At 36.2% G+C, this 125,929-nt stretch overlaps 3 protein-coding genes and 1 long non-coding RNA gene across 6 annotated transcripts in view; all 4 read right to left on the bottom strand.

Moving 5' to 3' along the window:
* Window positions 1-4,304: 4,304 nt before the first annotated feature.
* On the bottom strand, window positions 4,305-74,353 carry LOC120090370 (DNA-directed RNA polymerase III subunit 2). Of its 3 annotated transcripts, XM_039047984.1 has the most exons (38): window positions 73,931-74,351; window positions 73,730-73,847; window positions 73,467-73,588; window positions 67,896-67,988; window positions 67,538-67,610; window positions 67,371-67,461; window positions 67,219-67,271; window positions 66,822-66,886; window positions 66,305-66,413; window positions 66,083-66,193; window positions 61,095-61,154; window positions 49,594-49,632; window positions 46,370-46,420; window positions 46,180-46,278; window positions 45,398-45,457; window positions 45,152-45,244; window positions 44,735-44,836; window positions 43,538-43,648; window positions 42,899-43,015; window positions 38,665-38,781; window positions 38,452-38,532; window positions 37,832-37,936; window positions 37,624-37,704; window positions 37,405-37,536; window positions 37,278-37,322; window positions 34,759-34,836; window positions 34,553-34,692; window positions 34,315-34,405; window positions 32,550-32,668; window positions 32,334-32,469; window positions 32,108-32,238; window positions 17,595-17,720; window positions 17,458-17,513; window positions 16,348-16,418; window positions 16,157-16,241; window positions 15,973-16,076; window positions 7,608-7,736; window positions 4,305-4,746 (listed from the first exon to the last, which is right to left on the bottom strand). In XM_039047984.1, exons 1-38 carry the CDS (start codon window positions 73,960-73,962, stop codon window positions 4,696-4,698), a joined length of 3,477 nt encoding a protein of 1,158 aa, XP_038903912.1. In that variant the 5' UTR covers window positions 73,963-74,351; the 3' UTR covers window positions 4,305-4,695. The 3 variants fall into 3 exon arrangements, with proteins under 3 accessions (XP_038903912.1, XP_038903913.1, XP_038903915.1); XM_039047985.1 differs by lacking the exon at window positions 73,467-73,588 and having other exon boundaries at window positions 73,931-73,948; XM_039047987.1 differs by lacking the exons at window positions 4,305-4,746; window positions 7,608-7,736; window positions 15,973-16,076; ... (2 more) ...; window positions 17,458-17,513; window positions 17,595-17,720 and adding an exon at window positions 25,433-25,670 and having other exon boundaries at window positions 73,931-74,353.
* Window positions 35,362-35,856, bottom strand: LOC120090371. Its single transcript, XR_005485527.1, has 3 exons — window positions 35,799-35,856; window positions 35,675-35,721; window positions 35,362-35,439 (listed from the first exon to the last, which is right to left on the bottom strand). It is a non-coding gene; the product is annotated as an uncharacterized LOC120090371 (long non-coding RNA).
* Window positions 74,354-83,530: 9,177 nt separating the features above from the next.
* LOC120090537 (uncharacterized protein DDB_G0279979-like) lies at window positions 83,531-84,028 on the bottom strand. Its single transcript, XM_039048263.1, has one exon. The coding sequence runs from the start codon at window positions 84,026-84,028 to the stop codon at window positions 83,531-83,533; it is 498 nt and encodes a 165-aa protein (XP_038904191.1).
* Window positions 84,029-125,278: 41,250 nt separating this feature from the next.
* LOC120090455 overlaps window positions 125,279-125,929 on the bottom strand; it is a 15,944-nt gene continuing 15,293 nt past the window's right edge. The window contains exon 14 of the mRNA XM_039048131.1: window positions 125,279-125,929. This exon is cut by the window's right edge and continues 749 nt beyond it. Within this exon, the coding sequence (XP_038904059.1) occupies window positions 125,875-125,929 (55 nt within the window). The 3' untranslated portion in view covers window positions 125,279-125,874.

Here is a 125,929-nt window from a genome sequence, read left to right as displayed (position 1 = left end):
GAATTAATTAATTGTTTAATAAATAATTAGTTATTAATTTTATTAGAAAATTAATTTATGAAATTAATTTGTAAAATTAATAAATTTTGATTTTAGAAATGAAATATGATTTTAAAATCATTTTTGGATTTTAGAAATAGAAAATTACACAAAAATGAAAAATTGGATTTTCATCTTCATCTTCAAGTTGCTCACAAAGAACCCAATTCTTCAACCTTCATTTACTCCAAGCATAAGCTGCATTCGATGTAGCAAATCTCTTTGCATGCTAGTCTGCAATATATTGAAGAGATTGGAGTGATTTTGGGTTGTTAAAATTGATTGAATTTTTTTGAAAAATTCAGGTAGAAAAAGATGTTCTTCATTTGGGTTGTTGTAGTGAGCTTTCTCCAAATTCCCTTTGATTCCAACTTATTTCGAGCCCCACAACTCAATCTAGAGTACCAAGAGAATAGCAGGGAAGATCTTGTGGTAGTTCGCACAAATATTTGGAGGATTTAGCAGCTAGAAATCGAGATTTCATTGATTCTTCAAAGGTGTGTCTTGAAACCCATTAAACTATGTTTTAGCATGTTTTCTTTTCTGTTAAAATTAATGAATTAAAGTGCTTATGGATCCTGTTTGCTTCCGCTGTATGCTGCTACCAGTCAATAATTGGTATCAGAGCATTAAATAAGCATTCAATTCGATTTAATTTTGGTTTGGTGGGTGTTTTATATAAAAAATATGAAACTGTTGTACTGATATGGTTTTCTGAGTTTTGGCCTTTAATTTCTCTTTAATTTCCCATTTAAATTTGTAATTGGTTCTTGTTTGATGAGCTTATATGTCTTCCCAAGAGTCTGTAATTCGAAGAAACAAGCGAAGAGGTCGAGTTGCAGATTCTAGAAAATCAGCCTCTGTTCATATCGTCATTGAGCTTCAGTAGCTAAATGATCGTTTAACTTCATGCGATAGACGATGTGAAGAAAAGCTAAACGATCGTGTAACTTCGGGCGTTGATCGTTTAGGTGTTGTACGCTAGACGATCGTATACCTGTGGGAGCTAAGCAATGTGTTGTATTGCTATGCGATGGCACTACACGATCGTATAGCTTCGGATGGAAGCTAAGCGATAGCACTACACAATCATTTACCTTTAATCAGGAGCTAAGCGATGTGTTGAGTTGCTATGCAATAGCACTAAGTGATCGTTTACCAATGCGTGGTAGCTGGTCGATGCATCGAGAGCTATATGATAGCACTAAGCGATCACTTACCTTGTGTGTGCGCTAAACGATCAAGATGTCTGTACTAAACGATGGAGCTGTGCGATAGTGTTAGACACTAAGCGATCGTGTAGCGTCCTTCGGCACTAAACGATGACACTATACAATAGAAGAAAAGAAAACGATCGTGTAGCTTCGAGCGTTGATCGTTTAGGTGTTGTGCACTAGACGATCGTGTACCTGCGGGAGCTCAGCGATGTGTTATATTGCTATGCGATGGCACCACACGATCGTATAGCTTCGGGTGGGAGCTAAGCGATATCATTACACGATCGTGTAGCTTTGGGTGGGAGCTAAGTGATAGCACTATATGATCGTTTACCTTTGATCGGGAGCTAAGTGATGCGTTGAATTGCTATGCGATAGCACTAAGCGATCGCTTACCTTGTGCGCATGCTAAATGATCAAGATGTCTGTGCTAGCACGATAGTGTTAGACACTAAGCGATCGTGTAGCATCCTTCGGCACTAGACGATGACACTACACGATTGTGTACCTTTGTTAAGCGATATACATTGGTTGCTAAACATCATGCAAACACTAAACGATCAGGCAAAATGCATGACGATGGTTGTCAATGCTAAACGATCAGCCTTAGCGAGATTTTGAGCGAGAGCAAGAGTCACCGGTTCGACCGGTTCTCCTGAAGTCCGGTCTGGTTCAGCTTCAAATGGTTTTTGGTTGGTCTGGTTCAGACTCTATTGGTCCGATTCAGACGGTTCGAATCCGGTTAAAGTGGTTTGGAGCGGTGTTGAAGCTATTTTTGTAATAGTTAGGCTTTTACTTATTTTTGCCAAAACTAAAACCATATCAGTCCATGTTTAATTATTAATGCATTGGATGTATGTTATAATTACATAAATCTTCTATGTGCATACAGTATGTCATTTAGATTTAAAATCCCACCATAGGAAGCATGCAACATGCATTGAAAGTATGCTATAATTTATTATAATATATAGTATGCATGTTAGGGTTTCTTGTATTTAATATAAGTGTGATATTAGATATTGAATGCCTGTATGTTGTGGATGTTTAGTATGTCTAAAGTTTTATAAGTTGTTATAAAATTGGATTAGACATTTAAAATCCATAACAAAAAACAATTACATGCTCACGTAGGTTAACCACTTGTTTTAATTAGTTAAAATAGGTCGTTAAATTTGTAAAACTAGAATTACAAACTCAACCAGTATATAATCCTATCGAAGGCTAGGGGTATTTAAATTGATGGTCTACGGAACACCTCCTCTCTAGGGATTATGGTCGAATTATTGAGTGTTGCTAACCAATTTTATGAGTATTCGTGAGCGAAGTGAGGTAATAAAAGGGATTATCACCTAGACATCGTAGGTTTAAGTCCATTTATAAGAGTTATATTTGGATAAACCACATAGACTTAGGGTTGTTTTTATTAGTTGGAAAAGAACCTAAGTCTAAATTTACCCAAAATAATTAGAACACTTCAGTGGTAGCGAATAATTTCTATATGATAAAGTTATTAGAAAACTTCAGCGGAAGATTAATAACATATACGATATGTTATTTTTAACTTTCGCTTTCCTAAGAGTTCCCAATTTGGATTTAAGCGGTACTTTGTGTCACCTTGGAAGTGACCTCCCTACAAAAAGTATTTTTTTTAGCTTAAATTTAAACTCTAGTGAATCAGGGGAAGTTGTTTGAACAGAAATCAAGTGTATGATTTCAACTGCCACGTCTCCACATAATTCACACCGTGAGATTCATATGACGTTTCATGTCACACTGAAAGTGACCTCCCTACAAAATGAAGATGTATGTGTCAATATTAAGGTGAATGGGGGAAGTAAGTTCATAGTAAGTGGGTGAAGGAAATGTGTCAACATATCCTGCGATCTCTTCTGTTAGTTTGGACCGTGAGATTCCTATGTTGCGATTGCTGGTTAGCTTTAAGCGACCTTTTGCTAGTCGTTTAACGACGACTATCCCTACAGAGGGTTGTAACATAGGATTCTAAACAACTCAAGCTCCAGAAATGGATAGGATTTCTTAGGTCTTAGTGATCTTTGACGTCTGAAAACAACAGGCGAGCCTACACTTACAAAATTATTAAGTGTTAATAATTTCTGACCGAAAGCAATACCTAAATGATTTTTTTGTGGTAAATGGGATAAAAGAAATGTTTTTCCTAATTCTCCTTAACAAGTCTCCACGAGATTTACAGTCTACGATAGACAATTTTATGCTACACGATTGAGCCTCCTATACGATAGTGCCTCCTCAATCTTCTTCCTCCAAACTCAAAATCCCTCCCTAAAATAGTCAGAGCTCATAACTCCTAGACTCATCCCAAACATACCAAAGGTGCCAAATGGTTGTCTCATTTTGGTTCGTGATTTTCTTGAAGAGGGTCTCAAAGTTTGCTACTGTGTTTGAGTTTGTGATAGTTCTAGAGATTAGCACGAAGAAACGTTCTTCAAAGATATCTCTTGAACCCTATTTTTTGTTCAAAAAAAGCATGCTATAGTTTATTTAAAATATATAATCGGTATGTTTACTATAAATTCGTGTTTTCAATCTAAAAAATGGCATTTAATTTCCATCAAAATTTTGAAATAACTCAAATTTGTGTCAAAATTGGGGAAAAAAACAAAATTTCTACCCTACTAAAATTTTGAGGGCATCAAAATCACGAAATTTAAAAATTTCAATGAAAATTTACCACCATTGACACAAAGTACTGAACTCATCATTTGACTTTTCATCTTTTATATATTTTCTCAATGAAAATAAAGTCAAAATTATGAAAGTATGTTTAATTCTGTTTCGTAAAAAAGAAAAAAGAAAAAGAAAGAAAAAAAAAACTTGCTACGGTAGTTAGAATATAAGTTTTGCTAATTTCATTGCAGATTGATCAAATGAAATCCTGAGCTCGTAGATGAATAATGAAAAATTAAATCGACCAAAGGTTTGATACTCGAGCTTGCTTTTTGAAAGCAGAACTAAGATGCTTCAAGTACTTTTTTTCAGAAAAAAAAAAAAAATTGCAAAGAAACAAACTAACAAATAATGATCTTTTCCTTTTAATAAGAAAATTAAAAAAAAAAAAAAACTTGAAGTTACTAAATTTTCGAACCTAAGAATCTTTCATTTTCAACTGCATAACTTAGCAATCCTGTTAAATTAACAAACTTTTCATAGAACTTTAACTAGCTTATTTGCAAAAGAATGGCAGAAAATGGATTTGCCTCTTGGTAACACGATGTTGTGCATGTGTGAACCCCCGAGTTGGATGATGAATCATAGCAACAAAAGACCTGTTGTAAAGAGACGAGTTAGGTAGGGAATGTAAGGCCTCATTTTATCCAGCAATTTGGATGATTGGCTTGCAAAAATGCTTTCCAAAATTTTTGGCTATGTACAGTTTGAATCATGGCTTCGATTCTGATCATGCTTCTGCTAGTTTTAGGCGAGGAACGATGTTCATAGATTGGAGTTCCTGCATAGAAAAACACTTGAGTAGTGAATTTGCAAACATTCGTAAGAGAACAGATGGCTTTTTATTAAAAGAAAATAGAATCACTCACACGACATTCTCTATCTTTAATCAATTTTCAATAACCATATGAGAGACATTGATAACACATTTTATCTTCCTCGTTAGCTTGAGTTTAAGGTAGATGTTAGAAATATAAAATAAGGATGTAGACGGACACAATTTTATTTTTGTTTGTTTCACAGGATTGCACTAAACTCGAAATATTATCATTCACAAAATTTTAAAATTCATACAACTAAAAGGCGCAAAAGGCGAGTGCCTTATTGAAGGTGCTAGCCAAGGCACTCGCTTAGGGTACTTGCAAGGCATTGATGTTTTCTCTCGCCTCGCCTTTCATCATGGGCGAGTATGTGGCTGCACCTCAACAACACTAGTACATTCAAAACTAAACCCACCGACAAAAATGTCATGTTCTTGCATTAAATAATCAAGGCCCCATTTGGTAATAAATTTGTTTTTAGTTTTCCGTTTTTGAAATTTATGCTTATTTTCTCTTAAATTTTATATTGTGGTTTTCACATTTTTTTCAAAAAACATTTGAATTTTTAATCATTTTAAAAACAAAAACAAGTTTTAAAAAACTACCGTTCATTTTAAAAACATTGGTGGAAAGTGGATAACAAATCAAAGATACTCTTGGATGGTAGTGCTTATAAGCTTAGTTTTCAAAAGTCAAGAAACAAAAACAAAAACAAAAACAATAATAATAATAACAATAGTTACCAAATGGGGCAATTGTTTTTTAAATTTGTGCTTGTGTTCTCACAATTTCTTACTCATGATTTTATTATTTCCTATATGAACATTTAAATTCTTAGCCAATTTTCAAAAAGAAAAATAAGTTTTTTAAAATTACCTTTTTAAGTTTCAAAAAATGTGGTGCTGATTTTGAACTTTCTCATAAAATGTAGATAACAAAATATAGACTCCAATAGATGGAAGTAATATTTACAAGTTTAATTTTTAAAAATAAAAAACCAAAAACCAAATGGTTAATGGGGTCTAAGACATACAAGGGAAATATTGGAAGCTTTATGTGAACATTCTGCATATAACCACAGGAATTGGTCCAATAAAAAGGTGGAACAAAGTGAGATTTCATCTAACTCATTCCAATTAAGAGCCCTCTAATGAACTACCGTTCAATAAAGAATAAATGGAGAAGGGACACTCCATTTGAGATCTCATCTGACTCATTCCAATTAAGAGTTCTTTTGTAATTACTCCACCTTCCTTACTAATTTAGATTGGAAGGTTTTTTTTAGGTTGTAGAGGAGGAGACCCCTTGTCCCTTGGCCCGTTACGTTAGGCTATTCTAATCAAGATATGTTATTCAGTTTCTTAAAAAAAAAAAAAAAAAAAGAAAGAAAGAAAGAAAAAAAGGAGAAGTTAAAAACCCATGCCTGGAACATTTGTTAAGCCAGCTAATCAAGGTATGGTTTATTCTTTGGCCTCGGGTAAAACTATACAACCTTCCTGATTCATACTTCCATATCGGTTAGGGAGATACAATCGGTTGAGAATCACACATTGAAAAAATCAAGGAACCTCACACTTCTCATAAGATAGATGGACTACTCCTTTCATTGCCGATTAGTTTTGAGATGGAGCCTCAAGTTATCTAATATGATATTAGAGCCCATAAAACTCAAACGGATATTCAGTCCAATAAAAAGAAATTGAGATCCAATCAAGAATGGTGAACCCAAAAGCAGTATCATCTTGAGGAGGCATGTTGAGAATCCCACGTTGGTAAAAGCAAGGACCTCATGCTTCTTATAAGATAGATGAGCTACTCCTCTCATTTCAATTGGTTTTGAGATGGAATTCCATATTATCTAATAATACAATCAAATGAATAAATATGCCCAAATAACAAAGAAGTTTCTATTGCAGATAGAACATAGGTACCACCAGTAGCGGGAAAAGGAACAATTGAGATCAGTCATGATCTTAGTGATAAGGTTTCAGATGGAAGATGCATCTTCCTAATATTTGCATCTCTTCCATAATATTTGCACGTTCCTTTACATGTGGCAATGAGTATTCCTACTCCGTGTCACAATTGAATTCTGTCAACGTGGCAAATTCTTAAAGGACGCATTTGGTTGGAGGACTGTATACATTCTTGCAAAATCTTGAAAAAACAATTTGGTATTTTCTTTCTTTTCTAAAATTTAAAGGGCTCCCCCAGATAGATGTTGACCGTTCAACAATGAGCACAACTCAAGAAGCTCCCTCTTGCGATCGGTGTTACCAAGAGTTTTGTTGCCCCGGCAGCAATCAATATTGGTCTAGACAGCTGCTCTGATACCAAATTGATATAGCCAAAAGAATAAAAGGAGAACTTTCTCCAAGAATCAAATTGAAGTCTTTATTATTAATCAAAAGTTATCAATACAAGAAGACAATTCTTCTATTTATAGAGAATTGTAAAGCAAACCAATCCCAATCCTAATTAATCAAAAAAACTAATCCTAATCCTAATAAACCAAGGAAACTAATCATAATTCTAATCAATCAAGCAAACCAATCCTAATCCTATTCAATTAAGGATTTTAACCAAGATATCCTAATTTACTAATCCTACCACATCACACAATTATTTTTTATTCTCAGACATCTTATTATCAGACATCCTTTATTTCCAGGCATCTAAAGAATCTTAAACCAAACGACAGAAAATTAAAACCTGCCAGAAACCTAAATAATTGACAAGAAAATACATGTGCAAGCATGATTTTGAGATACAGAGAAACAAGAAATAAAAAGATATATATAAGTATATAAAGAAAAACTACCTGGATTAAGAGCTTGCACGCATATGGAAGCTTCATAGTGGAGATATTATCTCCATTTTTACACGAGGAACAAATTCCCGTTTTTAGCTTGTGGTTGTAGTATCCCAGCAAGCCACAAACTCTGCAGACCTGTGCCAACAAGCAAGGAGCATTGTCAACAATATGGAAGTATACACAATTATCATTTTTTTGGCTAAATTAAAAAAATAATACCCTTGAACTTTGCACCTTGAACTTTCACAAGTTTTAAAAATATAATTAAGCTTTTAGAAATAATTCAGAAATACCCTTATTATTAGTTTTGGATGAAAACCATTAATATTTTGTTTAAAAAATATCCTTGAACGTTCAAAAGTATAAAAAAGACCCTTAAACTTAAAAGAAAAGATCAAAAGTACCCTTCTTCTTAATATGGGAACAAAAACTGTTAATACCTCTAAACTTTTAAAAAGTTACAATAGTAATGGTATCTTCACCAAAAAAAAAAAAAAAAAAAGGAAGTACGAAGTGCTTTTACGGTTTATCTACACCTTGTTACCTCTCCCTCTTCCATTTCCTATATCTTTCCTACTAAAGGAAATTTGAAATTTTTAAAAGTTCAGAGGTATTTTTTAAATAAATCATTAATGGTTTCCATCCAAAACTAAGTAAAGATAATTTTTTTAACTTTTTTATTTAGTTTAAGGGTATTTTTAACACAAAGTACAAGGTTTAGGGATATTTGGTATAATTTAGCCCTTTTTTCCATAAAGAAAGTATTCACAAAATTAACATGTAATAATCATAATAATTGCTTTGCTCTTATCATTATCGGTTTATTATTAAAAAAAATAAATAACTTGCACGAGATGGGGATAAAGCCTCGGCACTCAAAACTAGACCTTTTTTCAATATATAAAAAAAGCATATATAAGAAACGAGAAAGTCGATTGATATAAAAAAGAATAAGAACAGCATAAGGGCCCAAGTGAAGGAACCCCACCCAAACACTGGACAAAGAGAGTGGTGTAAACCAATTGTAGAAACTTAATTGATCTTGTATTATTCCCAAAACGGAGGACTTAGCCCTTATTTATAGGCCAGAGTTAGTTACAAACTGATTTAGGTACTGGTTAGTAACAAAAGTGTAAAAACAAACTGAAACTAATGTACTATAAACTGATACATCAATTCTTCCCTTCCAAAAATGAACTCGTCCTCAAGTTCAAACGATAAAGGCTCGAAATAATAAGATAATACAGAAGGAAAAAATATTAAAAGATAAGTAGATGCATCCAAGTATCTCAACTAGGTTGCAGTCAAGTAGCTAACTGAAAGTCATCCGGAGCGTGATAGAGATGTAAATCTGCTACATTAAAAACAGGATTGATGTGTAGATCTGGCGGTAAATCCAAACGATAGGCATTGGAGCCAAAAGCCTTCAGAACTTTGAAAGGGCCTAGCTTTCAATTCTTAAGCTTCTGTATGTACCCGCTAGGAATCTGCTCTTCCTTAAATGTACCATTATCAAATCTCCCTCACGAAACATTTGAAGCTGGTCTGCTGGGAAGAATTAGCTTGTTCAATGTTGGCTTGAACTTCTTGGTGTAAACGAACAATTTTCTCTGCCATTTCTTCGGCTTCACCGCTAAGATCAATGGAGGATGGAAATTTAGCAAGGTCAACCGTTAAAGAAGGAAGTTTGGTAAACACGATTTCAAAGGGACACCATTGATCGAATTTTCATGAAGTTAAAGGCGAACTCTGCTTGAGCAAGAACAAGATCCCACCATTTGGGATGATCCCCACATAAACATCGAATTAAGTTGCCCAACGTTCTGTTGGTAACCTCGGTTTGTCCATCAGTTTAGGGGTGACTTGTGCTATATTTGAGTGAGGTGTTGAATTTCCGCCTAAGTGTCTTCCAATAATGGCTATGAAACTTAACGTCTCTATCCGATACAATGGTTTTTGGAATGCCATGTAAACGAACTACTTCCCTAAAAAAAAGATTAGCAATATAGACAGCATCATGTGATTTTTTACAAGGTAGGAAATGTACCATTTTACTAAACCTGTCAAGCACTACCATCACTGAATCATGTGCTCGTTGTGTTTTTGGTAGGCCAAGAACGAAGTCCATGGAAAGGTCTTCCATACTGAAGTTGGGGTGGGAAGAGGGGTATAGAGTCCAGCATTCGTTGAAGTTCCCTTTGCTGTTTGGTAGATGTAGCAACGCTACAAAATTACGGACATCTCTTCGAATCTGAGGCTAGGAAAAACGTACAGAAACTAGGTCTAGTGTTTTGGAGATATCAAAGTGTCCAGCTAGACCTCCCGAATGTAGGTCCTTGATTAATATTTCACGAAGAGATGTGTGAGGAATACATAGGCAGCCTCTTTTAAATAAAAAGTTATCAAATACGTAGTAATCACCCGAATAAATGTGATTGGAACAGTTAGACCAAATTGTTACTAAGTCGATGTCTGTGGGATATAACTCAGGTAGGTGATGAAAAGGTGTGATTTCCCCTACTAAAACAGTTAGTAATTCCCTATTTCTGCTTAAAGCATCTGCAACTTTATTATCTTTTCCCGCCTGATGTCGGATGACAAAGTCAAATCTTTGTAAGAAAGATAGCCATCTGCGTGCATTCTGCTAACCTGTTTTTAAGATTGCAAATACTTCCAAGGAAAAATGATCAGTTAGGAGAATAAACTCTTTATGCAGCAAGTAGTGTTCCCACTGTTACAAGGCTCTGACGAATGCATAGAATTCTTGCTTGTAAGTACTCTAATTTTGACATACTGCTCAATTTTTCACTAAAGTATTCAATAGGATGCTTATTTTGGTATAGGACTGCTCCCCTACCCCACTAGCATCCACAGCCACTTGGAAAGGGATAGTAAAATCTGGAAGTTTGAGAACAGGGCTGTTACAGAGGTACTATTTAAGTTTTGAAAAACTGTCTTCCTGTTCCTTACCCCATTGGAAGCTATTTTTTCAAAGACAATCAATTAGAGAAGCAGCTATGGTGCTGAAATTTCGAATGAATTGCCTATAAAATGATGCTAAGCCTAGAAAAGATTGAATTTGTTTTATAGTAGATGGTTTTGGCCAATCTGAAATGGCTTCAATCTTTCTAGGATCAACTTTAAGTTCATTATGTCCATTAATAAAACCTAAAAATGAAATTTCTGTAGTAAAAAACACACATTTTTTGGTGTTTAATGTGCAACTGATGTGAAGATAAAGTTGAGAAGATAGTGTGTAGATGCTGTAAATGTTCTTGTAAAATATTGCTAAATACAAGTAAATCATCAAAGTATATTACTACTAACTTGTTAAGGAATGGAAGAAAAACCTTATTCATTAACCTCATGATTGTGCTTGAAGCACTGGAAAGGCCAAATGGATAAGTAGCCATTCAAACAACCCTTCGTTGGTCTTAAAAGCTGTCTTCCATTCGTACCTGGCCGTATTCTGATTTGATGATATCCACTTCGGAGGTCGAGCTTGGAAAAAATGTAAGCACCACCTAGTTGGTCCAACAGATCACCAATTCGTGGTATAGGAAATCTATATTTTATAGTAATTTTGTTTATAGCTCGACTCTCCACGCACATACGCTAGCTACCATCTTTCTTTGAGGCAAGGAGAGCTAGTACGGCACATGGACTGATGCTCGGCTGAATACATCTCTTTCAAACCGCTCCTGAACTTTCTCATGTAAAATATTATACTCGCCCGGGCTCATCTTGTAATGCGGAAGATTAGGGAGTGAAGCCCCCGAAACGAAATCTATTTGATGTTGTATATCACACAATGGTGGGCCCAAAGGTGGGTTCACAATGCTGGGAAATTTTTTGAGCAACTCCAGAACTTGTTATGGAAATTTTTCGTTATTCCTTGATCTACATCTCCTTTAACAATTACTCCTCACATCTCATCTTCATGTTCTCTGATGAATTGCTTCCCCGTGATGACATTGAATAGTTGTCCCTTGGGATCTTTGGTGGTTGTAGTGCCCGTCTTATGTAATGATAGAAGAACAATTTTTCAGTCATGCCACATAAATTCATATGTATTCTCCCTTCCTTTATGAGTAGCATGTCAGTCATATTGCCATGGACAACCTAGGAGAATATGGCAAACGTCCATATCTAAGACATCGCATACAATCTCGTCCTTGTAGTTACTTCCGATGGAGAATTGCACCGAGCACACATTGTTTACCTGAGCTTTGCCACCTTTCTTGATCCACCCTACTTTGTATGGATGTGGATGAGGTTCCATTTTCAAATTAAGAGCGTTGACTAACTTTTTAGAAACTATATTCTCGAAACTCCCACTGTCGATGATCACGGTACAAACCTTCCCCTTCACCTTACACCTAGTTTTGAACAATGAGTGACGTTGCAAGTGAATTTCGATTTTTGGAGTTAAAAGTACCCATTGGAGCACACATGATACATTGTCACCCTCGTCTGGTGCTAGAAGATCTATTCTCTCTTCTAATGCTTCTTCAAGTTCTTGATCTTGAGCAATTTCATCTTCGGCTATAGCCACTGTTCTTCGGTCAGGACAATTGTTGGGAAAATGTCCATTCTAGCCACAGCGAAGGCATTTTCCTAGTGTTGTCCTTGCGTAGGGATTGGTACTCTTCTTGGTAGTTTCAGAGGTTGTATCTTTTTGGGTTGTAGCAATTTCTTCTCTGTTTTTGGGTAGTCTCCCATCATTGGATCTTGATGGTCCTTTCTGCGGGGTTGTATTTTTCTTTAGTCCACTAGAAGAGGCTTCCCACTAGTTTCTCCGTGAATATCTTCCAGGGTTTCATTCATTTCTTCAACAGTTTCTCCCAAGGAAATGGCATCAGAGAGAAAACCTAAAGATTGTAACTCTACTTTCTCCTTGATGTTTGTTCGCAAGCCCCCCACAAGTCTTGCTATCGGTTTTCATTCTCAGGTAAATTCGCTTGAGCTACCAAGCGATGAAAGGTTTGGTGCAAATTCAGATATTGGTTGTATAATATTTGCTTGTAGTTTGTTGGCAAAACCTATCTTTCATCATCCGCTTTAATCTCTCCCAACTTGTGATAGGATTTTTCCCACTTTGAAACCTATTAACTTCCACTTGTTCCCACTAGGTCGATTCCCCCCCCTCCCAATGGAATTTTAAGGCTACCAATTGCACCTTCTTATGGTCCGGAGTATTGGCATATTGGAAGGACCCTTTTACATTTTTAACCCATTCCAAGAACCCTTCGATGTCCCTCTTGCCACTGAAGGTAGGTATGTCCAGCTTTAACTTATATTCCCTTTGTTTGCCTGGCTGGTACTGATTGAATGCTCTAGCTCTCTACTGTCCAAGACGTCCTATAGACTGCACGCATCTCGTCAAGGCCCTTGGTGATAGGGCAGCAGATGAAGCTCCTTTGTCAATAGCATCGTGGTTGTTGCCGTTGGTTGGCTTCTTGCCCGCCATGATCCAGGTTCTTCCGTCTCTGATACCAAATTTGGTGTAAACCAATTGTAGAAACTTAATTGATCTTGTATTATTCCCAAAATGAAGGACTTAGCCCTTATTTATAGGCTAGAGTTAGTTACAAACTGATTTAGGTACTGGTTAGTAACAAAAGTGTAAAAACAAACTGAAAACGAACTAATGTACCATAAACTGATACATCAATTGATCATAATATTAGATTTTGTCTCGAATTTATACCTTTGATCATAATACTTTTATTCAAAATGTAGGAGGTTGGTTTGGTCATACTCCGTTGAGCAAGTTTATTTCATTCCTTGTTTGCTTCATAATTTTTTTTCTTTTTAAAACTTGAGGGTGAGTTTTCTTTTTGGAGGGGTAGAATGATGTAAGAAAAATAGCGTTAATTGGGTAATTAGGTAATATTCTAGGTTAATACCCTTTTTACCCCACTTGTAGTAAAACCCAATAAATAGGAAATTTCCCCTCTGGTATGAAATACGTTTTTCATTCTAATAAAAGATCAACAATCTTGACTCTTAGAGAGAATTCTCTTTTTATCTCCTTTAGGCTACATCGGAGAGTCTCCTAATCGTTAATAATCATTAAGAGGTTGAATTACAAAAAAAAATTTGTATATAAGGATATCCACCAATACTTTATAATCAGAAGGAAACCTTAAGAACTCTTACAGAAGAGAGATATAATGTATGCTAGATAACAACCACTAATTTGTTTAAAAGCGGGAACCACACAAAAAGTGCAGCAATCTTTTTATGGCAATGAAGGCTTAGATGAGAGTAAAGTGGATGATATATAAAATACAGAGAATATTAAAAAAAACAGCATGAAATAGGAATGAGAAAAATGCAGAAATAATATTCAAGCACAGAGTCCGCAGAGTCTAATAAATAAACTACAAAATCACATCATAGACCTAAAAGGCCATTTTGGGCCCAACTACAAGTTGGTGGAGTGGGTTATTATAGTCCACTCCATGTTTGAGGCACCAATTATAATAGCGGTGTGTACATCTATTTAAACCTACAATTAAGCATAGTAAATACTATTTAAAACCCTCTTTGCTACACTATTTACTATTTTAGAGGATGATAATTTTTTAGATGTATCTGCTCTCCTAAATATTATTTGTCCTAATCTTGCTAGTTCTTCAATGCCAAGTATGGAACCTTTTAATTCAAGGGGGAGAATTACTATAAAAAGATCCTAATAATCTGAATCCTAAGTTTAAGTTATATGTTAGAAGAAAGTTCAATTAATTAAACAGGGACCAAATAGCTAACTCATCACAATTCCAATCTCATATTCTAAGGGATGATTTTGAAACTCCGGGTAACCAACCTTCCACTCTTGTTTCTCCCAAATCTGATGTCTCTCCAACCATGGAAAATATTTTACATGTTGCCTATAATCTTGAAATCCCTATTACTTTGAGAAAAGGTACTACAACTTGCACTAAATATCCCATTGCAAAATATATCTCATACAAAAATTTGTCAAGCTTTCACATCTAGGATAGACAATAACCATCATGGGTTAGCCTAGGGGTAAATAAGAGAACATCCCATTGATAAAGGGCTAAGAGGTCATGGGTTCAATCTATGGTGACCTACCTACCTAGGAGTTTCCTTGATACCCAAATGAGGTCATGCGGCTTGTCCTTTAAAGAAAAAAAAAAAAAAAACTTATTTGTCCCAAGGAATATACAAGAAGTCTTAGATGATCCAAATTGGAAACTAGCTATTATCGAAGAGATGAAGGCTCTAAGACATAATGATACATAGGAAATAGTAGATTATCCAAGAGATAAGAAAAAAATGAGGTGTAAATGAGTTTTTGCAATTAAATGTAATGCTGATGGTAAGGATGAAAGATATAAAGCAATGCTAGTTGCAAAAAGATTCAGTCAAACGTATGAGATTGATTATCTGGAAACTTTTGCTCCTGTTGCTAAAACTAATTCCATAAGAGTTTTGTGATATTGAAGAAGTGTTTATGACCTTACCACCAAGGTTTGAAATTGACCTTGGGAAGAATAAAGTACGTCAACTAAAGAAGTCTTTATATGTCTTTATATGGACTCAAACAATCTCCTAGAGTATGGTTTGAATGTTTAGGAAAGTTGTTACGAGTTTTGGGTACCTTCAAAATCAAGCTGATCAAACCATTTTTTATAAGCATTCTACAAATGGAAAAACTGCAATTTTGACTGTATGTAGATGACACTATCCTTACATATGATGACGAAGCAGAATCGGCAACTTTAAACAAAAAACTTGCAAGTGCATTTTAGATTAAAGATTAAAGAACATTAACGTACTTCTTAGAAATGGAATTTACAAGATCTAAAAAAGGTGTCTTCGTGAATCTAAGAAAATATATTATTGATTTCCTTGAAGAAACGGGCTTACTTGGGTAGCTCAGACACCTGTTGAACCAAATTTGAAAATGGAAGTTGCAAAAGATGAAAAAGTACTGATGTGTTTGACCAAGGGGCAATTTGTATTCCATATCTTCCTAGTACAAAACAAACTACTGATGTGTTGACTAAGGGGCTACCAAAAGTACAGTTTGATAGAATGGTTTCTACGCTGGCAAAGGAAGATGTATTTAAACTAGCTTGAGGGGGAGTGTTGGTTATAAATAAGATAATTAGATGTGAAATCACCAAAGATTTTGTTGTATTCTCAATGTAATTCTTTCCTTTTATGTGAGTCTTTCTCCTATATAAGAAGACTATCTACCTTACAATTATTCAGTGGAATACAAAATATTTGATTCAATTCAAATCTACAGATTCTGTTTCATTCGTTGTAACAACAACTTAGATGTATGCAACACTATAGAGAGGATGGCATGAATACAAACAAGACAAAGTACCTGAACTTCAAAAGGATCGCTTGAGATCATTAAGCGTTCGTAAATCAGCATGCTAGCACCATAAGCAATCAAACAATCACGTTCCATTTCTCCTACTCGCAGTCCTGGGAAATAGAGAGCTACCTAAACATGGCAGTTCTTACAATGAGGAGACGCTGAAAATAGTAATGAAAAGATAACAAACCTCCATTCCTAGCTCTCCCTTCTGTTGGTTGTCTAGTTAACATGACTCGCGGACCACTACCTCGAGCATGCATTTTGTCCAAGACCTATTTATCACGAAACATTAGACAAGCACGAGCAAAACAAATATCTCATATGTAATTCACAACATGGTTGAAAACTGGAATCAATAGGATCAGGACATAAACTTACCATGTGTTTTAACTTTTGGTAGTAAATTGGTCCCATAAATATATATGCTTGTAATGGGCAACCTGTGATACCTGGAGAATGAAAGAATAAATCAGCTTCTAAAAGGCAATGCACCAAATTTTGGCTCTCCAGAGATAATAGTCTGGGAAATTTCCTTTCCGCATCTCAATTATTTAGCATGCAGAGTGTGTATTGCCAAGAGTTGGTTTGCTTCACCTAAATCTTTGGTTTTACAGGTCATGTATTCGTCTGAAAATTAAGCACACATTCCAAAAGTGTCTAAATTTGTTTGAAATATAGCTATAACTTTGTTCAAAATTTCGCTGTGTATAAAAATTGTGTTAAAAATTTACAAATAGGGACCAAATGACCATTTTTGTAAAGTTCATAGAACAAACAGATATATTTATTTCCATTTGAAAAAAATACATTTATAAGATATAGATGTTTTAATGTTTAAGACACTATTACTTTTAAGACCATGAATTATGATATTATAATATTTAAATTTTAACTTTTAAAAATTATGAGATTAAATATTTTAATTATATCTTTATAAATAAAATATTATTGCTTTTATTAGAAAATTTTATAATGTTCACTTTGAATAAAAAATGTGTTGGAGATGGTCCATTTAATACATAAAATTTTATTAAGGTTGAGAATAAATTTAGAAGTGGTTAAAGTATGAAAAAATTAAAAATAATAAATAAAAAAGGGAGAATTTTTCGCGCAAAGATGGTGATTGAAATGGGGGCCCATAGAGAATCTGTCCCAATATATCCATCTTCTTTATCTTGTAGTCATCTATTTTAGTCCATCCTAAAAAGTTTAGATAAAGATTATATTTTTATCTACTCTTTCAAGTCATTGAGTTTGCAACGGTCCGTGTGAGAAAGGTTAAAGTCAATCTATATCATTCAGCTGACCTGAATGAATAAAGGCACATAAGCAGAGACGTCAAAACAGTACTCTCTATGTTTCAACATACACATTTCAACTTTTGACATCTCAAATGTCATAAGAACGGAAACAGCAGAATGCTTTACAGCGCACAGGACAAAATCAAATAAGAAATAGGACATTAAACTCTTCGGGGAAGATAAAAACCTGAGTAAAGAAAGTCCTTCCCGTTGTAACTGAAGCCTCTCTTGATAAGAGTCTCGCTGAAAATAAGAGGAAAATAATCAAGTGACTCTTAGAAAACCATAGAAGACTGTTACTGAATGTAAAAAACACCTTAATACCTTATAGCATCAACTTTATCTGCATGACCACTTGGCTCTCCAAATGCACTACCATAGTGAAACCTACCACATGAAACCCCAGCTTTTCCGCCTAAAAGTTCAATCATCTTCCCCACTGTCATTCGACTGCAACAACCAGTCAATAACAATTAGCGCAAGTAGCACAAATCAAAGCACAACTCAAAATGATAAAAGAAAAGTGCATAAATAATGATAACAAGTACTACGTCTACAACCATCACCCTCTTCTTATCGTTAATTCAATTTTCGTCGGGAAAAAAAGGGAGTATAATGCAAATCACGTGTACTAAGAAAAAAAAAAAAAAAAGCAAGATCATGCTAAAACAACAAACATACAGGTGGGAGAAACTAAATTGACAGATTACAAGCTGGAGAAAGAGAAGGAGAAGAACGTGTGGGTCGCCCATGCAGGGTCTGGGTATTTTAGAAGAGGAAGAAGATTGAGGCTACGTGTGGCATTGTATTAGCTACACGTCAAAAAGCCATTTGAAAATATCTTAACCGTTTTTTGCATTTGGTAAAATAAATTTAAATTAAATCCGTTAAAATTACTTTTAAAAACACGTTAATTTCATGTGCACTTTAAATGCAGTATACTTTTAGCTTTTAGATTCTCCTAAAATCAGGTAGAATTTTTAATTAATATTTAGTTTTCAATTTTATACTTTAAAAAGAAGATTTATTTTATATATTTATCTATTTCTCACCTAATCAAATCTATTTTCTATTTTTCATGAGTTAAATGTAACATTTTTTAAAAAAGGTATACCATATTCATTTTTTTTTAAATAAAGCTATTTTCCTTAATATTTAAAAATTAATCTACAACAAACAAAATTTATCATACTAGACAATTATTTAAAATTTTAAATTACAAACAAATTTTAAAAAAATGGTTATAAGTCTATTTTAGTTATTATATCTAAAATATGATGTTTTTGTATTTATTTACTAAATAATCTAACCTACTTTTTCAAGTTTAAGCTGCAATTTACAAAACACTCTTCTTTTCACAACTGATTTTTCTAACAGCACAATTGCCAACAATTATTTTAAAAGCTACAACAATCCTAAACGGAGCCTGAATCGAATGAGTGTGCAGGCCGCTTGATGTGGGGCGTGGGTCTGGGTATTTTAGACTTTTCATTTAGGCTGGAGGAGTTTTTAGTTTTACCCTTTTTATAATTCTTCTTGGGCTTCTTTTTGGGCTTTGTTATATACGTAAATAAGTTTACCCATTTTACCACTTTTAAAATCAAGCCCTATTATATATTGAAATCTTTTCCATTTTCTGATAAAAAAATGCTTTCCCCTCTCTCCTCTCCCTCCCTAGCCTTCTCCCTCACCGATGCTAAACATCTCCGATCAGTCACATTGCTTCTTTCTTCCCTACTCTACATATTTTCCGGTGCCTTCCCAACTGATACTTACCTCAGACTCAGATCTCATGGAAGTGAAAAGCTGCAACATAGGAGAACACTTCTTTTGTATGTGGAAAGTGTTCAATGGAATATACATAGAAGATATGGAAAAAAGACAAAAGATTCTATTCTCTTCTCCAATGATACAATGGCTAGATGAAAGCCTAAAACAATTATTGAACGGACCAACGTTTGAATTCTTCCTTCTAAAGGAAAGAGTCGATCAAAGTGTCATCCATCTTTCCAAATTTCGTGACAACAGAGGATGGTTTGTGAAATGCGCGGTCTGGTCGTGGACGGGAGGAAGAAAAAACATTCACATCCCTTATGGTGATGGAACATCCGGATGGCAAAACTTCAATACTATGGTAAGTGGCTTCATAAAAGACTCTCTTTTCCCCTAGCCCTCATCAGAACCTTCCCAGATTACATCCCCTGTTTCGGACGACGGAAAATAGAGCCTTCAACATCGATGAGATAAAAGAAGCTCCACGAAAAAAGGAAATAGTTATAGTAGAACAAGTTTCGCAGATGTAGTGAAAAAAAGAGAATATATCTCACAGCCTACCTCAGACTCGATGATGATACATCACAAGCAAGCCTTTTGGGTTCGGAAAAGCCAAGAGGTATTCGAAGAAGATTTTAATGAGTTATGGACCATTTCCAAGCTCTTTGCATTTAATGAGTGGAAGGAGATAGAAAAAAGTTTGATTCAAGCCTTTTATACACCTATTATCATTAATCCCCTGTTTGAAGACAAAGCTTTAGTCAAATTAAACTAAGAAAATTTGGAAGATCTGATAGAAGCCCCTAGAAAGTGGCAATCAATAGGGCCTTATCATCTTTTATTTGAAAGATGGAACAAAGAAAAGCACCGCAGACCTACAGTTGTGAAAGGATTTGGGGGTTGGATCTCAATAAACAACCTACCTTTGGACTATTGGTGTAGAGCCACGTTTGAAGCAATTGAAGCATATTTCGAAGGTCGTCCATTGGTGTAGAGCCACATTTGAAGCAATTGGAGCATACTTCGGAGGTCTTGAAAGCGTAGGAGGTGACACTCTTAATCTTATCAATTGTGCGGAAGCAAGAATAAAAGAAGAAATATTTGTGGGTTCATGCCAGCAACCATAGAAATTAAAGATGAAAAGTGTGGAAATATCTTTTTGAATTTTGGTGATATAAAGTGTGGTGAGTCTTTCAAAAATCTCAAGGGCGATCTTCTTCTTAACCAATTCTCCAATCCAATTGATTTATGTCGAATCCATCAAGCCATGAAAGATGAAGGGGCAGTAATTGAAGAGCTTGGATCAGATTGGTCTTTTCTTCTTTCCTCAGACTCCAAGCCGAAGTATGCAAGAAATATATATGCAGCCTTAATGAGATATCTCGATCAAAATCAAAAAAGTTTGAAGCGCCATCCTCATTCAGCCTGCAAGAAAATACCAGAAGAATACGAAGAGTCACACCAAGATCCTCAGGCTGTTTTGTTTAACTCAGAAATTTGCGAAGAAGAATGCCAAGAGTCACCTCTGCAAAGGAAAAAGATTACAAACCATCTCCCTTCACAGAAGAACACGAGTGTGTCAGCAGAAATCAAAGAGTCTCCTCTCTTTTTACAGCAAAAGAAACCTTTGAATCAGCCGGTTGGTGAGCATTTAGTCGAAGAATTTGAACGGCCACAATTATTGAGGAAAGAGAAAGAACCAGTGGATTTAATGCTCAACGTTTCCCCCCCTCTTACAGCGGAAAAGTTTAAAAAAAATAGCTCTCCCTCAGTTATTATGAGCCATCACACTCTCTCTCTTCCAATTGAAAAGTCGAGCTCCATCATCTCAGTTACAGCAGGGGAAAAACCAATAAAGTTTATTCCTTCTACAGCCAACCCTTCTCAACTCACGACCCTTTAGCAACCGAAAGAATTTAATAACATTGAGGCTACTTCGATCAATGAAAAATGCTCACACCTCTTCAAACCTTTCCCCAATCATTTTGTGCGAAGACATAAATCACATATCAAATCGTGGTCCTCCATCTCAAATTCTGATTTAATTGAGGATTATTGCATAAGGCTTCAACTCCCAGAAATCAACTCAAAAAGGTCGGTTTTTCGTTCTACTAATTGGTCTCCCCTTAATCATCCATCTTTCAAGGATTCAGATCCAAATATCTCTCTTTTGCAAGGATCTCCACTTCATGAAATCTCTCATGACTTCGAAGATGTATCAATAACAAGTGTAAGCAGTGAAGAACTTGAAAAAGACATCTAGGAAATTGACCAAACATCAGCAGACGACTTAATTGACAGTGGGGATGCTTTAAAATTTCATCATCATTTATCAAAACTTGCATACCTCAGGAGTTCAATTCATTGATTGAAGAGTGTGAACTTACTCTGGGTTAACCAATTGTCCGGAATTCACAGAAAGCAATAATGAAGATTATTTCATGGAACATCAGAGGGCTTGGTGACAGAAATAAAAGGTTGGCAATCAAAAGACTCTTGAAAAAAATAAATCCTGACATAGTACTTCTCCAAGAAACAAAAAGAAACAACTTCGATCTACCTTTTATAAAAAGCTTATGGAGCTCTAAAGAAGTTGGCTGGGCTTTTGTGGAAGCTTCGGGTAGGGCAGGAGGTATTTTATCAATGTGGGATGAAGGCAAAATTTCAGTTTCAGAGATTTCCAAAACATCATACTCTTTGACCTTAAAATGTCAAACAATTTGTAGAAAAAGCTGTTGGATAACAAACGTGTACGGACCGAATTGCTATAGAGAAAGGGATAGCCTATGGTCTGAATTATCTTCCATTTTAGATTCTTGTGATCTTCCATGGTGCCTTGGAGGAGACTTTAATTGCATCAGAAGAAGACAAGAAAGATTCCCAGTAGGAAGATCATCAAGAGAAATAAGAAACTTCAATAATTTCATTAGAGAGTCAAATCTACTTGAAATTCGTATGTCCAATGGAAAATTCTCTTGGTCAAGAGAAGGAGTAGTGATATCAAGATCCCTCATCGACAGATTATTTGTTTCTCAAAATTGGGATAATTCTTTGAAGACTCAAGAGTGTCAAGACAAGCTCAAACTATTTCAGATCCCTTCCCTCTTCTTTTTGAAGTTGGTGTTTTTGAGTGGGGTCCCTCCCCATTTAGATTCTGTAACAACTGGCTAAAAAATAAGGAATGTTGTCGAATAATTGAAAACTCTTTGTTGATAAAAGTGCAGCAGGATTGGGCTGGTTTTGCGTTATGTTTCAGACTAAGGAGGGTAAAACAAAGTGTTAAAAGGTGGCTGGCAGAGCACGAAAAAGACCAGAAAATCAGAGAAGAATCTCTGCTGAAAGGAATCAAGGAAAAAGACCGGGAAAATTGTACGGATGACCCAATTTTAGGGTCCAAAATGTCAAATGACCCATTTTTAAAAAATAATGTCAATTGACCCTCTGCTTACGCCATCACGGGATTAGATTACAAAAAAGCCCCTCTAGTCTATAGCGCTCAAACTCAACGGTCGTCCCACTCCGCTCAAAATTAGGGAAAACAAATTGTTGTACGTGCAAGTGTCGTTCATCTCGCTCTGCAAAACCATCACTGTCGTAATCGAAGTTCTCTACTACCGTAATCGAAGTTCTCTACTGGGTCTGTCTCTTATACACATCTAGATGTGTATAAGAGACAGGATATAGTTAGATGACAAGTTAATGGACGAGTTTTGCGAAAGCGAGATGTAATAGAGCGATTCGAGCTAAAGCGAGATGTGCTAGAACGATTCGAGCAAAAGCGAGAAGTGCTAGAGAGATTCGAGCAAAAGTGAGATGTTCTAGAGCGAGATGTGCTAGAGTGAGATGAGCTAGAGTGAGATGAGCGAGAGCGAGATGAGCGAGATGAACGAGATGAGCGAGATGAACGAGATGAGCGAGATGAACGAGATGAGCGAGAGATAGCGAGATGAGCGAGACTTTTACAGTATATTTTGTTAGCGATTTTTTAGTACGGACCTGTTAACTGATAAATTGAATGTTCATTGAACAATGCAGGAGTAATTTAAGATGTCGAAATCTTTGAAAATTCATAAAGTTGATAGGTTTCTCGGGCAAGTAACTTGTCTGGCCCATGTTGCCAATGCAAACAAGATTGTAAAGCCACAGCTCACTGAAAGGCAGTTAGAGATGTTCAAGAGAACAGTTTTTGGTCGATTCCTGGACATTGAACTTGTATTCAACAACCCTCTAATCCACCATATGTTATTGAAGGAAGTGAAGAACTCAGGAATGGACTCAATCAGTTTCTTTGTTAGAGGAAAGGTCGTTATATTTCCGAAGGACAACTTTTTGTTGATCATTGGTTTGTGGCGGTCTCCTACGCGAGTTGGACGGAGTGAGGAGTCCTCACACGAACTTTTTATCAAGTATTTTGGTAGTCGGTTGGCCTCAGACGCATTCCACTTGCATTTGCTTGAAGAAGAATACAAAGAATTAGTATTTGAAAATGATGATGATGCAGTGAAAATTACCCTAGCTACACAGAGGTTGCAATGATGGGTATGCTGGATCATACCCTATTTGACGATGTTGAGGACATAGACTACTACAACTCTCTTGATTGGGGTACAATCATTTGGCAAAGGACACTCGACTCCCTGAAGACTGCACTTAAAGACAAGGTTGGTCTATACAAGGAGAAGGTGAGGGGAAATAAAAATTATGTTGTGAAGTACTCGCTCCGTGGATTTTCTCAAACATTCCAGGTAGATGTTCCTTAACCTAACTTTATCTTTGGTTTAACATTAACATAGTTATAAATTTGAGTTGTTTGGATTTAGGTGTGGACGTACGAGATTCTTTCGTCAATAGCAGGAAACGTTGCCACTCGAAAGAGTAAGGTAGCGATTCCTCGTATATTACGGTGGTCATGCTCCCACTCGGTGTCATCCAAACACTCGAGAGAGACATTTTTTAGTCTGAAAATGTAAGTGTAATCTATGTAGCCACAGTATGTTTATTCGGTAGTTAAATGTACACTAACCATCTTCTGTCTCTTATACACATCTAGATGTGTATAAGAGACAGGCTAGAGGGAGATGAGCGAGAGCGAGATGAGCGAGATGAACGAGATGAGCGAGATGAGCGAGATGAACGAGATGCTGTCTCTTATACACATCTAGATGTGTATAAGAGACAGGATTCGAGCAAAAGTGAGATGTTCTAGAGCGAGATGTGCTAGAGTGAGATGAGCGACAGCGAGATGAGCGTAAGTGAGATGAGCATAAGTGAGATGTGCGTAAGCGAGATGAGTGATAGCGAGATGCGCGAGAGCGAGAAGTTTCCAGAATGGTTCAAGAATAGCCCCTGTCTCTTATACACATCTAGATGTGTATAAGAGACAGCTACCCCACCTGTACGTAGGTCACCTACCCCACCTCCACCTCCACCTAGGTCACCTACACCACCTCCACCTAAGTCACCTACCCCACCTCCACCTAAGTCACCTATCGCACCTCCACTGATCCCACCTCCACCTTCATCAGTACAGCTCGATATCACGACCTCTTCTAACATCCTACATCTCGATTCACAAGTATGATCATTATGTGATTCGAAAATTTCTTTCTTCATATTTTTTATTCAACACGTTCAGCATTTTGTTATATTTCTATAGGTTATGGTCGAGAGTAGAAAAACAACATGTGAGAGGAAGGCCTTGATAAGTACACACCTCCCATTGAACCAAAGAAGAAAATAACACAAGAGAAGGAAGTTAGGGTTCAACTTCCTTTGAATCATCCAAATATTAAGTACCTTCTCCCTGGGGTACCTACGATGCAGTTTAAAGCGACGATCCAATACTCCTTGGAGCATGAGGTTCCAGCGGCTACATTGAAGGAAATGGTGAACTGGATTGCCGATGAGAACACAGACAACGAGGTTCGAGAAAATGCAGTTCAGCCATTATTCAAAACCTTTTTCTAGGAGTTGATTGAACCAAGTTCATAGGTTGAGTGTGACGTAAGTTTACGATCCTTGTCCTTTTTACCAAGTACATACAGTTATAAACCCTCTCCTAATGTATATCTTGTTCTGGATGCAGACCCTAAATATCATTTTGAGTTCATGAAAGAAAAATTCTATAGGCGACCAGACACATGTATGGCTCGCTTCACCATCCTGCTAATTGGAATAACGGTAACCATTTACTGCACTTTTGAATAGGAATACATTGGTTGACTATTATGTGTTTTAATGTTCTTTGCGTTGTGTAAAGTCATCTAAATTCTCGAGATGGGGTCTACAAACATATCAAGAATAAGTCGACCTTGGAAGCTGCCATAGCATGGGCGGATGAGACGTTACCGGATTATGTCATGGGTAAATTTGATGTCAAGTGGTCAGATGTGGACTTCGTATACATGGCAACAAACATTGATCAGCATTGGATGTTGGTAGCATTCGATCTGAATAGAGGCCGGTTGTTCGTATTTGATTCACTGCCTTCCATGACATCGAAGAAGAAGCTAGAGTTTTTCCTTGAACCGTTGACTTATACTCTACCTTCGCTTCTTCACTACTATGACCTGAAATGTTCGAAGTCGAACATCGAAACATCTCAATGGAAGATAGCCCGACCTACCTCTACGAATACACAACACAGGTCGTTAGATTGTGGAATTTTTGTTGTAAAATTATTAGAACATTTAGTGATGACCGACTATAGGATGCAATTGGCATGTCAATAGTGGACGAACACTCCATATTATTGACGTACATGTATATTATGTATATTATTGATGTAATTTAGCTTTTACTAACATGTTATTTAAATTGTTAGTGTAGAACTACCATGAATACAGAAGATTCATTCATGAATAGCGAACAAGTTAAATTAAACTTAGATAAGCGAGACATCTGAAGGGATTCATTAAGCCAACAAGTTAAATTAAATTATAAGTAATCAAAATTTAATTTAAGTTTAATTTAAGTAATCAAACTTTAAAAGGGATTAAATTAATGTAAATTAAACTTATAAAACGGATTAAATTGTTAGTATAGAACTACCATGAATATAGAAGAAGATTCATTCATGAATAGCCAACAAGTTAAATTAAACTTAGATAAGCAAGACATCTGAAGGGATTCATTGCCAACAAGTTAAATTAAAAGCGAGATGAGCGACAGCGAGATGAGCGACAGCGAGATGCGTGAGGGCGAGATGAGCAAGAGCGAGATATCTGAAGAGATTCATGAATAGACAAACTCTAGTAATCAAACTCATAAACGAGACATTAGAAGTTTCCAGAATGACAAGTGGTACATAAAAAATTACAGTTTTGAGGATTAAAGTGGCACATAGAATGTTATAGTTACATAGATAAGTGGCATTTAGACAATTACAAAGACAAGTGGCATATAGACAACTACAATCGACCGATATTTGAATCATTTGTATTAAAGTCAATGGGTCGTCCGGTCGTCAACGGTTCACTGCAGTTTTGCTGATTATGCCCGTAGTTCCCACACCTACCACATTTTATTTGTCTGCGTTATTCTCCTCTTGATGGTATTCTTTGTACTCTTCGCCGCCCAACCTGTACCACTCTTCTAAGAGGTGCAATATGCTTTTCCACTTATCCCGGAGGTCTCTTCCATTCAGATATGTGACCGAGTGGATTTACAAGCTCGCATAAGCAGCCATGAGGGAGTCAACGCTATAGAATGGACTACACAAACCATGGATTGTGCACCTACCACCTAGAAAATAATATATGTCGAACTTGAAGAGGTGCCAGGCATAATCAATTCCCCTCTACGACATGAAGAACATGGAATTCAATCCTCCTGATCTCTCAATAACAGCCACTGCAGGTCTATGCACCTTTGAAGGACCACAGTCCATAGAATTTAATCCTTCTGATCTCTCATTATCAACCATGAAAAGACCACGCTCTTCTGAAGGACCACAATCCATAAAATTCAAGCCTATTGATCTCTCATTACCAGGCACAGGTCTATTACATTGAGTTTCTCTTTCCAAGTCCACTGCACGAATGTTGTCATTGTCTATTGATAATGTTGATGGTTGAGTGTTCATAGACAATGGGATATCACCCTCTTCTCGATTAAGTTCATATGATGCCTCGTATTTTCTATCTACACCTATACGATCATCACTTATATTCACATTTTCGTCATGGTATGATTTTAGTGTTACATATATCTGAATTGTAGAAAGATCGTCCCGGCAAAGAACAAAATCACCATCACCATCATTTCGTATGTAGTGTGGAGGGGCTTCAAAGTCAAACTTATATTTAACTCTCATAACAACATCAAACTCTGAGCAACTTACATTTGCAATCCTGTAAACGTGAGCTTTAAGTTCTTCATACTTCAAGGTTATAGGCACAACAATTCCTATTAGCTCGCCTCCAACATACAAATTTTGGTTCTCATCCCAATGACCTCCATATCGAATTAGTACACACTTTCGTGTCATCCTACAAAGCAAGAGAACATTTTTTATTAAGTAGATAGTAATACACATGGATCTCTCTCGTTGTCACTCCCACGCCTCTCGCTCTCGCACTTCTCGCTGTCGCTCAAGCCCACTCTCTCGCTGTCGCTCAACGTCGCTCTCTCCACCTTTCTCTTTGTCCCTCTTTCTCACACCCTTTTCGTTATGTTATTTTACAATGTCTATACATACCTGTTTTGAGACCACGTTTCTACAAATACCAATGAGACCAAGTTCAAGAAAAGTTGGTTCCATTCTGAAACCCCGTTCTGAAAACTCCGTTTGGTTCAGAAAAAATCCGCTCTGGAAAACCTTGTTCAATAAATCTCCGTTCAACAAAATGAAAGTTCAAATGAAGTTTAGATTTTAAAAAATACACCATTTTTGTGCTAAAGATTTTAAGTTGTAGACAGATTTCGTGAAAATTGTCAAATCAATCGTACAGTGACAAATACTCACATCACGATGGAAGATGAACAGACAGCGAGAGCGAGATTAGGGAAGCGAGAGCGAAAGGGTTATCAAAGGCACTTTTTGTAATCTCATCTCATGATGACGTAAGCAAAGGGTCATATGACAATATTTTTTATAAATGGGTCATTTGACATTTTGGACTCTAAAATTGGGTCATCTGTACAATTTTCCCAAAAAGACCTCCAAGCCGATAGCCTTGAGAACTTTTTAGCAGAAGAAGATGTGAGAGTATCTTTAAAGGCTGACTTATCATCTCCTTACCAAGCAGAGGAAAAAGACCTAATTCAAAAAAGTAAGCTGAATTGGCTACTTTTGGGGGATGAGAATACTATTTTCTTTCATCGTATCCTTGCAGCTAAAAGAAGGAAAAATCTTATTGCTGAATTATTCAACGAACAAGGATTGCCAACCAAATTTTTCAAAGAAATAAAAACAATCATATTGGATTTCTTTTCCAATTTATACACATTGCACGGGTACTCGTTCAATACCTTTGAATATGGCTTGGTCAAGAGTTTCAGCGGAAGGTAATACTCATTTGATTGCAAAATTCAACATAGCAGAGATTAAAGCTGCTATTCAAGCCTTAGGAAAAAAATAAGACTCCTTGATCAAATGGTTTCACAGTGGAATTTATTCTTCATTTCTGGAACTTGTTGAAGGATGGATTTAAAGATGTCTTCGAGGAATTCTATCACAGCGGTAAGCTCAACTCATGTATTAAGGAGAATTTTATTTGCTTAATTAAAAAGGAGGAAGCAGTCTTGATTAAAGATTTTCGACCTATAAGCCTATCTACTATTTTTTATAAGATAATAGCTAAGGTGCTTGTGGAAAGGCTCAAAAAGTGATCATGCCAAGCCTAATAAATTCAACACAAAGTGCCTTCATAGAAGGAAGGCAAATTCTTGACCCAATTCTTATAGCAAATGAGGTTGTAGAGGAGTATAGAGTCAAAAAGAAACAAGGATGGATATTAAAACTTGATTTGGAAAAAGCCTTTGATAGAGCTGATTGGGAGTTTCTTGAAAAAATTCTCCATGAAAAAGGCTTCCATCCAAAATGGATCTCATGGATTATGGGTTGTATATCCAATCCTAAATTCTCCATATTCACAATGGAAGGCCTAGAGGAAGAATTATGGCAACAAGAGGAATTAGACAAGGAGACCCCCTCTCTCCTTTTCTTTTTCTTTTAGTTAGTGAAGTTCTTTCAGCCTTGGTTAACAGAATTCATGAAAAAGGATTGTTGGAAGGATTTGTGGTAGGAAAGGATAATATCCATATATCAATTCTTTAATTTGCAGATGACACCCTCTTATTTTGTAGAAACGATGATGGAATGTTAGAGATTCTCCGAAAAACTCTTGCCTTATTCGAATGGTGCTCCGGTCAGAAAATAAATTGAGAAAAATCAGCCATATGTGGAATCAATATTGAAGATTCCAAGCAAGAAGCTATGGCCTCAAGGTTAGGTTGTAAATCTTTGCAGCTGCCTTTTTTATATCTAGGTCTTCCATTGGGCGGATATCCAAAAAAATTAGACTTTTGGTAGGCGGTGATTGAAAATTTCGGAGTAAACTTGACAAATGGAGAAGGTATAACCTCTCAAGAGGCGGTAGGGCAACTTTATGCAATTCAGTTCTTTCAAATTTACCAACCTATTATATGTCTTCCTTTTTAATGCCAGAAAAGGTTATTTCCTCTATAGAAAGAATTATGAGAAATTTCTTTTGGGAAGGACATAAAGAAGGGAAGCTAAATCATTTGGTAAAATGGGAAGTTGTCTAAAAAAAAATAGAGGATGGTGGTCTGGCTCTAGGAGGCTTAAAAAGAAGAAATTTGGCACTTCTTGCCAAATGGGGGTGGCGATTTATCCAAGAGAACTCCTCTCTATGGACACAAGTTATTAAGAGTATTCATGGCAGAAATTTTGGTGAATGGCACATTTCTGGAAAGACATTTTGCAGTCTTCGTAGCCCTTGGAACAGCATCTCAAAAATTTGGTGGAAAGTAGAAGCCTTGGCAGTCTTCAAACTGGGAAATGGAAGCAGAATAGCCTTCTGGCATGACTCTTGGACTGGTAACATACCCCTTAAACTCAGTTTTCCCTCTTATGCTTCCAACCAAAATGGATCTATTTCGGATCATTGGAATTCTCAAACCCTCTCGTGATCTCTACCCTTTAGAAGGCTATTAAAAGAAGAAGAAATACCAGATTTTCAGAATTTGCTCTTCTTGATTTCCAACATAAAGGCTTCAATCAGACCTAACTCTTGATCTTGGTCTTTAGAAGCAAGTGGCTCATTCACGGTAAAATCTTTGTCTAACCATCTTGCTTTGGCCTCACCTCTTAACACTCACCTTTTAAAAGCCCTATGGAAGACCAATAGCCCTCGAAGAGTGAATATTACGGTTTGGATCATGCTTTTTGGAACCCTAAACAGCGCCTCAGTTCTGTGCAACACAAGCTGCCCTCCCATTTTCTTTCTCCTAATCAGTGTGTTTTATGTAAATCAGCAGGAGAAGATTTACAACACTTGTTCTTTGACTGTTTCTTCGCCAGAAATTGTTGGCTAGTCCTCTTTAAAACCTTCAACATCAGCTGGGCTTTCAACATTACTTTTAGAAATAATGTTCAGCAGCTGCTCACTGGTCCTATCCTCAAAAAAGCCTCAAATCTGATTTGTTGCAATGCAGTAAAAGCACTATTAGTTGAAATTTGGTTCGAAAGAAATCAAAGAATCTTTCAAGATAGAGAACACACTTGGTTCTCCCGTTACGAGGCTTCTAAACTTAATGCTTCTCAATGGTGTTCTCTTTCTAAGCATTTTGCAGCATACTCCCTTCAGGACTTATGTTTAAATTGCAAGCCTTCATCCTCCCGGGTTGATTATGTTTTAAAGAGAAGGGGCACTACTGTCCAACCTTGAAGACTTAAGTAGTTAGGCTTATTTTCTTTGTATTCAATCCTCTTGTAAGTTCCATCTTTTCCATTTTGTTTGAGTTATATGGATGTGATGAGGACGCTAAGGGGGTGTCAACCTAGTTGAGATGCCCAAGTGCGTCTCCTGATCCTGTGTCTTGTATCGCTCCTTTTTAAGTACACAACTCTTGTACATTTTTTTATGCATTAATAAAAAGTATGGGTTCCTTTTCAAAAAAAAAATCTTTTCCATTTTCTTTTCTATTTTCTTCTCTATTTTATTTTTCTTGATTGTAAAACATTTTTCTTTCTTATTTTTATTTTTCTTTTATTAATATATATTGAAATCTTCTCCGTTTTATTATTTTTAAATTTCCAACTTAATACGCTCAAACATATTTCATATTTCTAATTTTCAATATATATAAATTAAACTTTTCACCATATATATTTGTATATTATTTTAATTTAATTTTTTATTTCTAAGATTCATTCTTTGCTTATATATTTAGGTGCATAATTATATAAATCTTTCTAGTACTTCTGTAATTAATATTACTTTAGATATCATGTATCAATGCATTTAAATTGCATTTATATGAAGGTTAAATTATAAGTTTAAACCCTGAGTTTTGAAAGTAGTGACTGATGCGTGTATATATATATATATATATAAATCAATTTAGACTCTTACAAGTCTCTTTAAAATGTCTAATAGATCTATAAACTTTCAATTTTATATTTAATAGATCTCATAAGTATAAAAATTGTTTAAAAATTAATCATTTTATTAGACAAAAAAATATTAGTCTAATTGAACTTTAAATATTCAATTTTGTAGTTAGTAGATATATTAACTTATTAGACACAAAGTTAAATTTAATGTTTAATAATTCTCAAAAAAAAAATATAACATTTAGTTTTACATTTTTTAATATTTTGTGAATATATTAGACACAAAAATCGAAAAGTTAAGGACCTACTAGGCATTTTTAAAAACTTAAGGACTATATATAGGCATGAATCTAGAAGTTTATGTGCCATATTTTTATCCTTGTATAAAATTGTTCCCCCATGACAGCAAGTTTTGGATCTGCCAAGAGGTTTAGGTCTATTGCATTAGGGAGAAAAGAAATTAACAGTAAGCAATATGCATTACCTCGGGAATCCATGAGGATTCATAATTAGATCCGGACAAATTCCACGTTCTGAAAATGGGAAATCTTCTTGCTGGACAATTGTGCCGCATACACCTTTTTGTCCATGTCTGCTACTGAACTTATCACCAAGCTGAGAGAAAAAACATTCAAATTAATTTATAAAAAGAAATTTCCATGAATGAGATATTGTTACTCAAGGTGATCCTCTACATAAATAATGCCCACCTCTGGTCTACGGGTCTGGCGAATCAAGAATTTGATACATAAACAGTCATTCTTATCTGTAGAAAGAGCCACTCTATCAACCACCGTCGGCTCTCCTTCAGAACCTTTAAATATTTGTCTGCAAGGCCTATATGCACTGATAACAAAAAAAAGGGAGGAGTAAGAACAAATAACCTCAGTGGGACCTATCAAAAACATCTTTGAACTGCAACTGACCTATCTGGTATTCCTGGTAAGGGCGACCCTTTCGTGATGATGGGGGATTGTTTGTTGACATAAACGTCATTTGGTCTAATTATCTCTCCCGGTGCAGCAAGTCCATCATCATCTAATATCTACAGAAATCAAAGAACGGATAAACGTTCAAGTCTTACAGTGCAATTGACTATGTCAACTTCAGGCCTAAAAGAGAATATGTTGAGAATTCCATAAAAAAATTTAAAGTGTAAAATTCTCTCAAGATTTCAGTTCCATTGCCCAAAAAATGTTGTACTCGATCAATTTGGTATAGGACTAGATAAAGAAACAATCGATTACATGATAAATATTTATCAATATTCATGCCTTCTACTGCTACAAATAGCAGTACTTATTCTTCAACATGTATTTCTTTTTTCTTTTTTTTTTTTTTAACAAGAAACAAACTCCCATTGGGAGTGGGGAAAAAACCTTGCCTTCTAAAAATACATGAAGATTACAAAAAATACCTCCAATTAAGAAAGAATTTATTTGCAAAATAACTATTTAACACCAGAAAGATGCTTTGTATTTAGCTACATATCCATTCTCTCACATCAAGGCTTAGATTCCATAAAATAGATTTAGGAAACTCAGGTTAAAAAAGAATTCAATTTCATTCGGTTGTCAAAAGACTTACAATGCAAGGATATATCTAGTAAATCACTATGGAAACAAATTTTCTGAGAACAAAATGGAACCAGTCCATTGGAAAGTAAAAGACATGTAAAAATTAGAATATTGCATCAATTTTCCAAATAGATCAGCAAGCTTAACAAATTTTGACCAACTTAGTCACCTCAATTTTGACCAACTTAGTCACTCCAATTTTGACCAACTTAGAACAACGATTGAAAACACAACCAAATAAAGATTATTCATGAAAATAAATAAACATTACAGAAAAATTCTGTAAAGTGCAATAAACTCTTGACCCATTATCCTTCCACTGATATGTTATTTATCCACTAGAACTTAAAGATTACCAGCCCTGAAAATGTACCCATCATACTTGGACGGATAAAGTGAGTCGAAAGATCCAGAAAGTTAGTTCAATGCCTTCAAATCCTTAACATTTTACTTGTCATCATTTGTTCACCAAAAAACACCACGAAGACTATAATTTCCTTAACATCCAGGTTCACAAGGACAAATCAATGGTGGAGCACAAATTACACTCCAATATTGATCTACTTGCAGTTGTCCTCGGATCAACTATAATCAAGTTGTTCTTATTAAAAAAAAATTGAAAAAAAAAAAAGGAAAAGAAAAGGCTTTGTAGTCAAGTTATGGATAATTGTGAAACTTCCAATCTATTTCAAATCAAGATTGCATGAACTGATGAGCAATATCCAAATTGCAGCAAAGGAACATTCACCGTTGATGAATGCAGGGGAAAAAAAGAAAAAGAGTAACGTACAAGAAACTTTTTCAGTCTGAATAACAGCATGTACGCTGAACTCAGGAGTAGAGGCCAAATATTGAAAGATGCGTTGCATTCTATCGGTGGTCATTCCACTGACGTAACCCGTAAAGTAAAGTTCAGTGACTGGGAGATATGGTTACACACTTAAGTGAGAAGGCTTGGTTAGAAAGAGATAATGGGGAGGTTACTATTACTTATCATATGGTCGAACAATGAATTACCAGAAATAGTTGAATGGAAACAATAACCATTCACAGAAGCATACACAATAAGCCATATAATTCCAGTAAAAGAAGCTATGAATATGTGATCTGTTACCTGCATATTTCCTGTAAAATCTTCATTTCTATTCGGCCTTACTATCCTGTCAGCAGTGTTGTTTTCATACTTCTGGTTGACAGAAGAATATCTGCACATTACAGAACATAAGTGGTTATAAAGAACATTCTTCTTGTTGCAATCTAACCCATTGATGACATAGTCCAAACAAAATAGGTAGCAAGTAGCTTTAACATGCAGCAAATATAACTTTAAGCTCCGAAGTAAATTTTCATACTTCTTAAAAACAATACAACGACCAAAACCACGATCAAGTGACGATTTATTCATGACGATCGCATCCTCTATATCATAGCCACTGTAACTCATGACGGCAACAGTTGCATTCTGGCCTGCTCCAAGCTTGTCATATCCAACCTGAGAGCAAAGTAATTAATTGTGCACCCATAACGTTTGAAGCTCAAAAATATACATCATACCAACCAGCTCAATTGTCCTGGTTGTTAACAAGGGTCTCTGGGGATACACCAGCAAGTAAAGTAATGTGTCCATCCGTCTTAACTGCAAGATACAACAATATTCTCAAAACTACTTAAGAAAACACCTTGTTCAACGTGGGAGCCTTTCAAGTAACATAAACCTATAAATTCTAGAACATGAAAAGAACTGAGATGATGTATTCTAGTTTAATTGAAAATGAAAAGAAGGGTGATGATGTATTCTAGTTCAAGTGTTTTATTATTTTGGCTTGCTGTGATTTTAAGTTACTGTTTTGTAACTTTTGATTTGTTTTCCAAACCAACCATGTGTGGCTTTTGGTTCTTTAGTCTTAGAATGTTTCCAGGATAGGTCAGTATATAAAGTCTTTCCTTTAGTTAATGATCAGATTTAGAGGTATTTTCATTCAGAGCTTCTTTCCAAATCTTGGACACATTAATTTTAGTATCAGAGCAAAATCTTCGGACCTTGACGGTTGGGAATCTTGCAGCAAATACCAGCCAGGTTAAAGGCGATGACACCCAACTTGTTCCACCAGAAGGATTTTCTCCCAAAACCGTGACTGAGGCTTGCTGATGTTGGAGGGTGCCATGGGAGAAATCAGAAACAGCATTGCCACTATCCAGACGTTGATGGAGACTTTGGCTAGGCAAATTGAGTTGATGACTGTGAAACAACCACCACAACAACTAGATAATAGAAGAAATGAGAGCAAGAAATCAAATCCAAGGAGAGCAAAGACATGCAAGAAATCAAGATTTTTTATCAGAGAAGTTCATCTCCATGGAATTCCTAAGTCCACTGTTTCTGACCAAGATGTAAAGTTCCTTGGTTATTTTTGGAACTCTTTGGCAGAAGAAAACCATTAAAAAAAAAATCCTCTTTGGCGGAAGTTTAATACCAGCTTAAATTTTAGCAGAACTAATCACCTCCAAACTGCCGGTCAACCTGAAGTGACAAATAGAGTTTTGGGAAATTTAATTCACTGTCTGGAGATAAACCGAAGCAATGGGACCTCACCTTACCTCACTGAGTTCACGTACAACCAAATGTGCAATTGGCGTAGGGAAGTCCCCATTTGAGGTTGTTTACACCAAACCCCCTCACCTGAATGTTGTGATGTAGGATATTTTAGTCAAATTATGTAATTTTTCCAATTGTATTAATTTACAATTTTGTTTTAGTTTAGATGTGAAAACAACTTCCCCTCTGGGTCTATTAAAAGGGGGCTTAGGTTTAGATTTAGTTAGGTAGTTAGGCGTGTAACAACCCTTTCTCTTTGGGTCTATTTAAAGGGATCTTTAATCTTCATTTAACACATTAATAATACTTCTACTCTACATGATTTCTCCAGGATTTTGGTCTACTTCATGTTGACTTATCTAATATCCCATCTTCTTTTGATTTTAGCTTGAAAGCTGAATCAATGGCTGATAGAACCGCAGCTTTACACAAGGAGGTCACAGATCATTTAACTCAAATGACAGCTTCTTACAAAGGGAAGGTTGATGCCCATCATCGGTTCAAGGAATTCAAAGAAGGAGATCTTGTCATGATTCATCTTTCCAAATCATGGTCCGTGTCAGCACAGATAACAAGCTAAAGCCTCGGAAGCTCAGTCCTTTTTGGGTTCTCATGTATTATGGAGATAATGCCTATAAGGTGGAGCTACCGGATGATTTCCGAATCTGCCCAGTTTTCAATATTGCTGATTTATCTGAGTATTTCCCTCAGATGCCTTTTCACTTAGTTCCTAACTCAAGGATGAGTTTCATTCTTGTTGGTCGGAGGGAATCTGATTTATTCATGTTTAAGTGTTTTATTATTTTGGCTTGCTGTAATTTTTAGTTACTGTATTGTAACTTTTGATCTGATTTTCAAACCAGCCGTATGTAGCATTGGTTCTTTAGTCTTCCAGGATAGGTCAGTATATAAACTGCCTTTCCTTTAGTTAATAATCAGATTTAGAGGTATTTTCATTCGGAGCTTCTTTCCAAATCTTGAACACATCATGCAAAGTCTTGAAAGAGAATTCATGCAAATTGTTCTCGAGTTTCCAGTTAGAAATGGCTAGGTTCTCAAAATACTGACAAAAGACTTCTTCAAGAAAATTTTTGCTTGTTTTATTTTGTTAATTCTATAAAATTAGAAACAAACTTACCCCATAACGGGATCCAGCAACTGCGAACCACACAACTTAATTTATTTGTTCCAGCAAGAATTTAAAATCAATTATAATCATGCTAGATATATTAACGATTTTTACCTAGTTTAAAACCACAACCAATTCATAGGATCGGTGGTTATTCTTACTATTCTCTGTAAATATCAAGTAATTTCAGGAGAATTAGGTTTGAATGAGGCCAAAAAATTCTTCACTTTCACAAAGGAATTTAGTAGCACCAAGAAGCTACTACCCTACCACTTAAGCAGGGGAAAAAAAAAAAAAAAAAAGAAGAAGAAGAGCTGAAGCTTGCAATCAATGATCCAAAAAAGATACTTGCCTGATTGTATGCAATATTTCCCATGGCTTGCTTTCCCATAGCGCACTATGAATAAGAATATAGTTAATTAAAGACACTTAAATAATTAATAGGTAGGGAGAAAAACATGGAGGTTTAAAAAACAAACCTGATACGTGTTTCTAGGTGACTGGTTATGATGAGGATATGGAATTAGCCCAGCTACAACACCTAAAATGGTAAAGGGCTCTATCTCGATATGGGTTGTTTCAGGTGTAGCTTCTCCTTCATATAAAGCAATCTGAAAAAGTATGCACTCAGTATACTTTTATTGATCAAATAACACATCGCAACCAAAGAACATCAGACAATTCAGTTATGAGTATACCAAAGCATTATTCTCCTCATTCACATCAAGATACTCGATTAAACCATCCCGTAAAAAATCATCAAATGTACGAACTCCATCCTGTGGAAAAAATAAATAAAAAGAAGTGGACAAAAAATATTTTCATTTCCAATCTGAAGGTAAAAATTGATACAAAAAGAAGGAACACTTTAAGCACTGGTAACTAAATGTAACTAAGTGCACATACCGATAACTCTTTCATATGGTATTCTTTAATCCTAGATACACCTTTGTCAGCAATGACAAGTGGACGGCAAACTCGTCCTCCATCAGAAGCAATGTATACACAGTGCTGATGCAAGTTAGTCAAACAGGCTTAATCGTCCACAGATGTAATAAATAACAGGCAACAAAGATTGATATTTAAAATGAAGGAAACCATAAGCCTAGCCAAGTAGGAACATGGTCTCGTGAAACTAGTGTCTCAATTGTGTGTAAACATGAATACGTGGGAAGTCACATTTCCACTGAAGAAAATGCAACTTTTTCAGCTTCTTCACCAGAATTCTAACCAAACTTTTTTATAAACAAAGCAAATTTCAAAACAATATGATTGATACATAGAGCATAATACCCATGCTCAGGGCTTAAGGCATTTAAAATGAAAGATGTTGCTTGAATTCCTTCAGCAGAATGGGTTAAAGTGACTGCAACAATACATGTATAAATTAAAACTTTATGCTAAAAACGACTGCATACTGTTATTCTAAAGTGCTGAATACTATGCTAAGGTATTGTAACATAAGAACAAACCTAGAGTAGCTGGCACATTGAGCATAGGGGAACACGAGCAGAAAAGAAACTCACCTGCTTCTCATTCACAAAGACACTGACAAACTCGCCAATTTTTCCAGCTCTCCTCAGCATTCTCATACCAGTAGCAAAATACTAAATAGAAGCAGATAAGGTGTGAACAAGATGAAAATATGATCAACAAACATGTTACAAATAAATTTACAATCACACATGGTACGTAAGCTATAAAAAATAATAATAATAAAGAACAAAAAATATCTCCACCTGTGGCCTCCGATGCTTCCCAAGAATCCGTCCATTAAAAATAACAAGAAAGGAATTTGGTGTGTGTAGCTCTTCTGCAGAAAGAAGCTCCAAGTCTTCGACACCCAAACAATAGCACTATTGATACAGAAATTTACAATTCAAAATTATATCAAATATTGGGACGTTGATGCAAACTTGACCGTACAAAAAGGTATTGATCACTCAACGTTTTAATATCTTATAATATTATTTTTAAAAAAATTAAAAAAGACCAAGAAAAAAACCCAAAAAGAACCAAAATTGATTGCAAAATTCTCCAATCAGTACTAATTACAAAAGGTCCATAATAATTCAAAGGAAAATAGAAACGACTTCCCACAGAAGCCTTGAAGTGAGTAAACCTATAAGACTCGGTTAAGAAGAATTGTTAAGAAGTCTGTGTTCCTGCCCCCATCCAAGCTTTCCACCAAATATCTTTACAACTTTTCCACAAGATTCTAATATTATGGTAGAAGTGATGCCCTATGATATTTTCCAAATACCAAGCAAGGATGAAAATATTGATATCATGTCAATATCAATAACTCAAATTTACGAATATCTTGACATATATTCAAGAGAAAGTCATAGATATCACCTCAATAAAACTCTAACTATAGCTTGCTCAAGTCAAACGTGTGCTCTAATAAAAAAATAAAGTATTGATAAATGTCGGTAAATGAACAAAAATTAGATAGATAGATCATAGATCCATTGACAGATAAACATGTTAGAACAAACAAATTCATTATTCAGTAATAATAAACAAAACATTAATCACTTAAATAATTTGATATTATCGTATAGAAAGAGAGAAATACGTGTGTGATTACATCAATGAGATAACAAAAGATAAAAAAAACTAATGCTGTAACATAATCAAAAGTCTAAATGATGATAAATTATACAAAATTATTATATGACTGTATTATAATATTATTATATAAATTTAGTTTAAATACAAAACGTTTGAACTACTGTCTTCTCGATTCTACTGGCCCAACTCAGAAAAGATGTTCAAAATTTTGTTAAAAGATGCTTTATTTGTCATACGGCCAAAGTGTCTTCCACTAATGCAAGCCTATATACCCCTTTACCAACTCCAACTTCTATTTGGGAGGACCATGCCATGGACTTTGTCCTTGGACTGCCAAAAACCCAAAGAGGACACGCTTCGTAATGGTTATTGTTGAGAAGTTTAGTAAAATGGTACATTTTCTTGCTTGTAAGAAATAACATGATGCTGTCCATATTGCTAATCTTTTTTTCAGAGAAGTTGTACGCCTCCATGGAGGTCCAAAAACGATAGTATCTGATAGAGACGTCAAATTTCTCAGCCACTTTTGGAAACTTTGCAGAGAAAATTCCATAATTCTCTGAAATATAGCACCATAAGTCACCCACAAACTAATGGACAAACAGAAGTCACAAACCGATCTTTGGGAAACTTAATACAATGCCTTAGTGGAGAACATCCAAGACAATGGGACCTGGTACTTGCACAAGCTCAATTCGCTTTTAATTTCATGAAGAATAGATCGACAGGGAAGTGTCCCTTTGAAATTGTTTATATTAAACTTCCTTCTTTAACTATAGATCTTGCTCAACTCCCTTCTTCTTTTGATGCAAACAGTGATGCTGAAGAAATGGTAGAAAAAATCATTAAACTACATCAAGACGTCCAAGCCAACATCGAATGTGCCAACACATCATACAAAAAAGCGGCAGATCAACATAGACAGTTCCAACAATTCCATGAAGGCAACCTAGTGATGGTTCACCTTCGAAAGAGCAGATTCCCAGCCGGCACCTACAACAAACTAAAGAATGGGAAACTTGGCCCTTTCAAAGTCCTTCAAGCATATGGTCCAAATGCCTATCGTTCAGACTTACTACCGGACTTACACATCAACTCAGTGTTCAACGTAGCAAACTTACATCCTTATCATGCTCTAGATAACTTTCAGTTAGTTACTTGAACTCCATCTTGGATATGATGAAGGTGCTAAGGGGGTGCCAACCTAGTTGAGATACCCAAGTGCACCTACTGATCCTTTAGGATTTTATTTACAACATAGTTGACATACCATTTGAACTTGAGGATGAGTTTCTTGTAAAGGGGGAGGAATATGATGCATCACTTGTACTTAGGATTTTAAGAATTAATTAACCGGTTACTTGCTTATAACCGGTCAAAGATTAGTTGATAACCAATAAAAGTTAATTAGTTAGAATAAATTGTAACCCTTACCTATAAATAAGGGATGAACCTTTCATTTGAATAAGATTTTACAATTGATTCATAAAACTCCTCTGGTTTACACACCAAAGAGTAATAAAAATATACATATATTTATATTAGGAAAATGCAAAAATTAGAGAGAGAAAAATTAGAAAATATAAAGTAAATGAACAAACAAATTTAAGTGGGAAAAGGAGAGATGGGTGGCAAGTTACGTGAAAGGGAAAGGAAGAGAGGGGAGAGAGAGGAGCAAAAAGAATGGAGAATATGAGATTTGTGAGGTGTGACAAGAAATTAAAAAAGAGCATACTTACATTAGGAAAATGCAGAAAAATAGAGAAATACATTTTTTATTTTTTTAAAGGAAGAAACAATTTCATTGATTGATGTAATAAACGGTGTAAAAACTGCTTTGGTGATTACAACAAAACCCTCTAATTGAAGATTAAATATGATAAATTATATTGGATAAAAAGGTGTTTAGATTTGCACAAAAAAGAAACAGTAAAGAAAACATATGCCAGAAAATGATACAGATGGAGAAAGTGTCCCTAAAAAGATGACCATTACCCTGGTCTCAAAGATGCCAGAAAAAAGCTTGAGTGAAGGCCAATCAAAGAGTTTTTTTTTTTTTTTCCATGAGCCACCATATCGAATGAATAAAGGCTTCTTGTCCATCCAAAAGCAAGGGGATGAAGCCCTTTCTTTGGCTCGATTCTTCAAACTGTAATTGCTTTCCTAATTCCCAGATGTCCGAGGCGACATTAATAAACAAGGTCGTTGACTCGAACGAACTCAATTTTGTCCTGTACAATTTTCTGATTGTTTTGGGCACACCAGAAAATATTTGCAATTTTGGCCACACTTAAATTTCTGGTTTGCGATGCTGGATCGGAGAGAGGATGATGGTGCATGGCCTATGTTCAGAGAGGAACACAGACACAGAACTTTGAGGTCAGCCGGCTATGAGAAGAATGGTGGCAAGGCGTCAATACGACCGACATGGCAGGGAGAGACGGTCTACGAGTGGCGTGGTAGTGGACAGCCTAAGGTCAGCAAATGGAAGGAATGACCGGTGCAGTGCAGAAGGAACTGAGGAACCGATAATCAATCAAAGAATCTTTTTAACGCCACCAAAAGTCAAAAGGATAGAGAATTTTAGATTTGGGAGAGGAGTGAAATTCCACAATGGAAATGTGGGAAGTTTAGGCATTCAAGGAAATCTATGAGGAGCTGTTTGGCGTACAAGTTCAGCATATGAAGCCTAGGGTTGTGTGCAGCTGGAGAGTTGTATAGCCTGCATTTGAGGTGCATAGTTGTGTAGCCTGAGTTTATGTAGTCTATCAACAATAGAATTTATTTCTGTTCGTGTGTTCGGAATCTTGCATGTCACCCTTTCCTGTTTAGGTAGCTCTATTGCTAACTGCAGATGATATAAATAAGGCCAACCTCCTAAGGCTTCTCAAGGGAATTTAGCAATCTCATTGGAAAAAGGTTTTTACACTCAGCCATGACTATAAATTCTAAATAGGAATTTAACTTGGAAGAAATTTCTAATTTAGATCTTCTTGAAAAGTAGGATAATGTTTTCAAAAAATCCAAGCTACATATCTTCAACTTCAACAAAGGCAAGCCAGATGAGAAAATCTTCTACAATCTCAAATAAAACATTCATGATAAACCAAAAGAGGACGTGTATGCAAAGACAAGAATATTCAACCGACTAATTCTGGAATAGGTATAGTATCTGGCGACCTAGCCTGAGTATTTTCAGCATTAATCTTTTTATCTTCATTTTTTATTGGAAACTTACGTTTTACCTTGTTTTTCATCATGAATCCTTTAAGTCGTTGATTGGCAATATCAAATTAAATAAATAAATAAAAGAAAGTCCTGCGACAGTTCACAGGGGGAAAGATATGCTGTAAAAAAGAGGGCCCAAATGGGAAAGTTATGTTCAATGAGCAATACCAAAGAAATTAATGGGCCTTCTTCTTGATCTGTTGTTACATGAGTCATCAGAGCCAAGTTTTTTACCAGTCCACAAGCCTCACCTTCTGGAGTATCGCATGGGCAAAGCATACCCCACTACAGCAACAAGTTTCACAAATAAGTAAGAAATATTCTGTATATAGAGTCATGAAAAGAACTATTAGATGATCTAATATTAACTTCTTTTTTTTTATATAAGAACAACTTCCATTGAGAAAAAAAAATGAAAGAATACACAAGCATACAAAAACCAAGCCCACAAAAAGGGGAAAAATCTCTCTACAAAGGACTCCAACTATACAAAATCACCCAAAAGCTTAAGCTAATGGGTGAAGATAAATTTAATATTATACCATCTAACACTCTCCCTCACTTATGGGCTTCAAATATGTAGAAGACCGAACAAATGAAAATCAATATTAAATAGGAAGGAAGTAACATTGCAAGGGTCTGAACATAGGACCTTCTGGAACACCTGCTCTAATACCATCTTAAATCACCAATTGACCCAAAAGTTTAAGTTGATGGGTGAAGGCAAATTTACTATTATATGATCTAACAATAACAGTAATAATTATTAAGATAAAACTATGCATGATGTTCACTGATTACCCTTACCTGGCTAGGTTGTAATGCTCTTGGTCCACTAACTTTCCTGGACTTCTCAAACTGAGGGGAGACTCTAGTCACATGGCCCATAGTAGAAATAAAAGATAACCTAGCAAGAACCTATTGACAAGAGGACTGCATCAAACAGGTGTGCTAAAAAAAAAAAAAANCTATTGACAAGAGGACTGCATCAAACAGGTGTGCTAAAAAAAAAAAAAAGAATAAAGCTGCTAGATAAATCACAAAGAAACGATTAAGAAGTGAGCATCCTCATAAATGAAAATTAAAATACTCGGTATAAAATAAATTATAGCAAAGAAGGCTAAGCACAAGTTCTATAGGGAAAAATGTAGAGAAAGGATGTGAAGGTTGGGAAGCCTATTTGTCGTGAAAGGTTATTGTATTTGCCCTCTTCTGATAATTATACATTTTCCTTTACCTTCTTTCAAAATTTCTAATAAAGAAGAATCCTCTCATAATTAACTGAAAAAAGAATGTACAAGATCATGACTTGAAGTCTTCAAAATCAATAAAACGACCAACTCCCTTGCATGTGAAATAACTTTCAATAGTGTCAGTTTCAAAAGATTGAATGTCTTCATCGATTCATCCAAAAAAAAAAAAAAAAAGATTGAATGTCTTCCACAAAATAGCATCATGTTCAATTGTTGACTAGAGAATTCGTCATTAACAATATATATTGAAGCCTGAAGGCTCACTTTTGGCCCAGTGGAACTGCCTTTGTAATCCACACGATGCCAGGAGACTCTCTAGCCTCTTCCTATTTTGTTTGTTACATTTTCAAAAAAAATAAATCTATCTTCTATCAAAGAAATATGTGTTCCTCCTACTAATGCCTTAAAGATGGGCATGGTAATCACATGGTTTCTCCTAGAATATGGCACTCTTAGAGATCAGATCGTCCACAAACCATTCAAACTAAATTGACTTGACTATACTTCCCAACAACTTGACCAATCTACACAATATGAGGCATAAAAAAGTGGATGCAAATAAAACGACAAAAATAAGCCATTACTCAACTGGCGTTTAGTTATATCCATTGATAGACCAAGGAACAATAATTTGGTCGGAAAAGGGAAAAAATCAGAAATCCAAAATATGGCTAGCGAAATTTTCAGTGTTATTCAATGCAGTAAACACCAACTGAATTGAATGATAATAGACACAGAGGAGATGAACGACCTGACTCATCCCCTTCCGATGCATCCTGAACCTTTTGACATCCCAGTTACCAGTTGAAAGGGTCCTTTCTAGCCCAAATGAAATAATATTTGAATTCAGATGCTGCACAATACATAAATATATTTAATAAAATTACTGAACTAAAAGGGAAAGAAATGTTTTTCAATAAATCATTGTATTCTTCCAGTTGACACTAAAACTTGCTACCACCCAAGCTTGCCTTCATAGATATACATTTGATACCTTTTCTTCTACAATTTAACCAGAATTAATAAAAAATAGGAAAAGGGTACCTTACCCCTTTATTCTCCCACCAGCTCAAAAATCATTATAGCTTCATGTCAAAAATAATTTCAAACCAAAAACCCTCAAAATTTTAGTTGCATATCACATAGAAATTTGAAAATAGATTCTAACCTGTGAGAAGTCAAACCGACTTGACCTACTGTGCTTTCCAAGAAGCTTATCAATTGTCTTCTTCACTTCACTAACCATTGTCTTGAATAAATCCTACAGAGCAATTACAAGTAAACACTTCAGTTCATTTTTATTATTATTATTATTATTATTTTATTTGTTGATTTTTTTCCTTTGTGAGAACACAGTTAAATATCAAACAGCAATTGAAGAGTGTATCCGCAGGTAGGAGTAAATAGCACATACCTCAAAAAGTAAAGAGATCAACTGACCAGATAGCTCCAAACGTTTGTTGCCAACATAATCCTATAGCTTCAACAAGAAACTATCCTTTAAAAATCTATCATATGTTGGACACTGATTAAGCACGTTAGATATGTATATTCATGAACACTTAAGAAAGAATTTAGAAATGTATCCTTGCCTAGATTTTTAGAAGTTATTATATTATTGTGTTTGTGTCATGTCCATATCTCTATCCATACTCTTCGCACTTTTTATATCTCTCTCTAATCTTCTCTTTGAAAATCCTATTATTTCTTTCTACTCAAATTCAAACTGACCAAAAGATAACTCTAGTAAATAGTAATTCATACACCATGGCATTCCAAACATGTTGTGTAATAACTTTGACAATGAACTACAACTTTTTATTAAGTAGACGTTTTGATGTAGAGATATTTTAGACAAACTATGTAATCTCTTTATAATTGTTCTATTGTTTAATTTTTATTTTAGTTTAGGTGCGACAAAGTCCTTCCCCTTTGGTTCTATTTAAAGGGGCTTAGGTTTAGAATTAGTTAATTAGGTGCGTAACAACCCTTTCCTTTTGGGTCTATTTAAAAGGACCTTTGTCTTCATTTTCAACCTCAATAATACTCCTACTTCAAGATTGCTCCAAGAATTTCAGTCTACTCCATGTTTCATACCATATAGACGGAGGACAAACATGGTACATCCATACAGATATATGATTTTTTTGTAGAAACTGATAATAAAACATCCACGTTAGCAAGTAGCAACTTTACCTTGTCATCCATAGCATCCTTATTCAAAATTGCATCCATCATCCGTCTCATCATAACTGCAACATATATGCATTTTGGACGGAAGTTATTCTTATGCACCTAATCAGAGAACATAAATGAAGAGCATGAGTCGTTAAAACAAACAAATATAATAATCAAAATAAATCAATATGAGAGAAACTTCACTCACAGGGACATTGGCAAGAAAAACATCACGAAGTATCCCTAGAGCCCTTCCTTCCTGATAAATGAATCAAAAGTAGAGTTATCATTTTTTTCCTTAACAAAGAACAGAATTCATCAATGCATGTAACATACACAAAATAACTAAAGCCAGGGTGCTACCAAAAAGCTTCCCAGTTTGCCATGGCTTTTTTTTTCTTTTTGAAAAGAAACATAACTTTTCATTGATAAAATGAAAAGAGACTATTGCTCAAATTACAAGGAAACAAAACGAAGAGCTAGAAAATGTAAAAGTACAATCCCAAGAGAGCCATTCAATTGCAGTTATTCTGTGGCATGCTGGCAGAAGCTTCTCGGCATTTTTCAATTGTGGTTGTTGTTCGGTGCTTATTTCAAAGACAATGTTGTCCAAATCTTGGGTGGCCCTAAGTTGAAAAATCAAGTTTACCTCCTTTGGGTAGATGCAGCGAAGGCTTTGCTTAGTGGAATTTGGTTTGATGTTCGAAGAATCAGCTGCCTCTCCTCTTCTGGACTCTTCTCTGGGTGAACCAAGACGGAGAAAATCAAACCCGAACATGGAATGAAATCGTCTTTGATAATCTTGAAATTCAAAAAAAGATGGCCATAGGTTCGAATAGAAAATTCCTTATCGTGGGTGTACTACTTCGAAGTTGCTAGACTTGATGCATCCACCTGGTGCTCTCTTTCCAAGTCATTCTCAAGCTTCTCGCTGCAAGGCATATGTCTAAATTGGAGAGCTTTTACTTCCCTAGTTTAGATGCAACTTTACTTCTTTGGTTTATAAGAATATATTGTACTGTATTATTTGTCAACTTATGTGGAACATCATCTCTCTTCATTATGTAAGTATTGGGATGTGATGAGGGAGCTAAAGATGTGTCAACCTAGTTGAGATGTCTGGGTACGTCTATTAATCCCCTTGTCTTGCTTCATCTTATAGTTTGCTTGAATTATTAAGTATCTTTGTAATTTGAGCATTAAACTCTTTTCATTATATCAATAAAAAAATTTATTTCCTTCTAAAAAACAATAACACAAAAATCTTCAACCTGCTTCCTCCTTTGAATGCTAAATAGCTTTGATGATGTGGACTAAGAATCTTGGAGAATTCTTGAAGGAAAAGTATTATTCATTAGTTGTCCATACATGAGGGGGAAGACCCAATGCTGTGAGAATGATCTTTTTTTGAAAAAGGAAACGAGTCTCTCCATTGAAATAATGGAATGAGACTAATGCTCAAAGTACAAGAAAGAGAAACAATGAGCAAAAGTAACCTAAGGACAGAAGATGCACCCATGAATCTCAACTAGGTTGACACTCCCTTAGCATCCTCATCATCTCCAAAATAATCTAATAAAATCATTCCAAAGAACAAAAGAAAACAAAGAGCACATCAATCTAACTATAACAATACATCATGACTACAAACTTAAGCTGGAAAAATAAAAGCACGCCAATTTAAACGTGTCTTGAATGGAGAAACCTTCAAAAAGCTTGGATAAGGTCCACAAAGATGAAGCATTCAACTGAGCAACTTCAAAACAAACCAACCACCTAAGTTGTTTGTCATGAAACACCCTTTGGTTTCTTTCAAACCTAAGTGCTAAGTGCAGCAAGCATCGCCTTAAACGCATTAGCCTGTATCAACCGAGTGCCTACTTTCAAAGCTGGACCTATTAGAAGTTGATGAACAATGTCACGAAAATCATCACCAAAAAATCCAAGCAACTTTGAAGAAGGAGAATATAAGCTCCACTAGCACCGTGCGGCATGAATGCAATCAAAGAAAAGGTGTTGTAGATCTTCACCTTCCACTTCATAGAGGGCAAATGGATGGAGACAGCAATACGGGGGAGCTTCCTTTGCAAGACCGAGGAACAATTTAGCTAACTGAAAACCATAACCCACACAAGGATGTTGACTCACCACGGACTTTTGGTCTTCCAAAGGGCCTTAAAAAATGGCATATCTAATGGAGATGAAAGGGCCAAGTGTGCAAGAGGGACTTGACTAAGAACTTTGCAGAAGCTTCTAATGACCACGATCTCCGACCAAAATTCTCAAACACCCTCTTGTCTGAAATTTGGCCAAGCGAATTTTGAAATCCAATGATCTCATCATTTTATGGGCCATCATTCACTTAGTACATCCCATGGATCGATGCCACTCATTTGCTCTTATAAAACTTTTGGTTAGAGCATACCGAAATATATCCTAACTACATGAAACAATAAGTTCTAATTTTTTTTTTCTTGGAAGAAAACAAGTCTCTTCATCAATAGAAATAAATGAGACTGATACTCAAAGTACGAGAGAGTTATACAAAGAGTATAAAGTATAAGACCTATGGATCAGGAGGTGCACCTAGGCATCTCAACTAGGTTGACACCCCCTTAGCGCCCTCATCACTTCCTACAAGCTAATCTCAATATAAAAGTATTCAAGGCAAAAGCACTTCTCTTACAATGATCGACTATAGAAAACAAGTAAGACAAAATATCTTGCACAAAAAAAAAAAAAAAAAAAAAAAAAAAAAGCAAAACAGATGAAGCAAGAGCAAACTATGCGGTAAAGATAAACGCCCGCCAGCTAGAGCAAAAATCTTGAATGGAATAAGCCTCGAATTGCTTGGATTGAATGCATCACAAAGAAGCATTCCGATGGGCAGCTTCAAAGCGATCTAACCAGCCAAGGAATTTATCATGAAACACCCTTTGATTTCTCTCAAACCACAAGTCAGCCAACCTGAATGTAGAGCGATAAGTTCTAGAAACTTTATTATGCCTTTTCCCTCATTCTAGCATACAAAATCTAAGGTTTCCTTTAGGAGTGCTCAAGAAACCCAACTATCCTAATAACCCAACCCAACCTTTATATTTTGTCTTGCCCTCCCTAACTAGGTTGTTTAGGTCAGAGATCGGTCAACCCAAATTCAGGTTGCTCCAAATTGCCCCTAACCCTACCCAGCCCTACCCAACCCAACTCATGAACACCCCTTTTCTTTTTGTAATTATGCTATAATTTCTATCCCGGCTGATTGGAGAGTTGTCGAGTAACCCATCAGATATTTTACATCATTTCATTAGTCAAAAAAATCATTTCCAATACCAATAAAAAAAAAAAAGACTACAGCTAAAAATGTTCCCCATAAAACAATCAGAACTTTCAATTTATATTCAAAAACTTAAAATGAATGAGAAAGAAGAAAACCTTTTCTGGAGGAGCACTAGCAAATTGAAACTTCTTCACCTGCCAGAAAACAAACAAAATTCTTTAAAAAAAAAACATGGAAACACATTCACAAAAGCAATACACGAACATTTATGATGGTTGAAATCCTAAAATATCAGATAAGAATAATACTAGAACAACGGGTATAGTGTACAAAGGCAAAGAGAATTAGTCTAATTCAAACAAAAAAAAATGCCCACATCCCGATTGAACCAGGGACATTAAAAAACTGCCAAGTTTATAAATAAGTCATATCTTAATCTAATTGTGGTTAAAATCAAACTACAAATATCAAAACTAAGAAAGCTCAAGTATACCAAATGAGAGAAACCTCTAAGAAAGATATATTTCCTATTTCCTAGTAAAGGAAAATAAGAAAATGTATAAATATCTGTAATACTAAATATATTAAAAATATAAGACAAATGAAAGTAAAGAATCGAAAACCACATGTTGCAAAACTAATTGTTATACTAATACTTAAACATCTATATTTCTCAGATGGATTACATGGATAATGGGTTGTGTCAAAGACCCAAGATCTCAATATTTATAATGGAAGCCCAATATGGAGAATTTTTGCTTCTTGGGGAATTAGGCAAGGTGACCCACTATCCCCTTTCCTCTTTCTCCTAGTTACAGAAGTCTTAAGTCTGCCTGTTGCAAAACTCCATGGAAAAGGGTTGTTTGAAGGTTTTGTGGTGGGGAAGGATAAAACTCATGTTTCTATTCTTCAATTTGTTGATGATACCTTAATATTTTGCAAGTTTGACGATATTATGCTTGAAAATTTGAGGAAAACCATTGAGTTATATGAATGGTGCTCAGGTCAAAAGGTGAACTAGGAAAAATCAGCTACATGTGGAAAATATGTATCTCAGTTTACCATTTGGGAGATATCCTAAAAAGGTTTCTCTTTGGCAGCCGATTATCGATAAAGTTCATGGGAAATTATAAAAATGGAAGAGGTACAACATTTCTCGAAGGGGTCGAGCCACTTTATATAAGTCAGTCCTTTCTAACTTCCCCACTTATTATACGTCTTCTTTCCTAATGCCTGTCAAGGTAATAAACCGTTTGGAGCGTGCCATGCGAAACTTTTTCTAGAAAGGGAACAAAGGGAGTAAATTACATCATTTTCTTTGAAATGGAAATAAGCCTCTTCATTGATATAATGAATAAGACTAATGCTTAAAGTACAAAGTAAAGGAATCAAGGGAACAAAAAGCCTAGAAACAAAGCTCAAAACACAAAATAGAAAGTAAAAAAAAAACAAAAACAAAACAAAACAGAAAAAAAAAAAAAAAACAAAAAAAACAAAACAAAACTAGGGAACAATAAGTGCATCCGGGAAGATCAAATGTGATGCCTCTTCCAAAGCACCCTCAATGTAACCTAATACAATCCAACACTGGTACATGATGCCAACCAAATACAAACTAAAACAACAATATGCTGGAAAAATGAGAACTCTCCAAATTAAACAAAGGATTTGAAAGGGAATTTCATCAAAAGGCTTGGAGAGAGTGCACCAAGAGAAAGCATTTATGAGCCGAGCATAACCTTCTCAACTTTGAGCTAATGGCAACCTGTCCACCCATTGAAGCTATCGTCGAACACTGCTCGTTTCATAACTCGAAAATGTTTATGAGTCCAACGAGTAATAATGAAAACCCCACCAAAACACCAAGCTTTAAGCAAAAATCTGAGAGGGAAGACAAGCTTGGCCATGTAGAAATTTTGATAAAACATTTTGATCAAAGACATTTGTAACCCAACAAGCTCTTTGGCAAATATCCATGCAAAAAAAACAAAGTAGAATTGCTCTTATTCCTGTTGGATCAGTTCGGGATCATTGAGATGAATCCTCTTCTTCTTGGTCTATCTTCTTCCGTTGTTTATTGAAGGAGGAAGAGATTGTTGATTTTCAAAATCTCCTTGGGTTGATTTCAAACAAGAGGGTAGGATAGGTGTTTATGGTCTTTGGAAGCTAATGGATTTTCTCAGTTAAATCCCTTTCCATTCATTTGTCCTTGGCATTTCCATTGGATAAACAGTTGGGTAAAGCCCTTTGGAAGTCTAAAAGCCCGAGAAGAGTTGATATGTGTTTGGATTATGATATTCGGTAACTTGAATTGTTCCTCAATTATGCAATAAAAGCTTCCTTTACGTCGCTTGTCTCCATCAGTTCGCCCCTTTGTATGGCTGGAAGTGAAGATTTACAGCATATTTTCTTTGATTGTCATTATACTAAGCAGTGTTGGCAATGGTCATTTACCTTGTGTAACATTACTTGGGTCTTCGGAAATATTTTTCATGATAATATTTTGCAGGTTTTGGTGGATCCAGACTTGAATTCCAAGCCAGCCAGATGCTGTAAAAGCACTTTTAGCAAAAGTATGGTTTGAGAGGAATCAACGTGTCTTTAATGACAAATTTTCAGCTTGGATGGACCACTTCGAAGTTGCTCGTCTTGATGCCTCTTCTTGGTGCCGTCTTTCTAAGGTTTTTGCAGATTTTTCCATCCAAGACTTGTGCCTTAATCGGAGAGCTTTTATTTTTACTAACTAAAGTCATTCGTCTTGTATTGTCGGCAATTTTGTTATAGTTTAGTCAGGTTATTTTAGTCTCATTGTTGCTGTTTGTTTTTTAAACATGTTCTATTTTCTTATGGTTCAATTTTGTACTGGGCATGATGTTGGCGTTAAGGATGTGTCAATCTAGTTGAGGTATTCAGGTGCACCTCTGATCCTTTGTTATTCCCTTGTTCATTTTATGAGAACTCATTGTATTCATAGATCCAATCTCTTTTCATTATATCATGATTCTCTTTCTTCTATCTACTGGATCCATAAGAGTAAAATTAATAAAGAAGAACATAATTTCTCATTTGAATTTACTCATTGTCGAGCAATCTGTAATGGGAGCAGCATGAGGGACATTAGGTAAGTACGTTCCCTTCCCTTAACCCTAACCAAACTTTCAGCCGCGGCCCTCTGTCACCTTCCGCCTGCGTCTGGCCCTGGTCACGCTTGTCGGTCCTTTCCGTCAACTCCGACCGTCGATTCCCTTAGGCTTCTCCCTCTCTGAAACCCTAGCCATCCGCCTCTACTTGTTTCATTCAATCTCCAAGCATCGTCGAACTTTTTCCAGCCACTGGAGCCTATCTCATTTAGACACTGTCGTTAACCCTGCTAGCGTCCGTTGGTTTCGGTCTGGCAGTACCCTTTGTCGTCTCCGATTGCCATCCATTTTCTTTCCTTCGTCTGGTCATCCTTTTTCTTCCAATCCTTCTCACGAGCCAACCCCTGTTTTCCCTTCCCTCTTCCCCACCTAAGCTTGGCCCTCCACCGTTACTTTCTCCGGCTCCTCCTTCCCAGCCATCCTTTGACCTCTGCCGTCATTTTCTATCCATCCATCCTTCCAACCACTTTAAATCATCAGAGATATCTCATTCTTCAGTCTTCCCCACTCAACAATTCAACTCCCACTCCAATTTTCATCATGGAAATAGAAAGTTGTTGATGATTCTTTCTTTTGCATCTGGTTTGATTTTGGGTTGTTTTATGTGGAAGATCTAGAATGTAGCAAAACTCTGGTTTTATCCGATTCTCACCTAAGTTGGTTCGCGGATTCAATTACAAAACTACTTCAAGCTTCAGTTAATAGTTTTTTCTAGAAAAATAATCAAGATAATTGCAATGCAACGAGACTTCCGAAATTTAGAAGTTCATCCAATTGGGTTTTGAGATGTGTTGTTTGGCCAGCAACAGGAGGTCGTTCCTTTGGGAACTTCAAAGCAAGGTTGGCATTATTTTGTGGGAATGCTCAAGGGTTTTATGGAAAAAAAGGAGGCAAGTCTATATCCATTGATCAACATTACAAAAGTTTTGCAGCCGAACAAAGAAGTTTCTGTGTCTCCCACAATTGAGGAACATAGCTCAAGCTCTGCAATTAGTGGGAGGAAAACCTCATTGTGCTCTATTCCAGACACATCAACATAAAGTGAATTCTTAGTTAAAAAGATGAGCCAAACACATGAACCTGTTTTAGTGAAAGATAAACAAAATATGGATGCTTTCTGGATTCAAAAAATTATGATGCGTTTAGTGTAGAACGGTAGATTTTGACAACCTTTGGGTTGTTTCAAGATTGTTTACATTTAATGAGTGGAAGGAGATAGCTAAGTTGGAAGAATTTCTCCAAACCAAAGTCATCATTAACCCTCTTTTTGCTGAAAATGCACTGATTGATCTTGGACACGGTAAAATAGAGGATTTGATCGAGTCTCTGGGAAAATGGTAGGAATTAGATCCATTCCATTTGCTCTTCAAGAAATGGAACAAGTTTCGTTACTGTCGGCCACTGCTTTCTAAGGGTTATGGAGGTTGGATCAAGATCAAAAACCTTCCATTAGACTATAGGAGGTGAAGCACCTTTGAAGCCATCGGAGCTTATTTCAGGGGACTTGAAAGTATTACATTAGAAACGCTTAATTTTCTCAACGTTTCGGAAGCCAAAATTGAAGTGAAGGAATTTGTGTGGATTCTTGCCCTCAACAATTGAAATAATTGTTGCTTTGCGCAGAAATATCTTTTTAAATTTTGGCGATGTTGAATTCACCGATCCCCCGTTATTAGTTAAAGGAAAGTTATACGTCAAAGATTTTTCGAATCCAATTGATCTAATTCTAGTGAATCAAGCTCGGCGAGATGAAGTATTTGATTGTAGTTCTCTAAATCCTAAGACGGCCTTCCTTGCCTCCATTCAAAGTATGCCAAGCTTTTCAAGGAGTCCTATAGATACACTTCCAAAGGAAGATGCTTAGTTGTTAAAATCCTTTTTGATGGTTTCCCCTGTCTCATTTGTCCCCGCAAAGTCAAAAGAAGGGGAGAAGACGACGGGTGTGCTTGAAAGCTACAATAGTAAAAAAGTGCCTCTAAGGAAGGAAGTGGAAATTGGCGGCCACTAGTCTGAAACGACCTTTAAAGTCACCCAAGTTGGTGAAAGTTCTAATAACCCTATTTTAATTTCAGATAAAATTATTACTGTTGGGTTCAATTTCCCCTTCTCAAGAAGCTACCTCTCCAAAAAAAGAGGATAGTCTACATCGTAACATTCAAGCTTCCCCCCTCATTCCTTCAAAGGACGCAATTTGTGCTTCTTCTCTCAAGGCAACTCCTCATCTTCCCTTTATTTCATAAAGTTGTCCGGTGTTGTTTAAGCCATACCAAACACTTTTCCAGGAAGAAGACACCCATCTTCAAGGCAAGTGCAGTGATTAAAAATTCAGTTTTGTTGAAGAATTGTTGTGTCAAAGCACAGATTCCGGCCATTGCTAACAAAAAGAAAAGACCCATCCTCAAGTCAAGCGTAACAGCCAGCAACCTGGATTTGTTAGAAGTGTATTGTGCCCGAGCTCAAGTCCCTGCTCTTTCCAAGAGTTCAATTACTCTTCCCCCTCCAACTCAACAGTTCAAACACTCTGTTCTCTCTATTCCTAATTCGAAGGTTCAATTTTTGAGAGGTACACCTACCCTCCTTTGGATTCTTCTCAGAAAAGGAAGTTTGAATCAGATAATGGTTTTTCTATCAGTGTTAGCAGTAAGAATTCAGATGGCTTTGAGAATGGAGTTGATCATGATGAACCAATGCAAGAGGATAGTTGAGGTTGATCTCAATGCTTTATTTTAGAATGAAATTGATTTGAAAGATAATATGATTGGTGTTGCTTGTTTCTCTCCACTACATCCTTAAGAAATCCCAGCACATTTGAAGTCTTTTGTTGAAGATTGTGGTTTAAACTTGGGTTGATCATCCCCTCCTTGTTAGAATTTGTTTGAACTTATTTACCCAAAATTTAGAAATGATTATTGATTCTTATAAGGAAGAAACAAGAAGTCGCAGTGGAAGTTGTTACTTTAGGGTTGCTAAATAGTTGGAGCATTGCTGATTGTTCTATTTTGGGAGCTTTCTTACCTTCATTCCTATATCGAGTTGGTTCGCCATGAAACTTCTTGTCGAAATGCTTCCTTTTGGTGCACATTAAGGAAGGATTTTGAAGACTACTCTTTTCAGGACCTATGCTTAAACTGGCGAGCTTTAACTTTCCAAGATTGCTTGTAGATTGTTTCTCGAATCAGTTCTCCTCTAGTTAATTTAGCTTTGAGTACTTTCTGTAACTATTCGTTTTGTTTTGTCTAGTCTTGGTTTATGTTGGTTTCCTTTGTTCTTGTTACTCTGTTGTATGGGCTGAGTTTTAGCCTTAGCTTTGATCCTTTGGGCTTTCTGCTCTTTGTATAATTCTCTTTTTCTTTTCATTAACTACTCTTTTCATTGGTTTCATTATTTCTGCTCTTTTCATTTCTTAGTTTCTTGGTTGGCCTCCATTGTTGACATTTGTCTCTCTATTCATGGTTGATTGATAGCTAATCTTTCCAATTGTCTAGCCATATCTACCATCATTCAGCAAAATCCAACATTCAATTTCTTGTTCTCACCCATGAACTTCTCCTTTTAGAAATTTGGTTTGAGAGAAGTCAATGTATATTTCAAGACAAGTCACTTCTCTTTCCTGTTCGTTATGAGATTGCAGTTTTTATTTTTGTTTCATCTCTTGTACTTTGAACATTAGACTCATTCATTATTTCAATGAAAAGTCTTGTTTCTGTTTCAGAAAAAAATCTCACCCATTGATTCTTCAACTGAATGAAATCTATGCCCTAAAGATTTAGGAGAGAGGATGCTTCCACATTGTTAGGGTTGGGATGAGCTGAGTTATTTTACTTAGTTCTCACGTCCTCCCGCCATCAGCCTCTCTCATGAGGGCTCTTTAATACCAATTTGATACAACTCCTCAAGTTTTAGTCTTTATTACATGAAAGTTAAACACTTAACTCTCAAATACAAGCTATTTATAGGCTGCCACGTGCTGTAACCATCCATAACCAAATCAAACTAGCCTAACCAACCAACTAATATAGGCTAGTATCTAACCTAACAACCTCCCCAATCAATTGGGGCATATAAAGTAAAAGACAAAACAAATAGCCAGCTTCAAGATGCGCGTAAGCTGGGCTGAATGCTCACTGATATTCTAAAAAAGCAGCTAGATGTACAAAAGAAAAAAAAAGGAAAAGACTAATAAGTCCCCACATCACTAAGACATCAAATTTCAATCTTTGACATGCGGATTTATTTTTGGGTTAGCTGTCTGTTTATATTTGGTCTCAAGAAAAGGATTATCAAGGAATTTTCTATGGAGATGATGTTTGCACAAACCTCTAGAAGTTTCTCTTTATTAGATTGTTGACTGTTGAGTGTTTGAAGGATTGTTTTCTGCTACTTTCAGATTTTAAGGTGGCTTTGTTACCGAGTTGGCAAATTTCGAGGATGGATGTTTCTGGTTATGGTTTTCTTCTCTTATAGTTCTTGACGGCCTTCATCTAATTGGATTGATCGCTTTTAAGGCGTCATATTTCTCCATTTGATCTAGTTGATCTGTTCCCCTCTACGGGCATTGGTTTTATAGTTTGTTGGTTTCATTATCTTTGCTGAAGTTGCAGTTTCTTAATTGTCCTCATCACATGGTGCTTCTTCATAGCTTAAGTTGTAGTGGTGTTTGGAGTGTCGTTCAAAGAGTCATTTCATTCCATATTAGGTTGTTTTCGTTTGTATTTGCATTATTTTTCTGGACAAAGCCATCAATGGGCTTTATTTAGTTGTAATTGCTTTATTTGCTTATTATGTCTCATTGTAATTCGAGCATTTAGTCCCTTTTCATTTCATCATTTCCATTTTTTAAAAAAATGACATGTTTGTTCCATCAACCTTTTCCAACTTTTTTACACTCTTCTCACATGAGATATCTTTCTTATACAACAGGGGACAAAAAAAAAAGTAAAGTGGTGGTGGGGAGCAACCTAGGAATGGACTTACATATCACCACCTTGGGAGAAGGTCCGTACAAGTCGAACCCCGTAAACTCTTATTTTAGGATGAGAATTAAGCTCCATACATTTTGCTAAAATATTTCCATAGTACTTCTTACAATGCTATACTTCTTACAATGCTAATATCAATATGTAAAAATGCACATTTAAGTCCTATTCATACTAAAAATGATAGTTTATGACTTAACTAAAATTGATGTAAGAAGAATGGGGTTGATTGGATAATTGGGTAATAGTCTAGGTTAATTCCCTTTTTACCCCCACTTGTATTAAAACTCTATAAATAGGAGTCCTCCCCCTTATGTATGGACAACTAATGAATAATACTTTTCCTTAAAGAATTCTCTGAGATTCTTAAAGCACTTATGTATCAGAGCGACTAGTTGTTATCATTGTACTTTGAGCACGAGACTTTTCATTTCATTAATGAAAAGTTATGTTTCTGTTTCCAAAAAAAAAAAAAAACCAAGATTCTTAGCCTACATTAATTCGGTATCGGAGCGACTGCCTGGGCCAACGTTAACCGCTGCCAGTGGAAATCTGGAAAACTCTGACGCCGATCACAAAAGGGATTTTTAAGTATTGTGCTCATTGTCAAACAACCCACATATATTTAAGGGAACCCTTTAAAATTCAAGTCAATAAAGAAGAAAACTAAAGAATCATCAAGAATGGATTTTTACCATCCAAGAAGAACGTTCAAGACTCGAATTATGATTATGAAACATGACCAAGAAAGATGGACTCCTATTCAAGAAAACCAATAAATCGGTCCTATAACCACTATGAGATTGAAACATATTCAAGAATTCAACAAAATGACTACTTTGATCCCATAGCATTGGAGGAGATAAAGAAAATAACAAAAGAAATCCAATGTTCATTGGGGAAAATGACTCAACATATTGATCAACTATCAATTCATTTGCAAGAGTTCGAGAAAGAACTGATTTTGTATACTACAGAAAAAAACAAAGGAATCTCAGTTAGAAAATTTTCAAATAGAAAAGTTAGAAGATAAAATTGGAGAAAATCTTATTGAAACTTTCGTAGTTGACAAAGATGATTGGGCCAAAAATTATGCAAATGAAGTAGAAGAAAAAGAAGAATTTGAAGATGTAGATTCGGAAGTAGTCTCAAATGAAGAAGAAAAATCCAACGAAGAAGATGGAAAGAGGTACCGAACATCGAAATTCTAAACATCGAGACGGAAATCAAAAAGTCGAGTAAGAACGACACACCGATTGTGGTAGAAAGAGATTACCACAACATCAAAGAACTTAAAGCAAATGATGAAGAAGATGCGATTCTTGAAGGGTTCTCTTTTTTTTTTTTGGAAAAGGAAACAATTCATTGTATTAAAATAGATATGAGCTAGAGCCCAAAGTACAAGAGGATTATGCAATGAGCAAAACAAAGACTAAGTCTTAAGGATCAGCAGACGCACCCAGGTATCTCAACTAGGTTGACACCCCCTTAGCACCCTCATCACATCCAAAGAAATAAGCTATAGAACTAATAAATAAAGAAGTCAAAAACATGAGACAAAACAGCATAACTTGGCTCAAACAATGGCCGAAAAAGGGGGGGAACACTTAAAACAAAACTAGCTGAACTAGGCGATGAAGAACAAACAACTGACTAAGCTAAGATCCACCGTTGGGAGTGGAGATGATAGCTCTCCAATTAAGGTTGAAATCCATTAAGCTGTAACTATTGAAAGGCTTGGAGAGGATACTCCAAGAAGAAGCTTGACGACGGGCAGAATCGAGGCGATCTTGTCACCCAAGAGCTTTATTATGGAACACCCTTTGATTCCTTTCAAACCATAAATCTGCCAAGAGAGCTTTGACCGCATTAAACCAACGTAGTCGGCTGGGATTATGAAGATTTGTTCCAGCTGGAAGCTGCAGCACATTTCCCTTAAAATCATTGCACATAACCCATGAGAAATTGAAGAAGGACAGCAGCTTCTCCCAGCACCAAGCTGAGTAAGGGCACATAAAAAAGAGGTGGAGAGGATCTTTGCTAGAGTGAAGGCACAACAGGCAGACTAAAGGGGATAGGGAGTTGGATGGCTACTTGCTTTGCAAAACCGAGGCTACGTTCAGCTGACCAATTAGCATTATCTAGATGAGAATGCTAACTCTTCGAGGGCTTTTTGTCTTCCAAAGGGCCAAGTAGAGAGACTTATCCAAAGGGGAGGAGGGGGAAAGGTGAATTCTAAGAGAGTTGACCGTGTAAAGACCCGAGGCTGAAATGGACCACACCCTTTTATGAAAAGTCTATATGATTCTTCTTGCTGCAATTTTCCCCAGCAGCTCTTGGAAAGCCAACACCTCCTCTTCTTGAAGTAGTCTACAGAAGGAAATTGACCAAGAGGCCAAGCGGCTATCCCAATGGTCAGCTATTGAACCATTTGGGAGCATGGTGATTCTGAAAAGACATGGAAACAAGGTGCTGAAGGGAGTCATTCCTTCCCAAGGGTCTAACAAAAACGCAATCCGGCTGCCATTTCCGAGCTTGAATTTGGCCAAAGATTCAATCTTTAGCCAAGACTTCGAGATACTAACCCAAAGGCTTCTCAAACTTCTAACACCTTTCCCTGTTGTGTGCCAATTAAAAGAATCTTTGCCATGTATACTTCTGATTACTTTGCCCCAGAAGGAATCATCCTCGGGGTTCTCTTTGGAAGTTAATTCTTTTGTGATTGGTCCTATGATTACAGTTTTGACCGAGCTTGATGAAAACTTCTTTTTTGGGTTTATGGTCGATGGAGAAGTTTTATCTTTTGGTGGCAATATTGGATTTTCTGTCTCAGATTTACTTCTTCAATTGGAATGATTTTGTTCAAAATGTAGGTCGGTTTGGCTATATGCCATTGAACAAGTTTATTTTGTTCCTTGATTATTTCTTTTTTCTTTTTTCATTTTAAAACTCAAGGACGAGTTTTCTTTTTGGAAGGGTAGAATGATGTAAGAAGAATAGGAGTTAATTGGATAACCGGGTAATATTTTAGGTTAATTTCCTTTTTACCCCTAATTGTAATAAACTCTATAAATAAAAGTCCTCTCTGCTTGTATAAAACACATTATTATTCTAATAAAAGATGCACAATCTTTATTCTTGGAAGACTACTCCTTGAGGCTACTTAGGCTACATCACTAAGGTAGTGTTGAAGTTCGTTTATCAAATGCAAACTAGTTCCCTTCACCTAGTTGAGATGTCTTGATGCACCTATTGATCCTAAGTTTTATCTTGTAATATCTTTGTATTTTGAGCATTAGTCTCATTTCTTAGCTTAATGAATAAAGACACTTGTTTCCTCTTTTTCTTTTTTCTTTTTTTTTATAATAATTTTAAAAAAAAAACACTAGTTCCCTAAGTTTCTCGAGTATTCAATATTCTTTTCAAAACACCCCTAGATGGAAACATATCATTAAACCCAAGTTACCAATATTGATAAGCCGACTAAATAAATGAAACCATAGTAAATACCAAGAGTCGGTGGAGTCATAACATACGAACCTTTGTCTCGAGATACTCTAATGCTTGTTCTTGTGTATATATTTTCTCCTTAGCACATTCCTACAATAAAGTACAATTGTCAAGAAAAACAACTGAAGAAATGGCAAATAATTGAACCAATAATAAATGGAAAAAATTGCATGAAATGGATTCATAACTACACAGCCAATAGAAAAGGCCCACTAAGAATTATATCCATATCTGCAATGCTCCAGCATAACAGTCTCAAAGACAATTGTATTTCCCCAATATTATATTAGTTAACATAATGATTGTGAAGAAAAAAAAATATAAATCATCGCCAAGTAGGCTTCTTTGTTGATTTTGATAATTACTTCAAGGATGAAGCTTTTCAGACGGTCAAAAACCATAGAAGAGCTATTTTTGGGTTTCGTTTTTTCTTTGAAAAAGATACACAATGTTCATTAAGTAAATGAAAAAGAGAAGAGATTAATGCTCAAAATACAAAAAAAAGGACAAAAGCCAAAAGACCAAGCAAACCAAAAGAACAAACTTAGGAGAAAAGGCAGAAAACCAAGCAACAAAATCCTGTTAAGAACCAAAGATAGGATAAAACAATTCAGAAATGAGAAAAGATACAAGAGTCCCAGCAACGCAAAATGTCTTGAATTGAATTTTTGGGTTTTGTTGATCATTTTGTTCATGAAAAGGATCAAATAACGCCAAAGAGCTAGGAGGGAAGAGTTCCTTTTTGTTTTGTGTAAGGCACCTAGATAAGAATATATTAGTATGGTATTAGTAGGGGTATAAGGATAATTAGATGAGAAGGTAGTTACACGACGTTGTTAATAGAAGGAGGGTGAATGAGTGTGGGTAGGCAATTTTGTGGAGTAGTCTAGGGTTGGAGTGTGCTCACTCAAGAGGGATGTCCCAAGTTCCTTTATACTTGGGTTATCTTGTATTTCTTCATCTTTATATCTCAATATATTCAAATCTAGTTCTTGTTAGGATGTATCCTAAGATCTTACTGGTTGCTTCAATGAGGATGAAGAAATCTATTTTTCTTGGAAAATGCTTTAGAAACAATCAAGAAAGGAATGATAATGGCATGCTCAAGTAAAGCTCTTACTTATATATAACTAAATGTTCGTCTGTTATATAGTGCAGCCATCTGTTATATACGTTCATCGAGCTTAGGTCTTGGATATCAATCAACAGATTTCTCTCTCCCCTGCATTAATTATTTTGGATGATCAACGGTCAGATTTCCTCTGCCTTTCAAAGCCGTGTGCTGGAATTGAAGAATTTAATGCTGATTCTGAAATTATGGCTGTCAACCTTCCAGCTCTCTCATCAATTCCCCGGAAGGATTTAATTCCTTCATTTTTCAGATTTACCAAAGGACAAAGAGGAAGTTGAAAAGCATCAAGTTCTCTCTCCAATAGCCACAGAAATTTGCGAGATCGAAGGCACCTCAAGGGTTTTATTGGAAAATGAATTTCTCTCCCATAATATTAATGATAAGGTAGTGCAGCCATCTTTTTCGCATGGTATTAAAGGAGTAGATTTATCATCAGCATTTAATTCAGTGGCAAGCAGCTTTGAAAATTCTTTGGAGAAAATGGAAAGGCCAGGTTCCCATGCTCTCAAAACTCCTAAACATAAAATTGAAAGGCCAACCTTCATTCCTTCTTTTAAAAAATTTTATCCTCGTAAATGCGGGGCCTCAATTTTATCACAGGGTGCTAACTTTAATTCAGACGTTATTGAAGTATGTTGCATTCTTGTCTGAGTACCAACATTAATTAGAAAACACCCCGATATTAGAGGCAAAAATTCTTGGTCTAACCATACTGTCACAAGAACGATTATTCTAATTCCAAATTCAAAATTTTATCTAGTGAAAGAAGTCCCATCCATTTCGAGTCCAAAAAGCAAACTACTGAGGAAGAGTCTGATAATGATTCTTCAGTAAGTGTTAGTAGTGAAGAAACCGGAATTTTTGGCTCCAAATTCGGCCTCAGATCAAGAAGACCTTGGTTTTGGGAAAGGGGTTGCAGATCTCTTTCAAACTCCATCGCTCAAAAAGTTATCCCAAGTGCCTTCTTGTAAGTTTTCCTTAATTAAGTCTCATCAAAGTCCTTCAAAGTTCTCCTCCCTTATTAAAGCTGTGGTTTGAAACTCGGTAGGGCCATTCATCACCAATCACTATAATTTTGTTGGAGAATAGAAATTTCTGAAATATATCTATTGTTTCAGAAGAGGCCTTGCGTTTTATTCATTTAAAGTTGAAGATCTTTTTTTTTTAAAACGGAAACAAAACTTTTTAATTGAAATAATGAAATGAGTCTAATACTCAAAATACAAAATACAACATAGAAAAAGAAGCTTAAACAAAAAGAGAAAATACAAGAACAAAACCAAATACAAGATCTTTGGTTTTTCTGATGCATAACAAAGCTCTGTTAGCCAAATGATTGTGGCATTTTTCCCTGAGCCTAATTCTCTATGGCATAGGATCATTCCTAGCAAGCACGGTCCCCGCCCTTTCAACGGGCTATCTATCGGGGTTAAAGTTACTTATGGAAATTTATGAAAAGACATTTCTAAAGAGCTTTTTTCTTTTATTCATTTGGTTTGTTCAGTGTTGGTTAAGGAGAGACAGATTTTTTAGAAAATCATTGGGTGGGGGAGAGACCTCTTTGTGGTTTGTTTTCTCGTTTTTATCATTTATCTTCCCTAAAGAATCATTTTGTCCCTAATTTGTTAGTGGGGTCTAGGAGCTCTTGTTCTTCCTCTTTCGATTCCTATCATCCTCTTTCCAATTGGAAAGTGACGGATGTGACTGCTCTTCTTTCTTTACTTGAGAGTCACTATTTTAGAAGAGAGAAGAATGATGTCAGATTTTGGAGCCCTAATCCATTGGACGGATTCGCATGCAAGTCTTTCTTTCATTGCTTGGTTGACCCTTCACCTGTGGGGTGTCGGTCTTTTCGATTTAGTAGAGGATTAAGATTCCTAAGAAGGTTAGGTTCTTTACTTGGCAAGTTCCTCACGATCGTGCGAACACGTCGGATAGGCTCGTGAGGAAGATGCCTTTGCTGGTTGCGCCTTTTTGTTGTATTCTGTGTCAGAATGTAAAGGAAGATCTGGACCATATTCCATTTAAGTTTGAATGGAATCAAGTATTTTTGTATTCCAATAATCTAATTGTAAGATACATATCCTTCTTATATAGGAGAAAGGCTCAATACATAAAAGGAAAGAACTACAATGAGAATAAAATAAAATCTTTCGTGATTTTACAGGTAATTTTCTTATTTACAACCAACACTCCCACTGGTTCAAATATATCTTCAATTGACAGCTTGGAAACCATTCCATTAAACTTTATTTTTGGTAGTCCTTTAGTCAACAAAAACATCAACAGTTTGTTCTATACTGGAAAGATATGGAATATAAATCACACCAATTTCAAGTTTCTCTATGAAGTGTTTATTGATTTCAATATGTTTTGTCCTATCATGTAGAACTGGGTTTGGGCTATAGAGATAGAAGCTTGGTTGTCACAGTATACACATATAGGTGTCTTTTGAGAGACCTTCAATTCTTCAAATATTCTTTTCATCCATATTCCTTCACATATACCATGAGCTAGAGCTCTAAACTCTGCTTCATCACTACTTCTAGCCACCACCTTTTGCTTTTTACTATGCCAAGCGACTAAGTTACCTCCAACAAATGAACAATAGCCTAAAGTAAACCTTCTATCCGTAACACTTGGGAACATTCATGGTCAACATTATGGCCCGAGCAACCTCTAGTAAATGTCTATTATTAAATTCTGCAATACCAATTTGTTGAGCGGTGTCTCGACAAATGGATTGGTAAACAATGTCTTTATTTATAAAAATATTAAAAAAAAAAAATCACTCGAATGTTCATTAAAATATTCCATTCCGTTATATGGATGTGGAATACCTATTTTGGTTGAAAATTAGGTTTCAGTCATATTGTAAAAACATGTGAAAATATCCTTCACGTCATATTTCTTTTGTTAATATTAGATAGTATAGGGTTCCATCTTAAAACCAATTGGCAATGGGAGGAGCTACCTATCTATCTTATAAGGAGTGTGAGGTCCGTTGGTTTTTCTAATATGGAATTCTCAACATGCACCCTCAAGATGGTGTCTCTTTCGAGCTCACCATTCTGGATTGGATCACAGTTTCTTTTAATAAGACCAAATACTCGTTTGGGTTTTATGTGCTATGGTATCATCTTAAATCACCAATTGACCCAAAAACTTAAGCTAATGGGTGAAGGTAAATTTAATATCACATCTAACATGTACGTTCGTTACAAAGACGTTAATGATATGATCAAGGAGTTCCTTCTCAATCCACCTTTTGGGGAAAAGGGCCAATTTGTAAGGTGTGAGGAGGTGTGCACGATCTTATGGATTTTGTGGGTGAGCGAAATAGTAGAGTGTTTAGGGGAATGGATAGGGATCCCTCGGATTTTTAGTCCTTTGTTCGTTTTCAAGTTTCTTTGTGGGTTTCGATCTCTAAGACTTTTTTGTAATTATACTATAGGCATGATGCATCGTTAGAGTCCCTTCTTGTAAAGGGAGCCCCCCTTTCGGGGGCTTATTTATTGGGGCTCAGCATCAATTATCTTCGATGTGAGGGGGAGGAACCGATGATGAGGGAATGGGGCTAGAAAGGCATGCCTCAATGTAAGCATCCGATAGCAAAGCGGCAGTAGAATGCTTGATACCAGGGCGAAAGATAGTACATTTGGTATTTGTTCTAGTTTGATTGCTAATTTGGCTGGCCTTTGTTTATTTGCTAATTTCTTGCCTTTTCACTTCTTTTAGAGTTTGTATCCTTGACCAATAGTCTCTTTTCATTTTGTTAATGATTCAAAAAAATGTACTACTTTGATTCATTGGCAAAGAAAATAAAATAATAATATAGGATGACAGAGACTTCTAAAGAAAGTAAAGTTTTAGCACTGTTAGCAACCTCAATTGATGGCAGAAGTAGGGCTCCATATCGAGGATCCCTTCCAACCATTTGCACAACTTCTTGAATACTCTCCATTCCCATAGCCTTCAAGACCACCATAATGGGAATCTAACAAAACCAAAGACGAAATAATCAAATAATTAATTCAAGACACGTGCTTGAATAAGGATCAGTTGAATGAGAAATACTAGTGATTGCAATTGTAGAAATTATTCAGACCTTCGGTGTAGTAAATATATTGAGCTGAAGATAAATCTTCTCATTTTCCATCTTAATAACTGTTTTACTTTTTGTTGCCTCAGTGCTGCTTGTAACAGATGCATTTATACTGGAATGCAACAAGGACAAATTAAGCCGAAGTTACAGATACATGAACTTTTAACCAACATATAAGAGAGAAGAAAAAAAACAAGAAAATGAGTATTTCAAAACAGAAGTTAAGAAATAAACAGCAGTAAATGTAATGTTGTAGAGAAATTAGTATTGGTTTTATGATTTTTATTTGAATGGTTATTACTTCAGGTTGTGGTTAATAGGTTTAAGTAAACCGAATCAATGCCCATTAGAAGCAATTTCTAATCCTATAAAAAAATATGCAACTTGGTAGACATGATGATATAGAAGAGAAAAGGTGACCCTTAACTTACACAGAAGTTCATTACCAAGAGAACGATGATCATGAGAATAAGGCAACAAACTAGAACATTGAAACAAAGTACTTAAAAGAGCTACTCACTTCCCCTTTTTGTCAGTATCAATGATAATCCTGTTCTTTGAAAGTTGTTCTTGAATCAAAACTACCTGCCATGGATGGGAAAGTTTTAGGTGTTCAAATATAAAACAGAACTGGGATTATGTATATGCTTTACAACATTCAAAATGATCAAATCAAAGGAAAACTATATATCAATATTTTGAAACCAATGATAATATGATATCAGCAGTGTCTACACACAGAGTGCTATCTAATTTTTGACAAACCCCAAAAGACAATAGTTCGACCCTGTAACTTTAGGAGTTAGAAAAGTCATAAATGATAATATTCGAGATCGTATTAAAATTGAAAATCTACCTCACGGATATCTTGTTCACTACTTTTTTTTTTTACCGTACAAAGATAATTAAAGCTTTACCTTTTCGGTTCCCTTGATTATAAAATAGCCCCCAGGATCAAGTGGGCACTCACCTGAAAAGAAGGGCATTCATGATTATCTCTCCCATCAAAACTACTGTGAGAAAAGTAGCAACATATAATAGTCTAATTCTGAAATTTTTTGTCACAAACCAAGTCTCGCAAGTTCAGCCTCATCTTTTCCATGTAAGACACAACAACGACTTCGTAACATTATAGGCATTCTCCCAATGACGACATCTTTCTGCAACAGGCAACTTACACAATGTTAAAAGTACTTTAAACCAGGTAACACTGTAACTTTATAATAATGTTCATACCTTCTCCCTTGGGGCTTTTTGTGCATGACTTTCTTCAATGTACTCAATATCAACTAGTATTGGAGCAGCATATCTAATGCACGAATAAAATAATTTCAACAATTAAATCACATTTATTCAAAATTCCTTGAATGATCTAGCATTCAATCAATATGGTAAAAATATGACCAAAGAATTAACTGCAGCAGAATACAATATCAACTTAGTTTAATTAACACGATGGACAATGTAGATTCAATTGAAATTTTGAAATAATAGAACAGTCGGGGATCATCACAATCACTCATAAGTATTTTGGAAATCAATGCACATGCATAAGCATAACTAAATAGAAATAACAATCACAGAGGAACCATACGTTAGGTCAGATAAGCGGCACATGTGAGGATTGATAGTTTCACTGACAGCATTCACCGTCACAGAAGGCTCACCGATTCTCACATCCAAAAACCTGCAAAAATCAGGAAGAACTGCTCAATTCAAACCTTTGAAAACAATTCGACAATGCCAGGAGTCTAGGCAAAATAGACTTGACTGGAAACCATAAGGGTATTACAATAAAATTACGGTGTTCTTGAAAGGATTCCAACAACAATGGGGGAACGCTTCACCAGTAGTTCTTCTTCGTTCCTTTTATTTCTCTTTACTGTTTAAGTTTGTCAAATTATATGCAAGTATTCGGAAGTGATGAGGGCGCTAAGGGGGTGTCAACCTAGTTGAGATTCTTGGTGCACCTACTGATTCTTTTTGTATCCTTGTATTTTGAGCATTAGTCTCATTTCATTTCATTTTCTTAATGAATAAAAAGACTTGTTACCTTTTCAAAAAAAAATTATATGCAAGTATGTATTTGTTGCCGATTAGTGGCTAGACTTTTTTTTGTGATAGAATCAACATTGAAAAAAAATGAAAGAATGCAAGGGCATACAAAAGACAACCCCCACAAAAGCAACCAACCCCCCTCCCTCTAGAGGAAGGGTTTCTAACTAAGTAAGATGTTACCTAGTGAACAACTACAAAAGAAGCTTCAAAACCAAAAAGCCCAAAAGGACACATGAACCTCACTAGGATCCTTATCCAAACCTCTAAACACCCTATTATTTCTCTCCTCCCAAATGCCCTACATCACAACACACATCCCGGCAAACCACAACAAAGACCTTCTTCCTAAAGGGAGGATGGGGAGGAAACTCCTCAATCATTGCACAAATCTCTCTCTGGTTAGCTAATTGTACGTCAAACTCCTGAAGGAAGAAAATCCAAACAAACCTCGCGAACAAGTAGTCCCAAAGAAGGTGAGCCAGGTTTTCCTCTATCTTCCGACAAAGGATACAACAAAAAAACCCATTAACCTGGCCATCTTCCTAGCACACCTATCCAAAGTGTTCACACGGCCAAGTAAAACCTGCCAGGTAAAGAACTTAATTTTCCTTGGTATCTTAATCCTCCAGACCACATCAAAGACCGACTCACAATCAGGAAAGGGATCCAACAATACTCCCAAGAAAGATTTACAAGAAAAGTCTTCGTTACGATTAGGGCTCCTAGGACACGAATCCCCCTCCCCCCCCCCCCCCCCCACCCCCAAAGTTGCACTATTCCCACAAAGAAAGAAGAGAAGCAACCTTAGTCGTCTCCCTATTGGATAAATGACGACAAAAATCGAAGGAAAAAGACACAAAGCTCCCCGACCCAACCAAAAAGTCTGAGAACGGCCAATTTTTAAAGGACAATAAATTATAAAGATGAGGATACGCAGAGCAAAGAGGACTGTCCCCAACCCAATGATCTTTCCAAAAATACGTATCCTTAGCATCCCCCACAATGCAATGAACCAAACAAGAGAAGAAGAAGGATACTCAATCACAATATCTTTCCAAGGATTCCATTATGTGTCTTTAACCCCTTCGTCACCCACTCAAAGGGATGGGTGCCATATTTACTCGCAATGATCATATGCCACAAGGATTCGGGCTCGAGGGCCAAACGCTAAAACCACTTAGCCAACCAAGCTTTGTTACGGAGCCTTAAATTACCAATCTCCAACCCACCATGGTTTACAGGGCGGCCCACGATCTCCCAGCTAACCAGATGAGAACCCTCACCTTCATCCACCCCCTCCCATAAAAAGTCTCTCATATACTTCTCAAGATTTTTACAGATCAAGCTAGGAGCTCTAAACAGGGAGAGAAAATAAATGAGAATATCACTCAACACAGATATGATGAGAGTAAGTTTACCTGCCTTGGAAAAATAACCTTTCTTCCAAGAGACAAGTCCTTTACAAATCTTTTCCAAAATGGAATCCCAAAAAGACGAAGCCCTTGGTGCATATGCTTCATCTTGGATCAATGCCCTTGGTGCATATGAATGTCTCTCATATGCTTCACCTTGATGCACTTCTTCCAAGCCATTTGAAGACTTTTCCATATAAGACTAATGTTTAAATTGGCATTCTTTTATTCTTCCAGTTTAATTTGTTTCGTGTTGTATTGTTCTAGTTTTCTCTTGTTCAATTTATCCTAGGATTATACATTTGTTTGTTAATCAATTATGGATAGATGAGGGTGCTAAAGGAGTGTCAACCTAGTTGAGATGCCCGAGTGCACCTGTTAATCCTACTTTTGTATCTATCTATTATTGTACTTGGAGCATTAGTCTCATTACATTATCTTTATGAAGAGACTTGTTTGCATTAAAAAAAAAAAAAACAAAACAAAACAACAAAGACGAAGCCTTTGGATTACCCCTAAATGGAGCCAAGATAATAGGAAGGAAAGGGACCAACCTTGCAACCAATCTTGCTCTCCCACCTTCCAAGCTTATCCGATCACAATTAATACCTAAGATTTAGCACTTACTCCTATCAATTTTAAGCCCAGACATGGTCGCGAAAAACCCCACCATATGGTCAATGATCAAAAAAGAGTCCTCATTGCCAGAACAGAACAACTTCGTATCATCAACAAATTAGAGGTGGGACAAGACAACCTCCTCAGAACCAGTTCTCAAAGGCTCTATGTTATTTCCCTCTACCCCCTTGAGATAAGGTGACTTAAGACATCCACAACAAGTAAAAACAAGGAGGGGATAGAAGATCTCCTTGACTTAAGCCTCTAGAAACCTGAATCGAACCTTTAAAGGGTACCATTTATCATGGTAGAGTAGTTCACATTTCTCACACACTACACATCCACATTCTCTATTTGTACCCAAAGCCTTTCTTCTCCATCACCTTGTCCGAAAAGTTCCAATCAACATGGTCATAAGCCTTTTCAAAGTCAAGTTTGAAGTCCTTCTTATTAACTCTATAGTCCTCAATGGCTTCATTGGCTATAAAAGCCTAATCAAGAATCTGCTTGTCGGCTACGAAGACGCCATGAGCCTCTACAACAGTCGAAGGGAGCACTTTCTTGAGACGATTAGCAAGGACCTTAGCCAGAATCTTATAGACACTAGTGATAAGACTAATGGGTCTGAACTCCTTCACCCTACCAACATTCTCCTTCTTAGGAATCAAACAAACATAAGTTTTCACCATAGAACGATTCAAGATGCCTCTCTAAAGAAACTCTTTAAAGACTCCTTCCAACTCAACCTTAATCAAATCCAATTATCTTGGGAAAAAAAGCCATAGTAAAACCATCCGTACCCGACAATTTACTTTTGTCACAGCCAAAGACCACCCTCCTAATTTCCTCCAAAGTAAAAAGGGCCACCAACTCCCCATCCTCCCTTGGCGAAATGGGGCTCCAATCAATTAACTCCTCATCCTCCCTTGGCGAAAGTGGCTACTCTTTAGTTCTAAGATGTTGATGGATTTTCTTATGGATTTAAATTAATGCATCGTTATTTTATCGAAATTGTGTTGTTGAATGTTTTCAATATTATTGTGCTTATATTGTGTTGGTTGGTCATCAATGCATGTTAGGTTGAATGTCCAATCAAATACATTGCATGTTTAACTGGACTTATAGTATTAAATCATTATTAATCTCTCATGAAAATAATTAAGTTGATAATGGAAGTTGCTTAAGATTTTACTTAATGTCATGCTTCTTATTTTGGTTTCAAAAAATTTGTCATCAAGTAAGCTTTGAGAAAAGTTTATTATTGAAAAATAATAAACTAGAGCTTAGATTCTAGATTTAAACATCTCAATATCACAAGATTCATTAGAATCCTTGCATTAATTTAATGAAGTAATTAATGAAATCGACACCCTAAGATGCTTTTATCCTTTGAATTTCAATCTTTGTTTTCTTGTTTTACTTACTTTTAAAAAATCAACTCAATCATTTAGTTTTCATCCCTTAGAAAAAATTTACACGATTCTAATATGGTTAAACAAATTTGTAATGTTTGTCCCACAATACCGTTTTACTATACTATCACTTGACGTGTGCACTTGCACTACAGCAATTTCTTTCAGCCTTCAAGGCGTCGTCCAATCGACCCTTCAACTCCAATTCATCAAACCCCTTTACCTTAGCCAAAATCTCCTACTTATGTGATTTAACATCTTCAAAAACCTCCCTATTCCACGACCTTAGCTTCCCTTGCAAAGCCCTTAGTTTGCCATAAAGCGGAAACCTTCCCACCTTCCTTGCACTAAAATGTTCCACCAACTAGGAAACTGAGACTTAAAAGAAGGGTGTTGGAGCCACATATTCTCAAAACAAAAAAGGCTAGGGCCCACTTCTGACATCCCGATATTAGGATAATGGGCCAATGATCCAACGTAACTCTCGGGCCCAACACCTGCTAGAACTCACTAAACACCTTAATCCAATCCAAAGAAAACAAGAACTTGTCACTACTTCTCGCTCTACTACTAGCCCAAGTAAACTTACCATTCAACAGGGGAGGGTCAACCCAATTTCCTCCCTCAATAAAGTTGTTGAACCACCGCATGGATCTAGTTTCTCTTCCCAGCGAGGCCCTCTCAGCTTGAGAACAAGTAATATTAAAATCCCCCGCTAGACACCAATTTGAGCCACACAAGCCAAAACGGTCACCCAATTCATCCAAAAACCGGTCTTTTCCCTTCATTCTTGGAGGACTATACACTCTCGTCACCCAAATACTCTCTCCATCCTTCTAGTTGAACGATATCAAAAGAGAAAAGACGCCCTTAATCACTTCCAAAGCAGTCAGAGTACGACTACTCCACAAAAACAAGACACCCCCCCAATTTCCCCACAGAATCAATACTCCCCCACTCCACCCTTCTGGACCTCCAAATATTTCCTATAAATTAAGGCTCAAAATTACTCTGCTAGTTCCTATTAAAACCTCAATATCAAGATTCCCCTTCTTTGAATCTTAATCCTCCTGAGGGTGTTAGAGAGTTGGGACCAAAATTCTGAGAGTTCGAATCTAATGCCTTTGGCTATGGATGGTCACCTAGGTTGGCTGTGAGAGAGCGAGAAAATTGTCTTCCATGTTTTCCTTCTTCAAACTCGTTTCACATTTACGGTGGAGCCATGCCCTTTTTACCAATCTATTCCTTAAGTGATGGGAGTTCAGGGTTGCTCCTTGGTCTAACACAGCAAGCGTTGGGGCAAGGTGAGGAACTTGCTCTTGCCCAACGGAGTTTTGTTAGGAGATCCTCATTCTCTTTCCAATCCTTTTTTGGTTTTGCATGCGTTGCCAAGAGGAAAGTCTTTTGATAGTTGGCCCTATGGGTGGGGAGCCTTGGCGTCAGTGGGAATTAAGAAATTGGATGCTCAGGAACCCAAATGCATTTCGGTTCCAAAAAGGAAAAAGAGTGCTGGGAGGGAGGTAAATGGGAAAGCAAGTAATAAGGTTGAGAGAGAGTTGCAAAAGCTCGGTTGATTGCGAGAGAAAGGCGGCTTCCATGGAATGTCTCAATGTTAATAATAATCTCTTAGAAGGATAGTTATATAAAATGAAAAAGCGCGTGTACCTAAGATAAATACTCGGATCAGTGCTAGATTCAATGCGATCATTGGCCTTAACTATCTTTTTTATCTCTGTATTCACGAAGTAGTTAAACGAATCCAAGTGTTGCTTAACCAGACCTCTTACCTGCAACCAAATGATTAACACTATGAGTATTAATAATCAATCATAGACTGAAATTTAAACAAACGCATAGTAATATATATTGTTATAGTGCCTTCTGCATATTAAATTGATAACAAACAAAAACAGAGTGATGATTTACACCTTCAAAAATTCAGGAAGAAGTTGAAACTTATCGACGGCTGACTTGATAGGAAGGCCAAGGAATTGCTTATCGATGTCAGAATCGATTGGATTAAGATCGTCACCTTGCTCCCCATTCCTGCAATTTTTTTCAAGTTAGGTAGTAACTGATCAGTAACTAACAATGGTGGAAAACTGCAAATAAGAAAATGATGGCTTTACTTCGAATCGTCTTCTGGCAGCTTCACGACCATTGCTTCTGAGATTGTAATCGATTCTGAGACTTGCTTCGGTGCGCGCTAAAACCTTTACTTCGCCGCCGCTCGTATATCGCCGGAAACTCGCGGTTCTTCGCGTTTTTGGTCGTTGGTCACTGGTTTTTTTGGTTGTTGCCGGTCATTCTTGAGTGGTCATTGCCGGTCGGCCGCCGTTATCTGCCTCCGTACGCTGACGTTTGCCCACGCCCGTCGACGACGTTGCAATCCACCACTGTTCTAACGCGCGCTCGTCAGTGACCTTGCAGCACCCGTTAACCGGAAGAGCTTCTGGAATTCACTGGAAAAATTGTGACACCTGTTCGCGTGGGTCTCCGTTGGCCGGTAAGAAAATTGTCACGGTGGTCGAAGAAAAAAAATTGCTGCGCTGAAGGTTTTACGATAACCTAATATTGTGTTTGGTTCGGTTCAAGTGATAGGTCCGGTTCGGTTCAAATCAACAAGTCTGGTCCAGTTCAAGTAGGCAGGTTCAGTTTGATTCGGTTCAGTTTGCCTATTTTTGTGGTCTATTACTTGGTTTGGTCTGATTTAAAATCTCCAACCAGCATATTTTCCATTATTTTCCATTTTCCATTATTACTATCATGTCAAAGGAGCAAATTCATTGAATCTTAAAATCGTTGTCACCCAATTTATCATCTAACAATTAATGTGATTCCTTGGCACAACCAGCTATTTATCCTCAAGCCTTCTTGTGTCGCAAATTCGCAAATTCTTTTCGTGGATTATTGATTCCAGACCAATTCATCCTTTTTTTAACTTTTAATCCTTTCGTGTTGCAATGAAAAAGTTAGAATTGTCGATGACAGTTTCTCATTTTCACCAGGTGTGAATTAGGATAAAGGGAAACCAGAATTTGGTGGCTCCTAAAATCCTCAACTTTCATTTATTCGCATACTCGTTCATCCCTACTGAGGAAATGAGATTTGCCCATAAGCTATAGGGGCGAGGTGGTTGGAGGTGAGCTAAAGTGGAATGACGGAGATTGGATGGCCTGGAAAATGAACCATTATATTGACTAAAGATATAACTCTAAAGTCTATTCTCCATATTCCTAATCTAGCTTGCAACCTCTTATCTATTAGTAAAACTTTCGAAAGAGTCTAATTGTCATGTTGTTTTCTTTAAATCTCATTCCATTTTTTAGGATCAGACCTCGGGAGGATGTTCGGACATACTAGTATGCTTAATGAACTGTACTGTTTTGATGAACCTTCATGTGGTAATGAAAAAATTCAAGCCTTTAGTATTATCAGTTCTCCTTCTATTAAAGATCAAATTATGTTATATCATCATAGACTAAAGCATCAAAGTTTTTTCTATCACAAAATTTTATTTCCAAATCTCTTTAAATGAGTTGGTTGTTCTCATTAAATTGTGAAGATTGCATCTTTACAAAAAGTCATCGTTCCTCTTTTTAACCAAAACCTTACTCGTCTTCAAAATCATTTTACTTAATTCACAGTAATGTTTAAGATCCTTCTAAAATTGTAACCCATGGTGAAAACATTGGTTTGTGATACCCAGGAACAAAATGGTATTGCGTAAAGTATAAATAGGCATTTGCTAGAGGTTGCCCGAGCCATAATGTTTATTATCCATGTTCCTAAGTACTTATGGGGGAAGTAATTCTCACAGCTATATACTTCATAAATTGAATGTCTTTTAAAGTTTTGAATTTTAAGACTCCACTTGCTGTTTTGAAGAAAAAAAATTTCAGCTACTCGTTTGTCCTCTGATTTTTCTATTTAAGTTTTTGGGTGTTATGTGCATCTTCCTAGTCATTTTGGATAAAAATTAGATCATCAAGTTGCTAAATGTATTTTCTTGGGCTATGCTTCTAGCAAAAGGGGTATAAATATTTTTTATCCTAAAAAAATCTTTTATGTGAGTATGGATTCGTCATTTTTTTAAAACCAACTTTTTAAACCAAAATTATATATAGAACCGAGGATCTTAGTTTATTGGATTGAGTGCATGCTCATAAAATAAAAATTATTTTATTAATAACAATTTGTTTATGCAATGTTTACAAACTATGAGAATACATGAGATTTAGGACACCAATCCCAACAATCTCCTACTTGTCCTAAAGCTTAGGGAGCCTAATTTACAATACAAATAAAATAAAAAAGTACAATAAACTAGGGCATACACTATACCTCAATAACATCTCCCACTTGCCCTAGACAATATGTCGCATATTTCGTAGACCCAAACGTTCTAGATGACCCTCAAACACTTTAGCCGTGAGAGCCTTTGTGAGCGGATCAACAACGTTGCAATCTTCATGATAGTTACGTCACTTCGATGCACAATCTCCCGAATCAAGTGATATTTCTGTTCAATGTGTTTGCCTATTTGATGACTTCTAGACTCCTTAGAATTTGCCACAACACTACTGTTATCACAATAAAATGTGATGGGCAAAGACATATTTGGAACAACTTCTAAATCAGTAAAGAACTTCTTAAGTCAAACGACCTCTTTAGCAGTTTCATAAGGAGCTACGTATTCGACTTCCATAGTGGAATATGCGATCCATCATTACTTGATGCTTCGCCAAACTATAGCTTCTCCATTCAGAGTAACATTGACCCTGATGTGGATTTTCGAGAATCCCAATTAGCCTGAATGTTAGAGTTTATGTATCCTATAAGGATCAAATCCTTATCTCCATACACAAGCATTTAGTCCCTCATTCTTTGAAAATACTTAAGGATTTTTTTTACCGTTGTCCAGTAATCTAATCTGGATTGGATTGATATCGATTGACAAATCCCTACCATATAGCAAATGTTAGGTCTAATACATAACATTGCATACATAAGGCTACCAACAGCCAATGCATAGGGAATTTGTCTCATTTCCTCAACCTAATGAGGATTCTTAGGACACTGTTCCTTAGACAATACAATTCCATGCCTGAAAGGTAATAAACCCTTCTTGGAATTGTACATCGAATATCTGACAAGCATCTTGTCAATATACGATATCTGAGACAAGTCTAACATTTTGTTCTTACGATCCCTAATAATTTGGATACCTTAGAATAAACTGTGCCTCTCCCAAATCGTTCACTTGGAATTGGGCGGCCAACCATTTCTTTACATCAGTAAAAAAACCTATGTTATTTCCAATGAGTAGGATATCATCCACATACAATGCGAGGAAAGCTACTAAACTGTTGATGATTTTCTTGTAAACACAAGGCTCATCAACGTTCTGATCAAAGTCATAAGATTTGATCGCAACATCAAATCTTATATTTCAAGATCTAGATGCTTGTTTCAATCCATAAATGGACCAATTAAGCTTGCAAATCTTTTGCTCTTAATCTTGTCCAATGACTCTTTTTGATTGATTCATTTAGATGGTCACTTCAACATTACCATTCAAAAAAGCAGTCTTGACGTTCATTTGCCATATTTCATAGTCATAATATGTAGCTATGGACAAGAGAATTCTGATAGACTTTAACATGACAATAGATGAGGAAGTTTCTTCATAGTTCATTCCCTCAACCTGGGTATAACCCTTTGCCACAAGTCTAGCTTTAAAGGTTTGTACCTTTCTATCTATACCTTTTTTTCTCTTGTGGATCCATTTACAACCTATAGGTTTTACCCCATCAGGATGATCTACAAGCTCCTAGATAGATTCCATTTCTTGATTCATGGCTTTAATCCATTCATCCCCATCAACATCCTTCATTGCTTATTTATAAGATAATGGATCCTCAACTTCATCATCAGCTATGATGTATTGGGCTTCTGTTGAACCCATGTAACGTACAGGTAGATTCATAAACCTCCCACTACGTCGAGACAATCTCAACTCTTGAGATAGATGACTAGATGAATCGACATCAACAACTCTTGTTGATGTATTAGCTTCTTCAACAACCCTTGTTGAATTCTCAGTAGATTCATTAGAGATTTCACTTAAAACAATTTTTCTTCATGACTTATGATCCTGCATGTGGTCTTCTTCTAAGAAGGCAGCGTTTGTTGACACAAACACTTTATTCTCACTTGGATCAAAGAACTACCCACCTCTCATTTCCTTGGGGTAGCCTACAAATAGGCATACTTTAGAATGAGGTTCCGACTTTTTCGGGTTTGTCATTAGCACATGGGTTGGACATCCCCAAATTCTAAAGTGACGTAAACTACCTTTACGACCTCTTCATAACTCAAAAGGTATTTCAAAAACACTCTTTGAGGGAACGTTGTTCAAAATATAAACTGCAATCTCTACTGCATATCCCTAAAATGAGTTAGGAAGTTGAGCATAGCTCATCATCGACCGAACCATGTTCAACAGGGTTCTGTTTCTCCTTTCTGATACACCATTCTGTTGAGATGTACCAAGGGTTGAGAGTTGGGACGTAATTCCATGTTCTATCATATAATTTTGGAATCTCAAGTCCATATACTCTACACCACGATCAGATTGTAGTGTTTTTACCCTTTTACCTAACAAATTTTCAACTTCAGTCTTGTACTCTTTGAACTTTTCAAGAGCTTCAGACTTATGTTACATTAGGTATAAATACCCAAATCTAGAATAATCATCTATGAAAGAGATGAAATATTCAAACCCTCATCATGCTCTTACATTCATCGAACCACAAAGATCTGAATATATAAGCTCCAAGGCTTCTTTGGCTCTATAACTTTTTCCAGTAAAAGGTCATTTTGTCATTTTGTCTTCAAGGCATGACTCACATATAGGTAAAGAGTTTTCTTCTAAACCATTTACAAGTCCACTTTTGACCAATCTCTCAATCCTATTGAGATTAATGTGACCTAACCTTAGATGCCAAAGATGGGCATTTTCTTTAGGAGAAAACTTCGATATTTTTGTTGTTGTTTTTTAATATTTCAGTATTTAGCACAACTTTTATAACTAACAACCTTAGTACGTATAAGTTATTTTCCATTGAACCAAAGCCTAGTTCCATTCCATTCTTGAAAATAAACACTTTATTCTCAAAGAATTAAGGAATACTTTTGTTCAATTAGACAGGAAACAAAAATTAGGTTCTTTTGATATGTAGAACTACATATACGTCATCTAATAACATATATCGTTTCTTGTCTAAAAATAACTTAAGTTTGCCTATAGCAACAGCTGAAGTGGCCTCACCAGTACCGACTCTAAGAGTCATCTCTCCAGCTACTAATTGTTTCCAAGAATTAAATCCTTGGTGGAAAGAACATATGTGATGAGTAGCTCCTTAATCAACTATCCAGACAGAATCATCATTCTCTACTAAGCACGTCTCCAAGACAAATAAATCAGATTTATTTTCTTCGGAGTTCTTCCATTTTTGGAGGGTAGTGGGCTTAGCTCCACAACCCATATCATAAATTCCAAGTTTCATCTCAGAGGACAATCCTCATTGATTAACTTCATTTGAGTTAACAACTATTTCTTTCTCTATCTGTCCCTTGACATTCAATATGGACTGGAATTTATCTATGGAGCTGACATTACTGGTTCCATTGCCATCAACCCCGTTTTTCTTGAATTCTGAGAACTTTCGCTCAAACAATTCTTGCATTGATTGTATGATCTCATGTGCAATGACCATGCTCTTAAGTCTTTTGGCTAATGCATCAGGTATGCTTTTCAAAATGTGAACTCGGGTCTTGGAATTAGCCTTTGTCCATATCTCGTATGCATCATGAACATTTCGTGTTGCATTGGGGTTGGTACTTGAGGAAAATCCTTAGTGATGACAACGTTTAGGTTATTAACCACGAAATAGGTTTTCAGTGATTCTTTCCATGTCGTATAACTAAAGTCAGTCAAACTAGAAAAGGCAACTAACAGAAAAGTACTGCTTGACATTTTTGCTGAAAAGTAAACAAATTGATCTATATTAGATTTTAGCATAATCTAAAACATCCAATCAAGTTTAGCAAAATCTAAATGAATCCCATTTAACATGTAATTTTGCAATGATGCTTCAGTGATTTAGGACAAAAGCCACCGAAGGGTAGTCAATTGTCCATTCACTGAATTAAGACACTCTCAACTAATCATTACACCAAAATAACTCTTATTCCTATAACAATCAGTCATCATTTATTTGGTCAATAAATCATTAACTAGCTTAACAATTTCTCGTAAGTGTGGCTCTTCATTTTAGACCCTAGAGTTCCACCCAAATGAATCAACTAAAGGGAAATATCGATTGGGGCAAAAACTAAAGCAATTCTATCCATTTATGGAGTTCGCCTTGATATTGACCTACTGCACAAACCATTCGTAGGGGGTTTCTCCTAGGGCGCCTCAAGGCCAAGCATGAGTTCCACGGTGTGAACATTAAGGGAGAAATGTGAGTGGAAAACTTAACGTATTATATACATTTTTTTCCTCCCATTTAGTATTTCAATAACCTAGGGTTTATTTTACTTAGGAAAAATACAACTAATTATTTTTACTAAATGATTATTTAAGTTTGCCCAAAAGTAATACTTACTTTGGATAGTTAAACAGTTTTAATTAATGTTCGTTAAACGCTTTAAAAAACCTTAACCAACAATTGCATGCTTGTAGCAAATCTATCTAATTCACCTTTCTAGGTCAGTTCCCAATACGGATGCTACGTTTTCGTCAACTTAAATATCCCAGCCTAGACAGAACTAGTCTTAGACAAAATGTCCCATATAGATACGTTTGCTATAAATTTAATCATTTATTAAAACCAATTTAATCCTATTAAACTAATTAAAAAGATTAAACTAATTTCTAATCTCATTAGAAATTTATGATCAAGGCTATGTGAATCAAATTTTAACACTATTTAAACAAATTATTTTACCTAAGTTAGCATGAAATTCTAAATTATTGATTTTAATTTCTAATTTCATTTTGTTATAACTATAAACATAAAATGTAACAAATTAAAATCATACATTGCATAACATACTTTATAAAATTATAACAATTATAAAATTATCTAAAGTAATGTCATGCATCATGCAATTCCCATTTTATTACTATATACATATAACACTTATATATTAAAGTAATGAAAGAAATAACATATACTGCATCTATACATTCTGACTATTTATTATAACTATTATAATATAAATGATGCATGACTATGTTATTTATTCATGCAAGCATATAATACAACACTTATACTATATGTTGCATGAGCATGCTATAAAATTAAAATATGCAACTATATATTCTAACACTTATGATATAAATGATGCATGAATAATGCATAACCTATGGTGGGATTTTACTTCATGACATATATAAAACAATCAAACCATACATCATATGCATAATTTAAACAATAATTATGGACCAAGATTGGACTCCTAAAACTATTAATTAAATTAATAAAATGTTTATATTAATTTAATTAATAAAAAACTACCTATTACATTAATAAATAGTTCAATCGATTCGAAACAAGTGAACCGGGTCTTGAAACAGCTCGAACTGGACCATTCAGCAACCGAACTGCCCTTGAACCGTTCAAACCAAACGAACCGAACCTGAACTAGCTCCAAATCGAATCGGACCACGCGCGAACCGACACTGAACTGTGCTTCTTCCCTGTCTTGAAGCATCACGACGCTACGGAAAAGAACTCTATTCACCGCATCATAGCGTCACAACACTAGGGCACAGTGTTACGACGCTACTGTACAGTTCAATCTTCTTTGAATTCTGTCCGATTTGAGCCCTGTTTTTACTAGAACGTCATCAGGAACAACACGAATGACTCAAGACATCAAATTACAGATTCGATATTTCAAAAACAAAGGGCCCTTATACAACAAATTTGTAAAAGAAGGTTTTAAATCTAAAAGCCCTAATACTGAAATATCCATATTGCAAACCATACATTCCATAAAACATTCATCATATGAAATATCACATAATGCACCCACCAAAATTCTGCAATTAAATTCTGGAATGTAATAAAATTGGGATTGAAACCTAGTTCTGATACCAATTGAAGGGAAACCAGTGACGGTTTCTCAGCAGAAGCGGGGATCAATCCCATTTTTAGTTTTATAGAGTTCCAAATTACAGAATGATATAGAGAGATTATACATTTAGAAATTAAACTACAACATGCTTAAAACATAAGAAAATGGGAAGGAGATCTGCATACCCTTGAAGCCAGTTTTCTTCACGATTTCCCTCGATTTAGATCACGAACCAATCTCCAATTTGAAATTCCCTATTGGGTACCACCACTTGAGAACCCTCTAGTATTCTCTTTAGGGCTTCATAATTCAATCAAGACTTGTGGACTTTGCTTGAATTATTGGAAGAGGGAAGAAGAAAAGAGATTGAGAGGGAGTAGATTTTTCTCATAGAGAATTGCTCTGTCATATAGAGGAAGAAAATGATGGAAATGGTTCAACCAACAACCATCCCCTCTCCACGTACTTGGCTAAGAGAATTAGGGGAGGGAGTTATAACTCCCTCCCTTTAATTAAATTAAACTAAATTAATAATAACAATAATAATATATATAACATATAATAATAATACTTATTATATATATTACTTATGTTATATTAAATATAATTATACTATAGTTTTATATTGTATCAAATCAATATAACCTAAGTTTATTTTTTCTCAAATAATGCATGACATTTAATATAAATCATATTTATACTAGATTTAATTATATGAATCTCATTCATATAATTAGTATTTGAATCATATTCAATTCCTCTCAAATACTTTATATTATAAAGTATCAAATACATTATATTAATTATATCACAATAAATTAATTAAATTAAATATATCATGTATATTAATTTCCGCAATTAATTTGAATAATTCAAATTAATCCAAATTAATTCTCAATTAAATCCCTGTTGAGATTAGAGGGACCTTATGGACTTGTAGAATGAAGCTCACAATGGTACTTTGATAATTAATTAAACTCTTTAATTAAATTACCCAACTTCAATTAACTATCGGTCACTCCCACTAAAGACTGACAGCTGGATTTTCGCACTACAGATATATTTCTTTGTACCATTTAGATACAACCAATCAACAGTCGCAGATGACCCTTCACAAATTGCTTGTAAGTATAGTTGGACCAAAATTACCGTTTTGGTCCTTATAGTTACATCTATCTCCTTAATACCATTGATTCTTCTAATGAAAATAAGTCATAGTCCAACTATGACCAAGTTCCTCTCGAGCCAGGAGAGGGTATGCCACATTGTTCGAGCCTCGAAATCTAAGCCCTTAAGGGAGAAATTTATCTACTTACCCCGACATTAGGGAAGGAGTGAATTCCGTCTTGTGTAGCTGTGTTCCCAGCTCTTGAATCAGATGAATTCTCAAAATGGTGTTGATGAAATCCATTATAAATACAGGTAATGGTGTGGCCTCGGGGAAAAACCACATCTTTGGCAGCACTAGTGATCACTTTTTGGGTGCTTTTCGCCGCCTCAACCTCCACTTTGTCTTTTCTTTTCTCTTCAAGGCCAACAGAAGCCCTACTTTCTTCTCCCTTTTCTTTCCTCTTTCTTCACGCATCCTTTTTACTGGGTGCCTGATTCTCACTTTTCTTAGGTCGCGTTTTCCTTCTTGCAACCTCTATCTTCTTTTCCTTCTTTGCTGCTATTATTTTCTTTTCCTTCCCGATGTTCTTAATATTTTTGGTGATGCGTTGAGTTTTCTCATTTTTTCTTATTTTCTCCGCATCACTTTCTTCTTTCATCTCCTTCTCAAACTCCATCGTGACTGTATTCACATTATCAAATTCTTCAGATTCAACGAGCCTGTTTCTTGCCACTTCACTGAATTCTTCAATTTCTTCATCACGAACTTCTTTTTTAAACAAAGTTGCTGCGATGAGATTCTGTGCTTCCTTCCTCAAGTTTTGAAAGCTTTCCTTTGCCTTCTTTGATTTCTCAGCTAGTTGGGCCGCCAACCACTCCACAGAGGATGCTGGGAGAATCAACTCTTCTTTTTGTTGTGCCTTCGAGGCATGCTCCACGTCCCTTTTTTTATGCTCTTTCTTCATTAGGGCACTACCTCTTCTACTTTTTCAAGGTTAACAATAGATGCGACTGTCTGGTCTTTCCTCTCTTCCTCCAAATATTTTGCTCTGGCCTTGCAATCACTTCCCTTTCCTCAACTTCCTTCTTCTTTGCCGCTTGTTTCTTCTCGAACGCAACAAACAACTTCATTACAGATCCATCCTTCACACTAACAGGGCTTAGCATGTGTCATGCTAATTCTTTAAGGCCACTTGCCACACAAATAGACCCCTGCGACGAAACTTCCTTTCTTTGTCTAACCGCCTCCTTGCTTGGCTCATTGACCACTCCCCCGTCATCCAAACTCTCCAATGGTTGCATTGTTTCTAGAATTTCCCCAAAAACTTATCGTTCATCCCTTCTCCTCATCTTACAAGCTCCAACCAGGTCACTGACACATGATTGCATTAACCATACTCCCAACTTAGGACATTCGAGATGTACCTTCTCCTCGCGCAGTCTTGTGATGGCTAAGGGAACTTAGGTTTTTTCTACGTGCAGTGAGGATGATCTTAATGTTGGGATTGGTGTCCGAAATCTCTTGTATTCTCATTATTTGTAAACTCTATAAAAAAATTATTATCAATAAATTAAATTTTATTTTATGTGCATACACTAAATCCAATAAACTAAGATCCTAGGTTATTATAGGTAATTTCAATATGTATGTGGAGATATATTTGTGGATCATGTTTAAATGATAACCTGAACGGTCTGTAGTAGATGGATAAGACTGGGTACCTTATCCTGGTGACACTACGGATATGACCCACTTTGTAGTTGTTGTAAGTGTTATAAAGATAAATGATCTGATCCTGATCATTCATGTGGAGACATGTAAGTGAGGATTTCCTATATAAAGAGTTTGTATAAGATTGGACCTTGAAATGAATAGTTTCTGTTTATAACACTATTGCTAGAAGAGACTTACATTTCACCAAGATGACCATAGGTGACTTGACCTAAATCCTGAATAAGTTGTGAACTCCTCTATGAAGGTGATCCTTTGATTTGCATGGGTGAGAATGACCAGTTTTGTCGACTCAATAAGTCTACCATTTTGGAGATTCATCTGATTGGGAGTTGGGAACACAACTGCGTAAGAAGGAATCCACTTCTTCTTTATTGTTAGAGTAAGTTGAGAAATTGCTCCCTTAAAGGTTGATTTTGGGGCTTAAACAATGTGGTGCCACATCCTATACTGATCAGAAAGGGATTGGGTTATAGTTGGACTATAACTAATTGTTCATTAGAGGGATCAATGGTATTTAAGTAGTTAGAGGTAACTACAAAGACAAAGTGGTAATTTTGGCTCAATTGTACTTACGAACAATTTGTGAAGGGTTAACGTATTGTTGATTGGTTATATCCAATGGATACATAAATATATCTATAATGCGAAGAGTGTAGCTGTCGGTTTTTAGTGGAGTGAACGATAGTTAAAGGAGGTTGATTAATTAATTAAAGAGTTTAATTAATTAATCAAGTACTATTGGAGCTTCAATCTATAGGTCCATAAAATTCTCTCATTAGCTCAATTAGGATAAATGAGAATCAATTTAATTTTGGATTAATTTGAATTGTTCAAATTAATTAAGAGAACTAGCTAATTATATGAGATATAATTAATATAATGTATATGGTACACTATAGGATTAATTTGAATTGTTCAACTTAATTAGAGAAAATTAATTATATAAAATATAATTAATATAATATATATGATACATTATAAGTTTTAATGAGAGAAATAGTTGTTTGGATATGATTCAAATATCAATTATATGAATATGATTCATATAAGAGATAATTAATACTATAATGTATGTGATACATTATAATATAAAGTCTTATGGGAGAAATAAATATTTGAATATGATTCGAATATTAAATATATGAATATCATTCATATAAGGACTATAGGTTAAAATTAATGTGGATGTAATTCATATTAATTCTATAAGTTAAATTATAGATTAATAAACTATAGGTTATATTATATTACATGTGATATAATATAAACTATAGGTTATATGTTATATGTGATATAACATTATTTAAATTTCAAAATATTATTTATTTAATATTTCTATTTTTTAAATAATTAAGGAGGAAGTTATAACTTCCTCCCTTTCAATTTCTCAACTCTCCCATGGTACGTGTGGTGTTCCACATTTTTTCTTTACAAAGATTATCTTCTTCCTTATCCATCCTCCTCTCAAGTGGTGGAAGACTCTCTATAAAATCTCTGGGAAAATCTCTCACAAAAATTTCTCATCCTTTTTCCAAAATTGATCGATAGCGAGCCCACAACTCTGCTATGATCCTCATCCTTGAGTATAACGAGGAAGTCCTTGCGATGGTGCTCAAAAAGAGATCCATCTCTATTATGGTTGCTGCATTCGTGAAGATGAGACTGGGATCGTGCCCGCTTGTGAAATCGGAGGAGGAAACGTGAAGAAATAGTTCTTCAAGGGTAAGTTTCGAAATCCCCTTCTTTCCTCTCAAGCATGTTGTAATTTTGAAGTTTATCCTGTAAAATTCATATATTTTTCTGTATTTTCTGGTTGGATCCAAATTGAAAAAAAGTTCATATGGCATTCACATGCGTCTGCTTGGGATTCAATCCCTTTACTTGAGAGCACTGGTTGTTGAGGAAAAATCATCGCCAATAGGCTAAAAGGGTTAGTCTTAAGGTAGGTGAAAGGGCAATTTAGGGAAACTTATTGGTGCTCGATGAGTGAGTAGAGAGGTGGCCATTGGGATTTCTATCAGTTGGAGCACAGTCGTTGGGGCAACAAATTCATACTATCGGCGAAGGGCCTAGGGAATGAATGAAGATATTGCTGGTTTGGAGGATGAGGACATGGCAATGTCCCTAGAAATGTTCTTATGACTGTTCATGTAACTGCTTTTTGAAAAAGAAGAAATGGAAGAATGGTTAGGGGGAATGCTTGGTAGGTTTTCGAGGCTTTCACTGAAATTTCTTACAGAGGGGGATTTAGGATTAAGTAAATTCGAAATGGGAAAATGAAAGAGGAAAGAGGGGAAGAGGTTTTATAAGCGGTAGTGGGCATGAAGGTTAAGGCGTGACAAATGATGGCGTATTAAATGACTGAGAGATGTGACACCATGTCAAGCGGTGCACGTGATTAATGTCTTTTCAAATCCCATTAATGGTAGAAAGAACCTTTTAGGTATCCTCTCCTACGATGAGTGCGTTGGATGTGATAGTTTGTCACCTCTCCACTTCCTACACTAATCGCAAAGCTTATTCATTTTTCCCATAAATTCATAGTTAAATCAAATCAATCATAAACCATCGTAACAACTTTCAAATAGCCATTTTCCACAAAAATTCAAGTAGTTTAAAATAAAGGAAAAACATAAAATTAAGAAAGCGAGTAATAAAGTAAATACAAAAGGGCTAGGATGCGTCCCTAATGAGATATCATCATTTTCACTATAGGGACTATCTATCCATTCTTCATTCAGGCTTTCCAAGATCGATGGAGAGTTTGTTACGATCAACTTTGCCTCCATAGTAGTGTTTAATTCTTTGCCCATTGACCTTTAACACATTTGTTTTTTCTTCGCTCTACTGCTCCATTTGGGAAGATTTCTTTAATTATGAAGGGTTCTGACCATCATGACTGCAATTTTCCTGGAAACAAATGTAATCATAAGTTAAATAAAAGAACTTTTTGTTCAACAAAGAAGGACTTCTTACAGATGCGTCGATCATGCCAATGGTTAGTCCTTTATTTTTATATCTTTGTGTTTTCGTAGGCTTGGAATCTTCATTCGTCCAGTTTGTTTTATTGCAATTTCCTCGCTTCTCTAGGTTCAACTTCTTAGTGGCCCAATGGGCTTTTTGTTCCAAATTCAGAGGCAAATGACATGCTTTCCCAAATACCAATACATAGAAAGACATCTTTATAGGTGTCTTGTATGCATTTCGGTAGGCCTAAAGCGCTTTGTCGAGCTTCTGCGCCCAGCACCTTCAAGTGGTATTGGCAACTTTTTCCATAATAGACTTTTATTTCTCGATTGAAAATTTCTATGTCCATTTGTATGTGAGTGGTATGTGGCTGCTATTTTATGATGCACATCATATTTAATCAATAGTTTTCTAATGATGCGATTTATAACATGCGTACATTCATCGATGATGATCACCCGAGGGGTGCCAAAGCATATGAAGATATGCTTTTAAAGAAATTTGGACATCGTCTTCACAGCGTTTATGCCACAGAAAATAGCCTCAACCCATCTGGATACATGATCATTAGCCACAAGATATAAATGTGACCATTTGAGGGTGAGAAAGGTCCCATAAAGACTATTCCCCACATGCCAAACATCTCAACCTTCAAAATTATAGTTAGGGGAATCTCATTTCTCTTTGAAATATTACTTATTCGCTGGCAGCTATCGCATCTTACCACAAAATCTCTAGCATCTGTAAATAAGATGGCCCATAAATACCCACACTCGAGGATTTTAACTGTTGTTCGATCTTCGTTGAAGTGACCACTGAAAGGTGATTCATGACATTGAGATAGTATGCATTGGTATGCAGTTTTAGGAACGCATTGCCTTAAAATGTCATTGGGCTTGTCCCAGTAGTAAAACTTACATCCATGTATTAATTTCTTTTTTTGTTGCACGTTGTATTGTTCAGAAAATTTCTTACATACCAAAAGGTTGACAATGTCTGCATACCATGGCTCAAATCATCAATCTTTAACACAAATTCATCAGGAAAGCATGTGTTAACTTCATGTTGCATGCGATCAACTTTTGAGTTCTAAAGGTGGGATAGATGACCAACCACTTTATTCTTGGTTCCTTTTCTATCAACAATTTTTGTATCAAATTCTTGCAACAACAAAATCCATCTAATTAGTTGGGGTTTTGCGTCTTTCTTGGTCATCAAGTATCTAATCACAAAATGGTCAATATGAATGATGACTTTTAACCCCAATAGGTAGGCTTTAAATTTCTCCACTGTAAACACCACGACCAACAACTCTTTTTTAGTGGTTGTATAATTGACTTGTGCTTCATTTAGCGTTGTGTTGGCATATACCATGGGAGGTAGGATTCTTTTTTTGTGTTGAACCAAAGCCACTCCCATTGCACATTAACTCGAAGGAGAGTGACCAATCTGGTGTGATTAATACAAGTAAGATGACCAATGCTTGCTTCAACTTGTCAAATGCATGTAAACAATTTTCATAAAAAACAAAAGGTTTGTTTACCTCAAGCAACATACTTAGTGGCTACGTGATATTCGAGAAGTTCTTAACAAATCTAGGATAAAAGCCAGTGTGGCCCAGGAAACTTCTCAAGATTTTTACATTCATCAGAGGAGGTAATTTCTCAACAGCTTTGATTTTAGCTTTATCCATCTCTAAGCCGAATTTTGATACCTTGTGTCCTAATATGATCCCTTCATTCACCATGAAATGATATTTTTCCTAGTTCAACGCTAGATTGGTATCTTCACATCTTTGCAAGACTTATTCGAGGTTAGCTAAGCATGATTCATAGGATTTTTCAATACAGAAAAATCGTCCATAAATATTTCCACCAATTCCTCCAAGCAGGAAAAAAGATTGCCATCATGCACCATTGGAAGTTGGCTAGCGCATTACATAACCTAAAAGGCATGTGTTGAAAGGCAAATGTTCCATAGGGACATGTAAATGTAGCCTTTACTTGATCTTCAGGCATGATTATTATCTGGTTGTATCCGAAATATCGATTCAAGAAGCAAAATAAATCATTTTCAGCCAATGGGCCAAGCATCTGTCTATGAATAGTAACGGGAAATGATCTTTCTTGGTTTCTGCGTTTAACTTCCTATAATCTATAAAAATTCTCCACCTTGTGATTGTCCAGATGGGTATCATCTCATTGTTTTGGTTTGGGATTATTGTGGTACCTCCTTTCTTAGGAACACACTAGATGGAGCTCACCCATTTACTATCAGAAATGGGATAAATTATGCCTGCATCCAGCCACTTGATGATTTCCTTCTTTACTACTTTCATCGCAAGGTTAAGCCTGTGTTGAGGTTCAATCAACCCTTCTTTTCCTTTCTTCAAGCCAGATTTTGTGCATGCAATACGAGGGGTTAATCCCAATTATGTCCACAACCATCCATCCAATGGCTCATACATACATCTTCAAAACTTTTAACAGCACTTTATCATTTTTTTGAAGTCAAAGTGGCTCAAATAATAACTAAAGGTAACCGATGAAGATCCCTGTGTGGAGGTGAGGATCGTTTTCAATTTTCAATTTCATATTATTGTAAAATTACAGAACAAAAACAAAAAGATTATGCATTAACAATCTAAAATTACAGCATGCAATCACATAAAGAATAAATTAGGGAAGAAAAATGGCTTACCCCTTGAAGAACACCTTATTCGCATAATTCCCTCGATTCAAATCACGAACCCTTCATTTTGGATCTTGAATTCGAAATCCCAAAAGGGCACCACCACTTGAGAACCCTATGTATTCTCTTAAGATTGAGAATTCAAGCAAAAGTTGCGGGTTTTGCTTCAATTCTAGAGAGAGAGAAAAGGAAGAGAGGGAAGAGAAGAACTTTTTTTCTCTGTGCGATTGGGAGTAACGCGCACACACACACATTCAAATATTTAATCCTTTCAAAATAAATTATATTATAATGTATTAAATACATTATATTAATTATATCACATATAATTAATTATATGTGATATAATTAATTCATTCAATTAATTTGAGCAATTCAAATTAATCCAAAACTTAATTCTCAATAATCCCTGTTGAGCTACAGAGAGGACCTTATGGACTTGTAGATTGAACCTTCAATAGTACTTGGATAATTAATTAAACTCTTTAATTAAATTACCCAACATCCATTAACTGTCGGTCGCTCCACTAAAGATCGAAAGTCGCACTATTTGCACTACATATATATTTTTGTGTTCATTGGATATAACTAGTCAACAACGCGATGAGCCTTCACAAATTGCTCGTAAGTACAGCTGGACCAAAATTACCATTTTGCCCCTGTAGTTACATCTAACTCCTTAAGTACCACTGATTTGCTATTTGTAGCATTACTGTAGTTGGCTGCATTTCACCGATATCTAAATTTTTGAAGATGGAAAGGGTATTAGATTTATGTTGGCCCCTTGTTCACATAGAGCATGCCCTGTTTCAACACCTTCGATAGAACAAAGGATGGTGAAGCTCCTGGGTCTTTCATTTTAGCTGGGATCTTTTTATGAATGATGACACTACTTTTTTGGGTTAATGCTACATTTTTTTAATGCTACAATCCTCTTTCTTTCTGGAGACTATATCATTTAAGAATTTCACATACGAGGCATCTGCTCAAACGCTTCAACCAATGGGATATTGATGAGTAATTGTTTTAACATCTCTAAGAAACACTAAAATTGGTTTTCATCGTTCTTTTTTCTCAATCTTTATGGGTACGACAGTGGCCACATCTCGGTTGTTGCCTTAGATGTTGAAACATGTGTGGATAATTTTCTACATTCATCTTCTTGGCTTTCTTGAGTCTGGTTGGTTTCTTTCAAGTAATTGTTGAGTAGTGGGTTATGGGTCTGAAACGTTGTCAATTTCCTCTTGGGCTGGTCTAACTGGTGGGATATTTCTTCTAAAGTTGTCACTTAGCGGCTGATAACTTGTAGAAATACAAGTTATTGTTCTCTCAAAGTTGGAAGAATTAGGTTTATAAGTGATGTAAACACATTCATGATAAAGGAAAACGCATGAAATTGTACATATGTGATAAACCCATGCAAAAGTATCTTCTTAAATGAAAATCTACATCACTAACTGATGCGTTATTTTATGATGTGGATTTATGGATGAATTGCGATGATGGAATACGTTGAGCACTCAAGTTTTCTCAGCGGAATCCAAGTGTAAACCCCACTGGGTTTCCTGATAAGTCTAGGGTCGAACTCAGGGACTTGGGAAAACAGGTTGCGGTGGTAATTTTTAGGAAAAGCTTGCGGTAACCAGTAACTTAAATAGTTGTTGGTTCTATTTGTTGTGGTAATGAAAATAAACAAATGCGGCGGAGTTCGAAAAGAGTTGATAAAATGGAAGATGTGATGAGTATGCAATGAACGGGTTGAGAAAAGTTTCGGCTAACACTTCCTCGGATACGTTCATGCAACATGCATACAACAGTAAACCACCTCTCGATGCGAATGCCACGACTTCTAAGGCTAGAACGCATGCGATATATGTGATAAGTCTATAGGACCTACACATAAGCCTCTATTCTTATTTATGCGATGACAAAATGACACACACAAATAAGGCGACCATATAATATCATTCCTATCTCTAGGATGCATGCGATGCAGGTTGACAAACAAACTTATCTCTAAGTCCCTATCTCTTGTTTATGCAGTTATAATCTTGCTCTAGTCTAGATTCTAACCTAGCACTCTCAAGTCTTGTGTTCTTTCTTTAGACTCTCTCTCGAGTAGCTCTAAAGGGATGTTTGGCACAGCATAACACATGATAATCGCAAGCAATGAACATCCTAGGTCATGTTAGCTTAGTTCTTCTCAACCCATTCGACAAGTTTAGCTACTCATGCATGCTAAGAGAATGAACATATGTAGAATAAGAACTTTCATTGTATAAATATAAAGATGAAGTACAAAATAACAATGCAAGAATATAATAAAGAGCATGGTAGCAATCTCTTGCTGCCCAGGCTTTTACACGGTCTTTCTACTCGTGTTCAAAAGATAATCTCACTCTCGCGAGAGTCGGCCCGCTCTCTGCTTTTATGCTTCCGAGTTCTCTCTCGAGTTTCCCTGAGCGATCTTCTGGCGCCTCTACTCTTCCCTTGCTCCGCCTTAAAAATAAAAGAAAACTATGAACACGGCTAAAGCTCCTAAATCGGTGAAAGGTGAATTCGTTAACTAGTGGAACCGCTTTTTTGAAGGATGCCTTCGGTATTTATAGAGCTTCTGGAGTGAAAGGTGGCTTCTCTTTTATGATTGCACAGATGGGATGTCTTTAATTCCCTGACTGATGCGTTAAATATTCGTACCGAAAAGCTGTACTTGTTATCGTTAGCGGCTGTCAACTTCATTCGGATTCGACCGTCATCAGCTTTCTGTCCCATCATGATTAATTATGCCTTTGACCCAGATGCGCCCACCAAGTTACGCTGGCTTTATGTGGCAATCCTTCTTGAGTAGATGTTTGCAAACACAAATCACCGCAAGGCCTTGCGGAATGCTGCGGTCGTCTGCTGATTTCTTATGATCGCTCTTTTCGCCTTGCGTCAATGCATATTCTGCATAAAAATACAAAATCAACTTTTTCTATGTGATGATCGCATGTGACCGCAATGTTATGAATTTAATGCTTTTTGGATGCAATCTAACATATTTTATCAACGCAAGCCAGCATTGTTTAAGAACTTAGTACTATGATAACGTGCATTTCTGCACGTTATCACTAACGCACTTTAATGCAAGAATCAGAAAATTTTACTAACTGTTGCGGACAAGGCCAACCCAAAGGGCCTACGTCTAGCTTACTCGACGCATGAAAGATACATTTGACTCGTACAATCCACGTTAAATCACAACTTGTAAGCATGGGCATCTGACCGACGGCGTCTGATCAAGGCAGAAATGGCAGACGACTGTCTCAGGGTATGTAATTTAATGCAATCACATCATCAAGTGGCTGTTTTGATTGCCTATATAAAGAGATGCTGCCTACAAAGCAAAGAAGTTAGAGAGTTAGCCATTTTTCCTATTTTTCACGTCTTCCGACTACAAGTAGGGAACCATGATAACTATTCCCCATCGATAATGTGGTGTTGCTGGAGAGAAGCTCGAGAGACACATCTTCTTCAACTCTTCCACCGAGTTGGCAACAACAAGCATAAAAACAGGCCAGAGGGGACAAGAGACTGAACCTTGCAACTTGACTTCTTCCTTTTACAGGTATTCTCATTAACTATCCCACTTGAATGAACTAAGATTATATGTATCAAGACTTATTTCTTTAATTCAATCTCAATCTCAACCATTCTTCACATCCACATCTGTTAATTTTCCAAGTGTTTGTGTATGTGAATCTTCTGACTTGATAAGTGCATAAACTTTGCTTCTTGAATCCACTTGATCAGTTGATTGAAGTGAGAAAGCCATTAGTTACTCGATAGAGTAACTACTTGTTAAATGCATCAAGCTAGGGCGTGAGTAGTTCTAGAGATAAGATTATTCATGTCATTTGCCTGTTCATCTTAACTAACACATGCAACCTAGAGATAGGATAAGTGTGGCATACATATCGAAAGATGTTGAGCATCAATTAAAGAACAGACTTCCAACGCATCACACCTACATTTAGACTTCAGTAGGCATTTGCACCATTTCTATTTCAGTGACATTGTGCTTACATAGGCTTCTTGTTCCCACTAGGAAATCAACGCATATCATCTATGGTTGATCCAACCATCCACGAACCCTTTTCCCCTTTTCTGAACTTTTGTTTTCCTTTTGCATGTGTGGTAGTAGATTAGTGTACATAACCAACACACATCAGCCAATTAGAAAACCTCAATAATAGATCTATAGACCAAAAACCTGTGTTAGTGTACTCTAGAATCCCCGCCTTCGACCCTGAGTTAGATTTATACTTATGTCTTACTTAAGAGAACTTATATGCAACTAACATGTGTGCATGAACATAATTCTATTTTTAGACCAACGAATAGCATCTTTATACCAAGAGATAGATTGAACATCTTCATCATAATCATTCATTCTCATCATCATTTATCTTCAAAAGCACAAACACAATTGTAACGCAACAAGTTTTTGGTGCCATTGTCGAGGATTCTAGCAATGTAGCTAACCGGAATTTGGATATTGCATCTTTTTGCAAAACTTTCAATTGAAGGTGTGTTACAAGGTAAGCTCTGACTTGTAAACGTTTTATGAGCAGAGGAGAGCTCCAGAATTCAAATACGACCTTGAGATCGAAAGATTTTAGACAGAGAAACAAATCAAATAGACATCGAAGGTTAAGACAACAAAAAATTGCAAACAACCAAATTAACCAAAATTTGGCTTAACAAATAGCTAATGTTGCAGTAAATCCAATCCCCATGGCGAACAAAAACTCGCGTCCGATGCGTGAATATGCATCATTAGTGTTGTGTGATTTTTCGCTCGAAATCATTTATCCAACACCTGACGAAACTCGATTTGAAATGAAATTTGTCATGCTAAAAATGTTACAGACCACAGGACAGTTTGGCGGTGCACGTGACAAAAACCTTCATGCTTACATGAAACACTTCCTGGAGACTTGTAATTCATTCATGATTCTTGGAATCACGTCAGAAGCAATCAGATTATCCTTGTTTGTGTATTCGCTCTGAGGTAACACCAAGCAATGGGCGAACTCCTTGGAGCTGGGCGAAATAATGACATAGGACAAGTTAGTAGAGAAGTTTCTGAAAAAAAAAAAATTTCCTCCCACAGTCAACGCAAAGAGGCGTTGGGAGATTATGAATTTTGATCAAGGAGAATCTGAGACACTCAGTGATGCATGGGAAAGATTCAAAAGGTTGGTAAAAAATTGTCCTAACCACGGATTTCCTCTAACTGTCTAGATGGAGTCCTTCTATGGGATATTGAATAGAGTATCCCAGATGGCAGCAGACGCAGCTACTGCAGGCAGCCTTATGGACAAATCTTATAATAAAGTCAAAGAGATTTTGGATAGCATTGCCAAACACAATATGGAATGGGTTGATGGTGCTTATGATTCCAGAATAGACAATAGGAGGTGACAACAAGGTGTGATCGATGTTAATTTAGTAGTTAATCTTTCAGCACAAGTGGCTGTAATGACAAACTTGCTGAAGAATTTAACAATGAACAATGCAGCCCAGACACAGAGCGTGCAGTAGACGATGAATTCGAACAATCCATGATAAGTTGTATGGGTTGTAGAGTGCCGCACACCTATAATGATTGCCTCCAAAATCTGTAATCAGTCTGTTTCATGAAGAACAACCCATTCTCGAATACATACAATCCTGGATGGAAAAACTATCTGAACTTTTCTTAAAGTGGCCACCAACAGAAAAAACCATTGTAGAACACATAAGCAACAAAGGCAAGGACCGCCGCCTGGATTTTAGCCCATGTAACAGTAGCCTCAACATCAGTCTTTCAACAAAGGAGGAAATGTGTCAAGTTTGTGTTCTCCGGTTGAGAACCTGGTTAAAGAATACATAGCCCAGAATGGTGCATTATTAAAAAGTCAAACATCATCAATCAGAAAATCTGGAAATGTAAGTTGGACAAATTGCTAGTAAGCTGAAGAGTCGACTGCATGGATCATTGTCTAGCAACACTGAAGCTCTCATACAAAGTAATGGAAAGGAGCAATGTCAAGCAATGACATTGCATAATGGTAGACCACTAGCGGAAGAGAAAGGAAAAGACCCAAGAAAAGATAATCATCCTTCAACGCCTGGTCTCAAGCAGCTACGACACTTGAAAGAGTTTAACAAGAAAAAGCACCTGGCTCTAACAATCATTCTCAACCAAGTACATCCAACGTAGGGGTACCTGATGTATGTGTGAATGCACCGTTCCCCCGTTGCCTATAGAAGAAGAATGACGAAAATTAGTTTGAACAATTCCTCAATGTTCTTAAACAGTTATACTTCAATATTCCTCTCATTAAAGCGTTAGAAAAAGTGTTGAGTTATTTGAAGTTTTTTAAGGATATCTTATCGAAGAAAAGAAAGATCGACAAATTTGAATCTGTGACATTAACTCAGGTAAGTAACGCATTGATCAACAAAAAAATTCCTACCACGCAATAGATGTGGGCTATGCGTTATGTGCATTTGGGAGCTAGTATTAACCTGATACCCCTCTCAATTTTCAAGAAGCTTATGATTGTGAAGCCACACCTACCATAGTAATACTACAACTTGCTGACAGATCCACCACATAACTTGAAGGGGAGATTGAAGATGTACTAGTAAAAGGCTACAAGTTTATTTTTCTGGTAGATTTTATTATTCTAGACTATGAAGCTGACAGAGACGTTGTAATCATTCTTAGACACCCAATTTTAGCTATCGGCAAAGTATTGTTTGATATACATAAAGGGGAACTGACTATATATGTGGATAATTAGGAAGTAAAATTCAATGTATTAAACGCATTGAAGTTCCCAGATGACGCTGAATCTTGTTAATTCATTTAATCAACTCAACTACTTGAGGAAGAGAACCAAGAAGTGGACCAAGGTTGTGAGGTCCATGTGTTGAGTGAAAGCACGAGGAAATTTAAGTCTGTATGTCTGGATGAGTGGTAGTCAAAACCAATACTCCCATCTCTAGAGGTTCCACTAACGCTTGAGCTTAAACCTCTTATGGATCATCTTAAATATGCTTTTCTTGGCAACAACAATACTCTATCCATTATAATTTCAGCTCAACTTTATCCTACTAACGAACAACTTTTATTTCAGATACTCAAGAAGCATATGCGCGTGATAGGGTAGACGCTAGCTGATATTAGAAAGATCAACCCATCTTACTGTATGCACAAAATCATATTGGCAGAAGGGGAAACATGATCAATTGAGCCCCAATGCAGGCAGGGCTCAATTACATTATGAAGAAGGTAGAAAAGAAAGAAATCATCAATGGTTCGATGTTGAGGTTATCCACCCCATTTTTATTATTAGTTGGGTAAGTTCAGTACAGTGTGTGCCAAAGAAAGGTGGCATAACTTTGGTGATCAATTGCATCAAGGAGTTAATTCCATCCAAAACTGTTATTGGATGGCGCATCTGTATGGACTATAGAATGTTGAATGCGTCGGCTAAGGAAGACCATCTTCCACTCCTCTTCATTGGTCAAATGCTTGACCGATTGGCTAGAAAGGAATTCTACTACTTTTTGGATGGATATTTCAGCTATAATCAAATCCTCATTGCCCTAGAAGACTAGGATAAGACAACATTTACTTGTTCCTTTGGAACGTTCGCATTCCAGTGCATGCCTTTTGGGCTGTGTAATGCACCAGGGAAATTTCAAAGATGTATGATGGCTATCTTTTTCACTTTTATTGAACAACTTGTTGAAGTATTCATTGATGATTTTTCAGTCTTTGGAGATTCTTATCTGACCTGCCTCAACAACCTTGAAGTTGTCCTTGCTAGATGCGAGGAAACAAACTTAGTGCTTAATTAGGAAAAATATCACTTTATGGTGACAAAAGGTATTGTGCTTGGCCACAAGGTTTCTAAGGCAAGTTTGGAAGTTTATGAAGCAAAGATAGATGTGATCTCAAGGTTGCCCCTACCTACAAATGTCAAGGCCTTGTGAAGCTTTTTAGGCCATTCAAGTTTCTACTGAAGGTTTGTCAAAAGTTTTCCCCAAATTGCGCGTCCACTAAGCACATTGTTATATTTGAATAGACACTATGTATTTGATGAAAACTGGCAAATGCGATTGAAACTTTAAGGTATGCTGCAATGTGAAAATTGATTATTTGTTGTTCGTGTGTATGGTCAAACAACTTTTTAGGTTGTTGACGTATGCGCTTTGCAATAATGATAATTGCGATACTACATTCTAAATGTCTGCGATGATAATGATATGCATTCGTAGTATGCGTTCGTGTAGTGCGCGCGTGTCACAAGTTTTCTTACACAGGAACTAAGTATAATTCCAAAGCAAGTTTCTCAGAGTGATCTGAGGTCGAACACAGGGATTGCGGTGATTAATGTGATACTGATGTGGTATATGCGACCGGTAAACAAAAAGAATAATGAATTGGATTTAAAAAGTAAATGCAGTAATCAGTAAAATGCGATAATGAAATACAATTCGATGATAAATAAAGTGTGATAATAAAATGCAGTGATCAGATGAATGTGGTGAAAGTGCGGTAATAAAGTAAATGAATAAACAAATAAGTATACAATTTGAGGACTGGCTGTGAAGATGTGCAAAAGTATCTGATGAATGCGGTGGCAAGTCTTGTGAAATGTGTCAGAAAGAGAATGGGTTCAGGGAAAGAACATCGCAAGTTCGTCAATCTTGTTGAGGAGGCAACTAAGGTTTTGCTTTCCCTTGGCTTACACCTTTCAGTGATCGACCGTGTTCCCATATGTCTATGGTGAAACAAGGATGAACGTGGTGAATGCAAGGTTGTTTCTATCTCTAGAAATACTTCTCGCTTTAGTTAACGCATTCTTCCAACCTTCTTTCGAGAGGCGGAATAACATCTTCACTTCTGCTCTCATAGGTGAAGATGTCGTTGAGCATGCTTTTGCTAAACTTAGCCGATTTCTTCAATAAAGATTAACTTACTTGCTTAATCCTTCCTCTTACCCTGGGGGATTAGTTATAAATGGTGGAAGAAATGAATGATGAATGTATGGAGAAGAACAGAGAGATAACGATGAATATGATAATGATATTAAAATCTAAAGATAAGTGTTTGTTACAGATAGTGAATGAAAGATTAGAGATGAATACAATAGATGAATAGAAAATGAGAACAAATACGGAAAGAGTGTCAATGTCTTGAAACGGATTTCGATCGAAGACGATTTGCTTACTGGCATGTGGTAGGAATGGAGGTGAGAATTTCCCTCTCATGCTTGTTTTCCAGGTAGAAGTGATCTTTTGCACAGAGCTTATTCTTCGGGAATGTGAAGAATTGCTTGCTCTAGAGACTTACCTTTCGGTCTTGTCTCGTCTTTCTCCCCAGATTTTCTCTAAGTTGTCTCTTTAGACCAGCCTCCTTTCTTTAAATTTGATGTAACTATTTATAGACCTTGGCATCTTCTGTATCAGTGGTCCCCCTTTGAAAAGCTGACTTTTCCTGCCATGGCTTGGTGGAAACGTCCGCTCTGCTCCACGTTCAATTTGTCAGAATCGCACAATAGAAAAGCTGTACAATTTTAGAAGTCCTTGTGAATGCATCGTTCTTTACATCTATGATCGATCGCCGCATGCAGTGTAATTTCTTTGATCTTTTTATCGATTGCCGCATGCGGTACCAATGCGTTGATCGTTTGCATTCATCATCGATCATCGCATGCGCTGCAATTGCGTTGTTCTTTTTCGTTCTAGATTGACCACCACATGCAATGCGAATGCGTTGTTCTTTCTTTGTCCTCGAGCGATTGTCACATGTGTGACCTGTTTTTTGCAAAACAAATACTTGGACATTCCATTTTGCCATTGCAATGGGGTTAGTGGGTGTGCTAACGACACTTTACAATTTTCGCATTTCTAAGCCAATTTCTATAGGGTCGACGCAACTTTTCCTTCTTTTTGCCGCATAATCTAAATAAAACGATATAACTAACTTGTATTTCTACAAGTTATCATATGCGTTAACAACAACACCTATATTGGTAGCTCTTGATTGGACACAACCTTTCATCTTGATGTGCGAAGCCAGCGATGTAGTAGTTGGAGTAATGTTGGGTCAGAAAAGGGGAAATATTATACATCCTATTGCCTATGCATCTAAGACACTCAACTAATATCAAGAACACTATACAACTACTGAGAAGGAAATACTGGCAGTGGTGTTTGCAATTAACAAATTTCGAGCATATCTGTTTGTGCATCAGCAACCATCTATACTGATCACTCTGCCATTAAGTTCTTGATGAATAAGAAGGACACAAAACCCAGACTTATTCGCTAGGTATACTACTACAAGAATTTAACCTGGAAGTTAGGGATAGAAAAGAGTCAGAGAATTAGGTGGCTGACCACCTATCATGCTTGGAGAATAAGGAAATTCAGTTGGGGCTGGCTGGAATTGAAGAAACATTTCCTGACGAACGGCTGCTTAAAGTTGAAGATTGAGAACTTTGGTATGCTGATATTTTTAATTACTTAACCACTAAACAATTTCCATAAGAGTTCAATGCCCAACATAGAAAACGGCTCGTACACGACAACAATTTTTACTTTTGCGATGAGTCATTCATTTACAAGCAACGCTCTCATTTAATCATATGTCGATGTGTCCCCGAAGTCGAGATACAACACATACTATCTAAATGTCATGACTCCCTCTATGGAGGCCACTTCGGAGGACAAAGGACCGCCGCGAAGGTCCTTTAAAGTGGGTACTTTTGGCCCACTCTGTTCAAAGATGAAAAGGACTATGTACTAAAATATGACCCATGCCAACACATGGCTAATATATTAGCAAGAAATGCAATGGCTCTTAACAACATACTTGAAGTGGAATTATTCGATGTTTGGGGTAATGATTTTATGGGGCCATTTCCTCCCTCTTCGGGCCAGCAATATATCTTGGTAACAGTAGACTATGTGTCAAAATGGTTTGAGGCAGTAATTTGTGCAAAGAATGATGTGGTGATCGTTTCAAAGTTCCTGACAAAGTACATCTTCACATGCTTTGGAACACCCAGGGCATTAATTAGTGATGAAGGTACACATTTTATAAATCATATTATTTCTAAGTTAATTGCTAAATATAATGTTAGGCACAAGGTGGCTATCGCCTACCACCCACAAATAAACGGGCAGGCTGAAATTTCAAACAGAGAAATCAAAAGGATTTTGGAAAATGTAGTCAATGCATCAATAAGGGACTGGGTGTAGAAACTTGATGAAGCAATATGTGTTGAGGTTGATGCCCTAAACTCTTGTTGGGTCTAGTAGTCTGTAAACACCTGTATTGAACAAACACTTGTGATGTAATAATATGAGATATTTTCTTCATTGTTGTCTATGAAACATGAGATGTTTTAATTACTTTACCACAAACCAATAAACTAAGATCCTTAATTTTCGTTGTAACTTAAGCATGTATGTGGAGACGTATAAGTGGATCATGCCTTAAGTGATAACCAAAATGGTCTCTAGTATATGGATATAGAAGGGCAACCTTACCTTGGTGACTTTACGGATGCGACCCGCTTTGTAGATAGTTACAAGTGTTTTGACGTGCTACAGATGGTCTGATTCTGATCATTCATGTGGAGACATGCGAGTGGGGTTGTCCTATACAAAGGAGTTTGTATAAGACTGGACCACGAAGTGTTTAGTCTTGTTATATAACACCATTCATGACAGAGACTTCACTTCACTAGGATGACCATAAGTAACATAACCTTAATCCTGTGTGAGTTGGGAACTTCTGCCTTTGAGGGTGGTTATTTGATTTGCATGGGTGCGAGTGGCCAGATCGCCGACTTAAATCTACCACTTTGGGATTCGTCTGATTGGGGAGCTTGGAACTNGGGATTCGTCTGATTGGGGAGCTTGGAACTTAGCTACACAAGATGGAATTCACTCCTTCCCCGAAGCAGGGGTAAGTAGATAGGTTGCTTCGTTAAGGACTAATTCTGGTGCTTAAACGATGTGGCGCTATACACCTTCTCATGGCCCGAGAGGTGTCCACGCATAGTAGGACTATGATGTATTATTCATTAGAGGGATCAGTGGAATTTAAAGAGTTAGATGTAACTATAAGGGCAAAATGGTAAATTGACCCTGTTGTACTTACGAGCATCTGTGAAGGGTTAACGTGCTGTTGACTGGTTATATCCGATGGACACAGAAATATATCTGTAGTGAGAAGAGTGCAGTTGTCGGGCTTTAGTAGAGTGTCTGACAGTTAACGGATGGTGGATCTCGTGGCTAAAGAATTTTGTCAGCTATTCATGTACCGTTGGAGCTTCAAGCTACAGGTCCATAAGGTCCTTTTGGTAGCTCAATGGATTCAAGTTGAGATTCAGTTTTTGGGTCAGTTTAAAGTGTTCAAATTGACAAGAGGGAGTTTGATTATATATGATATGATTAAATTGGTTCAATTATATATGATATAGTTGACATGATGTATGGGATACTTTAATTGGAGGAAAGTGATATAAAATATGATTTATATCAAGTAAAGGAGAAAAATACTATGGTTTAAATGTTGCATATGATGTGATATTAAAACTATAGGTTATAAATATAATATGATAAGTTAGTTATTATATTTATTGATAATTAAAATAATTATGAGATTATTTTTTAGGGTTTCTCCATAACCGTGCGTGAAAGTGGGAGGTTGTATTCAGCTTTCATAACTGAAGAATAAAATGAAATATTTTTTCATTTTGTAAGTATCGCTTCATTTGAGTAGACTGTCTATCGTTTAGCTCACGAGCGACTACACGACAGCTTCAAGTGTTTGTCTAAACGATCGTGTACACGCGCCACTATTTAAACGATCGTGTATCTTTATACTAAGCGATCGCGTGATGAGCTTCATTAAACAATCGTGTAAACGATAACACCTGATTTCCTAAATGATCGTGTACCTTTACTAAATGATCAAGCACCAAAGTCTATACAATAGACATTATACTCTCCCACTTGCTTGGTCATTGAGTTCAATCGTAGTTTCCTCCTTCCCTCTACCGAATCCAATAGAGCCCACATCTCCTGGATTCTCACTCTGAGAATACCAAGGTCATTGAGTGATAGTGTCCGAAAGGTTGCATGTTCATAGAGAAGGTTGTACGTGATTGACCAGACGATTGGGTTGGTGTTCGTAGCGACAGCGAGAGGTGCTGGTCCAAGACTCCACGAGAGAGAGAGAAAGTTAGAGGAAACGTTCTTTAAAGGTATGTCTCTCATTCCCTTTGTATTTATTTATGAAAGCATGTTGTAATTTGCATAACTAGTTTGTATGTTTTTGAATGCTTGTAATTCTGTCACAATAAATTTGGAACGATCTTGCTTCTGTTCATGGGTTCTCTTTGATAAGAGTTGCTTCAATTAGTATCAGAGCCAGGTTCTGATACTCCAAATCCATTGATGTATAGAATAGAATTTACATTCTTGGTAGGTGTAAGCATGTCTACATTATGTTTAAGTGTTAGATATGTTTGTGGATGTGGATTAATGGAGTTTTCTGGGATGGTTACTGATGATTGAAAATTAGAAGTCAATTTTACTCGACAACTAAAATCCCTTGGACGCAATATGCGATGCATGTTCTTAAGATATGCATTGATAGTCATGGGTCAATGGTCATACGTTAGAATGATAATGCGTTAACGAATGTATGCGATGACCATGCGTCCTGCCACAAGTTTTCTTGCGTTCACACCAATTATAATGCAAACGCAAGTTTCTCAGGTGATCCGAGGTCGAACTCAAGGACTTGTAGCAAAATGAATGTGGTAATGTGCATGCGCCAATTTAAATAAAAGAATGTTGGAGGGGTTGCTAAACTAATCCTATTCCTACTCCTAATTAACAGACAACGCAATGAGAATCTGCATGAGAGGTAGAAATACGTCAACTCTTGACATGAAACAAATGAATGAGAAAGATAGATAAAATACGAAGATGCTTTGCCTGCCTAGACCTCCATAACCTACTCACGAGCTCTCGTCGCATACCACCTTATCCTACTTCCTGGACGCATGCAATATCCTATCCGTAGGGCGCATACGCTGTGTNAATGAGAATCTGCATGAGAGGTAGAAATACGTCAACTCTTGACATGAAACAAATGAATGAGAAAGATAGATAAAATACGAAGATGCTTTCATTGCAACCCTTAAGAGTGACCGCAAGGGCAACCTTAGCCAATGCAAGCCATGCAATCATGCTACACACATGTGAACCTAACTCTAGAACGTATGCGGTGGATCTACAATAATGCCGAGAAGCCTATGCCTGCCTAAACCTCCATAACCCACTCACTAGCTCTCGCCACATGAGCATGCTAGCCGCATACCACCTTATCCTACTTCCTGGACGCATGCAATATCCTATCCGTAGGGCGCATACGCTGTGTGACAGCAAACGGAGTTTATCCCTAAGTTCCCCATTCTTGCCTATGCATTCCAATATGCTCTTTCGAGTCTTAGATTTGAGTTTTAGACTACTCTCCTAAGTATGCCTAAATGATGAATGAAGCGCTCATAGGACAAGGTAACCGCATGAACTTTGTTGACCTAAGATTGTTCATATCCCTAGTGAACAATGCATACATTGCTTAATGCGATCAACCACTTACCCTCCCGGGCAGTTGGTTGTTGTTGACTTTACTCATAGACAAGCAATGCATTAGCCTATGGACAGGCATTACTGCAGCTTCACACTGAGCAAATAAGGTTACTCACACACTCACGCAACGCACACCTCTTAGTGGGTTGCTACATGCTTCATATCCCTAATCCACATGACTAAGTATGCGATACCCAAGCAATCTCACTAAGTGTTATAATGAAAGTAAAGATGCTAAGCAAAGAAGATGGAGATGGAGTCGAAGGAGACAGAGAAATGCATTGAAAACAAATTGTATTAATTCCTTAATCACAAAATGTCATATAATACAATATAAGTAAAGAAAGGAAAATGAAATGACTGGCTGGAAGCAAAGACTTGCTTCCAGCGGATGTGCGTCAAGGCTACCGGTGGTGCCATGGATGGGCGATAGAACTGACTCTCCCGAGATCTATCTCCGATCATCACTCGTAATGGATGAAGAAGGTGAAGAACTCTCAAGCGTCTTCTCACGCATTTTGTCTGGATCGCAGGGAAAACCCTGGGTTGCAGGGGTAATCCCCGGTCAAGTTGAATTTCTGCTCATCGGTTTCTATTTATAGAGCTTGGATCGCCGACAACATTAATGGACTGCTTAAAGTCTGACATTTGGCACGTTAGTCCTTTTCTGAACCTCTGCCACTAACGGTGTGCTAGGTAAAATGTCAACATCAGCTTTTGATCTGTCTCTTATACACATCTAGATGTGTATAAGAGACAGCACTAACGGTGTGCTAGGTAAAATGTCAACATCAGCTTTTGATTTTCTCAAGGTAGATGCGTTGATGCGTTCATTCCACCAACCTTGCGTTGATCCCATTAGTATGTGTTATCGCGTAGCAGCAATCATTCAGTGACCGCATTCGCTTAATACTGTAGCTCTACACGATGACCGCAATCACTTGACGAACGCAACTCCCATATGATGGATTCATACGGCTGATTACCGCAACATCCATGCATTGATCGAAGCGTTTGCCTTTGTGATGGAGAGTTTCTCCGCATGCGGTCATCTATGTGGTGGTCCGGTTTCCACGCGTCCACTTCCTGTATTAGCTACAAAAATAGAACATTAAACGCATAAAAACGCATAATAATGGGTTAGTCGAGATTCATCATGCTGATCGACGAAAGCTCACTTTCTCGTGAATTTTTAGCATAATTGTTGCATATTCTGCTTAACAACCTTCGTAATTCTAAGTAAAAGGCCTAAGATGACATGCATTTCTACATGTCATCAGTTGCTTCTAGTTGTTGAATTCTTTTACATTCAAAGATAATTGTAAGGGCCCCTATGTTTTTCGGCATATTAACTTGCTATCGAGTCTATAATTCAAAATGTTTGAGTTAGTGTGAGTCGCTCGTGATGAAGCTTCAAAGCAAGATGTTGCGCATTTCTTCGAGGAAAAAGAAGACCAAGTGTTGGTCAGATTGTGTAAACGATGGGGGTAAACGATCGTTGAGTATGGGATACTCAGCTGCAAGGTGTACACGCGCGCACTTAATGATCGTGTTGCTCAACAAGCTTCATCGCTTAGTCCCTGACTACATGATCGTGTAGTAAAAGTTACTTAGCACTTGTTCTATCGTTGTCTGGACGATCATGCTTCACAACAACGTCGTCGTCTAAATGATCGTTTAAACTTACATGTTTAATATTAGTGTACTAAACGATCGAGTAGCCTCATGCTTCATTGCATTGTAAATGGTACTCGATTGTAGCTGAGCGATCATGGTTACTCGCCACTTTATTAAACGATCAGGGAGTCTTCGCTCGGGTGGTTTAAAACCTGATTCGCCTGTGAACCAGTTTGCTCAATGGTTTTGTGTAATAGATAGAGTTCTTTTCCCTTTTTATTAGGCTAAATCAACTCGGTCCATTAATTGTGGTGAATGTACATAAAATGTATGTTTGACTATATGTCATATGGTATGCCATATAGTTGAAATCCCATCTTAGGTTATGCATTAGTCATGCATCATCTCTATATTGTAAGAGTTATGATATAATAGTTTGCATGATTAAATTACATAAGAGCATGCTCATGCATCATATAATATAAGAGTTATATTTATGCATGCATTAAGCATAGACATGCATTATCTTTATATTATAAGTGTTATAGTATAACGGTGTATCGAAGCATGTTTGCTTAATTCATTATCAATTATATAAGAGTTATATATAGTAATGAATGGACATTGCATGAAGCATGACACATAGGTTAAATTTATAAGAGTTATAAATACCTAGTTGTGTATGGCAATGTGAACGAGTTTTGGTTGTTTCTTTTATAAGAGTTATAAGGGAAATTAGAACTAAAATCAATAAGAAAGACATGCATGCGAACTTAGGCTTGAATCATGATTTTAAAAGAGTTTTAAAACTTGGTGGAGATAGACCTAAGATCACGGTTCTAATGAGATTATTGTCTAAGGCAGGCTCTATCTAGGCCGGGGTACTTAAGCTGACGGAAACGGAATACCCCTATCTGGAAAGGTGAATTGGATAGATTTGATGAATGCATGCAAATTTGAGGATGGTCCGTTAAAGAGTTTAATGGGACTTGACTTGAACTTGTTTAATTTTAAAGACGATTTTATTTTTTAGCAAATTAAACTGGCTTAGATAAAATTAGTAGTCGGATCACCTAAGTTAATGAACCCCTAGGTAGAACATTCAGTGGGAGGTACTTGGGGGTATATGATACTTCATTTAAACCTCATCGCATTTCTCCCTTTATGTTCACACGTGAGATCTATCCTCGACCTCGTGTCCCCTGGGAATGTCCCCCCTAAAGGATGGTGTTTGGGTAGGTCAAACCAAGGTGAATGGAGAGAATGTTCATAGTAAGTGGGAGAAGAACGTGTGACAACATATCCCATGGTCTCTCTCATTAGATTGGACAACGTTTCTGTGCATTGCCTCTAGGCACCCTAGGAGTGTCCCCCCTATAGAATGACAGTTTTGCATGACTCTTTATCTGATCTCCTGTATAGGATAAGTTTGCTTTAGTCTCTTGTCCTAATTTGCTTTTTTCCCTACGGTGGGTGCATTAGGGCGGGACTTTAGGACCGAAAATTAGGGGTTATACTTGCATGGAATTGTTAAAGGTTAACAGTTCTGGACCGAAAAATGGTGACTGTTAGGGTCAGTTACAAGAGTTATTTCTGCCTAATGGTTGAAAATGCCTCATGCCAGTGAAGGGGCATTTGATCACCCCACCGGTGACGTTTGTCCTACCTTGCTGGGGCATCATTGCGAAATAGATGTCTTTTCACTTAGTGCACATGGAAACTATTTTGCTAAAATTAAAATTGGTGTTAAAAGTGTCATTGCATAGACTCATTAAGTTTGTGCTATTTTCAACAACGTTAGAATGGCTACAACCACATTAGCTCTATTAAGCACCGACAAGCTGACTGGCGAGAATTACGCTAGTTGGAAATACAAGATCACTACTATATTAATTATCGATGACCTGAGGTTCGTCCTTACGGAGGAGTGTCCTCCTATTCCACCTCAGAACACCCTTCGAAATGTTGGGGAGGCTTATGAGAGATGGACACGAGGGGACGAGAAGGCTCGAGCTTACATCTTGGCCAGTCTAAACAAAGTTTTGACCAAAAAGCACGAGCCTATGGTCTCAACGCGTGATATCATGGAGTCCCTGTGGGGAATGTTTAGAAAACTTTCTGGACAGCTCAAGCATGAAGATCTAAAATGCATCTTCAACTCCAAAATGGAGGAAGGAACATCTGTACATGAATATGTTCTAAACCTGATGGTCCACTTCAATATGGCGGAGATGAATAGGTCGCACATCGATGAAGGCAGCCAGGTTAGCATCACTATGCACTCGTTTCCAGATAGCTTCATGTAGTTTGTCAGTAATGCTATACTGAACAAAGTTGACTCTACCCTTACAACTCTCCTCAACCAGTTATAGACATTCCAATCCTTGCTGAAAAGTAAGGAGAAGAAGGTAGGTGAGGCAAATATTGCTTCATCTTCAAAGAAGTTCCATCGGGATTTGACCTCAGGGACTAAGTCTGCACCTTCTACTTTTAACACTACCAAGTGGAAGAAGAAGAAGGGTGTTGGGATTTGTGTCCTAATTCTCTTGGAGTCTCGTTGTTTTGTAAAGATACACATTGTTTGATGAATAAAATAAATGTTATTTAATATCGACATTTACTCATATCCAATAAACAAAGATCCTTGGTTATCTTGTGTGAACTTAAGCATGTATGTGCGATATACAAGTAGATCATGCTTTAAGTGATAACCTAAATAGGTCTGTAGTATAAGGATTAAGGTGGAATATCTGATTTTGGTGACACTACGGATACGACCCGCTTTGTAGAGGTTTGCAAGTGTTGTGAACTACTACAAATGATAGATCCTGACCATTCATGTGGAGAAGTGCGAGCAGGGGTGTCCTATACAAAGAGTTTATATAAGACTTGGACCACGAGATGACTAGACTCTATATATAACGCTGTTGATATTAGAGACTTACATCTCACCGAAACGACCATAGGTGACACGACCTCAATCCTGCGTGTTTTGGGAACTCCTGCCTTTGAGGGCGGTCCTTTGATTAGTATAAGTGATAGCGGCCAGATTGCCAACTTAACTTGCCTACCTTTTTGGGGACTTGTCTGATCTGGGAGCTGAGAACTCAATCCACAAGATGGAATTCACTCCTTTTCCAAAGCAAGGATAATAGAGAGATTGCTCCATTAAGGATTGATTCTGGGGCTTGAACATCGTGGCCACAACTTCTCTTTTGAAGAGAGGACTCAGTCATAGTAGGACTTGACTTATGTTCATTAGAGGGATCAGTGATACTTAAGGAGTTAGATGTAACAACAGGGGATAACGGTTATTGGCCCAACTGTACTTACGAGCGATCTGTGAAGGGTTGTCGCACTTCGTATTGGTTAAGATGGGCACATAATATATCTGTGGTAAGGAGAGTTCAGCTGTTGATTTTTAGTGGAATGCTTGGCAGTTAACGGATGGTGGATCTCGTGACTAAAAAGTTTAGTCAGTTATTCACGTACCATTAGAGCTTCGAGCTACAGGTCTATAAGGTCCCCTTGGTAGCTCAATGGATTCAATTAAGGATCAGTTCTTGGTATTGATTTGAAATGTTCAAATTGACAAGAGGTAATTTGATTATATATGATATGATCGGTATGATGTATGAGATACATCTAGTGGAGGATTAATGTAAATGAGATTTACATTAAGTACCATGGAATAGAAAAAGAACTATGGTTTATATGTTTCATGAGATGAAATATTAAAACTATAGGTTATAAATATAGTATGATAAGTTAGTTGTCATTTATATTTATAATAATATTAATTATTGGATAATTAAATCTTTCTCTAATAACCAATTGAGTGGGAGGTTATTGGTGGTTTATGGTAATCGTGAGATAAAAGGAAAATTGTTTTCCTAATTTTAGTAAGTATTGAATTTTTTTTTTTGCAAAAGTAATTTTGAGTTTTTCTCTCGGAAAAACATCTCATGGAAGCTTGTGAAGTAAATATCGATTTACTAAGCGACAACTTGTTTTAGTAAACAGTCGTGTAGTGTTTGTAGGCGACAGACACTGAGCTAAACGATCGCTTAGCTTTTGCTAGACGATCGCTTAGCTTTTACTAAACGATTGGGAATCGACCTATACGATAGGTTTCAACCATCTCCCACTTGCCCGATCGTGTACACGATTGTTGTTTCCTCCATTCATTTACCTCAAACCAAGTCCAAATAGAGCCCACCTTCTGGAGTCTCACACCGAGAATACCAAGGTAGCCTTCTTGGTGGTGTCATACTCAACTCGACACCGTTGAGGTTCTGTAGAGGCTGTTCGTGTTGCTGGGGTGTTCGTGACCGAGGCGATCGCTGAGTTCGAGTGCGAAGTTTTTGTGTAATGTTGCGATCATGTTGTTCGAGCGTTCGAGGTTGCTCTGTTTGAGCGTTCATGACCAAGAAGCGTGGAGACGAGTCGACAAACATTCGTAACTTTTCTCCTTGTTCAGTTGTTGGTTCATGTTGTAATTTCTATATTAATTGCATAACTATTTGTTTGAGTTTATGATTGTAATTGTAATGTTCATACATGATTGTAATTTGGAATGATTTAGTCTGCTGCTCATGGAAATCCTCGTGTTCAATTTCCTTCAGTGGGAGGGTTGCGAATCCACCTGTTCGCTATATGGATTTCATGGAAATTCTGACTATGGTGGCCGATGGCGAGGTTGAGGATCCGTTGTCTTATCAGAAGGCAATGGAGGATGTTGATTGGGATGAATGAGTCAAAGCCATAGATCTTGAGATGGAGTCGATGTACTTCAACTTAGTATGGGATCTTATAGATCAACCTGATGGTGTAAAACCTATAGGTTGTAAATGGATCTACAAGAGCAAACGGGGTGCCGATGGGAAGGTACAAACTTTCAAGGCTAGACTTGTGGCAAAGGGTTATACCAAGGTGGAGGGAGTCGACTATGAGGAGACTTTCTCGTCTGTTGCTATGTTGAAGTCTATCCGCATCCTTCTGTCCATTGCCTCATACGACTATGAGATATAGAAAATGGACGTCAAAACTGCCTCTTTGAATGGTAATCTTGAGAAGACCATTTATATGGGGTAGCCCGAGGGATTCATAGCCCAAGGTCAAGAGCAAAAGGTTTGTAAACTAAATCAGCCCATTTATAAGCTGAAATAGGCTCTCAATCTTGGAACATTCGGTTTGATACTGTGATAAAATCGTACGGCTTTGACCAAAACGTTGATGAGCCTTGTGTCTATAAGAAAATCATCAACAGTTCAGTAGTTTTCCTACTGTTGTATGTAGACGATATCCTACTCATTCGAAATTATGTAGGTTTACTGACATCAATTAAGAACTGGCTAGCGAGCCAATTCCAATGAAAGATTTGAGAGAGGCTTAGTTTGTTCTTGGTATTCAGATCTTTCGGGATCAAAAGAATAAAGTGCTAGCGCTGTCTCTGGCATCGTACATTGACAAGATGTTGCTCAAGTACTCGATGCAGAACTCCAAAAGAGACCTACTACCTTTCAGGCATGGAGCTACATTATCTAAGGAGATGTGTCTTAAGACACCTCAAGAGGTTGAGGAGATGAGACGGGTCCCCTTGCATCTGTCGTTGGCAGTTTGATGTATGCAATGTTGTGTACTAGATTAGACATCTGCTACGCTGTAGGAATAGTCGTAGATATCAATCTAATCTAGGACATGGTCACTGGACTGCCGTCAAAAAACATCCTCAAGTATCTTCGGAGAACGAGGGACTACATGCTCGTGTATGGATCTAAGGATTTGATCCTTACTGGATACACGGACTCTGACTTTGAGATTGATAAGGATTCTTGGAAATCCACTTTAGGCTCAATGTTCACTCTTAACAGAGGAGTTGTAGTATGGCGAAGCACTAAGAAAAAGTGCATCGCCGACTCCACATGGAGGCCGACTATGTAGTGGCTTATGAAACTGCTAAGGAAGTTGTTTGGCTCAAAGGGTTTTTGACTGATCTAGAAGTTGTTCCAGATATGTCTAGGTTCATTGGTAACATGACCTTAATCCTAAGTGAGTTGGAAACTCCTGCCTTTGAAGGCAGTCCTTTTATTTGCATGGTGTGAGTGGCCAAATCGCCGACTCAAACCTATCACTTTGGGGATTCATCTGATTGGGGAGTTGGGAACTCAACTATACAAAGATGAAATTCACTTCTTCCCCGAAGCAGGGGTGACTAGATAGATTGCTCCCTTAAGGGTTGATTCTGGGGCTTGAAACGATGTGGCGTCACACACCTCATGGCCCGAGAGGTGTCCACTCATAATAGAACTATGATGTATGTATATTGGAGGGATCAATAGTACTTAAAGAGTTAGATATAACTACAGGGGGTGCCCTATACAAAGAGTTTGTATAAGATCGGACCACGAGATGATTAGACTCTGTATATAATATCGTTGATACTAGAAACTTTCATCTCACCTAAACGACCATAGGTGACACAACCTTAATTATGAGTGTTTTGGGAACTGCTGCCTTTGAGGAAAATCCTTTGATTAGTATGGGTGAGAGTGGCCAGATTGCCAACTCAACATGCCTACCTTTTTGGGGACTTGTCTGATCTGGGAGCTGGGAACCCACAAGATGGAATTCACTCCTTTCCCGAAGCAGAGATAAGTAGATCGATTGCTCCCTTAAGGGCTGATTCCGAGGCTTGAACATCGTGGCCACAACTTCTCTTTGGAAGAGATGATTCGGTCATAGTAGGACTATGACTTATGTTCATTAGAGGGATCTGTGGTACTCAAGGAGTTAGATGTAACTACAAAGACATAACGGTTATTGGCCCAACTGTACTTACGAGCGATATGTGAAAGGTTATCGCACTTTTGATTGGTTAAGATGAACACATAATATATCTGTGGTAAGGAGAGTTCAGCTGTCGGTCTTTAGTGGAGTGCCTGACAGTTAACAGATGGTGGATCTCGTGACTAAAAAGTTTAGTTAGCTATTCACGTACCATTGGAGCTTTAAGCTACAGGTCTATAAGGTCCCCTTGGAAACTCAATAGATTCAGTTGAGGATCAGTTCTTGGTGTTGATTTGAAATATTCAAATTAGTGGCTGGAATTGTCATTGGAGGTGGTTTTCGGAGCCCAAAGTTGGTTGCCAGAGTTGTCATCGGAGGTGGTTGTCGGAGCCTAGAGTTGTTTTCCAGAGCTGTCATCGGAGGTAGTTGTTGAAACCCGGAGTTAGTTCTCGAAGTGTGACAGTGATAGTATTCGACAATGGTTGATAGGTGGAGTCATTAAAAATATTGGAAGAATGGAGCATTGGAGGTGAGTTGGTAAAATATACCAACTCAAGTCCCCCAACATTTAAAGTTGGTGGACCAAACATTGAGTTGGTATAATATACCAACTCAAATTAACTCATGTTGGTTAGCCAAACACTTTCTTTGTGTCCTAAGTTCGAAGTGAGGAAAAATCAAAGTTTTATTTTGGTGTGTTTAGAGCTCTAGCTTATGGTATATGTGAAGGAATATGATAAAAAGATTACTGGAAAAATTGAAGGTCTCTCAAAAGGCTATGTATCTTATAATTGAATTAATGGAAGACAAAAAGAACTATTCGATTTCATTCAAACTTAGACTGCAATTTAGCAATTATACACTCAAAAGAAAACAGGCTTCACAACCAAGGCTTATGAGATTGTAATTAATTATAGGACTCACATTCCCTAGACCTTTTGCTAGTAAAAAATATGGATTTTAGCACCCTTTTCTTTGTTGTTGTTTTAATTTGCCTTTTTTTCTCTTTCCTAGAAATATTCTAGTGTTGTAGGCTACACCTTTTTCTGTGAAGCCCATGTAGCTATCCAATAAAAAATTATTTGACATTTTTTTAAAAAAAATATGATTTAAATTAAAATTCTTTGTGTATAAAAAAAATGGAATATATCATTGCTTTTTGAAAAATATTTTGATGATTTTTTTTTTTTTTTTTGTAATGAAAATAACCATTCTCATTAAGAAAAAACAGACATCCAGAAAAATAAGCCCACAAAAGATGAAAGTAGCCTTAAAAGGAAGGAACTCCAACTATGCACAATAATACCAATAAAGTTACAATAGATCTTCGAAATCGAAGCCCACTAGGAGGCATGAAAGCAAAGGAGAGATCAAATCCCTAAACACCCTACTATTCTGCTCCCCCCACAAGACTCATAAAATCGCCCACACCCCCATAAGCCATAAGAAATGACCATTCTCCCCAAACGGTGTATTAAGGAGAAATTCCTCATAGCGCTAACATGATTGTGACAAGCATACATTATCCTAAACGTTTGAAGGAAGACTGCCAAATACTACTTGCAACGCTAGAGAATATGATCCAAATTTATGAAGCACATATATGGATATGTGATACAAATACAATGGGATACGATGATTCATCAATGTTTAAAAAACTGAGATACAAACACGTCTAGTCTACGTCATTTATGTATCTTTATCTCTACTATATTAAAAGAGCATAAAATGGTAGAATTTTGCACTTCCCATTTTGCCCCCACTTTTAAATGAATGGACTATTTTACCCTCATGCTTCGGATGCACAATTCTGATGGGAACGGTCTCAAATCCTGATAAACAAATTTAGGTGCATTCGTATGGAATGGATCTCAAGTCTTGTTTAAAAATTGATGCGCAACTTTGACAGAATTGATCAAGTCCTGATCAAAAAATTGATGTGCAATTTAACCACGTTGGGAAACGACTCTGTAGACTGAGATGCTAAAAATGCTCTACAAACCCTTACGCCTTAGCAAATCGATACTTCTCTCACCAGAACAGACCTTGAGATAGCCAGCCCACATGCTGAAAATGCCTCTAAGCCTATCCACGTCGGAATACATCCCGAAACACCCGAAACACCCGACCCACCGCGTGCAACAATTCTTCTTTCTCACATAGATAGATTTTTTTGTCTATCTTCGGGGATGTTTGGCTCACCAACATGAGTTGAGTTGAGTTGGTATAATATACCAACTCATTGTTTGGCCCATATTTTACCAACTCACCCTAACTCTCCTTTCTTCCCATGTTTTTAATGGCTTTACCCATCGACCATTATCACACTCCGAGAAATAACTCTGGGCTTCGACAACCACCTCCGATGAAAATTCTGATGACGAAATCCGAACTCTGACAACCACTTCTGATGACAGCTCCGATGACCAACTCCGAGTTCCGCCAACTTCGATAACCAATTCTGGCCTCCAAAAACCATCTTTGGTGATCCAACTCCGACGACCACCTTCACTCTACTAACTTCAATGACCAATTGGCTCCGAAAATAAACTCCAATGACCAATTCCGACTAAAAACTCTGATGAAAATTACCTTTGATTATCACCTTTGAGTGAGTAACTCTGACAACCATTTTGAGGCTTTGATAACCACCTTCAACGACAAACTCCAACAATCAACTCTAATACCACCTTCATTCGACTAACTTCGGGCTCCGACAGTCACCGCTGATTATAATCTCCAGCGAAAATCATCTTCGATGATCAACTTTGATGACCACTTTCACCTGACCAACTCCAGGATTCAAAAATCACCTCAAATGACAAACTTCGACAACCAACTCCAATACACCTTCATGCAACCAACTTCAGGATTCGACAACCAGCCCCGACTACAAACTCCAGCAAAAATGACTGATGACTGTTAAAGTATGTTGTAAGGTTGTTGATTATATAAAAAATATTATTTTGTCTACATTATGTGCAATATTTATACGTAAAAATTTGTATAAAAAAATATTTTTATTTAATTGAATTCACATATAAAATGGGTGTTAAGAATATTTAGATGAAAAATATGTATGTAGTTGAAAGTATGTAACATATAACAAAAAAAAAACCATAAAATGAAAAAAAAAATTCCAGAACATTTTCCAGCAAAAATTAGTGAAAAACAAAGATTTTTTCTCTGATGATCCTCCACATTTAGAGGAAATGAATGTGAAATTGTTGAAGAAATGTGTTGACATTCAGTTGATTGTTATGATGATAGGAGAAATTTAATTAAAAAAAAATTATGACATAGTAAAAATATATAGCAACAATAGGAAGAAGAAGAAAAAGAAGAAGATGATAATGAAATTCGTGAAGAAAAATTAGTTAGAATCAAAAGTTTTTATTTCACTTTGGTTTCTCATTTTACTTAAACATATTTCTACAAAAAAATGTAATGGCTTAATTGTTGTTCATTGCCTAAAAAAGAAAGCGAGAAAGAAAGAAAGAAGAATTCTAAAAATTAAAAGAAAAAAAATTGCAATCCATATTTTATTCAAACAAAGATGGGTAGAATTATTGAATAAAAAAGTTTCAAAATAAAAATAGTAATCATAAAAGCATATTGTTGAATAAAATTGTTTTAAAAAACTACATCATATATAAGAACTTTGCATCCCAAATACAAACATATGAACTTAGACAAAATAATTCTGCACCCCTAACATAGACATACGAACTCCACAAATATATGAACTCCACAGATATATAAACTCTGAAGGAGTAATATAACATGCAACGGAAGAAATCAGAATCAATAAGCACTATAATTACACTTAATTTGAGTTTTAAACATGTTACACAAGTGAAGTTCATAAGAGGGTTTGTACTATACAATACCTTTGAAGAACTCTCCACGATTTCAGCTGGGTATCTACGAATTTGAGCTTGAACCTTCAAGTAGGCCACCGCCAAGATCTTCTCTATTAAACTTAAGAAGGAATGTGTGGTGGAAACACTTAAATTGAGCTTAATTTTGGATGAACTTTAAGTAAGTTTTGAGGGTTTTCAAACCAGTAGCATATCAATTTAGAAAACTCAGAGATCTCTCTCAAATCTCAACATGAAAGTTCAACATAAAGACCAATTTTATGCATGCAGAATGCTGCATGCGTAGGACAACCCCTACATAACCCTACTTGGGGTTATCATTTAAGAGGTAAGTGGAATTGGGTGATAAACCACCCATATAAGTTTAGTGGATTTTTCCCAAAATTTGGAAAAATCCACTAACTCAATTAATCAATTTTTGTAAAATTGATTTTTATTTAAATAATTTAGTTTTATAAATTAATTCAAAATAATCAATTTCAATAAAATTAAATTCATTTTTAATTAAATTAAATTATTATTAATTTAATATCTTAATATTAAATTGATAGAACACCCATTCCACCAATATGATTCAATTTTATATTATTAATATTTAAATTTAATTCTCCAATTTCGTTCAATTTTTTATAAAACTAAACGTTTCAATTGTATCATATACAATTAATTGAAACCCTAAATTGAATTTGAACGTTTCAAATTCATAACCCTAATTTCATCCATTAATACTCAATTTATTAATCCAATTTATGAGCTAGTAAAGAGACTTAATGGACCTATAGATCATGAGCTCCAACGATTTGTAATTAATTGGTTAAACTCTTTAAACCAAATTAATTACTATTCTTTAACTATCAAGACACACCACTATAGTTCGATAGTTGTACTCTCCTCATTGTAGATGTATTTCTATCCATTTTAACTATAATCGGTAAGTTGATCCTTCACAGGTCGTTCATATTTACAGTTGGGTCAAAATTACCGTTTTACCCCTATAAATGCATCTTGCTCCTTAAGCTCCCACTGACCTTCTATTGAATAACTGATTCATAATACCACTTATGAATCATGTCCCTCTCTACCAAAAGAGGGTGTGGCCCCATCGTTCAAGACCAGGAATCAATACTTAAGAGAACAACCTATCTGCTAACCCTAAAACGGGTAAGAGTGAATTCCATCTTGCAAGACTACGTGCCCAGCTATCTATCCGATCTTATCCCTAAAATGGGAGGCTTATTGAACAGTGTTGTTGGACTACTCTCACCTATGTAGATAAAAGAATAATCCCAAATAAACAGGAGTTCATAGTTAGCTTAGGATTAAGATCAAGTTATCCTAGGTTATTTTAGTATGAAATAGTCAATTTTAACAGTAAAGTGTTGTTAAAGAAAAGTGACTATTTCGAGGTCCAGTCTTATGCAAACTCATTGTATAGGATACTCCCTCTCACATGTCTCTACATAAAGGATCTGTGGATCACATCATTTGTATCATCATACAAAATAGGTCTTATCCAATAGTGTTACTGGGATGAGATACCCAATTTCATCCATATACTTATAGACCATTTAGGTATATATTATAATTTGATCCTATTTATGTCACCACATAAAGTAAAAAGTATTCATACTATAGCAATGAGTTTGTTTATTGGATTTTCATAATAAAATGTAACATCAACAACTTTATTGAATATAATACTCAATAATATTTTATTGATAAATAGAATGTTTAACATAAATTATGAATGACGAGTTTTAGGACATCCCAACAAACTCCATACATCCTATCTCAACTCTGCACCCCAAACAACCCTTACGTGTTGCCCTTACGTGTTATGCAAGATCATCCATGATGAAGGCTAGAAAGCGAAGATGGTTTATTTACTAAAATGCCATTCAACATGATTACTTAAATAACCTTAATGTTCTTTAAAAAAATAATAACAATAATAATAACCTTAATGTAAACTCATTAAGTTTCTTTATATTTTAATGTAAAATCATTTCCAAACAGCTGCCATTAATTATTATCAGGTTTTTTTGGCCTTATCATACGCTTTACAAGACCAACCCATCATACTGTAAAGCAGCAGTTTGCATTCTCCTTGGCTCAAGCAACAAGCAAAGACTTGGAGGGAAGATCGAAGTGTTTGTGTAGCGTCGGATTCGTCTTCCATGGTTTTACCTCTTCAATGATGGTGCTCGAGGTTTACTTCAATGTCAGAATATATCTATCTCGTCGTATTTTTATATGGACAACTTTACATTATGTTGCAAGGAGAGTTTCAATATCAACAACAAAAGTTCTTATCAAATCATAGAGGATTTAAATTTATCTTCCATACATACAAGAAAATTTACCTATAAAGAGATTCTTCTCTAATCAAGGTCCAATTTATTACATGGTTATTTTATTTTTCTTTTTAAATTTCAAAGTATATAGTTCTTAAAAAATATATTCTCCTTTTTTTTTTTCCTTCCGAAATCACTCCTTCCAATAACCACAAAATAATTACCTTATGGGATAACAAATTATGTTTTTTTTTTAAGATATTAAATATTATGTTATCATGTCACTTTTGTATCATTTTATATCACAAAATATATTCCAATTATACGTATGTTTGGATTAAGAATTTTTTTTTTCAAACATCTCATTTTTATTTAAACATTTTTAATAAAAATGGATTAAAATACACTTTAAAAACTATTTTGAGTGGTTGTCAAACAACCGAATTTCTTCAAAAATAACTTATTTTTTAAATTAAACACTTGAAAATGTATTCCAAACACAATATGATCCATCCTTTCTTTATTTATATCTTTTTATTTCTTTATTTCCTTTACTTTTAAATTTTATGTCCATTATTAAAAATTTTAAATCAATTAGAAGTATATTCAATCAAAAAAAAATATTCCTCTTTTATTTTAAAAAAATATATACCCCAAATATTTTCACAACTTACAACAATAAATATATAGTTTTAAGCACTATTGTTTTAAATTACTTTGGTCAAACATTTACTTATTAAACTCAATAAATATTCAATCAAAATTATAATTTTATTATAAATATTTTTTAACCACGTGCATAGTAAATGCCTTTCCTCTAGTATATAAATAAAACATAAAGAAAGATACTAAATGTAATGCAAAAAAACATAAAATAACAAACTAATAACAAAGTTCATAGTACTAATTTGATCCTCCAAATACATAATACAAAGTTTTTAGTACAAAGTGGACTATAAACTATAAAAACGTGAAGCTTTCAAATTTAAATCTCCATAAGATCATCGTCAACAATAATTGAATACAATTGTGATTTAAAATATAGCTACATTCTTTTTACAAATAATAAAAATATAAATTTGGATGTTTAATTATTGAATATTAAATGTAAAACACACCAATGAAACTACAAAAGTGCCATTATTCTGTCATTCAGCATACAAGAAAGCAATACAAAAAAATCGGTTGTTTAATGGAATGGTAGAAGAATTCCGGAAAGTGAAAGGGCAAAGATTGAAGACTCCAGAAAATGAAGCCGATTGAAGACAACACAAATAAAGCAAGAACTTCCATGGCCGACTACAAATTTACCATTAATCACGAAAAATGGAAAAGTTAAAAGGCAGGGAATCAGGATATTTCATAAACTATTCTAGATCAATTGGAATCCCAAAAAAAAAAAAACCCTACTAATTTAACAAATTCAACCTAATCCATAGCCTTCATTAACCTTCCCATCTACAATCAAAAACATTTGTTCAAGATAAGAACAACGAGGGTCTAGCACAAAATAAAAATGAGTACAAATGAACGTTCAGAAAGTAATCACACCAATAAAATCTAACAACATCCTAATTAAGTAAAGAGATAATTGTCCAAAAGACTCATTTTAAAGGTCCAAAATAGCAAATGACCCAGTTTTTTTTTTAAAGTGTCAAATATCTATGTCATGACCCTGTGAAGTTAAGGTATTGTCCTTTTTTCTTTTTCATCTTCTTCGGTGCGAGAAATCTTCCTGCACATCATCATCTTCTTCTTCTCCAACACGACGAGTCCACGCGAGCAGTTTTGACGCGACCAACTTCGATGAACAAGAGACGAGAGAGAGGAGTGATTTTGTGAGTGAGGAAACGCAGAGAGAGCGAGACGAACGAGAGCGACAAATAGTGATTTGTGAGTGAAAAAAGAAGCGAGGGCAGATGAACAAGAGCGATGCATAGTGATTTGTGAGTGAAAAAAGAAGAGAGAGCGAGATTGTTTTTTCGCGTGCATGCAAGAATATTTTGGTAATTCACCCGTTTGATGTCAACAAAGAGTCATTCGACATTTTTTTCAAAAATCGGGTCATTTCACATTTTTTACCTAATTTTTGGGTCATTCATCCAGTGGACATAAAATAATGAATAATATCCAGAAGGGATAACAACACACAACACTTTAATAAAGGCCCTAAATTTCATTTTTGTCCTGCATTACTATTATTTTAAAAAATATTCAAATGGCTACTTAATTAAAAAAAAAAATTAGGGTCTAATTACCTTTTTGTCCTTAGCCTATAATTAACTATATTTTAAAAAAAAAAAAAACTCATAACTTTCCATGATTCATGTGCAATATTTATTTCAACTATTTTTTTTTAAAATTTTCCTATCATTCTTTCTCTATCCATCTCCGCTTATCTCTTGTTTGCTCCATCTTCACAACAAAATTTGATTGTTGGGATTTCTGATTACTTAAATGATATATATTATATATAATGGGATGTAAATGAAATTTATGATATATACTGTGATTTATGTCAAACAATAAGTCTATGATATTTATATATTGTGGTATATTTCATATATTGGTTTACACAGTAATTTATGTTAAATATTGTGTCAATCTCTAATTTATAAACTATAATATTTCATATATTGATCAGAATATTTTCAAATACCTAACAAAATGTTCTAAGATATATTTAAAATAACCATGAACCATTAGAAAAACTAACAAGTTGATACGTAAAACCAACGTAAATAGAAAATAAAATTTCATTAGATGTATTTTATCTCTCCTATTAACCAAAGAAATAAAATCTCCAATTAAACAAAATAATAAAATCTCATAAATAAATGCATTTTCTCTCTCCAACTTTAAGGGTCTTCGTAAATATAGAAAATTTCACCTAACGTCACATTCTCTCTCTAGCCGGCCACCACATTCAAGGGTATTCTAGTATGAAAAATCCACTAAATCTTATATATGAAAATATCAAAAAGTTTAAACATTTATGAGAATAAATTTTGAAGAGAGATTTGAAGGGAACTCAACATGAGGAGATTCTTAGCAGAAGCGGATAGTCCAAATTCCATTAATTATTGAATACAAAATTTACAGTAAACATACAATTAGATATGCATTCAAGATTAAATTATAGCATGCGTTTACAAAGAAAACAGGTTTCAAGAAACCTCACCTTTGAAGAACCTTTCTTCAAGTAATCCCTCGTACTTGCCACGAACAGAACTCCTTCTTCGTGGATCTCCTTTTTTACACGCGGACACTACCAAGCGAGAACCCTCTGTATTCTCTTTTGGGATTAAAGAACTCAAGCAGGAGTTGTGGACTTTGCTTGAATCTTTGGTAGAGAAAAGGAAAAGGAGAGGATGAGAGGGAAGATCTCATAGAGAACTTTTCTCTTTCAGATTGTGAATCGATGAAGAAGATGATCTCTCAACTTCTTTTATCACAAGTTAGTTATTGAGAGAATAATAGGAGAGAGTTATAACTCCTTCCCTTTTATTAATTTCAAATAAATTAATAAAATAAAATATATAATAACTACTTATTATATATACACTATATGTTATATCAGATATAACATATAGCCTATAGTTTTATATTGCATCAAATACAACATAAACTATAGTTTTTATTCTCTCTTAAATATACTGGCATTTAATAAATCACACTTATATTAAATCCATTTATATAAATCTCATTCATATAAATGATATTTGGATCATATTCCAACATTTTATTCCTCTCAATATAAATCATATTTATATTTAATTACATGAATCTCATTCATATAATTAGTATTTAAATCATATTCAAATTTCTCTCATAATGTATCAAATACATTATAATTAATTATATCATATATAATTAATTACCTCAATTAATTTGAACACTTCAAATTAATCTAAAGAATAAATCTTTGTTGAACTACAGTGGAGACCTTATGGACCTGTAGATTACGGTACTCGGATAATTAATTAATCTCTTTAATGAAATTACCCAATATCCATTAACTGCCTGTCACTCCACTAAAGACCGATAACTACACTCTTCGCACTATAGATATATTTCTATGTCTATTGGATATAACCAATCAACAGTGTGGTGATTCTTCACAAATTGCTCGTAAGTATAACTGGGCCAAAATACCGTTTTGCCCCTATAGTTACATCTAACTCCTTAAGTACCACAGATTTCTCTAATGAACAGTAAGCCATAATGCCACTATGACCAAGTCCTCCCAGGCCCGGAAAGAGTGTAGCCATTATGTTCAAGACCTGGAATCAACCTTTAAAGGAGCAATTTATCTACTTGCCCCCGCATCGGGGAAGGAGTGAATTTCGTCTTGTGTAGCTGAGTTCCCAACTCCCCAGTCAGACAAATTCCCAAAATGGTAGGCTCGTTGAGTTGACAATCTGGTCACTTTCACCCATACAAATCAAAGAATCACATTCATGAGCAAGAGTTCACAACTCACTCGAGATTCAGGTCATGTCACTTCCGGTCATGTCACTTCCGGTCATCCTAGTGAAATGTAAGCCTCTATTATTAACAGCTGATCATTTCGTGGTCTGATCTTATACAAACTCTTTGTATAGGAAACCTAATGTCTTCCCATGAATGATCAAGATCAGATCATTTGTAGCATTTTACAACACTTGTAATACCCACAAAGCCCCAACCTTATCCATCTATTAAAGATCCACTTGTATGTCTCTACATACTTGTTTAAATTGTACGTACTTGTTTCAATTGCTCGGATCTTAGTTTATTGAATTGAATATATGCTTATAAAATAACACTTATTTTACCAACAACAATATATTTATACAGAGTTTACAAACTACAAAATTACAAGAAGATTTAAGACACTATTTCCAACAAGATTAAATTTATAATAATCCCTATAAGTCTAGCGCTGGCGAGAATATAACTCAACTAATCATTATGCCATCAACCTCATATTTTCTCTTTTAAAACAACGATGCTGATCAGATTCCTTACTCCCACCACAAACACAATTTCAATGGGCCATTGGCCAAAACAAAGGGAAAACAAAGTTATGTTAAATAGAGAGGCTTCCAGTTTTGCTCTTTGATTTACTTGGTGGTGGTTGGTTCATGTATTAGGAAGGGGAGAAGTTTTCCCACTCGACGAGAGACAGAGTTTAGAGACAAACTCAAATATAATTCAATTACTTAAGACGTTATAGTATCTGCTAAATACCAATCAATTCTCCGCCCTCATACATAGTTCAACAGATGAAATTTAAAAATATATATAATAGGTTGTCGATCACCCTACCTGGATTCAACAGTGCAAGAGAGAATAAGTTCAATGTCTCGGAATCATCAAAATTTATAAACAGGCAAAGTAACAGTACAATTTCAACTCCATCTAATATCAACGTGTATTAGTAAATAATTTCATCTTGCATATAATCACATCATTTGGTTAGAAGTACTGAACTTTTGACCCTAACATCCAACCAACATAGATGATGATAAAGAAAATTGGTGGTAAATGAAGAAAAATAACAATGATAATTAGAATGCAGGGAAAAGGACGAGGTTAATCAAATGTTAGTCTAGCTATATCAACTAAAACACAATAGGGGTCGACCATAAGTCCAAAACTAGAAAAAAAAAAAAAAAAAAAAAATTTACCGCTCTACCTACCAAAATTTACTGAATTGAATCCGAACAATTTACATGAATTTGTTGACCCACTTGTTTTCAGAACCAGGGAAACTAACTCCTTTACTAACATGAGTTTGCAACTCCTAATGATAACAGAGACACAGGAATGATTTAGAAAGACCATTTGCTGTATGTGTTGATTTTAATTCCATTGGCTCTTCTTTTCTCGGTCATGACGGATGTTTGGCATTTAGTTTTGGAACGCGAACAACTCCAGTTGGATTTCTAGATCCAAAACTCCAACAATTGAACAGAAACAAACAGGGGTGATTGTGTTGAGGCGATCAATCCCTGGGTTACAAACTAGTATGGAGCTGGAATCATACGCCTTCACACAAGTGAATCGAATTGCACTTTTAACGACCAGTTTGAAGCAATTCCCCAACCAGCTTCTGATTCGCACACCAAAGGCATTTACTTGAAAAGGCTGGACAGTGGACGCTTACACTGCTCGACATCTGTTGTATCT

Source organism: Benincasa hispida, chromosome 11 (assembly GCF_009727055.1).
Source record: "Benincasa hispida cultivar B227 chromosome 11, ASM972705v1, whole genome shotgun sequence".
In the NCBI taxonomy this organism is placed as follows: domain Eukaryota; kingdom Viridiplantae; phylum Streptophyta; class Magnoliopsida; order Cucurbitales; family Cucurbitaceae; genus Benincasa; species Benincasa hispida.
The sequence above is the reverse complement of the archived record's forward strand: the minus strand, read 5'-3'. Positions and strand labels throughout refer to the sequence as shown.

Coding starts and splice junctions, on each gene's coding strand:
- LOC120090370 (XM_039047984.1), bottom strand. CDS start 73,962: ATGGTCGTGAAGCTGCCAGAAGACGATTCGAA. Junction 66,414..66,821: donor GATACTGACAAAAAGGGGAA/GTGAGTAGCTCT, acceptor GTTGCATTCCAG/TATAAATGCATCTGTTACAA. Junction 4,747..7,607: donor CGTGCAAGCTCTTAATCCAG/GTAGTTTTTCTT, acceptor TTTTCTATGCAG/GAACTCCAATCTATGAACAT.
- LOC120090537 (XM_039048263.1), bottom strand. CDS start 84,028: ATGAAGAAAGAGCATAAAAAAAGGGACGTGGAGCATGCCTCGAAGGCA.